Below are 144,179 nucleotides of genomic sequence, written 5' to 3' on the forward strand. Positions count from 1 at the left end.
AAACCTCCTACATCTATATTAAGTATTAAATTACGTAATTCTGATTGTCTTATACAGTGTAAATGTCCGATTATTAAAGAGTCCTCTGAAGGAATAATTTTCGATAATCATTTAAAATGGAACCAACACATTAATTACCTTTGTAATAAATTACGTACAATAGTATATTATTTTGTTTTATTGAGGAATTACTTGTCAATAAGTTTATTACGTACAATATATTTAACTTTATTTCAATCGGTAATTATGTATGGAATTATAGGATGTGGTAGCTCATTTAAATCCAATTTTAATCCACTTTATTTATTACAGAAGAAAATAATTAAAATATGTCTTCATAAACCTATTGATTTTCCATCTCAAAATTTGTTTATAGACTTTAATGTACTTAACGTAAGACAAATTTATTATATTGTATTAATAAAATTCATACATTAAAAATCGAAATAATTTTGAATTGTATTCTCATATTTATGAAATGAAAGGTATGAATTCTTTAAGATTGTTTGAACCAAAATGCGACACTGTTACAGTATTTAATCATAGTAGTAATTTAGGCCCAAGAATATATAACAAATTTATATTTAAATATCCTAATCTTGTCAATTCTAATAGTCCTAGTAATAAATTTAAAAAGTTATGTATGGATTTTATAAAAATTGAAAAATTGTAAATTTAAATTTATATACTATAATTGCAAATTGTATTGTATAATTTTATTAATTATAATTGTATTGTATAATTATTAATTTAACTTCAGGAATCCGACCCTGAGCACGAGTTCTACTCTTTCAGGGACGAGGTAAAGTTTCTCTGTATATTTTATATTTTATGTTACAATTATTAGCAAAATAATAAATAAATAAATAAATACATAAATAAATAAATAAATAAATAAATAAATAAATAAATAAATAAATAAATAAATAAATAAATAAATAAATAAGTAAATAAATAAATAAATGAAAGTGCGGACAGAGAGAGTGATATCCCAGTTCTTCTTCTAGCAGTTCTATGGATACAGCGCTAGAAATCAGTAATATTGAGGAATTAAACAAAAGTTTGATGTCAATAGAATCCCCTATCAAGAAAAGAAAGCTACAACAAAAACGATACTCCCATGAAAAGTTTCAAAAAGTAAAAGGCTCTCTAACAAGTAAAGTTTTTCATGTAGAAGATGCATCGTCATCCCTTCTAAAGTCAGCCATATTTTACTTTTGACGGAATGCAAAGAAAATGTACAACCTGAAAATTACATAGTTATTGCAGACTTTTCTGAAAATTATTCATTTGTAATACAAGATTCAGTACAAGGTGTGCATTGGAACAAATGCCAAGACACAATACATCCTTTCGTAGTATATTTCAAAGGAGACACAGAAATTCGTCACAAAAGGATTGTCGTCATCTCAGAAAGCATGAAACATGACACCGATTCCTTTCACTTTTTTCAATCCGAAGCAATCAATTTCTTAAAACAAGTATTCAACGAAAAGAAAAAAATCATTTACTTTCCCGATGGATCAAGTTAACAATACAAAACCAAAAAGAATTTTAAAAATAATTGCTTACATGAAGACGATTATGGAATTAGTGCTGAATGACACTTCTTTGCAACGTCGCAGGGTAAAGGTGCATGTGGTGGCATTGGAGGAACTGTTAAAAGACTTGCCACGAGAGCAGCTTGTACAAGATACTATAACAACACAAAAAAACTCTTTGATTGGTCACAAAAAACATTTCTAAAGTGCCATTTATATGTTGTCAATTGAATAAGCACAAAAACCACACTGAAAATTTGCAGGCCAATACCACAATCTAAAACCAATAACTGGTACATTAAAATTACATTCTTTCATTCCATTGTCAAAAACTGAAGATTTAGTAAAACGATTTTCTTTCAAGAAAGAAGGTAGGCGAATGAAAATTTAAAGTGTAATGTGAATGAAAACAAATGTTTAAAAAGCATAATGTACAAATATTTTAAGATATCATAATAAGTAAATTGGCAGTGTTTCCTCGAGTGACTTGATCTGTACTGGGTGTAATGTTGCAACGTTCAGTCGATCATCCAGCGCCGATAAACCTCCCAGCGCGCTTCAACGCTTCCCGTCCACTGCTGCTGCACCGACCGCTACACATTGTGTCGTATGCAATTAAATTTCCATTAAACTATTGGATATCTCATTCTGATTTTTTCTGGAATTGTTAAGAATACTTCAGTGCATCTAGTAGGCATTTTTGTAGATTTTTAATACGCTATTTCACATTGATATCTAAGTTTTAAGAATTCAATCATAAAAAAATATTTGTAATAATTATATTAAAATTAGTTAGTAAATATTCAACAGAAGACAGTACTTTAAGCTTTTAAATGCATTTTTCAAAAAAATTTTAACATCAATATTCTCGGAAATATGACGCTTTAAATGTTGCATTGTGCGACATCTTTTTAAAGATATTTAACATGCAATATTTTAAAAACATGTGGACTTAGGAGGAAATAAAAATACACTTGTTGGTTTATTACACTCATAGAGTTGGTAAAAAAAATATAAACGCAATCAGAAATATGAAGGTCAAAATGTGTATAATTTTGTGCGATTTAACGTGGAATGACTCTATTAAATGTATGATTTGTTCACAAGTATTACGAGAAAAACAGTTGTATAACATAAAACAGCATTATATGCTACTAAAATAAATATGTTTTATTTAACGACGCTCGCAACTGCAGAGGTTATATCAGCGTCGCCGGATGTGCCGGAATTTTGTCCCGCAGGAGTTCTTTTACATGCCAGTAAATCTACCGACATGAGCCTGTCGCATTTAAGCACACTTAAATGTCATCGACCTGGCCCGGGATCGAACCCGCAAGCTTGGGCATAGAAGGCCAGCGCTATATCAACTTGCCAACCAGATCGACTTATGCTACTATCTGTTACTCTTGAAACATCAAAAGGCTAAGTATTGTTATTGTTATTGTTATTATTTTTTTTTTCTTTGTACGTCGATCCTTTCTCAGCAGATGCACGAATAATGCTGTTAGATCTTCAATTTAAACTCACATATTTACAATGTAATGTTAAATGAAAGCTACATGTAAGGACTTTACAAATGTTGAACTTTTCAAATCTTTATTATTTTAATGTACCGAAGTACATATGATATTTCCATGCAGATATTCTGCTTCATCATACGATGAAAGAGTAATAGAACAGAGAAAAATTCTCTCCGGCGCCGGGATTTGAACCCGGGTCTTCAGCTCTACGTGCTGATGCTTTATCCACTAAGCCACACCGGATACCCACCCCGGCGTCGGAAAGAATCGTCTCAGATTAAGTTCCAACTCTTGGGTTCCCTCTAGTGGCGGCCCTCTGCACTACGTCATAGATGTCTATGAACGTAGGACTGAAGTCCACGCATGTGCTGAGGTGCACTCGTTATGAATGACTAGTTGGCCGGGATCCGACGGAATAAGCGCCGTCTTAAATCACGAAGTGATTTACGCATATCATATTATTATTTTAATGTACCGAAGTACATATGATATTTCCATGCAGATATTCTGCGTCATCATACGATGAAAGAGTAATGGAACAGAGAAAAATTCTCTCCGGCACGTAAAGCTGAAAACCCGGGTTCAAATCCCGGCGCCGGAGAGATAATGTGTCCTATGTTTTCTTATTCATTTCTTTCTTCGTTACACGTACTAAACATTAGTTTGTAACTTTATACTGTATAAAATTATATATAGGTGCTTGACGTGAAAAAAATGAAAATCCGTTAATAAGTCAGACAGTTACTTCACTTCCCCTTCGGGTGTCAGCCTCCCTCCACAGGTGCTATGCAGTGCAGTGTATGCAAGTTGCAAGTTACTACCTGTTCCACTTCACGTTACCTCTCGGAGTGATGTCGCTACCGTCTCTGTTTACATCAGAACTACGGTGACTGCGGGCAGCAAGCGGAGTTGCAGGGGTAGGAAACATGGTACAGTACGTGTTGCAATGTTATAGACAGTATGTAGGTTCTCGCATACCATGCAACAGTAGAATGGAAGCGATCATAGTATAACAGGATTCCTTGACGTCTGTAGTACCTGTCAAAGTCATCTAGCTCTACTACTTTTGTGCGTAGTGGGTTTTTACCGGGAGTTGATATTTGAATTCCTAGTTTTTCTGCTCTTTCACACTCTTTCCCAATTGTTTTTATTGTTTTTTTCGCTTACCCCAACGATTTTGCTGCTCTTTCTACTGCTTTTACTAAAGGTAGAATGAGACTCTCCCTTTTTTTCTCTCTACAAAATTTCAATACGTTATAAATTATCTTGCTGCTTTGAAAATTCTACACTTTCGGGGATGGTTTCTTCTTTGGAGGAGTTTCCATATTTTGTCACAATTTCAATCCTTCCCTGAAAATTCCACACAGTACATTAGGCTATCTTATGGATTCGGTTATATGAAAACTAAACTGAACTTGATTGAATTCACAGTGTATTCAATGATACTACAACTAAATAAATCACTAATGTAGTATTAGAATGCGTCAACGGCATGTAAACACGAAACGTTTCATTCAATACACAGCATATTAAAAGATATTGCAACTAAATGAATCACTAATGCAATATTAAAATGCTTCAGTGGAGTATAAATACGTACCGTTCGATTCAATGCACAGTGTATTCAATGATAATACAACTAAATAATTCACTAATGCAGTATTAAAATGCTTAAACGGTTTGTAGACACGTCCCTCAAGCTGCTCTAGTCTAGACTGATAGACTAATATTCTCTCGCGACTGTACAGTGTATGACGTAGCAGATGGTTCACGAAGACGTCGTGGGTAAAGTGAGCTGAAACGGGTTTAAGCCCTGGTTTCCAAGAGCCATGCATATCCCGTTAGGTAATGCGGGGACGGGATTTCGTTTCCACGCAAAGACATCTCTTATGGACCTTACGTTATGATGGTTTCCAATACGTCACGCCGCTGCGCATACTCAGTCTGCGCAAGATTGCGTCACGGTCCGCTTGAACAGCCGGCAAGGCATCTGACTGAGGGATTGTTAAAAATATGGCATCCCATTTCAACTATGTTATGGATGAAAAATTGGTAGATTTGGTACGGAACCATCCAATATTGTACAATTTATTCAATAATAATTATAAAAACATGGCAGTAAAAGAGAATGTGTGGCAGATGATTGCCGACACGTTGGGAAAATCTAGTAAGTTTAATTACTTACATACTTACTGGCTTTTAAGGAACCCGGAGGTTCATTGCCGCCCTCACATAAGCCCGCCATTAGTCCCTATCCTGAGCAAGATGAATCCAGTCTCTACTATCATATCCCGCCTCCCTCAAATCCATTTTAATATTATCTTCCCACCTACGTCTCGGCCTCCCCAAAGGTCTTTTTCCCTCCGGCCTCCCAACTAACACTCTATATGCATTTCTGGAATCGCCCATACGTGCTACGTGTCCTGCCCATCTCAAACATGTGGATTTTATGTTCCTAATTATGTCAGGTGAAGAATACAATGCGTGCAGTTCTGCGTTGTGTAACTTTCTCCATTCTCCTGTAACTTCATCCCTCTTAGCCCCAAATATTTTCCTAAGTACCTTATTCTCAAACACCCTTAATCTCTGTTCCTCTCTCAAAGTGAGAGTCCAAGTTTCACAACCATACAGAACAACAGGTAATATAACTGTTTTATAAATTATAAATTTCAGATTTTTTGACAGAAGACTAGATGACAAAAGCTTCTCAACCGAATAATAACAGGCATTTCCCATATTTATTCTGCGTTTAATTTCTTCCCGATTGTCATTTATATTTGTTACTGTTGCTCCAAGATATTTGAATTTTTCCACCTCTTCGAAAGATAAATCTCCAATTTTTATACTTCCATTTCGTACAATATTCTGGTCACGAGACATAATCATATACTTAGTCTTTTCGGGATTTACTTCCAATCCTATCGCTTTACTTGCTTCAACTAGAATTTCCGCGTTTTCCCTAATCGTTTGTGGATTTTCCCCTAGCATATTCACGTCATCCGCATAGACAAGAAGCTGATGTAACCCATTCAACTCCAAACCCTGTCTATTATCCTGAACTTTCCTAATGGCATATTCTAGAGCGAAGTTAAAAAGTAAAGGTGATAGTGCATCTCCCTGCTTTTGCCCGCAGTGAATTGGAAAAGCATCAGATAGAAACTGGCCAATACGAACTCTGCTGTAAGTTTCACTAAGACACATTTTAATTAATCGAACTAGTTTCTTGGGAATATCAAATTCAATGAGAATATTATACAGGCTGTCTCAAAATACGGGGCATAATTTCAGGTATGTATTTCCCACATGTAGGCAATCAAAATAGTTCATTACAACATGTGTCCGGAAATGCTTTATTTCCGAGTTATGGCCTTCACAACATTGAAATTCACCGGAACCTTTTTCTTTCCGCAGATCGTTGCCGTCAAAGGAGACATTAAGAGGGCACTCTGACAGTTCATTCAGAGGCGAAGGTTACATTCAGTGTTGTATAGGCGTTAGACTGTGCGACATGTATTCAATTATTGCTGCAATGCTGCGCTGGCAATGCTGCGCTGGCTCGTCGTTTGTACCAGGAGAGGTACCCACAGCGACAATGTCCAGATCGGAATACATTTGTACGTCTCCATTACCGTCTGTGTGAGTATGGAAAATTTAACTCTCCTGGTTTGGGAAGGGGACGACCAAGATCTACAAATCCAGAAGTATAGGAGGAGATTCTGGAGGCTGTGAACATGACTCCTTCTATCAGCACACGAAGGGTAGCGTTGCAAGTCAATGTTCCTCATTGGTTTATTCGTCTCCGGTGCCTGATTTTGAATCCCTTCAGAATCGAATTGTGGCATGTTCTGAGGACATACGCAATATTCCTGGAGTTTGGGATCGTGTTCGCAGGTCAATGAGACATCGATGTGAGGTCTGTATTGAAGCAGGAGATGGACATTTTGAACATCTTCTGTAATGACAACGACCTGCGGAAAGAAAAACGTTCCGGTGAATTTCAATGTTGTGAAGAACCATAACTCGGAAATGAAGCATTTCCGGACACATGTTGTAATGAACTATTTTGATTGTCTACATGTGGGAAATACAAACCTGAAATTATGCCCCATATTTTTGAAACACCCTGTATAAAACTTCTCTCTTAACCGAGTCATACGCCTTTTTGAAATCTATGAATAACTGATGTACTGTACCCTTATACTCCCATTTTTTCTCCAATATCTGTCGAATAGAAAAAATGTGATCAATAGTCGATCTATTACGCCTAAAACCACACTGATGATCCCCAATAATTTCATCTACATATGGAGTTAATCTTTTCAAAAGGATATTGGACAAAATTTTGTACGACGTCAACAAAAGTGATATTCCTCGAAAGTTACTACAGTTAGTCTTGTCCCCCTTCTTAAAAATAGGTACGATTATGGACTCCTTCCATTGTTCTGGTACAATTTCCTTTTCCCAAATTGCAAGTACAAGTTTATAGATTTCGCTAGATAATGCTTTTCCACCCTCTTGTATTAATTCTGCTGGAATTCAGTCTCTGACTTAGAAAGACTGTGAATTCAGTACCCAATAATAATTACAGTTCACAGATAATTAAAAAAAAAACTGTCATGCTAATTGTAGTAATGCTTTGTAATATTACTTGCAATAATGGAAGTAAACGGTCAATTAGAACAACTTAATTTATACTGTGACAATAATGATTTAAAAACAACTGTCTTTAACGATATCACCTCTTGCAACAATTACACTTGTAACTCGTTTCATGATTTCAAATTTATTCATTTAAACATACGTAGCATAAACAGAAATTTCCTGGAATTATGTGCATTATTACAAAGCTTCACTCATGATTTTGACATTATCATTTTAACGATTTTGGATATGATATTAATGGATACAATAAATTGGTAAAAGTTAATAAATACAATAAATGCGATGGAATAGTAATATACTTTAAAAATAGCATTGATATTAGTGTAATAGAAGCTTAAATTGAGCACTGTAATTCACTTCATTTTAAGATTAAGCTTGATAAGAGTGAAATTTTTTTCACCGCCATTTATAGATCCCCTAAAAACAATAAAAATGATTTCATAGACAATTTAGAGCAGTATTTATCCAATTTAGAAGGTTGTCGCAACCATATTATTGTTGGAAACATAAACATAGACATATTAGAAAATAGTATAGATTTAATTGGCAGTAAATATATGAATGTTCTCCATGAATATGGTTTTGTAAATTATTATTGAAATGCCGTCACTAGGCCTTCAATAATTTCTGGCACATGCATCGACCATATATTTCTAAAAACTCAAAATAATTAATTATAGCTTCATACCTGGCGTTCTATCGTGCTATTACCGATCATTATATTGTTTTTAGTTTATTAATGTCTAACAATGAATACAATTCCAGGCCGTCTGTTACTCTCTCATCACAAAATATGCAACAAATTAATTATCCTGATTTGATTACAGATTTTCTAAAAGAAACCTGGGAATCGGTCTATAATTGTAATGATGCCAATGCCTGTTTTCAAATTTTCTACAATTTAATCATAAAGTATATAGCTAAACATACTATTATAATCAGTAATCAGAAAATTTCTAATAAATCCAAGAAAATAAAACCCTGGATCACGGCCGGCATTATTAATTCTATTCGTACAAGAGACAAACTTGCTTTAAAAGTTAAAAAGAATCCAAGTAACGTACAACTAAAAAAATACTACAGAGCATATAGAAATATGTTAACTCTTATCATTAGAAAAACGAAAATTAAATATTATGAATCCAAATTTTATAGATACAAAAATGAACCTAAAAAATTCTGGCAAGTTATAAATGAAGCTACAGATGTAAATGTACAAAATAAACAGCCAATCAAGGAGTTAAAAAACGATAAGGGTGAAATATTAAATTGCAGAAAAGAGATTGCAAACGAATTTAATAATTATTTTTCAGAGATAGGACACAAATTTACTTCTAACATTAATAAGTCAAATTTTAACTCTTCACTACAAAATGAGACACAAGATGAACATTTAGCTTCCTCCATGTTTCTTTTCCCTGTAACTGAAGATGAAATTATTATTTTGGTTAAGAAGTTAAAAAATAATGTTGCTCCTGGTATAGATGGAATTAAGAATAATACTTTCAAAATTATTATCAAATATTTATTAAAACCCATGGTTCATATTTTTAACTTATGTTTTGTGCAAGGTATATTCTCAGATGTTTTGAAATGTGCCATAGTAATTCCAATATACAAATCTGGAGATAAAAATAATTTAAATAACTATAGACCAATATCTTTACTTCCAACATTTTCCAAATTGCTTGAAAAATGTTTAAAGAATAGATTAATAAATTATTTAGAAAAACATAAAATCCTCTCTAAAAATCAGTTTGGTTTCCGCAATAATATTTCTACTGATGATGCTCTTATAAATGTTACTGGAAAAATTATCAATGAACTAGATATCGGAAACAAATGTTTGGGTATTTTCTTGGATCTACGGAAAGCTTTTGACACTATCAATCATAATTTACTTTTGGACAAACTACATACTATTGGAGTTAGAGGTATAGTTTTAAAATTATTCCAATCATATTTTAGTAACAGAAGGCAAATGACCAAAATTGAAGATCAATTTAGTGAATACAAATATATTGATATAGGTGTACCGCAAGGAACAATTTTGGGACCTATTTTATTTATAATATATGTTAATGATCTGCTAAATATAAATTTAGAAAAATTTAATGGATCTATATATTCATATGCGGATGATACAGTAGTTATTTTCAATGGTTTTTCTTGGCAGGAAGCATATAGAAATGCTAATATAGGTGCTAACATTGTTAAAAAATGGCTTAATTCCAACTTCCTTTCTTTAAATATATCTAAATCAACTTTAGTTCCTTTTTCGTTAACAGCTGCCAGTGTTCAAAATTTAAAATTTAGCGATAAATATAGACTAATAATACACAGTGAAAATTGTTTAGATCCCAAAAGTTGTAAATGTCCACCTTCGAAAGAAGCCACGTATGTCAAATATCTGGGTATCATTATTGATCAGAATTTAAAATGGCCTCATCACATTACTTATCTTTGTAAGAGGCTTCGTAAAACAATTTATAAATTCGTTAATCTTCGATACTACTTACCTATTAGAGTTCTACGAAATGTTTATTTGGCCATTATTCAGTCTATCATTCAATATGGTATAATTGTTTGGGGTGGAAGTACAAAAATTAATCTTAGTCCGTTAAATTTACTACAAAAGCGAATAATTAAAATTTGTTTGAAGAAACGTTTCGATTATCCAACTAAATTAATTTATTCTGAATTTAATGTATTTAATATTGAACAAATTTATAAGTATACGCTGTTAAAATTTTATCATAAAAATCGTAATAAGTTTGTATTACAGGCACACAATTATGACACAAGACGAAATATTAATTCAACATTAGTAGAACCTAAATGTCTCACATCTGCTGGTCTAAAGCATTGCATAAATTTTTGCCCTCGGTTGTACAATGCTTTAACTAAATTACACCCAGAACTTCTAACATGTAACCCACTAACATATAACAAGAAGATTAGAAACGTGTTAATATCTTCAATTTGATTAAATAAATTTATAGCCTATGTGTATGAATTAATCAACCTATATTATATTTGTATTCTATAATTTTGAAATATATTAGTCCTACTTTTCACGTGCGATATTATTCTTTTCTAGTGTTAATATTATATTATATAATTCCATTGCCGCTGTAATTATATTTTATTTTCTATTTTATTTTACTTATTTATTTATATTATTATTATTTTTTATTTTAATATTATATCTGAACTGCGACCGAGCCCGAGAGCTGCTCATTCGGTCTCAAATTTTGTTAATACTACTGTATCTTCTTTTTATATTGCTTGTATTATTTTATTTGTATTTCTCTTTGTTTGTTTTGTAATTATATTTCTTTATTCTGTATATATATATATATATATATATATATATATATATATATATATATATAAATTTGATCAATATCTGGAGACTTGTACTTTTTCAGATTTTCTATCGCAATTTCGACTTCAGAAAGTGTGGATTCCGGTATGAATGGCTCAGCAGTTTGTATTTGAATTTCGTACTGATCATTTCTATTTGGCCTATGTATATTTAGTAGTTGCCCAAAATAGTTTTTCCATCTGTTCAGGATTGAATGAGAGTCTGTAAGGAAGTTACCATTCTCATCCTTGATCATGTTTACCCTTGCCTGATATGCTTTTTTAAAGTCCTTTATACCCTTATATAAATCTCGAATGTTTTTATTCTTACTATTTGTTTCTACCTTATTCAGTTTTTCCTTCAAGTAATCTCTCTTTTTATTCCTAAGTGTACGACTTGCTTCCCATCTTTCATTGAAATAATTATCTCTATTCTCCACAATTGGATCCTGTAAGAATTTCAATTTTGCCTGTTTCCTTCTATCTACTACAATGAAACAATCTTCATCAAACCATGGTGTCTTTTTCTTAGTTTCATGATAACCTATGCTCTGCTCAGCTGCAATTTTAATATTTACTCGGATATTGTCCCACACGCTATTAACATATAACTCTTCCTCAGCTTCGTCAGTAGTTGCTAAAGCAGCAAACCTATTTGAAATTTCAACCTGATAACGTGGCTTAGTTTCCTCGTGCTTTAGTTTCAAAATATTGAATCTACTAATATTTCTAGTAAGTTTACTGTAACATAATAATTCGATTGTTGTTGTTATTACATATTTTTATAGGTTATCCTGGCTGTTTAATTTAGCACAAAACTAAAAATATATAATCAGAAATAGTGATGATTAATCTTTATAGTATTACCCTCAATTTGAATTTATGTCACATTACTTCTTCATTAATTTTTTTGTTAAATCAGACATTCGGATACCTTCTATGCGAGATTATTTAATGGTAACTCAATTCTTGAATTTCTACAAGTTTATTTTGATATAATTAACAGAACCATATTTCTTATACACAATAAAATGTACTCATTGCTGCTGTTTCTACAGTAAATAACTAGATTGAAAATAATAATACACTACAATTTAATTACTAACGTGGGTAAAACATAGAGCAATAAAGGTAACAAAATGTTACTATTTAAAACATGTGTTGAAGATGGAAAATGCATTTAGCCTACTTGGACAGCCTACATGTGTGAAAGCAATTTTTCGCTATACTTCAGAATACCGCGTAAGTACTTACGTACAAAGACTGTGCAAATTAAAAATAATTAAAATACATGTTTTTATTGATGGCACAAAGGTAGGTAAATACATAAGTATATAAAAAAGATATATCCCCTGGACTAAAATTAAATAATTCAACAAAGCAATAACGACATAGGCCTATGTACTTACGCGGTATTCAACACTTGTGACCTGATTTAACTGCCATGTGACTTGACCTTTACTAAAGAAATATTTGCAAAAAGTGTCTCTAATAACGTATGACTCAAATGTGGAATTTCCACCTTGCCTTCCCATTGGTAATTATGCTTTGGTAATTGTGCATCCTGTTCATTTGTTACCTCAATATTGTGTGAAATACATTCATTACGTAGAAGATTGTGGATGATACAGGATGCTATAACAATGTCATCCACTGCTTCAGGATTGACAGCAATGGGGGTAAAAAATACTCGGAACACTTGACACAGGATTCCAAAAGCATTCTCAACTGTTCTTCTTGCTCGACAGTGACGACAATTGCATATGGCCTTTTTATGTCAGACTTTGATTGTTCTCTGGGATATGGCCTCATCATTGATGTTGTTAGTTTAAATGCCTCATCACCAAGAATGACATGTGGCAGAACTGTACCTGTACCTGGCAATGGCATTGGTTCAGGGAATTTAATTGTTTCGTTATGTATTGATTTCCCTAAATTTGATTTGTTAAATATACCAGCATCTCCTTCCTTTCCATATGACCCAATATCTACAGCCAAGAATCTACACTTTGCATCTACGAGAGCAAGTAAGACGATCGAGAAATAATCTTTATAATTGAAGTAGAGAGATCCAGAATTATCAGGCCTCAAAGTTCGTACGTGTTTCCCATCTATTGAAGCACAGGCATTAGGAAAATTCCAGATTTCAAGAAAATCTTTTGCCGAATTTTTTAGTACTTCTTTGTTAGGGAACGGTATATCAAGATCCATCATCCTAGAACAAATTGCTTTCAAAATGTCTCTAATGATTTTACTGATCCAACTGTGAGAAATCCTGTACTTAAAATGCTAAGGATCTGTTACTTTCCCCAGTTGCCAGGAATCTGAAAATGTAAACAGACCTAATTAATATGAGAATATAATAAAAATTAAACTATCAGTTTCAGAATGCAAGGGAAGATGGAGAACAATCAGAGATTCATATAGAAAAACTAAAAATAAAATGAAGATGGCTAGCACATCTGGGTCTGTAGCTTTCACAAAATCCAAATATAACAATGAAAACTTAAGATTCTTAGACGAGTGTTTCAAGGAAAGGCCGTAAGTACATTATGCGATACCGGTATTTATTTTCTCTTTATTTTTAACAGTATCAATTGATACTTATAATTACTATATTTTATAATTTAAACCCAATTACAATTTCTCGCTGTAATGAGGTTATCATTTTTATTTCACATCTCATATCAGAGCTATGAGTCTATTACATGGGTGCTAAAGTAAGTTGTTTTATGCATTTTAGAACGAAAAGTAGCTTCCCGGAATCGAGTTCTCTTCTAGAAGTAACAGATGTGAGCCAACCAAGCAATAGCACCATCATAAATACTGAATTACAAATACCGGTATTTGAAATTGTAGAGAATGTCACAGGGAATGAAGAATTGGGGATAGAGATACAAGACATTAACGATAAAGATGACGGCGAAGAAAGGGGACAACCAACTGATGATGAACAGAACCAAGAACCGTCATGTAAAAAGCAAAAATGTTCTAAAGAAAAAATGTTCCTAGAAATTAAAAAAAGTCGTGAAGAAAGAAATGTTTTTATAAAAAAACTTCTTGGAAGTAGGATGAAAAGAGAAAATGATCCTATTGATTGTTTCCTAAAAAGCATGGGTGAGACAGTAAAGACATTTCCGCCACATCTAATTGCTGAAACAAGATTGAAAATTTGTGAACTAGTCACACAGATGGAGCTACGCTCATTAAAAGAAAAAAAAATGTTATGAGTTTAGTAAGCGAGGAAAATATTAATTAATAATTGTTAATAGGTTACAGGATTTGTGTTAGTGATTATTCGTCATTTTCATTACCTTAGAGTTAGACACAGCTTTTCTTGAGCGGATATGGGTTTTGGTACTCGATTGCTTCTAGGAGTGGTTATGTCATCTTTTATGGATGCTAGAATTGTCATAAATAATGTCGAGAAACTCTAAAATATTCTCTGAATTTTGTTTCGTTATCAATAAGATGTTTCTTAATGAAGACATTGAAGATGCCTTCTTCTTTCCTTTTTTTAAATAGTTCATTAGGGCTGTCCCTAATTGCACTTATTATTAAAACTTCTTCCACGTCTGCCTCATGTTCAAACAAACAAATAAGTGCAAGATCTATGTTGTCAGCCATCTCGATTTACAACGACGCAATGACATGCTGTTATAAAAACCAGTCCACGCCGTCATAAAAACCAGATCGCGCTGTTTACCGCAAGCGTGAACAGAATTTCACGCATGGTACGTGGAATTCGTGGCTGTTGGAAACCACCGCTTTACACAGTGGCTCGGCGCACATCAAGTTTTCGCCAAGTCTACGGCTCTTCGCGAATGGCAATGGAGGGACTCGTCACAATGGTGTACAGCAGCTACCTACACATAGTATACGATCTAGCGGGTAAGTTGAAAGATTTTTTTTAATGTTGTCTACAAACCCAGTGATACCTTTCGTTTCTACTACAACTATGAAGTCGCAAACATAGATTAACACTGTGTGTAAAGCAATAGAGGAAGATCGACACTGTGAGGAAAATCTTCATCTAGTTGACAAGCAATTTGTTTGATAAAGAAAAATGTTTTTCTCATTATTTCTACGTTTAAAGGGGAAAACAATGCCGTTACTTACTTTTGATATAGTACAGGTTATCACTAACATTTTTAAGATTTAAATTTCTTTAAATCGGAACCCAGAGTTTTCTCATCAGATTCCGATTTTATGAAAAAAAAATTGTCTGAAACATGTTTTATCAAACTCTTGTTAAAGATGTCTTCTAAAGACCCCGGATGTTCATAACCGCACTCACATAATCCCGCCATCGATCTCTATCCTGAGCAAGATTAATCCATTCCCTAGCATCATATTCCACAACCCTTAAAATTATTTTAATATTATCCTCCAACCTACATCTCCGCCTCCACAAAGGTCTCAATTCCAAAACCTCTCTGTTTTCCTGTACTTTCCTAATGGCATATTCTAGAGCAGACCCGCACAAACGGCGGGAGAGTCGTCTAACAGCTCGCCGAAAAGGTACGTCGGATTGATGTAGGTCTGCTATAGGTAGAGGATAGTCCACGCACCTATCTGGTGTAGTGTGTATTATCAGTGTCTATTTCACTTTGCCTACCTACGATTAGTCTACATAATGGACGAATCTAAAAGACGGAAAACTGATCATCAGGCAAATTCTTTCCATACTGCATGGGAAAATGCTTATTTTTTCACAGCAGCTGGCGTCAATACTCAGTGCCCTATCTCCCACAAATGTTTGAAAGAAAGAGAAAAACATAATATAATGCGTCATTACTAGTCCACACATACAGATACAATGGTTTTGTTGGTGAAGATCTCAGCAAAAAGGTTTATGAGTTGAAAGTTGCATTATTACATGAGGTAGGGTACGTTAGAATTGATGTACATTTTGTACGAGATCACCCCTTCTTCCAGTCCGCCCTTTTACAGAGCGCAGCCAATATCTGCATTCCGCTCGCGAGCTGTGAGCCGACTCGAAGAGCGCAAACCTTGTGCAGGCCTGTTCTAGAGCAAAGATAAAAAGTAAAGATGATAGTGAATTAGACAAGCGTCAGACAGAAATTGGCCTACACGGACTCTACTGTACGTTTCACTGAGACATCTTAATTATTCCAACCAGTTTCTTGGAAATAACAAATTCAACAAGAATGCTATATAAAACTTCTCTTAACCAAGCCCTATGCCTTTTCGAAATGTATGAATAACTGATGTCTTTTTCATACTTTCTTCAATGTCTGTCGAATATAAAAAGTCTGATCAATTGTCGATATATTACGCCTAAAATTATATTGAATGTTAAATGTTATGGTTTATTTAACGACGCTCGCATCCGCAGAGGTTATATCAGCGTCGCCGGATGTGCCGGAATTTTGTCCCTCGGAGTTCTTTTACATGCCAGTAAATCTACTGACATGAGTCTGTCGCATTTAAGCACACTTAAATGCCATCAACCTGGCCCGGGATCGAACCCGCAACCTTGGACATAGAAGGCCAGCACTATACCAACTCGCCAACCAGGTCGACAATTATATTGATAATCCCCAATAATTTCATCTACATATGGAATTAATCTTCTCAAAAGAATATTGGACAATATTTTGTACGACGTCAATAAAAGTAATATTCCTCGAAAGTTACTGCAATTAGTCTTTTCCCCCTCCTTAAATAGGCTTACAGGTACAATTATGGACTCAATTGTTCCGGTATAATTTTCTTTTCCCAAATAGCAAGTAGCCTACAAGCTTAAAAATTTCACAGATAATGCATTTCCACCCTCTTGTTCTGCTAAAATTTATCGATACCTGGAGACTTGTGCTTTTTCAGATTTTCTATCGCAATTTCGACTTCAGTGAGTGTGGGTTCGTATATACATTGCTCAGCACTTTGTATTTCAATTTCGTCCCGATCATTTCTATTTGGGCTCTGTACAGTTAATAGTTGCCCAAAATAGTTTTTCAATCTGTTTAGAATGAAATGAGAATCTGCAAGGAAGTCACCCCTCTCATCCTTCATCACGTTTACCCTTGCCTCATATTCTTTCTCGAATTCTTTTATGTCCTCACATAAATCTCTAATGTTTTTATTCCTGTTTATTTCTACCTCATTCAGTTTTCCTTTAAGTCATCTCTCTTTTTGTTCCTAAGTGTACGATTTGCTTCCCGTCTTTCATTCAAATAATTATCTCTATTCGCCTAGACAGGATCCTGTAAGAATTTCAATTTTGCCTGTTTCCTTCTTTCTACTACCATGCAACAATCTTCATTAAACCACGGTTTCTTTTTCTTAGTTTCGTAACAACCTATGATCTTATTTTTATAAGATATTTAACAAAATTGTAAGACGTGAGTACAAGGCAATACTTTGAAAGATTGTAATTTAGATTTCGTTTGCCTTTAAAATATACATAAGCGAATCCCACTATAAGCAGAATAGTCAGACTGATTTTATCTTCAACGTAAACGTAATCTATTGTGAACTTAAACACAGAAGTCCGATTTTCTCCTCTTAACTTTCACATAAACTTCATTCCAGCCTAGCTTTTGTACTGCAGATGAAATGAGAGAAACATGAAGTATGTTTGTGGAGTAATAGAGGGACACGAGAGTAGGTACCACGAGAAAAACGCTCCGTAAAATCTGCTATGTCTACCAATGTTCGTAGCAAACTTCTTATATAAGATTGTTTTAATAATATTCACTTCAGAAAAACACGTTTACAAGTTGCATTGCAAGTTGGGGACGGGTTTACAAGAGCATCTAAGGTGAAATCGGTCTATTTTATAAGATTACACTCTCCTAGTTCATCGCTCGAATCGCACACATGGATCTGGACTTACTAGATTTGTTCTCTCTGAACTCTATAGATGGCTAGGTGATTATAGCGCAAAATTTTGGCCTGAAATTTTGTGCCGAAAAGTGTGTGTAGCACCTACAATAGATGGCATATTCGAGTAAATTTCAATAAAACAGGTTTTAATGTGGCAATTAAATGCAGGATACTTAGAAATTAATTCTTATATGTACCTAAAACCTGTAGAGAATTTTAAGTAACTTGGTTGCTTAATTAAAACGAATGGGTAAAAATGAAAGTCTCGGAAAGAGTGTGTCATGCAAAAACAGCAATAACGGCCTTGAACAGCTTATGGTGGAATAAAGTCATATAACAATATAAAATTACTTATTGGGAGATTAGTAGAAACAGTAGATAGTTATGGATGTGAGGTATGGATATTGAGAATATAGGATGAACGAGAGATATGAGAGTGGAAATAAACTATTTGAGGCGTAGTTCAGTTATCTCAAGGCAGGAAATTACAGTATTAAGAATGAGGAAATAAGGAGGAGATTAGGGGTGGAAAAATATATTTTAGATAGGATAGCGAGAAGACAATTCCAATGATTTGGACACCCTCGTGTGAGTGAGAAGAGATTGTCGGAGAAGGTATATAGGGTTATGCAAAGAAATACATAATTGCAATTGAAATTGAACGATGGAATTTTGGATATAAGTTGGACACGTCAAGCCTTGTATTTAGAAAGAAACATTTTCTATGAAAGCAATGTATTTTTTTCGACTATTTTTGTACGAATTTGACATTATCGAGAGTATTTCCAAATTAAATTATCTCGTGCTCTCTATATAATCTGAAAGAGTATAACTTTTATGCAATAGACCTACTTTATTTGTTTTATACAGAAGCATTAGAATTATGATTAGTATGGTAACAATTTTATTATTGATACATTTTGTTAATCCTTGTGAGAGAAAAAGTTATATTGATTAAATCAACTTTATAACATAAAATGAGATAATTGAGGCCCTTATAATAGGATTTGATGACAGAAAACGAACTTAACAAGTAGTGTGTATGTGCACATTTTAATAAAACTCATCGAATCTAACGCTTATTTCTGAGTCAACTGTGGGAAGAACAGGCGTGGAATTCAGAGAACATGAGAAAGTCAGACATACAAAGATCTGGTAGATTGCCCACTAACGATTTGAAACCTGAAATTATTATTAGGCTTTTTTCATTTAAATAACATTAAGCAGAAATATTAATTTTTATAGAATGAATAATTAACAGTACATGAAAAAGATATCATTATAAAGTTGGTCTTTAATTTCATCTCCTTCCATTTCAAGTACGGGACGGAGAAGGACGGAGGTGACAGTTGCTGGAAAATATATTTTCCCGTGTTATTGGAAACATTGTTCGGCTTGGTTAAGTGGTCATGATTTTAGTATAATGTAATAATATAAGAAGAAACAACTAACACTAGTATTATTCAACTGTATTGAACCAAATCTAGCATTAAATTTATATTATTTATATCGCTAAATAACGAAAACAGAATGTATATTTAACTTGAATATTGTTTATATCGCTAAAGAACAATAAGGAAATATAAATGAAAAGTTTATTATTATATATAACGCTAAAAGAGCGATAACAGAATATAAATGCTAACTTGAATATTATTTATGTCATTAAAGAACGATAACAGAACACAAATGATAATTTGAATAATATTTATATCGCTAAAGAACGATAACAGAATACAAATGATAACTTGAATAGTGTTTATATCGCTAAAGAACGATAACAGAATATAAATTATAATGTGAATATTATTTATATCGCTGAAGAACGATAACAGAATATAAATCATATCTTGAATATCATTTATATCGCTAAACAACGATGAAAGAGTACAAATGATGACGTGAATATTATTTATTTCACTAAAGGAACGATAACAAAATTTAAATAACTTGAATTTTATTTTATTTTATTGGGTTATTTTACGACGTTGTATCAACATCTAGATTATTTAGCGTCTGAATGAAATGAAGGTGATAATGCCAGTGAAGTGAGTCCGGGGTCTAGCACTGAAAGTTACCCAGCATTTGCTCGTAATGGGTTGAGGGAAAACCCCGGAAAAAACCTCAACCAGGTAAGTTGCCCGACCGGGATTCGAACCCGGGCCACTTGGTTTCGTGGCCAGACGCGCTGACCGTTACTCCACAGGTGTGGACAATAACTTGAATATTATTTATATCGATAAAGAACGATAACAGAATATTAATGGTAACTTGAATATTATTTATAACGCTAAAGAACGATAAGAGAATACAAATTATAATTTGAATATTACTTATATCGCTAAAGAACGAATAAAAAATAAAATGAAAACTTGAACAAGGCCCGAACTCGCAAGCTCCGAATCATTAAGCGAGCACTCTACCGGTGGTCTCCGAGACACAGGTGTGGAAGGATTCTATAGTTCCGGAACTACTTCTACAAGGACATGGATCGTGTAACATCGCCGTGTCCCGAAATGAACTTAGAAAATATTCGCTGTTCACGAGTGCGGCCACTTGTTTTTTGACAACTGTGCATCTACTGACCTGCCACTGTTTCCACGCAATTGACATGAACGTTTACTATTTTACCCATGACAAAACGAAAAATCGATTTTATTTTGACTTACATTTCCCATGTAAACACCTCAAATAAAGAACTAGAGCCTTCAAACAAATGACAGTCCTATATACAACGGATTCATCAACAGGTCTGACTTGTGGAAAAAATCACGTTTGAAATCAGGACTAGTCTAACCGCTTATCAATAATCAAGGTTTTAAACTGAATTAAAGCAGTGTTGACCAGAATTATTTTAATCTCTAATTATTCGATTAAGTACTAAAATTTAGGGCTTTCATCTAACTCACGTTATATTATGCAACTGTAATGCACTACACAAAATTTACTAAACCACACTTTATAAACAATAATTTTGTATTACACCTCGTAATCGACATGTACGATCGCTCCAAAGTGGCGCACAATGTTTTCAAAGTATCACTTGGGCACATCTGCGCATGCGTTATAGCATCTCGATCAGTTCACATAGTGCACAATACGGAAAATAATATTGTATTATGTAAAGCCTTTTCCTCCGTCCCTAACTTTATTACCTACATTATCCTGGAAAACGAAATGGTTGAATTTAATTGATTGACCTTTAAATTAGCTCATTTTAATCACTTATATAAGCGGTCATCAGCACACTGCACCCTCGGGCTAGCGTCACTTACCCGCGGAGAAGACACTGAACTATGGTGCAATCGTAGCTGCTGGCGGGTATGCTCTCTACCTCTTCCTGCTGCACGACGGGGCACAACATGTTGCTCCGCTTACTCTTTACCCATTTCCGCGAGTGCTGACGGCCACTGACATATTAAGAAATACACACATCACTTTTAATTAGGTATATCCGTCAACGTTTAGTAGTATGATACACAACAGCTCTAATCTTGCATGTAAAAGCGTAGAATAGATGGTTAATGCATAGAGAAAGTAATCTAAATATTGCGAGTTCGATTCCAGTCTATTATCTTTTTTTTTTTTTTTTTTCCTTTGTTCAAAATAAATGTTCTACTTCATCTCATACATTATTATAGATGACGTCTTTGGCTCGTATGTTTAAAAATAACATTTTGCTAAAAGTTAGGTAATTAATGTTAATGTTTAATTCTTTAATCTTTATTATGACAAATGAGCTAATTTCTTTTGTGTGTTATAATGGAATATTTGAATAACATTTAAAAACAGTGAACCTATAATCTTATATTGTTATAATTGTCGCTAGATGGTAACAGAACTTTGGTTATTATCATTCATGAATTGGCGAAGTTCAGAGAAATGTCAGCAGTTTTAGTTCTTGTGAGTGCAGGGTTCTCGGCAACTGAGGCCGGTCGGAGACATGGCGTTCTTGCTTTACAGCTAGGCCATGGATAAATATATAATATATATTATCCATGGGTAGGCCATGGATGAATATATAATAGGATGCGAAACTTACTGAGTTTCCTGTAACACATACTAGAGGCGCTGTTGTAGAAATTGATCTTGCTGCCACCTGTTGGGAGGAGGGACGTTATTACAGTACATCTAGCAGCGCATCAAGTAGCGAAAAGAGTAACTAATTACTCCATGCATTTAGCAGCGCACCTGGTGACGAAAATGTTAAACTGTACAGAAAGTATTCCCTCCCACCCTCATCGATATTCAAGACTAACCCAATTTAAAATAAAACATTTACATTATTTTTTATTCCTCACAGCATCTTCTACTGAAAATTCTTACCGGAGCCAAGATAAAAGAGACGATCTATTTTACACTACCCAATTAAAATATAACCAGACAGAGACAAAAAAATAAAGCAAAAGGTATTGTATTCTTTAGATATTTATTGTACAGCGCAATGGAAAAGTCTGCAAGAACTACTTAAATAGTTCAATTTATTATATTACTATTACTTTACAATACATTCAACAACACTATTTTTACAACGTCCATAAACATCACTGTTTAACATACACTGCTTATACACACGTAGTATCACTTTATGTTCACTTATTAGCAAGTTTCTGTCTGCCATCTTGTCTCTTCGAGCAATATCTCGAACGGATAAATAGAGAACTCTGGGTAATGTACCCAACACTAGTTTTAATGTTCACCACCTACGACGTTGGGTGCTGATCATCTAATTTCAGCCCCCCGCCGCCAGATGGTGCTGACCGCAGTTTCGCATCCTATTATATATTTATCCATGGCTAGGCAATGGGCCAAGCTTTATCAGGATAGTGCTCAGGTAGCAAAGAGACATTCTACAGGCCGCCCATGCATCTCTTAACAGGGAGAAAGATGAGGCCCTCTTGGCAGCAGTTGAGGTGAACCTCCTTCAATCTGCTGTCAGACTGAGGACTTTGTCTCTATTTTCTGGTTCGGTGCAGACTGTTCGCAACCGACTTAGAAATGCGGGACTTAAAACTACGTCACCGCTGAAAAGGTCTATTTGACAGATGCTGAAATATTTTAAGAATGCTTTTATTTCAGTTTGTTTCTAACTGTAGTGCGAAACTGTAAACCTGTGAAGTGCCATCGTGTTATGTAATGTTGTGAAGAAATTAATTCAGTTATCACTTTAACACAATCCTCCGCTTTCAATATTAACATAATGTGAAAACTAAATTCCTGTTAAATAATTGACTTACACGGCTTTTAATATTCACCAAAAAACAGCAAAGTGCTAAAGTTAGCAGATCTGGCTAATTCAACTTGGATGTTTATAGCAAAAAAAAAAAAAACAAAAAAACAAAACAAAACAAAAAACAACTGGTTGTGTGGATGAGATATGGAGAAGTGTTCTTCTGCTTCTTGTGCGTTCTATTCCGAGATGAACATAACTAGTCAAAAGGGGTCTTACAGATTTACTACACTTAGGGCTAAAGAATAAAATAAAACACAAAAAATCAAAGGTTCGTATGAATAACGTCTTTAGTTTGTCTGTGCTGGTTAAAGACATTATTCAAATCCAGTTAAACTTACATTACAGACTCGCGATTGCAAAACACGAGTAAGCTGAAGAAAACATATGTCCTAAATTTAATAATAAATTGCATACAATTTTAAGCAGCAGTAGATTTTGTATAACAAGGTACGATAAATCCGACGACTTAGAATACAGGGGCGTGTTTCGTTCACTTCAGTTCTCAGTTAGATAAAGACTTAAAATGTTAAAAGAGCACTTAACCAAGTCAACAGCATTTAAGGGTACTTCTAAAATCATTCAAAACGAGTTGCTTGACTGCATGTTCAAAGTGTACCATGTAGAAGTAAAAAAGAACTAATGATTATAGACTATGTTTCTATCATTGTTTACCATACGACAGATGTTCCAACTTCTCCTACTATTACGTTACGAGCCACCGGCGTAGCTCTGTCGACTAAGGAGTTTGCCTGCCGATCCGGAGGTGTGCTCGGGCGCAGATTCGATTTCCACTTGGGCTGATTATCTGGTTGGTTTTTTCCGAGGTTTTCGCCAATCGTAAGGCAAATGTCAGGTAATCTATGGCGAATTCTCGCCCTCATCTCGCCAAATATCATAGGCCTATCACCAATTCCATCGACGCTAAATAACCTCGTAGGCTGATACAGCGTCGTTAAATAACCAAGTAAATAAATAAATTACCTTACATTACTGATGAAATGCCTGTCTATTAACCGACAAGTGTGTGTTTTTCCTCTAATTTGTCTAGACTTTGTGTATAGTTGTATAGCTAAATTTTGGTAAGTTTAATAACGATAATGATAATAATAATAATAATAATAATAATAATAATAATAATGTCATTATTGTTACTGTTTATAATTATCCTTATCTCTGGCACTAGGCATTAAATGTTTATGAGCGGCCACTACATAAAAAGTGTAACCTCGAGAAGAGAACAGGTTGAGCGGGATTGCAAGGACACAACACTTCAAACCTTTTCCTTTTCCATTTGTTCATTACATAGAAAAGATACAATTTTCTTGCCCCTATAAGCAAGATATCTGACTTCATGTTTTGTAAGTACTGGTTGAAGAAATACATGTAATTACATGCATACTTCGCACGAAAACATGACGAGCTTCCCTCATACCCTTCACCAGTTAACTGCAGGCACGCGCAAGGGATAAACCCTTAGCCGAGTTGCCAATTCTTGAAGTCATTGTGATTTGCGAACGTTTTTCAAACTGTGTTCTGTGAAATCGCGATTTTCAGTGAGACTATATTATCTTTGTAAATATACCTTAATTTATAATTACTAAAACAAAATTGGTATAAAAATGAACAAACTTATTTTAAAAACATTTTATATTTATATTTTCACTAACATGTTTTGCCTAATTCATTCATTCATTCATTCATTTATTTTATTCCATAGATCTTACATGAGCAATGAAGCTTTAAGATGTGGAACATGTCAACATTTTACATTATTACAATTACAATTTTTACAAATTTTTATAGTTTTACAATTTAGTAATTTTCTACAATTTTTACAATGTTGTACAATTTTTTTTTTTTACATTTTGGCGAGATGTAGTGAGATGAAATGAGGTCCGAGGATTCGCCAAAATATTACCCGGCATTTGCCTTTTCGGTGGGGGAAACCTCGGAAAAACCCAACCAGGTAATCAAATCAAAGGGGGTAATCAAATCAAAGGTGTTGATGCCAAGGACTCGCCACAGACCATCCGGCTTCAGTCCCACGGCTGTGGAGAACCTCGGAAGAAACCAAAGTCCAAAGGGGGATCCAACCCAAGCCCGAACGCAGCTCCGGAACAGCAGCCCAGCGAGTCTGCCGACTGAGCTACATCGATGGCTCTACTAAAAGTATACAATACATAGCCAATCAGATTATTAAATTTACAAACGCAAACGATCATTCATAAGTTGAGCTATATTATAATACAAAACAATTTAATTAAATTTAAGATATAAACAATTCAACCAGTTGTGATATACAGAAATTGATAATACATATCATGCAAACTACTTCAAATTACAAACACAAACAATTTATCAGTAGAGCTATATAGATTACTATTCAATTTAAAGCATATACAATTCATCGGCCAAAACTATACAAATATATACAATACAAAGTAGCATACTTTCATTAAGCTATACAAATTTGTGCAATTAATATCAAGTAGATTAATTCAATTTATAATCATAAACAATTCATCAGCTGAGCTATACATATTACCATTCAATTTACAGTAGGTCTATACAATTCATCAGTAGAGCTACACAGACTAGTAATCATTTTAAGAACATATACAATTCATCAGCCAAACTATACAAACATATACAATCAAATTAGTTCAATTTACAAACTTATTTTCGTTAAGCTATACAATTCATATGAAGTAGATTAATTTAATTTATAAGCTTAAACAATTCATCAGTTGACGTATACAGTACACACAATTCATCAGTTATGCTAAACAAAAAAATACAATACATAGTAAACAGATTAAGTCAATATAAAAACATATTTTAGTTGAGCTATATAAAATTGTACATGTCATTTAAGTAGAATAATTCAATTCACAAGCATAAACAATTCATCAATTGTGTAGAAGGTATGAGTATGTAGAAATTTGGTTAATTCTTTTCTGAACCTTTTCTCGTTGTTCTTCAAATCTTTAAGATTATTAGGCAGTGCATTGAAGACTGTTATACATGAATAGCGAACTCCTTTTTTAAAACAGCTTAGACTAACAGAGGGTAGATGAAGATCTGATTTATGTCTTGTATTAAAATGATGAATGTCTTGATTAGTACTGAATTTATTTTGGTTCTTAATATACAGCATCATTAGGGAAAGAATGTATTCACAAGGTAAAGTCAAGATTTCTAAGTTTCGGAAGATATTTTTACATGAGGTCCTTTTATGCACACCGGTCATTATTCTTATAGCTTTCTTTTGTAAAACAAAAACGTGTTTAGCTTCAGACGAGTTACCCCAGAATATTAATCCATATTTCATTACAGAGTGAAAATATGCAAAGTATGACATTTTAAGTAAGTTTATATCACCAATAGTAGATAAGGATCTTAATGCATAACAGGCAGAGCTCAATTTACGAGTAATACATTCTATATGCGTTTTCCAGTTCAAGTGATTATCCAATTCTAAACCAAGAAACTTTGTGCTTATAGATTCTTTGAGATGAGTTCCATTTAATCGAATACTGTAGGAAACCTGGGCACTATTGTGTGTACTAAATTTGACTGCACTGGTTTTATCAACATTAAGTGCTAGTTTATTTGCATGGAACCATTCATTCATTAGATTGAGCACTGTATTAGAAGTGTTTATAAAATGATCGTATTGTTTGCTTGAAATAATTACACTTGTATCATCTGCAAATAAAATTACTTTAGATAAATTGTTTATGGTCAAGGCTAAATCATTAATATAAACTAGAAACAACAATGGACCTAAAATTGACCCCTGCGGAACACCATGTTTAATATTTTTAAATTCTGAATAAGTAACTTTATGACTATTTGGTACATTTATTTCTACTTTTTGTTTTCTATTTGATAAGTACGATGTAAACCAACCCAACATCTCATCTTTAATACCATAAAACTTCAATTTTTTTACTAATATACTATGGTCTACACAATCAAATGCTTTAGCCAAGTCACAAAAAATCCCACCTACATGTAGTTTCGAATTTAATGAATTTAGTATTTCATCCACCAAACTAAAAGCAGCATTCTCTGTCGATTTTTGTTTTCTAAATCCAAACTGTTCTAAAACTAATATATTGTTGGACTCCAGGTAATGATATAATCTATTATACATAACTTTCTCAAACACTTTTGAAAATGTTGTTAATAATGATATGGGTCTGTAATTAGCAATAGTACATTTATCTCCCTTTTTGTATATTGGTTTTACTATTGAATATTTGAGTCTTTCTGGAAAATTCAATAGTAAAACCAATATACAAAAAGGGAGATAAATGTACTATTGCTAATTACAGACCCATATCATTATTAACAACATTTTCAAAAGTGTTTGAGAAAGTTATGTATAATAGATTATATCATTACAAAGAAATGCAAACTTATATAATAAGTGTTAAATTCCAGAATTTTATACTTCATTAAGGATGTTGCGCTGGTAAATTTTTCGAAAACTGTGATCATTGAATAGCAATTTATAGTACAAGAGAGTAAAATTAGATTTTATCCGCTTCGCTTGGGTGATAATTTCCACGAGCGCATAAAAGCTGTTTACTCTAGTGTGCTATACAAAATTTTATTCATTACTGGTATGTAAATTTAATTTTAAATTGGTCTTTTCTTTGTAATGTGTTGTTGGCGAAGAAGTTCATATATATATTCATTTTATTATTGCTAATATGTTGGTTGTCATGTAGAGAGCGATTTAAAAACATTTAATTCACTGCTGTTAGAAAACTTTTAAGCACTGCTGTGAATAATGTCATTATTTAAGTTGCTAAGGACGGTGAAATAAACACCAGTTTAGATACCAGTCGTGGATAAATGTATTCAATTTACATCATTTTTTTCATAACACGAAAATCATATTAAAGCACAAAAGAATATATTTGTTTCTCTGCCAGTTTAGTTGCTGATTCGATGTATATTTTCTGTAGGCCTAAGGAGCGTTATAAGATACGAAATATGATTGAATTAATTAAGGGGGCATGTACACTTCTTATACCTTAAAATTCTGTTACGTAAAATATAGGCCTAATATAAAATTTAAATTTCTACACCAACTATTGAAGTTTATTCAGGTAAAACAACCTGTATTAGTTTTTTTAGTTATTTAACGACACTGTATCAATTACTAGGTTATTTAGTGTCGATGGGATTGGTGATAGCAAAATGGTATTTGGCGAGATGAGGCCGAGGATTCGCTATAGATTACCTAACATTCGTCTTACTGTTGAGAAAAACCTCGGAAAAACTCCAATCAGATAAATCAGCCAAAGCGAGAACTGAACCCACGCCCGAGTGCAACTTCGGACCGGCAGTCAACTCAGCCAACTGAGCTGCGCCAGTGGCTCTGTATTAGTTCTGAAGTTATGCCTTTTAATGTAAAGTGCGGCATTGGCAGTAATAGCTGTTAAGTGGAAAACGGCATGAGATTTTTTTCTTCTTCGCAAACTATAGGCCTATTCGTTAAAAACCCTTTTTCTGATAATTCCGAAAGTGCTGGATAGAATCGAATTAATTTTTTTCTGCATTCTTAAACATAATGTACAAATTAGTCCAGAATATTTCCGCAAGTTTATTTGCTGTTGGCGATATCTCTTTCGCGTACAGTTCACATACTGTTCGACGAAGTAAATCACGCATAAAATCTTACCGAATTCTGTTTTAGTTTATTTTTTCTTTAGATGGTGTACCGTAATTTTTAATTTCTATGCCCCATATATATTTTTTACCAACTCCGCCGGTTGCGTCCGATGTTAAGTTATTAAGATTTGTACTTATCAATCTGTCTCAACTTTCGATTACTCTATGAATAGAATTTCTAACGATAGACACAATTTTAACACTTTGTTTTCTTAGCTACGCTCCTCTGCAAATAAGATATTCTGTTTTCTTCGACGGTGTTATTTGTTCTTGTCGTGATCTTCAGGTGAATCAGAAGGCCTGGCTGCTCCAACACTCATTAATCATGGCCGGAATAAATTAGACATATTGAAGTGTACAACAGTACAAAACAACACGTCGGCAAATGTATAAAAAGACAGAACGGGTGAAACCCAACAGGTAGAGGCAATGACTTAAATTTGGCAATGCTGGGATCTATTGTATTTCTGCCTCGCGGCTAGGGGTTGAGTAGAGGATGGGGGTTTATGAGGGATTACCAATTCCAAGAAGAGAGGCCGTCATGTTTTCGAGGCAAGTATACTGTCTTCCTCCGACGTGTTTAGTGCTGGGACCTGAGATATTCCTGCCATCGGTGCGGGGGGATTGCAGGTAGATTCTTTTGTTGCTACAGCTAAGCCGAGCGGAGCGGAGTGGGAAGTATTAATCGTCCAAAATATGCAGTCTTCAGTTTGTAGTAGTGTGTGAATATTTTATATACATATTGTTTACCTAGGCTTATGTGATTTTGTTATAAATATATTAAATAATATTGTTGTAATTTTTGCTCAAACATCTCCCTAATGTTAGCTATGTTAATTTTTTATTTTATTTTATTGGGTTATTTTACGACGCTGTATCAACATCTAGGTTATTTAGCGTCTGAATGATATGAAGGTGATAATGCCGGTGAAATGAGTCCGGGGTCCAGCACCGAAAGTTATCCAGCATTTGCTCGTATTGGGTTGAGGGAAAACCCCGGAAAAACCTCAACCAGGTAACTTGCCCCGACCGGGATTCGAACCCGGGCCACCTGGTTTCGCAGCCAGACGCGCTGACCGTTACTCCACAGGTGTAGACGCTATGTTAATATTATATGAATTACTCATACTAAATATTTCACCGTTACAAGTCATTTTTAAGGAAACATGCTGTGGAAAATGGGTCAACGAGAAGAGTAGATATTTTAGCGTACAATGCTGACACTAAACAGGGCATCACTGTGGACTCCACGATACATTTTGAAGTAGAATGTCATCAGTCAGCCGAGGTCCACCTTGAGAAGAAGTCGATCTATGAGTCTACAGTTAACTATTTCAAGCTGAAATATCCCTTAATTCACGTTGAGGTATTCGGCTTGCTCATAGGTATTATATTAAAGATATTTTTTTTATTAATTTGTCCTACAGAATAATATCTGTAATATTGACAATTAATATTTGAGGAGGAAAATTCGCTCCGGCGCCGGGGATCGAACCCGGGTCCTTGGTTCTACGTACCAAGCGCTCTGACTACTGAGCTGACCCCGGCGCCGGAGCGAATTTTTCTCCTCAAATATTAATTGTCAATATTACAGATATTATTGTGTAGGACAAATTAATAAAAAAAAATATCTTTAATATTCTCATAGCTAGCAGTGCATATTTCTGTACAGACTCCTGTCCACTTAACTGCGGAATCACGGCCAAACAAGTCACTCAACTGAGTGCGCTCCTAATATAATGGCAGTTGACATTGGACATATACGTCAACATATATGCCTAACTTGGAGTCAGGTCAAAAGGGAAACATTCAAGGAGGAAGGTTCGGTCCGGTGCTGTGGATTGAATTCGGCGTAGCTCAGTGGTCAGAGCGCTTGGTACGCAGAACCAAGGACCCGGGTTCGATCCCCGGCGGATTTTTCTCCTCAAATATTAATTGCTCATAGGTGCTGGAGGGACTATATCAGCTTTTTTCGAAGAATTTCGACGGCAGTTTGCTCTGCCAATATCTCTGAGGGATGACATTGTGATAATTGTGTTAAAAAGTCCTGCCAAATCCTAATTAATCACATGGTGCCACATTAATAGCAATTGTAATTTTTCACACCCTTTTCTTTGTTTCCCTTTTTTAAAACTTAATATCTATGTTTACATATGTATAATATTTTTTTTGAGGATATACTGAGTCCGTAAGGGCTACCCTCAATGGGGGGCAGTTTAATAATATTATTATTTTTTTAAATTGATTACTTTACAAATTTAATTCAATTCTACTAATCACTAAATTTTATAGTATGATTCTTTTCATTTATATTATTGTAGTTTTATTATGATTTTTATGTTTATTTATTTTATTGTATTTGTATTTCTGATGGTGTGATGGCCTTAACTTCACCAGAATAAATAAATAATAGACTAAATAAATAAATAAAATGTTCTACAATACTTTCCTTCTCTGAACACGTAAGTACGAATGGTTGTATCTCTATCTCTCCAAAAATACGTTAGAAAACTAATAGGCATACTGCTCTCGTAAATTGGGCGAATGTTTTCAGTATGATTGTACTTCCTTCCAGACTGGCGATGTCACTGTTCCCTCCCACTCCAGTACCGCGCTAGACTAGTCGGAACCGCATTCCTCTCAGCCCTAAACTCCTCAGAGGATGGCAGTACTTTCGCACACACCCAAAATAAGTTTTGCTCATGATTGATCTTGTCTCCCTGCTTGCTTTTAAATAAGTGTATCCATAACTGCTATCTAAACTGGTCTTTATATGATATATCATATTACGTAATCTTTCTTGTTAAATTTTAACTTAAAACACCGGTACAACTGCAGCACAGATACTGTACTTTCCAACAATTTTTTTCAAGTTCTTGTCCACAACACTATTGAAAAGAATCTTGGCATGCACCACCATTTCACACAGATCTCCGCTAAATTCGTCCGCTGGCACTGAATTACTAGTTGAAGGTAGATCGTCAGAGTCACTTCTTTATATCAATTTTTCAAATGGTTTATATGTTTTTTTTTTTTTCATTACAGTGCTGCTGTAAATACCTTCTTTTAGAAAAGATTATGTCAGTCCTACATAAATTACACACAATTATGTCGCCACTTAAACAGACATACGTATCGTGTGCCTTCCGAATTCCTCTACCCAATTCTGTACTTTCGTGCTTGCTTTATGAATCCTTATTTCAACTGATAATGCAGAATATCATACACATTGCTTAACTGAAGTATACTGTACTTGTTTAGGAATAAGCAACTGTTGTAGAGTGACCTGTACTGCCCGTTACTTGTGATTGTGAGAAGAGACTGTGCTGGACAAGTCCCGTATATACCCGGTACACACTTATACTCGTTTCAATGTTGTGGGACTAAGAAAACGATCTTTAATCATCATATAACAAAATCAAACAGCAATGCCCTGCACAGGAAGATAGCATCTCTCTAAATCAATTTTATTCATGAATCAACAATATGTGAGTCTTGAATAAACGAATCGGCTCTTTATAAAAGGGCGTAAGTCAGAGTACATTTGCGGGAAATTGAAAAAAAAAACTATTTTAGACGAAAATTATCTGGAAATATGTAATTCCGGTGATGTGGTCTAATAGTCTAGGTTACGTTTGTTGGTTTTCAAAATAATTATACGCGTTATGCAGATAATTAAGGTTTTATTAAGAGTTAAAATATGAAAAAGCCGCCCTTAAAAAAATGTAAAACAAGTAAAATCAAATAAGATATAGATAATTTAGTAATGTTCTTGAATGGCCTTACCGGAAATCATACACAATCAACAAACAAAATGTATAAAAATGATAATGATAAATAAAACGGAAATAGAAAAATATCATGAATGACAGACAAATCAGTCTTTTCGCTTGGAATGTACTGGGCCTATTCTTCAGTCGTCGTACGTTGCATTGCTATCTGTAAGCCAGCTGAAAAGTTCTTCATAAAACGTCATAATCACACTTGTGATGTACTGTTTCATTTTTTTCAAGTTTTCATTTTTTTCTGTTTTGTGTTGCTTACTAAACCATTGATATTACTGGATCCTTTGATGTATTCAACTCTGATATAGGTATGTATACTCAAAGTGGAATAGGCTAAAGATGGTAAAATTGATTCTCTCATTATTTTGTTCCTTGTTTCTTCAGAAACAACAGTCTTTTTGCAATATTTCTTCTGTTTTCAGCTATTCTCACTCAACCACCATTCCAAATTCAATAGTTTTAAAAAGTCGCATGTCAATAACTACCTCCCATTTAAAACAAATTGTGATTTTAACTGCCTCTAATAAGCCAACGAACAATGACATTGGCGACCTTCCAAACAAAAACGATAGGTTGTCAAAAATGACAACTTACGCCTTTTAAAAAATAATTCAGATCTGTGCAATTACATCTGCAGATATAGTTGTAATATTTTGACATTCTTGCACAAATTCGATTTAAGCGCTCCTTCACACGAAGCTACCACGGCCGCTCCACCATGGTGGCCCCAGCAGGTGTTTGCATTATTTCAAATGTAACCTTTCAGACGTGGTGCTGCTCGGGTGTCTGCTGGCGCGCCCAGAATTCCAGGTGGCAAGCAAGGCGATTTTTCAAGCGGCCAAACTGGCAGCGGCACCAGATGCTTACATTGACTCAAACGGAGCTCTCCATACGAGACGCGACTTTCTGTGCGTCCAGAAGTGTATTGCTCTTTTACTAAATGCTGAGGGGGTGAGATACCTCTACTTCTTCCCCTGACCTACTTGCGGCGCCGTGGAGCTCCTCAAGTTGGGGTGTGACATCCGCCCTCTCCTCGGCTGGCTGCTGTCCACGCTCCCCTCTCCAACGCTCCGACGCAGTTGCCATCGAAGCCCCGTCCCTCGGGTTGGTGCTAGGCAGCTTGTCCACCCTCGTCTGTAGGCCCGCCTGCGACTTCTTCTCCCCTCTGGCGCGCTCCAAGGTGGTCGCCTTTGTCGGACTGTCACTGGGCTGCTTCCGGTCTGCGGTGTTCGCTTTTGAGGCGTTTCCGGCACTAACAGTTGGGCTGCTTTTCTTCCCTTTGTTCTCCGACCCCGGATTTCTCTCTTCTGAAGCCACCACTGTATCCTATATATTCCTCTCTCCTGACTTCCCCCATCTTCCTTCAAGCTGTCCACTGCCTCCAGTTCGACTCTTGACCACAGTCTGCCGTTAACTACGGGCTTGTCGTACTGGATGACAGCATGACATCCCTGACGCCGGGCCTCGAACATATGGCGTTTGAGAAATTCTCTCGCCTAACCCGCTCACTGAAGTCCTCACTTATATACACGCCACTCCCACGTAGGTATTTTGCGTCTTGCAAAATCATAAGTTTTAATTTATATGTTATTTTTGTATTTATTGTGTCTTTTTTATCGTGTGTGTATGTGTTTTTTTTATGTATTACCATTATATTGATTAGTTGGATTATTTCGTGCAGTCTCAATAAGGAATTGAATTGTTTATATATATATATATATATATATATATATATATTTTTCACTGTGTTTTTTTCTCTCTCTTTTCATATCTTACATTTATTTTATTTATTTATTATTTTTGTGAAATTTGGTTTGAAGTTAGATTAGTTGTAATTGTGATAATTAATGATAACGGTAGTAATAATAATAATAACTGTTGTTTTACTATTTTATTATTAGTAGTATTATTTCTGTTTTCTTTGAAGATTCAAACTGTGCATAGTTACAGCACGAATGGCCGTACGGGCTCGTGCGAAGGATCTTGTGTACACGAGTTTGTATAATTTATCATGCATCAATAAATGCACTTATCTATCTACCTATCTATCTTTTTCTAAAGTGTTGAGAAATGAATACAGAAGAAGGAAACTCTAATTTTGATGTAGACAGTTCATACACGAAGTTCGTCGAGTCCTGCTTTGTGTAATATGAATTCCGAAGAATATTCGAATAGGAATTTGTAGAATAAGAAGAAGAAGAAGAAGAGCTGGGAGTATCTCGTGATCATTTTTCTAAACAAAGAGACCACAGCCGCAGAGAAAATTTAATTCGGGAAGTTCGATTGATGTTAAATTATTGTATAATTTAGAAAGTATAGGAGTTCCACGAAATAGATGGAACAGAAATGCTATTTACTGTTTATTACTCAATAATCATCTTAATTACTACACTGATTAATGCAAAATGATAGAATACAAATTCTCTGCGGTTTAGAGATTTTAAATTCCATGTGTTGCCATTCCAATTTACCTTCTGCGCTACGAAAGTAGTCTGCAAACTTGTCCCGAATTGCTATAGCTCCATTTGTTCTCTAGCTTTCTAAATTATATTCATTCAGTCATTCATAGTGTTCTGCCAAAGGGCAGGTCTTTCACTGAAAACCCAGTATTCTCCAGTCTTTCCTATTTTCTGCCTTCCTCTTTGTCTCCTCATGTGATTCATATATCTTAATACCGTCTATCATCTGAAATCTTCTTCTGCCCTGAACTCTTCTCCCGTTCACCATTCCTTCCAGAGCATCCTTCAGTAGGCAGTTTCTTCTCGTCCAGTGGCCCAGTCAATTCCTTTTCCTCTTCCTGATCATTTTCAGCATCATTCCTTTTTCAACCACTCTTTCCAACACAGCTTCGTTTCTTATTCTGTCTGTCCATTTCACACGCTCTATCCTTCTCAATATCCACATTTGAAATACTTCTATTCGCTTCTCTTCACTTCGTCGTAATGTCCATGTATGTATTCTACAAATAGCTATCTTTTCTTCAGAATGTCATTAAGAATAAAAGTATTTCTACTAACATGGAAGATGTTGTTGAAGAAAGGCTCTCTACCGGCTCTACTGTGCAAAGTATGGAAGACAAAACAAGCAGAAGGAAGATAGTAGAAAAGGTGTGTCCCGACGTAGAACATCTAATTAATGTGCTACAAAATAATATGGAACAAAGAAGAAAACGAAAAAAGTCAAGGGAAGAAGATGATGATCGGTTATCCCTATTAAGCTTATCACTTCTCAATCCTATGAAAAATGTTCTGGAATATTTACGTTTTGGCGTGCGCAAGCAAATCATGAAAATTATTGACAATACAAAAACAAAAATGTTTCTTACCACTCCAAACAGTTACCTTCAGCAGCACCAATATCCTCAAAATTATAGGTTGACCTCACTACAACCTGTCATAAATTTAACTCAAATTGCTTCCCCTGACAGAAACACATCTCAAAACAGCTGCCAATCTGAAATCGAGAGTCTTTTCCAGGACTAGAAATGTGTGATATGCAAAAAATTTGTTTGTGAAACCTTTCTACTCGCATTAAATCATAATCTGTATTAAAATTTAATAATCAATTCAATCAGATTCTATTGTCCACTGATGGTATACTGTCTCTCATATTTGAAGGGTACACGGGAAAAACGATCAAGGTCCATAAAAAATCGAAATTGAGTTAATAATGCTCTCTTATAGTGGAAAGGAAGCACTATCATGTGGTCTAGCTAGTAATAAGAAATCATCGTTCTTGACATTCCACTACGTCAATTTCTATTAAATGCACACATAACAAAGTATTAAGTGCTTAAACATTAAAATTCGTTTTTCTCGAAACTTTCTAAAATGGACCTTGATCGTTATTCCCGTGTACCCTTCATTTGTATTCACACCGGTCAAATGATCCTTTAGACATTCAAATAACTCGCTGTATAAACTACTAGGTTATTTAGCGTCGATGAGATTGGTGATAGCGAGATGATATTTGGCGAGTTGAGGCCGAGGATTCGCCATAGATTACCTTGCATTCACATTACGGTTAGGGAAAACCTTCGAAAAAAACCCAACCGGGGATCGAACTCGCTCTCGAAAGCAACTTCAGATCGGTAGGCAAGAGCCTTAACCGACTGAGCCACGCCGGTGGCTATATGTGTGTGTGTGTGTGAGTGTGTGTGTGTGTGTCGGCCTGGTTGGCGCAGTTGGTATAGCCCTGGCCTTCTATGCCCGAGTTTGCGGGTTCGATCCCGAGCCCGATCGATGGCATTTAAGTGTGCTTAAATGCGACAGGCTAATGTCAGTAGATTTACTGGCATGTAAAAGAACTCCTGCGAGACAAAATTCCGGCACACCGTCGACGCTGATATAACCTCGGCAGTTGCGAGCGTCGTTAAATAAAACAACATTATATATATTATATATATATATATATATATATATATATATATATATATAATCTTATCGGGATATTAGTTCCTTCGTCTTTCAATTATTTGTTTCCTTTACTGTTTGTTGAATCACTCGTTTTCAATTCACGCTTTCCGCCACTTGTTCACTCATTTAATTTCATTCGTTCATACATCCTTTGTTATTTTATTAATTTTCATTAATTCCTCCACACCATTCCGACAACTGTTCATTCATTTATTCTTCATGAAGTCCTTTGTTATTTTATTCATTCTTTCATTCGTTCCTCTTAATTGTTCGTCTATTTCATTCTCCATTTCTTTCCTTTTTTGTTGTATTTCATTCTTCCAGTTCATTTCTTTTATCACTTATTCTTCCGTTCGTTCGTTCATTCATTCGCTCTGAATTTCTGTTGCAGATCCGAGAACTCGTGATTGGTTCCTTACTGGCTCGCCATGGACACTCTTCGCCGTTCTGGGAACGTATCTGTTTGTTGTAAAAGTTGCTGGCCCACGCTTTATGAAAGACAGACCTGCCTATAATATCGATGGAATCATCGCAGTTTATAACATCGCACAAGTAATCATGTGCTCTTACATTTTTATAAGAGTAAGTACACAGAGGGTACGAAACTTAATCAAGAATCACTTCAAATTTGTAAAACAGAGTTAGGTCTACAATGAAAAGTGACAATCTGTGAACAAAGTTTTCACATTGTAGTCCCGTCTTCTTTACCGACATTCCAATATTTCTTGACTTACTGGAGTTCTCTCAGGGAACGAAGCAAATTTTAACAGCATGCATGCTGCGCTCGATGCAGAATAACCTACGCGAACGAAAGCAATGAGTTGTTGACGCTGTTGCTGTCTTTCTACCATATCTGCCATCCTGAAAAGTGATGACGAGGCAGACTGTCAAGGATGTTAACGCTCCCTGTGAAAAATACAGGTAAACAAAAAGTACAGAATGCCAAACTTCAATATTAACTGAAGAATGGTAAACAGCATTACTTTAGTATTTCCATTATTAAAACAAATAAAACTAAATTCTATGTTTACAATTGTAAAATGTTTTAATATTGTAGTTATACATATTTTTGAAAGCTATAAATCAGATAATTATAAATGCAGACGGGTTTAATAGCAGACAGGAGTATTGCCCGGGGGAGTGGTTGTGCTATTTACTAAACATTCAATCGACTTCCAGGCGATGACGCCACTTGGAACTTGTGTAAGTAGTGTTTATGAAGACTAACGGAGATTCGAACTTATTATAACCAATGGTATCTGGTTCAGACCCATGCTTAAGCTACCAACCAACGCCACAAAGGCTCATACTTCAATCCGGCTGATTACGTAGCTTTCTCGTTCTTCTTCGTTTCGATAAATTTTCTACCCGTTTAGATAGATTTAGATATCAAAGGTATTGCTATTTCACTCTTCAGAGTCCCTGATGCAGCTAGAGTCAAACCCTTCGTTTTATTTTATAACATATTTCATTCCTCTAGAAGAAAATAATTTATGTGAAAGACCAGTCATTAAAAATACCAAGACAAATACAGTAATTTCAATTATGACCTTCTTGTGTTTTTGGATTTCACGAAATGATAGCATTTCGACTATCCAAAGTTGTTGCTTCTGAAATATTACGATAAACTGATATAATTTTATACGGAATCTATACATGTTACATAGTTAAAACTGAACAGAATTGTTCTATTCACTAGTCGTAATCAATATACAGGTTAGTTAAAAGTCCCGCACCACCTAAATAACTTTTGAAGCATATAGTTCAGTGACATGAAACTTGGTATGTGAGGATAACCATATACTAAGAACTCAATAATGGTATTACCGAGTATTTTCTACTTCCGGTTTAACCGGAAGTAACTCCAACTCTCTTATCTGAAATGGAACTCCTAATATATATATATATATATATATATATATATATTTGAATAGTGCTCATTAAGAGCTTTTCAAAAAGTACCTACACTTGATACTTCTGTACAACTTCAGTGTTGTAAGTCAAGAAAACAAAAGTGTGTATCAAATATTAAAATAATAAAATAATCCTTCCTTAACAAAAACAAAACAAAGCTACCTCACCTTCTAAATTCTGTGTTCAAACTGGTATCCCTCAGCTGCTTGGTAATGTTTCAGTCGATCATGAAACCATTTAAGGAATGATTTAACCGGGTTTTAGGAATATCTTTCATCACTTCCATTATTCGATGCTCTAATGTTCTAAGTTATTGGATCTTTCTCGATATACTACTGACTTCAAATGGCCCCACAAAAAGAAGTCCAAAGGCGACAAATCTGGGGCTCTAGCTGGCCACTCTATGTGACATCTCCTACCAATCCATCTTTGTGGAAAAACCTGGTATAAATGCTCACGAACATTCCATCTTGTTGGAAATAGATGTAATTTCTGGGTAGACGATGGTTGACTGGATGTGGAAACAAGTCTGCGATGGCCGGTACTACTTAATTTTGGAGCAAATCCAAGTATCTATTAGAATTTAGCGTTTCTCTAAAGAAAAAAGAATCAATAATATGGCCATCAATGATCCCAGCCCAAACATTAAGTTACTGTGTGTGGTTCTCCTCCATTCATTATGGATTTACGTCTGACCAGTATCGGCATGTGTGTCTGTTGACAAATCCATTCAAGCAGAATGTAGTTTATCTGAGAATAAAATTTGTCTCAGAAAAGCCAGATTGTTGTTAATGCGCTCCATCGTTAATAAAATTCATAAACCTGCATCCTTTATGTCCTCGTCCTCTGAAAGTTCCTGCGAAAGTTGCATTTTATAAGGATGTTGCTTGGAACTTGTAAGGATTTTCATCTCGGAACTTTAGCTTATATTAAATTCTAACGCCAAATTTGTAGTAGATACTTATGGATTTTCTTGCATACGGAGGAGAACGTCCAATGAATTATTATCATCAGTTGCACTTCTCGGGCGACCTGATCTTGGTAAGTCCTTTAGTGAATTCCCTTACTTTCGTTGTCACTGTTGTATGTGTAATTGGATTGCGATCCGGATGCATATCATTAAATAAATTCTCCGGCTCTCTATGAGATCGTTGTCTGTCTCTATAGTCAAAAATCATTAAAATTTGAATTCTTTCCCTTTCGCTCAACGTCAGACAGACACACTAAAATGTCAGATTCAATTCCTTAAATAAGATGTCTGTATCAATAAACATGTTTCCATGGATATAAACAATGAACAATCAAATGAGAGTAAACAAAAGAAGAGTATTTCATAAATATAAACAAAGGACAGTCAAATGACAGTAAACAAAAGAAGCGTTTTATAACCCGTCTGACAAAATATTGCAGTTTTCAGGTGAGGACGCTCGTGTATCTTGAATGAGATCCTCTCAGTCTTGATGCGTGGCGAATCAGCTGGAGAAATATTGGTACAGTCTGACAATAAAAACATCAACAGCTGTTATGAAAATAATCAAATACAATCACCAATATCATAATTGAATTTACTTTTTCTGTCATATCGCTGGCTCAATATTACAATGTTCTATGTCTATATCCAATTAGAAGTAGAGTCAGTAGAAGAAAAAATCACCAGATACAAATTCAATTGGCTAGATCATGTAAGAAGAATGGAAAATTCAAGAATCCCAAAAATTATGATGCAATATAAACCTAGAGGACATCGTCGACCAGGAAGACCGTTAAGAAGACTGCTAGATGGGGCCGAAACAGGTCTACAGAGGCCTAATTCGGGAATGATGATGATGATGATGTCTATATCAGAAATATTACTACATACACCCTTGTAACATTTAGCCAGCGATAGGTACGGTATATACACGTACCTTATTCCAGAAGTAGCTGTATGCCCGGGGCAGAGGTCTCAATTTCATCTGCACTATCAGTTGAACTGCCTTCGTCTGCTTTATCTGGCCTATCATAATTCATCTCATCTTCATCACACTCTTCAACAATACTTACAATGCCTATGTACTTGAAGACGGTCTGTGGGCGGTCTCACACATCTCTCACATAGAGGGCTGTGCACGTACTGTGTCGTAACCACCGGGAATCACGGGACCGAAATCGCCTGGCCAAGTGATTCCAGACAGTACAGTCCGCGCACAGTCCTCTATGTGAAAATCGAAAACAGCTTGTCAATATAAATCAAATGGAGACTACTGCTTACCCATCCACGGGAACCCGACAGTCCCCGTACAGTACCCTATGTGAAAACCGGCCTCTACTGTGCTCCCCACTTCCTAGAGTAGGAGTACACTAAAGTCTGACAAGGCTGGTCTAGGTCTAGTCTCTAGAAGATCACAGTTTCAGTACCGAGTGGTGACGGGATTCTTTCTCATGGCCAAACTTCCGAACCGACTAAATACTTCTAAAGCGAATTCCTGCCGATACTACTGTTGCATTAGTAAGCCTCGATCGACTCTCATTTTAACTCAGCAAATATAACGTTAAATAACGTGGAATGTAATATAAATTGGGAATTTTGTATTCAATTCTGAAATAATTGTTTGTTAAACACAGAAATCATTAAACTAATCTTATTATTTTACAGGGTTTTACGTTCGGATGGGGAACGAAACTGCGCTTCTACTGCGAACCAGTGGACACTTCCAGTAAGCCACTTGCTTTTGAAGTAAGTATTGTCATGTCCCAGGCTGCAGTTCCAGGATCGACGGACTCCTCTCGAAGACATAGGTTGTACGTAATCCTTGAAATACCGGCGACGACCACAGATGTTAGAATATGAGTTGAGTTGATGAAATAACTAGAAGGATTACTGTGCTAGCTCACGTTTATTAACGGTTATAATTATATCAGGCCGAAATGATAGCCGAAGCTTAGTCACAGAATTTAAGTCGCTAAATGAAAACAGATACAAAGTTACAAAATGTTAAATATACAAAGTTACAGAATGTTAGAGTCGACTAGCGCAGATTGCGCGTCAGAAAATACACAGTTCGCAAGTGAGCAAAGAAACACAGAATACGCAAGTGAGCGATGGGTCCGGGCAAGTCAAAACTTATATAGGGAACAACAGTCATTCAGGGAGGACACCTGTCGTGCGAGCGTCCCTCACGCGTTGAGTTATGTGGCATGGGACATGTTCCCTTCAAAACATAAGAATTGTGAACAACAATTAGGGCATACAAATCCCGATAAATGATGACTAGCCCAGCCCATCTGTGAGCTGTGAGGCAGCTTTAAATTACTTTCAAAGCCTTTTCAAAGTTTCTGTACAAGAGCTGAAATACTTTTCAAAACTTGTGAATGCTCCTTAGAATTTTCTCCCGTAGTCTGTCAGTTTTCCATTCGTCTTCATAAATGTCTGTCACACTAAAACGATATTTCACTTGAAATGTTCTAGCTCGGAATAAACGTCAAATATATTACCCTATAACATAGGACAAGTGACATTTAATGTAAAGAAAGGGGAAACAACTATTCTAAACCTTAGACAGTGGGGTCACTTTCTGAGGTATCCTCTACAGTATGATGAAATAAAAATATTTGTGCAGTGCGCTTGTTTTACTCATATACCACGAAGCGGCACTTTCGCTGTCCGCAAGCTGCTATTCTGGCTGGCGTCATGCGGCCAGGCAAAATAGTCGCTATAGAATCTTATACTCTCTATTATTAAATTAAAATACTTACTTACTTCCCGGCTCTTAAGGAACCTGGAGGTTCATTGCCGCCCTCACATAAGCCCGCCAATGGTCCCTATCCTGAGCAAGATTAATCCAGTCTCTATCATCATATCCCACCTCCCTCAAATCCATTTTAATATTATCTTCCCATCTACGTCTCGGCCTCCCTAAAGGTCTCTTTCCGTCCGGCCTTCCAACTAACACTCTATATGCATTTCTGGATTCGCCCATACGTGCTACATGCCCTGCCCATCGCAAACGTTTGGATTTAATGTTCCTAATTGTGTCAGGTGAAGAATACAATGCGTGCAGTTCTGTGTTGTGTAACTTTCTCCATTCTCCTGTAACTTCATCCCTTTTAGCCCCAAATATTTTCCTAAGCAGCTTATTCTCAAACACCCTTAACCAATGTTCCTCTCTCAAAGTGAGAGTCCAATTTTCACAACTATAAAGAACAACCGGTAATATAACTGTTTTATAAATTCTAACTTTCAGATTTTTTGACAACAGACTGGATGATAAAAGCTTCTCAACCGAATAGTAATAGGCATTTCCCATATTTATTCTTTGTTTAATTTCCTCCCGAGTATAACTTATATTTGTTACTGTTGCTCCCAGGTATTTGAATTTTTCCACCTCTTCAAAAGATAAATTTCCAATTTTTATATTTCCATTTCGTATAATATTCTTGTCACGAGACATAATCATATACTTCGTCTTTTCGGGATTTACTTCCAAACCTATCTCTTTACTTCCTTCAAGTAAAATTCCCGTGTTTTCCCTAATCGTTTGTCGATTTTCTCCTAACATATTCACGTCATCCGCATAGACAAGCAGCTGATGTAACCCGTTCAATTCCAAATCCTGTCTGTTATCCTGGACTTTCCTAATGGCATACTATAGAGCAAAGTTAAAAAGTAAAGGTGATAGTGCATTTCCTTGCTTTAGCCCACAGTGAATTGGAAACGCATCTGGCAGAAAATGACCTATACGGATTCTGCTGTAAATTTCACTGAGACACATTTTAATTAATCGAACTAGTTTCTTGGGAATACAAAATTCAATAAGAATATCATATAAAACTTCTCTCTTAACCGAGTCATATGCATTTTTGAAATTTATGAATAACTGATGCACTGTACCCTTATACTCCCATTTTTTCTCCATTATCTGTCGAATACAAAATATCTGATCAATAGTTGATCTATTACGCCTAAAACCACACTGATGATCCCCAATAATTCCATCTACATATGGAATTAATCTTCTCAAAAGAATATTGGACAAAATTTTGTACGATGTCAACAAAAGTGATATTCCTCGAAAGTTACTACAGTTTGTCTTGTCCTCTTTCTTAAAGTTAGATACGATTATGGACTTCTTCCATTGTTCTGGTACAATTTCCTTTTCCCAAATAGCAAGTACAAGCTTATAAATTTCGTTAGATAATGTGCTTCCACTCTCTTGTATTAATTCTGCTGGAATTTGATCGATACATGAAGACTTCTAATTTTTTAGATTTGGGAAAACTGGCGAGTATTGTTCTAAGTAGTAATGCTCATACAAAGAGGATGATTTACCTCATGAACAGTAATTGGACATATGCTCGAAACAGGAGCACGACACATCTAATCAAATCAGAGCTGCAAACTGTAGTCTAATTCAACTATTACCCGAGACAAAATCTGTCTCAAAATACTCTTAATTTAAGCCTAGCTGCCGAAGTGTAGAGGAAAGTTGTATTTTAGTATCTGAACTGATTAATTTGTCCATTATCTATGTGAAATTTTGTCGATTCCTTAGTCTCCCGTATTTTCTTGAAAATAATTGGCAACCCTCGTGACTTCTCCGCTCAAGATTTAACTTTCAGAGGGAAAATAGTTTACAAATACATCAGAGTTTATTAATTATTTTGTTTTTCGTGTTCTACAAGTTTACAATTCTTGACTTATGGAGTTTAAAACTGACATTCATTTCAAAATGTGATTAGTCTACTTTATGTAATATAATATTTTGTATAATATGCGTACATAATATGTGTATACATATCCCATAATGCCATAGAGTATTAAAAGCAAAATATTATTGAACGTCTTGAATGAATGAATGATACATTAAAATATTATTCCAGTATGCCATATGAGGAGCATCGTTTCAAAACGTATTATGTACAACTTATAATTTTTTACACGAACGACGAAAACCTGGATTACTCGTAAACCGCAGAAGTTTTCAAAACACTACACAAAACCATTTTTAATTACTGGTTTCACAGTTTACAAATATGACGACTTGTAACCATCAGACTTCACAGCATGAAAGATAAATAAATAGAAAATAACAAATTTAATTTCGTCCACTGGGGGACTTCATACGTTTTGATTTGATTACCCCCTTTGATTTGATTACCTGGTTGGGTTTTTCCGAGGTTTCCCCCACCGAAAAGGCAAATGCCGGGTAATATTTTGGCGAATCCTCGGACCTCATCTCATCTCACTACATCTCGCCAAAATGTAAAAAAAAAAAAAAATGTAAAAAATTGTACAAAATTGTAAAAATTGTAGAAAATTACTAAATTGTAAAATTATAAAAATTTGTAAAAATTGTAATTGTAATATTGTAAAATGTTGACATGTTCCACATCTTAAAGCTTCATTGCTCATGTAAGATCTATGGAATAAAATAAATGAATGAAATGAATGAATGAATGAATGAATGAATGAATGAATGAATGAATGAATGAATGAATGAATGAATGAATGAATGAATGAATGAATGAATGAATGAATGAATGAATGAATGAATGAATGAATGAATGAATGAATGAATGAATGAAACGATGCTCCTCATATGTTATTTCACTACTACATAAAACGGAATACAAATTATAGGCCTACTATTCGCAATAAAATTGAAAATTCTGGAATAAATAAAAATATTATATAGCCAACATCGTTCCTTTACATCTCGTGACTCGACACGTTAAGGTCGAATGTAATGAGCATTATATTAAATAAAAAATTTAAGTAACATAATCTAACTGAAGCTCAATTCAAACCGATAATGACGGGCTTCAATTAATTGATCAGTCAATTAATTGCAAAGTGTTTCGTAAGTACATGTAAATACTTTGTGGATGTAATATAGAGGTAAAAATAAGACAAATCGTACATACAACTTTTTCTATAAATCCTTAATTTCCGAGTTATGATGTAATACATAATGTAATACCTTGATAGGCTAAACAACATATCTTTAATACTTTCTAGATGTAATGTAGGCATACAAATAAGATTAAAACGTCCTATGACACTTTTTCAGATATTGCTTTATTTTCTAATTATACAGCAAAGTAAGAATATGAAATGTAACGCAAAGTAATTATTTTTTTTCAGAGATGTGCAGGAGTAGGAATAACAAATGCTACACAAACTAAAAATCATTGCTCCCAGAGTTAACAAATTTCAGTATACTTTTCGTAACAGCTGTCCATAGTGACGCCCTGAACTCTTAAGACAGAGACGTGCTCGCTACAGTTATCTCCGAATGCCACAGACTCCATTCAATTCATCCCTTATCGTTGCACAGCCATATTCAACTCGTTGCTGTAGTACTGATACTCTCGGAATGTCAGTGTTGTACACTAGTGCATTAGTGACTTCAAACGGCCTTAAAGAAAGAAGACCAGAGGGTTCAAATCCGATGATCTGGCTGGCTAAGCAAGGCCTATCCATTTATTTTGATAATCAGCATTGAGTTAATCTCTTGCGTGAATGCGGAAATGTGCAGGAGCACCAGCATGCATAAAAGTATTTTTTGTTCTTTGATAAATTGTCTAGCTTTCATTAATCAGTAATCTTGTCGTACTTTAATTTTTATTGTAGTTGTAATTGTAAATTTAATATTCATTGTAATTTTATTCTTCATATTATAGTTGTAGTCCCGTGTTAGAGGGGCAGAGAAAGCCTGATGGCCTTATCTCTACCAGGTTAAATAAATAAATACTAAAATTACTAAAAAAAAAATAAAAAAAAAATAAAGGTAAGTTCGCTTTTATGGCGCGAGGGACATCTTGCAGCAGGTTAAACAACTTGTGTACCAGAGAGTATCGGTACACCTGGCCAATCAGCCCAGCGGTAGAACAAGAGTTCCGACGAAATGATTGCCCACAATATCATACCAAATAATTAGAGCAAATCGATGTTGATACCTCTTACAATTGACCGGCGAGGATTTTCGACGACACATTATGGGCATCATATGCAAGTTTATTACGCCTCCGCGAGAAAACATGAGCTCATGGGTAAAGAATATCCGATTACTGAACACTGGATCATTAGGATGGCCCAGTAGAGCCAATGACAGAAATTTAGATGGTGAGAATAGTCTGCATTTATGTCAACCAACTCTTATTCTTTCTGCAGATGAAAAGGAAACAACTTTTGCCTCTGAATGATGCCCCCGAGAGTAGAATGCCTAATTCCAAAAATGGCACTAATTTGTAGAGTATTTATGGCCGGATCTTGATCCAACATTTCTAAAACGTTTTCCTTATACTGCAGTCATGTTTCTTTTCATCCTAGCAAGATACTAGATTTGCATATTACATCATAACTCGAAAATTAAGGATTTTTCGGAGAAAGTTGTATAGATAGGTTAATTCTAGTCTTATTTTTACCTCTACATTACTCTCACAAAATAGTTAGGCCTACATATCTTCATTAAACGCCCTGTATACAGTACATTGAAAGTATACTGCAAATATGGCTACAGATGTGCCTATTCTTCCATTCAAATCCCTTACCAAGTGTCATTTTACTTATTTTAGATTTGCTCTAATTACAATGTACAATTCTACAGTAGTAATAAAAGGAAGCTGCATCTATGTACAGTATATTATAAAATTAAATTTCTCCTTAAAAACTGCCTTACTTGACAGAAATTATTCATTATGGACATATAAAACTTCAAGACTCAATGTAAATGTTATGTTTTATTTAATGACGCTCGCAACTGCCGAGGTTATAGCAGCGTCGCCGGTGTGTCGGAATTTTGTCCCGCAGGAGTACTTTTACATGCCAGTAAATATACAGACATGAGCCTGTCGCATTTAAGCACACTTAAATGCCAACGACCTGGACCGGGATCGTACTCTCAACTTCGGGCATAGCTCAGCGCTATACCAACTGCGCCAACCAGGCCGACTAGCTCAATGTATAATTTTGTAAATAGAAATACAATTAATGTTCGAGAATTATAACTACATTATATTGTTGTATATAATATGAAAAGAAGTTAATTAAATTAAATTATTAACATCATTATTTTTATTTTTATTCTCCAGATGGCAAGATTTTGCTGGATGGTATACTTGATGAAGATTTTCGATTTGTTTGACACAGTAAGTAGAATAAGACCAGAGTTAAATAAAACTCACTTGGGTATGTATCGCTAAATAATAAGATCGTTACGAACATAGCTTTTATACTGACCAGAACTTTCGCCATTCCGCGCACTATGCCAGATATAACTTGTTAAATTAATCTTGCTCCTATTTCCATCATTATGGTCACCATCTGCAACAATAATAATATTCAATAATATTCGTAACAACATTCCAGAAATGTTAGCATTAGAGTCAGGATTACTAACATTAGTTTCATCATCACCACCAGAAATATCGGGATGAAGGTCAATTACCTTTAGTTGTAACATGAGCAATTGTATCATTTTCGTCATTAGTACGATATTTATATTACATAGGTGCGTCAGTAAGTTAGAAATCTCCTAGAAGCGACCTGTATTTTTAATGAGATACCTGAAGTTATTACTATAGTCCTGCGTTCGGTTATTTTGAATACAAGTTAGGTGTACATGGATCATACTAATTTTGCTTGGTACGGCAAGCAAGTTGCGAATCAACAGTTCACGCTGCACTGGTACTGTGTGTTTACATAATTATAGATTTATTTATTCGTGTACCTGTCTGTATAAATCCATGAAAAACAGGAACAGTGCTCATGCACAAAATACCAATTGGATTTAATAACAGTAATAAGAGTGTTTATTTAAAGGAAGTTTGTGTGTAATAAAAGATAATTTTTACTAGGAATATACACAACTAAAACAAATTTCAGGAGCGAGCCCCTCCATTTTCAGGAGTCAGTATATTTTGCCCACACATGTAATGAAAAAACATTCGCGCTAAGATAAGATACATCTACTGAAATACATTAAACAATATTATGGCGTGGATTGGAAAGAGAGTAGGCTGTTCAATAACCTTTATATGAAACAACGAGTCAAAGTCAGGATAGGAGAAGAAATGTCAGAAGGAAGTGAAATAGGGAGAGAAGTACAAGGATGCCTTTTATCACCTACCCTGTTCAACATCTACTTGGAGGATTTAGTGAACAACTGTTTTCAGAACATGGAAGAAGTGATAGTAGGAAGAAGAAGAATAAATTGTGTAAGATTTGCTGCTGATAGGGCATTGTTAGCAGAAGAGGAGATGATACCAAGGGATATGTTACTGGAGCTAAATGACAGCTGTGAGTAGTATGGGATGAAGATAAATGCAAACAAGACGAAGACAATGGTCATAGGAAGAAAAGTAAAGAAAGTAAACTTTAAAATTATAAACTTGGGGTGTACTATAAGCAGTAATATGACCTGATGCCAAGAAGTCAAAAGGAGAATAGCAATGGCAAAGGAAGCTGTTAACAGAAAAAGGAGGATCTTCTGCGGACCTCTGGAGAAAGAACTAAGGAAAAGGTTAGTGAAGTGCTTTGTGTGGAATGTAGAATTGTATGGGGCAGAAACATGGACATTACGATGAAGTGAAGAGAAACGAATAGAAGCATTTCAAATGTGGATATGGAGAAGGATGGGGCTTGTGAAATGGACGGATAGAATTAGAAACGAAGTTGTGTTGGAAAGAGTGGATGAAGAAAGAATGATGCTGAAACTGATCAGGAGGAGGAAAAGGAATTGGCTGGGTCACTGCTTGAGAAGAAACTGCCTACTGAAGGTGAACAGAAGAAGAGTTCGTGGCAGAAGAAGATATCAGATGATAGAAGACATTAAGATATATGAATCATATGAGACGAAGAGAAAGACAGAAAATAGGAAAGACTGAAGAATGCTGGGTTTGCAGTAAAAGACCTGCCCTTGGGCAGAACACTATGAATGAATACCTATACAGTCCAAACATACGCTCTCAGAGACGCTCTGAAGCTCCGTAGGACAATATGTTGAGATGCGCAACAAATTTAACAATATTAATTTAAAGAACACGTTTGATTTCTTTCTACAACCGCTTTCGTTAACATTATGTATTAGTCATATTGACATGAAAGAATCGAAGTCTTGACAATTTTTTAACTTAATAATCAGTTCAGGCGCTGCATAAAAATTTTTAGTCGCTATGGGTAGCCTACCTGGAGCACGGAATTTGTCTAGTCCTAATTTTTATTATAAGTAAAACGCACTTAGATACTTTAGATCTAATTAAAGTTTGGAATTAACAAGCGATGAGATATGTCAGCACAAACTTGAAATAAAACAAATTATGAGAGCGTGCTTTACGAGTCTCTACACATTACATTCAATGACTGGAAACATTTTAAGTAATGAAAATGAACAATTTTCACGTTCTTTCTGATAAAAATACATTGTATGGTTTCGTAATGAAGTACTCGCTACCAAATTCTTCTAGTGGAGGACTCATTTCCAACAGTGTCCATTTATTTTATTTTCATATGTTCACTGAACAGCAGACCTGAACTAAGTAACTTGGATGCCGTCAAACTATATGCCATAGATACCTTCACTATTGCAGGTTACGTAGAGGTTTTAGGTAACCAAACGCAGGACTGCAGTTATTACCATTAGGTGACAATTTTATTCAGCTGTCAAGGTGATCGATGAGCATACAACGTCATAAAAAGAAACAAAAAAACAGCACTGCAGGATGGCCGGCACCTCTGCACTAGTGTACCACTGTCAAGCAGCGCTCCTTTGTGCGATTTTTTCTAGACAAAACTTCTGGTAACAAAGATATTCATAAAGAAATGCTGCCCATGTAAGGTGAGGATTTTCTGTCACGTCAAGTTGTCTATAATTGGTTACAGAAGTTCTCTGACTGAGTCGGTTGGCCAGGCGCGATTGTCACGGAAGCAAATATGCAACAGATTGGCGACTTGATCCGAGCCGGTAGAATGAAGGGGACGATAATATGTTAGTCATAGGTGATGAACTAATGAGTTTTGAATGCATTAACACCAGCATGAGATAACGTGTGCATCAATACTCAGATCAAATCGCCAATAATGACATACTTTACAGAAGATAGAATAATTTCTGGACAACGTATATTATGCAATTTATAACCCTACCCAAGGGGTGCAGAGTTTTTATTTATTTCAATTTTCATGAATCTGTTAAAATATTGGAAATAGGCCTATGTATGTATTTACTTACACTGCAAGTGGGCAAGCACCCGGTGGCAGTGGTATACACTCGTGCAGAAGTGCGCCATCTGCAAATGCTGCCTCTGTATTTTGTTGTACTCACATCATTGCCTGATTTAGGCAGGAGCCTATGGTGCCTCTGCTCAGGGATTCAAGATTCTGAGGGCCTCAAAATTCAGGAACAAGGTTTTTTTTTTAAATGATTTATGAAAATTGAAATAGATAAAAATTGATAAAAAAAACTCGGCCGACTCAAAATTAATTTTCCACTCTTTGGATAGGGTTATAAATTACATAATTTGCGTTGTCCAGAAATTATTCTATCTACTAAAAAGTATACCATTTCTTTGCGCATTTTAGCACAATAAATTAAGAATGTATGACTTAATATAGGATTATATATCGTAGGTCTATACTTGTTATTATGGGGAAGAAATTAGAAGTAGTGAATTTGATGAATAAAGAAATGTGGTCAAAATCTAGGACTTGTAAATTAATTTGAAGAATCTGTTAAATGCCTTCTCAGAAATTAAACAATTTAATCTAAGCAGTAAATAGTTCTAGCGAATATACTTAAGTATATAGCAGATTACACAGGGATACACACACTAACAAGCTTTGCCTGCCGATTCGGAGTTGCGCTCGGGCGCGAGTTCGATCCCCGTTTAGGCTGATTACCTGGTTAGGTGTTTTCCGAGGTTTCCCCAACCGTAAGGCGAATGTCAGGTAATGTATGGCGAATCCTCGGCCTCACCTCGCCAAATACCACAACGCTATCACCAATCCCATCGACGCTAAATAACCTATTAGTTGATACAGGGTCGTTAAATAACCACATAGAATAAAATAAAAAACAAGCTTTGCTGAAAATTGGCTAGAACTATTTACTGCCCAGATTAAAACGTTTAATTTCTGAGAAGGCATTGCTTGACCCCTGCTATGCATTATTCCTCTCTCATCTTAATTACAGACTATTATTTTGGGACTATTTTATTGCTCTTGACTAGAATATACAGTATTGATCAATTTTTACAATGTATTACTGTACCTATATGAAATATGATAAAAACTTATGTTTTAATTTTATATTTTTAATTAGTATTAAATATTAACATATAATTTAAATTAAGCCAATATATTATATTAAATTTGTAATTCGTAACTGATCCAGTCCATAGTGGGGATTTCTACTCAACGATAATAAAGATTATTATATTATTATTATTATTATTATTATTATTATTATTATTATTATTATTATTATTACAATTATTAATACTACCACTGTTACGCCTACTAATATGTTCGCAAATATGTTACAGGTGTTGTATATCCTAAGAAAGAAGAATAATCAAGTAACCTTCTTCCATGTCATTCATCATGCTCTGGCGTTGGTAGTTGGGTACTATCTGGTACGATTTACTCCAGGTAAAATGTTGTTCACAAATTATTCTGTCTTCTGAAAACTAGGCCTATGCCATTTCTTCGCGCATTTTAACACAATTAAGAATGTATGACTTTATATGAATTTTATATCGTACCTTACATCGAATTTAGCAATATAACTTCTTCTCTATACGAAATATAGGCAAGGGTACGCTTTTATTTTTATGTTTTATAAATACATATTTTTTTATTTTCTATTTTATTGTTTCGTTTTATATTTACTTAATAAGTAAGGCGGCAAAAGGCCGACTTCGAGAATTGCGTAGAAATAGGGCTACTAGTTTTCAGCAAATCTGACTATGCAAGAGTAGATGTTAATGCAATTAGAATATAAATAAAGAAAGAGAGAAATCAGCGGATGTGTCAAAAGAATAAAAGGAAAACGCAATATCAAATATAGAACACATAGTTAAAATGTTCGACATATATTTAGCCATTGTAATTGTAATTAAATCTTACCTCCTTATTAAAAAAAAAAAACAAGCTATATGCTGTTATACAGTATAAATAATAAAATTAAATTCATCATTTCCCACAAAGCACTAATTTTCATTTTAAACTAGCATACAGGTACGCATACGCTCAACATGTCATTAATTTTTATGTATTATACAGTTCATCAGTTTTTGAAGACAGCACACAGATAGAAAGGGACACTAATCATACCGGTTTCTCCATACACATATTTCTGTTGAATATTGTTTATAACTACTGGTAATAAGCATAGGTAGGAAGTTCGTACAAAACAGTAGATTTCAGTTGAGTACAGCGAGCAAAATACATGTCACCCGTGCTTCTACGTAAAGTTTAATTTTTTGGTCCTACAGAATAAGTCTGTAACTGTAACAAAGGGAAAAGCATGGAGGAGAGCGATTCGATCTGGTGCTATGGTTTGAACTTCGATGTAGCTCAATGGTTAGAGCGGTTGGTACGTAGAACCAAGGAACCGGGTTCGATCCCCGGACCCTGAGCGAATTTTTCTCCTCTAATATTGTTACTGTTATAGACATATCCTGTAGAGCCAAAAAATTAAACTTTACGTAGATTTTTCGAGCAACACCACCAAGTGACTCAACTGAGTGCGCTCCTTATACAGGGTGTTTAAAAAATACGGGGCATAATTTCAGGTACGTATTTCCCACATGTAGACAATCAAAATAGTTCATTACAACATGTGTGCGGAAATGCTTCATTTCCGAGTTATGGCCTTCACAACATTGAAATTCGCCGGAACGTTTTTCTTTCCGCAGGTCGTTGTCATTACAGAAGATGTTCAAAATGTCCACCTCCTGCTTGAATACAGACCTCACATCGATGTCTCATTGATCTACGAACACGATCCCAAACTCCAGGAGTATTGCGTATGTCCTCAGAACATGCCACAATTCGATTCCGAAGGGATTCCAAATCAGGCACCGGAGACGAATAAACCAATGATTTTAAATGGTCCCACAAGTAGAAATCGAGAGGGTTCAGATCAGGTGAGCGTGGAGGCCAAGCAATTGGGCCACCTCTACCTATCCATCGATCAGGAAACCTTCGATCCAAGTACCGGCGAGCCGTACGACTGAAGTGTGCAGGAGCGCCATCATGCAAGAAGTGAATGTGTTAACGATTGATCAGTGGAATGTCTTCTAAAACATGAGGTATGGTGTTTTCCAGGAAGTTTGTGTACGCCTGCCCCGTAAGTCTGTTTACTAGTACATGGGATCCAACTAATCGATCACCAATGATACCGGCCCACATGTTGACGTTGAACCGCACCTGGTGATGAGATGGAACAGTTGCACGTGGGTTTTCATACGCCCATACATGCTGATTGTGGAAATTCGTTATGCCATCTCGTGGGAACTGTGCTTCATCTGTAAATAATACTAAGGCAGGAAAGTTCGGATTTACACCACACTGCTGCAAGAACCACTGACAGAACCTAACTCGTGCAGGGTAATCTGCTGGTGACAGGGCCTGTACACGTTGCAAATGATAAGGATACAATTGATACTCTTTCAACAGTCTCCAGACAGTCGTATGAGGAACAGTGACTTGCAACGCTACCCTTCGTGTGCTGATAGAAGGAGTCATGTTCACAGCCTCCAGAATCTCCTCCTGTACTTCTGGAGTTGTAGATCTTGGTCGTCCCCTTCCCAAACCAGGAGAGTTAAATTTTCCATACTGGCACAGACGGTAATGAAGACGTACAAATGTCTTCCGATCTGGACATTGTCGCTGTGGGTACCTCTCCTGGTACAAACGACGAGCCAGCGTAGCATTGCCGTCCGCCTTACCGTACATGAAGTGTATCTCTGCCAGCTCTTGATTTGAATACATGTCGCACAGTCTAACGCCTACACAACACTGAATGTAACCTTCGCCTCGGAATGAACTGTCAGAGTGCCCTCTTAATGTCTCCTTTGACGGCAACGGCCTGCGGAAAGAAAAACGTTCCGGTGAATTTCAATGTTGTGAAGGCCATAACTCGGAAATAAAGCATGAATAGTTGTAATGAACTATTTCGATTGTCTACATGTGAGAAATACATACCTGAAATTGTGCCCCGTATTTTTAAACACCCTGTATAATGGCAATAAACTTAATATAAAAATGTCAATATACATGTCGAACGTGGAGTCAGATCACTAAGGGAAAAGCACTGAAGGAGAGGGATTCGATCCGGTGCTGTGGATTGAAATTCGGCGTAGCTCAATGGTTACAACCAAGGAACCGGGTTCGAACCCCGGCGCCGGAACGAATTTTTCTCCTCTAATATTACTTATTAAAAGTGTTAAATTAATATTTCTCTGCCGCCATTACAACTCAAGGAAAAGTCTTCCTGATCCGGGAGCGGGTCGAATCCCACCTAGGCTGATTATTTGGTTGGGTTTTCCCAAGTTTTATTACAACTACAGCACAATATCAGACAACCAATGGCAAAACTTCGCTCTCATCTCGCCGAAATGTCATCTAGCTAACACCAATTCAATTGAGGCTAGATAAACACAGCATTGATACAGCGTCGATAAATAACCAATTTAGAAGATATTTTCAGTAGAAAACAGCACTGAATATCTATTCATGTAAAAGTTCTTAATTCAACAAATTAAAATTTTGTGTTAAAAAATTGACGTATCTTCAAATTTCTATCATTCGTTTATACAATAGACTATTTATGAAATAAATCTCAAAACTTTACAAAGCTGGGAACATAGCTCTTGAGCATGAATATGACACAGTTCATACCGTTGCTGACGTTATAATTACAATTGGAAATAGGCAAAATATAGTCCAGCAATCTGTCCGGGAGGTATCGCAATTGGCTGAGTACACATTCTTCTGTTTTAAAACGAGAAACAAAACCCACCATTTATAAAATGTTAATATTTCCATTCTGATCTATACCGCTTCAGCATGCTTTTACATGAGAAGAATAAATTTTAAAAACATCTTCAAATGAGAATTTAGTTATAATTACAACTTCCTTGTATTATAATGAAAATTAAATGCCTAATTGCCTACTTTGCTAGTTTCGACTTCGTGTCAGTCATCCTCTTTCATTTTAACACTAGAAAGTTGTTATTATGACTAAATTCTTAAGTATACAAAGTCTTAAAAGTATGTAATCAAGATGTATGCATCTCCAAATGGTTAATACCTAGGCTTTAAGTGTCACTTGTGCTGAGATATAGATATTCAGGAAACGTATACCAAATATTTACTTAATTTTCAAAACATGATTCATGATTTTATGAAATATCTAGGATATTCAAATTCCTTTAAGCAAATAACTTTGACAAGGAAATCTAAGAATAATAATTATGAACACAATGCAACTAAACCCTCCATAATAATTAGGTACTGACACTTAAAAAATATAACTCCAATAATAAATCTATTTTGTAGTGACTACACTTTAGATCTCAAACCGCGAATGTACCAACATTTAAGTGACATTCGTGAGTGATAAAGTGATATGAAGGCAAAAAGCAATGAGGATATATTTGATATTTTTCCCTCAAAGTAGGTTATGTAAAAAAAACGGACATTTTATTTTTTTCGATAAACAACAGAGGCTGTTGCGACACGAGCATGAAAGCAACCGCTGACAATAATTGCATACTTCTATTATACCACACAGAGTCCGTACACACATTAGAAAGTATATACTTTCATTAAATTAAATTACATTACCTGCATTAAATTCAAGCTGATGTGCCATGTTCGTGCTGGTGAGGTTGGCACTATTGCTGCCCATTGTTGATGCACTGAGAATCGCAATGCGAGGTAGCAGATTGTTAGTTAAAGTTAGTTGAAGGAATGGCTGACACAAGTGAATACACGATTGAGGAACGTTTGGTGGCCGCTGTGGGAGTTCATGAGCGCCAAGTTAATAGCAAATCAATGAAAAATGTCATGGAGTATTTCGTTGCGCGGTTTGAGAATGCAGCACCGCCAAGACTTTCAGCCGTGGGAAAAGAAAACGGGCAGTGTTCACGACGCGAAGGTCATCCACAAGGATTGAACGCTATACAGACATGGCATAATCTATCCAAGAAAATCCGGTCAAATCCACACGGAAACGTGCTTCTGAAATGGGAATATCAGAATCAACTATGCGAATACACATTACATTGAAGTGTTGGCGTCTACTGAATGTCAATGAATTATCAGATGGCGACGTGTGGACGCTTGTGATCGGATGCTGCAATAATTTCCAACAATGGCTTAGGAGGCAAAGGTAATGTTGTCTGACGAATGCGCGATTTATCGCAGCTTCCGCTGATGAACCTGATGAACTGGAAAATGCGGTGCATACAGCTTTCCGGACAGTGACCGCAAGAATGTTGGTTAACATGAACAAGAGAAGATGGCGGCGCATTCGACTATGCAAAGGCCATGGAGGGACACATACGAATGTTTTGGATTCCTAAGAGGTACTTTGCGCCTTTTGTAATGTAATGTTTTTACTAACGCTGTAGCCGTCTCAAGGCCAACGCATAGAAGTTGTTACAGAGAGCAAGTGTAGATAACGTAGTCAGCTGAAGAATTAAGCGCAATACCCGAAGATAGCCGATCGTTGATACATGTTACAAGCGTGAGCGAGCTAAGTTGTAACTGTCGCGGGAGAAATGCTACAAAGCTGCACTTTTGAATTGTACTTAATATGCATATCACAAATGATGGTTATTTTCGGAAGAAATTTCTTAAGTAGTTTGCAATAATAATAATAATAATAATAATAATAATAATAATAATAATAATAATAATAATAATACATTTATTTTCTAATGATATATAAATGAGTAAAAAGAAGAAATCTGAACCATGAAGAACCATGCATGTTACGTAATTATTTAAGCACAAGGAACTGGCCACCCTACTCCATTATCTTCTGGCCTAGTTGACTCATAAGTGGTGCCTTGTTAGTATTATTTGTGAGGTTCAGGCCTGTCTTCGGACAGTTGACTAAAAAACAACAGTACTTCATTTTCTAGTAAATATGTTTTGGTATATCTTTCTTCTTTTAACTTTATACTATATTTAATACAATAAAATTCAATTAAATATTAAACGTGTTGGTTGTTTTTTTTAGTTGGTTATTTAACGACGCTGTATCATATACCAGGTTATTTAGCGTCGATGGAATTGGTGATAGCGAGATGATATTTGGCGAGATGAGGCAGAGGATTCGCCATAGATTACCTGGCATTCACCTTACGGTCGGGTAAAACCTCGGAATAAACCTAACCAGGTAATCAGCCCAAGCGGGGATCGAACCCGCGCCCGAGCACAACTTCATACCGGCAGGCAAGCGCTTTAACCGAATGAACCACGCCGGTGGCTTGTTGGTTGTTAAAGTAGGTATTCTTATGATATGCTAATATTAATATATTCGTTACAATAATAGTTAAATAATATTAAAATCTTAAATCTGATCTCAAATTCTTTTCTCAAGTCCTTCAGTACTTCATTATAACTATTCGTTATACTGGTCTTGATTCAAAGGCAAAAACTTTACATTAATGAAGTGGTAACAGTTACCCATTAAAACTTGCGATTCCCACAATTTCACTTTCCCTATGAAAGCTTTTATTTCCTCATACATTTGCGGTAATAAGGATATTCTTTCCTCGGAGATGAACACAATGACTGACCGTTACATCGTAGATGTTGGAGATGTCTATTCAAATGTCGCGGTCAATGACGTCATTTGGAGATACACGAACTGCTCCCGCATCTTGTTCCACTCTTACATTAGAAAAGAGAAAGAGAGGAGCAAGTGCTCCGAGAAGGCCCTATTGAGACGTCAGAGTGTAGACTATAGTGAAAATGTCAGAACTTGGACTCCATACTTCTCCTTAAGACACAAAACTACATTAACTATAATCGGTGCTCAGTTAGCGATTGAGATTAATTCCGATGAAGATTTCACTCTCGATTTTCTTCCATATAGGTCTATAGACCTATTATTTTGTGACACTCCAAGGAAATGAGATGTTTAGGAATGCAGTAATCAAAAGGGTAAACAGACAAACATAACATACCCAACAAGAAACGAACAAAGAGCTCACACTAGAAGATATCGTCGTTCATTTTATGAAACTTCCTACTGTTCTCCAACCAGGAGATTAACCGTGAAAGGAAAGTGCTTACTATTGCCTTATCTATTGGAGCGAAGTAGATAGATAATATCGTCATAACGTCAGTTTAAAAAACATGCACTCTCCTGCATATGTTATTTCCTGTATAGAGGGATTAAAAGGCCAGGAAATTAACCGTGATCTAATTTTGTAACTAAGGTAGTATAAATATGTGTGTATCAGTGTTATCGTTTGTGCTTTGAGAGTTAGCCAATGGAGATGCGTGTACCCTCACGTGTGACCGTATGACATCTTATGACATCAACATTCATTCATAGCATTACCCCGCTGCATCTCATTCCCCTGAGTCTTTCTCCTGGTTGGAGTACAGTATGTGACAGCACAAAGCATAATCAGTTTCAGGAGGAAAAAAAGTAATTAAATACCAATAGGCCTACATAAGAACATTAGATAATTCGGTAGAAAAAGTTAGTCAATATGGTGGACATGATAGACATCAATGACATCATCGAGGATGAGTGTAGGCCTCTTGTTAACCCAATTGTTACTCCTGAAAAATGATGCTATGTACCGTCACATAGATTTAATAAAATTAACGACAATATGCTACTGATACAACAATTTCACAGTAGGCCTATTTGTTTCTCAGAACATATTATTTAATTTTACCATCCATGTTTATTACACTTTTTCTTCTTGTTTCGATAAACAGTACCTCCTCTCAAAATATTAGATTAGTTTTTAATACCTTATATAACATTTACTAGATTCTTTCTTCCTACACCTGTATTATTGATTATGTGATGAAGACTTTAGGGCATTTCTAAGAAAATACTAACTCTTCAATGTAATAATTATTATTTAAAATATACTGTATATGTTCCGGACGACGTACTAAATATTTATTTATTTATTCGAATGACAGCTACACAGACAACTTACAATTGACCTAATCACAATCTCAAGATTAAAACAATAAAACTGGATACAACTTAAAATTAAATCTGGACAGATAAATAAACAAAACACTTAAAGAACTAAAAATTAAGAGCGTATTCCGAATCTCAGCGCTGAGCAATCTGATGGCATCACGGTGTTCCGAATTTCAACGATGACGTCACTGATGCTCTACCAGTGTCGCACCGGTTCCAATAGATTGCAGAGTTGGTGGCAGTCTCCATCAGCCGCCATCAGTGAATCTGGTTGGTTCTTGTATAGGGCGGGAATTAGCAGACGAATGACATTTGTCATGGAGGTGTGTTCTGCTGTACTGTTTGTAATAAGCACAACGTAAAAACAATATGTTAGTGGATTATGAGCGAACATGTCAACGAAGCAGTTATTACTACCGGTTCAAGAAATAAATTGTTTATGCTCTCTTTTCTTTGACCAAGATGGCAGTACGGAAATTTCGCAAAATCTTGCTAGCGTAGCACAAACAACAACTTGTATAGCCGCCATGATAGCCATCGAACCTTCCAGCATTTTTGTTCCTATTTCACTGCAGCGTGACGTCATTGTTGTCCACCGGTCCGATGAGATTCGGAATATGCTGTGAGAACTGGGCACAGGAATGAGACTTCTCGCTTCCCAGTATCTGGCACATTCTGTTAGTGAGTTTAGAGCTGGGCAACATTGGAGATTATCCCTATTCATCGCTTCTTGAAGGTCACAAATGTTGCAGGTTGGATTTGGATGAATATCATAGCGATGGAGATGATTTGCCAAGCAGTCATGTTCAGTTGCAAGGCGGAAATGTGCGACTACCAATCTTCTTGGTCTGTTAGGTCCCTTCTCCAGTGTTTGTCATATATTTTTTCTGCTATGTCATGGGAGTGGATGTTCTGGGCAATTTCTTTGATATACAATTTTATTTTCTGGAATGGTGTTGTTTAGGAGATGTTTGTAAAATTTTAGCACCTTTTTTGCCAAGGCATCGGCCTGCTTATTGTCAAATAAGTTGGCGTGCCCGGGGACCCACTGTAGTATCACAATTTTGTGTTTTACTTGTAAAAGTTCTATGGCATTTTAACAGTCTTGGATTGAAGAACACTCGGGGTCTGAGGAAACTACAGATTCTATGGCTGCTTTGGAGTCGCATAGAATGACTATATTCTTGAATTTAGTTCGATGACATTTCACTTGAGTTAAGGCTAAATATAGGATATGATACTAACAATATCTTCTAATAGTTGAGAATATAAGGCGATATTTATAGTTTTATGGTTGGTGAAACTTGTATCTGTAAAAATATTGAAGTAGATTTTTGCACTATGAAAATACATTTTGCTTATTAGTACTCTTTAATAAAGTGGAATTTCCATTTCAGGAGGCAACTGTGTGCTGGATGCCTCCGTGAACTGCTTCGTTCACGTGATCATGTACTCCTACTACTTCATCAGCAATATATATAACAAGAACATCTGGTGGAAGAAACATGTCACCCAGATACAGATGGTAAGCGATCAGATGACTTCCCGACACACAAAAATATTATAAGCGCACGCGTTTCTCAGTTTGACGACTTTAATACTAATCTACACTGTTGTTGTTGTTTTCTAATGCCAGGCGTTTGACAATAAAGTCATTTGACCTCTTGCACTCCAATATTTTTCAAAGATATTATCATGACCAGTCACTGAAGCACAGATTCTGAGGTGTTCCGAATCCATTTCTTGGTTTGAGTTGCAAAATGGATAGTTAGGTGACTGATATATTCCAATTCTATGTAGGTGTTTGGCCAAACAATCATGGCCTGTTGCCAATCTAAATGCAGCTACAGACGATTTGAGTGGTAAATCGGGAATTGACTATGGATTTTGATGCAGAGAGTTCCATTTTTTCCCTTGGGATTGTGTTATCAAATTTTGTTTGTTGAAGTCTAAGTATGTAGATTTAATAAATCTTTTCACAGAGTAATACGTAGATTTAGTAACAGGTCTGTAAGTAGCAGTGCTGCCCTTTTTTGCTAAAGCATCCGCATTCTCGTTTCACAGGATTCCACAATGGGATGGTATCCATTGGAATACAATTCTTTTATTGAGTGATATTAATTGAGAGAGCATTTTAGTTATTTCTGCTGTTTGAGATGAAGGTGTGTGTTTAGAGACTATTGATAGAATAGCTGCTTTGGAGTCTGACAATATAACTGCATTCCTAAATTTATTGGTGTGGAATAGAAGATTCCTGAGACTTTCACTTATTGCAATGATTTCACCATCAAAACTTGTTGTTCCATACCCAAGAGATCTATAAAGTGAGAAGAGACAGCACGTAACACCTGCACCGGCACCTTGTTCTCTGGAGATCAAGGGTCCGTCTGTGTATAAATGAAGCCAGTTTTGTGGAGGGTACCTAATATTAATTGTCTCTAAAGACAATTGTTTCAGTATTTCAGTGTTTACTTCTGATTTCGGTATTTCTTCTGTTAAATTTAGATTATATTCTATATTTAATAGAGTTAAAGGCTTTGGTTTAATTTGTAAGTTTTCTTTTAAATTCGGGATATTGATTTTCTGTTTTAATTCTTGAAGAATGGATATGAAACTTTTTTGAGTTTTCAATCTACAGAGAGGACTGTATGAATGACAATTGTTTCCTGGTAATCTGATAAGTTTTTCATATTGAATCAGTGCTTTTTCTTCTATTGTCATTTTGATGCTGTTAATATTAGTGAGGAATCTCACAGAATCTATTGGAGTTGTTTTGATTCCACCAGTAATGAGTCTGAGAGCTTGGTTTTGAACATATTCTATGTCGTTTATGAAAGGTGAAGTAATTAAAATTTCTCCTCAGGATATCAGTACTGGCTGTATAAACATTTTGTATGTAGTGTTCAAAGTATTCCTAGAGCATCCCCATTTCTTTCCTGCTAGTCTTTTTAGAAGGGAGAATCTTTTACGAGCTTTTTCAGAAATGTATTTCAAATGGTTGCTCCATGTTAACTTACTATCGAAAATAACTCCAAGATATTTGGATTCATGTCCTAGGAAGGTGTTGGCCATTGTATTGGATATTGAATTCTCTTTCTTTTTTACCGAGTGAAAATATTTGGTAGTTACTTTTGCTTAAATTGAGTGTAATCAAATTTGATGTATTCCATTCATGTAGTTGATTTAGAGCTTTAAGAGCAGAATTTAGAATTTAGTCTCTATGTCTGTAAGATCCGGAAGTCCACAAAACTATATCATCTGCAAATAGTGCTCTTTTCATGTTTGATTCCTCTAATAGGGAGGGCAAGTCATTTATATAAATACTGAATAAAATTGTGCTGAGGACAGTGCCCTGAGGTAGACATCGATATGTTTGTCTGTAACTAGAAAGTGAGTTATTGAATTTAGTGGCAATGAATCCTTGACTAAGGAATTCTGATATCCATCTGAATATATTGCTGGAGATACCTAATTTCTGGAGTTTTATTAATTATTTATTTCTCCAAACAGAGTCATATGCTAACTGAAAGTCAATAAATATTGCCAAGATATCTTCTTTCTTGTTATTTCGAATAAATTTTATTCAGCTTTCTCCAAGTGAAGGCTGCCTAGAAGACAAAGCTTACCATAAAATTGTTGTTATAATGGAAAAAAAATAAAACAATGGAGAAGAAAAAGAATAAGAAATAGAACAATTAGAAATAATTGGAAAAGACTAAACAAAACATCATTAATTCCAGAAGAAATATAAAATTTCCTAGTATCTATTAGCTATTGGATGATCACAGTCGTCTATTTAGCACTGGTTGCAAGACCCAACTTAAGTGAGCAGATCGCCATAGCAAAGAGATCAATCTATATAACTGTAGAGATGGTTTCTTAGGATTTTTATAGATCCCTTCACTGCAGACATAGATACTTCAGTGACAAGAGTTTGTCCTAGACCAAACTGCTTACAAAAATGCGCGAATCTTTTATTTCTTGGCCGGGGCGTATGAGTTGTTCATTGGTAGAGTGTAGTTATCGAAAGCCGGCTTGTCTTGGTGATAAAAGATTTTGGGATTCTAAATACCAAGTTAATCTGTTGGAGATCATGGACTCCATGGTTTTTGCTATCATGCCTAATATTGCTATTGGTCGATAACTATTAACATCTTGAGCAGGTTTCCCTTTTTTGTGAATTGGCACAATGATTGCTTTTTTCCAAGCTGCAAGAATTGTGGTGTTCCATGATAAATTGAAAATGGATAAAAGTACAGACTTGGCTTTTTCCTCCAGATGTTTAAAAAATTCGGAATGAATGTTGTCGGGGCCAGGAGATTTCTTGGTTTTTAAATTTTGTATAGCTAGAGTTAATTCTTTGGAAGTAAAATTTTGATGAAATATTTCAGGTTTTGTACTAGTAATCTTGTTTTTATTATTTTTATGTAATTCTCTTTTGATAAATTTGTCAGTTTTTTTGGTATTGGGACGTAATCTGTGAGAGTTTGCGTAGTGTTTATTAAATGCGTTTGCTATATCTCTACTATCTGTTAGTGTTTTGTTATTATGAATAATAGGTTGGCTAGTATTTTCCTGTGTATTGGAAATATTCTTCAGAAAGTTATATGTTTTTGCGCTATCGGTTCTGTAATTAATATTTTCAATAAATTTATTGAAACTGTTCGTTTTTGCTGTTATGATTGCTTTTTTAAGAATGGCAGTCTTCTGCCTCCAATCTTGAGTATCTTGTGGTGTTTTGCTATGTTTTGCTTTTGTTCTTGCTTTATCTCTACCTATCTTTTCACTCTAATCTACACTGTTAAAATATGCATAACTAAACAAAAGTAACCAATTTATATACCAAAGTTTACCGACATATATATGGTGTACGCTGCACGATGCACAATGCACCACTAACGATACAAAATATGATATATGTAGACTTCGTAGAATTGCCACACGCACCATGCAATCAGGTTGCCGATGTACGGTAGTATAGAGGTGGTGAGCGGCCGCCCGGTCTCGTAGTATAAGCAGTTCATGTTGAGTTGTGACCGGTCCAAATAGACGGAGCAGCTACAGCTAATGTATATCTATGTAGCACTTGTTCTTGCATTAGTGTGGTTGGAATAGTCAAAGCTTAATAATTGTTCAGTGCAGACAAGAATTCAATCAAACATGCTACAATGAGAGTAATTTGCAATTCATTTTATATTTCAGATGTGTCTAGTAATGTCATAAAATAATGTTATAAATTTCAATCAAAGACAACTTCTGCAAATGTTTATTTGCTACATGAATATAAGGTATATAAACGTTTTCGCCTTGTGGGGCATCATCAGATATATTAAAATTATGTGATCTGAACTTACATTAGATTAGATTAGATTAGATTTATAAAAGCAAATACGAGCAGTGTGTAATACATGGTGATAACATTTCGTGAGTTATATGTATACTAATTGTAACAAGAAATAAGATAAAATGATGAATTTCAATGTAGTGTAAATTCAAATATAATTAAAATTGGAATTGTGTGTACATATAACTCATGTTACATTATAATACATATTTATCAAATAGTATTATGCAAATTATGATCATGTTAAAATCAAATGAATAAATGGATAAAATCTTGGGTTAAAGTTATTCAATGTTTAGAAAATGACTCGTCTTGGAGAACTGTGTATCGTACCGAAGATTGCAGTAATCGATGTTATAGGTTGATTGTAATGTGCGTATAAATTATCATTCATATACTGTAAACAAAGAAGTATGATTTATTTATACAAATTATGAGCATTATTTAGTGATCAAATGGGATAGAAGTCTATTTTGGTTTTGGAAAATGTGAAAAGTGTTAAGATTACTTACGAGTACTTTGCTTGGTTATAATCTAAATGTTGTCTAGTTTCGATGCAAATAGTGGTTATCCTTGATCTTTTAGATCTAAATAATGTATCTTTTATAATGCATATCGTTGATGAATTGCTGTGTTTAATTAAGAAAACTGTGTGTATATGGAAGAATTCTGTAAAAACAAGAAATGTTGCCATTAATATTTCGATCATTTTTTAACTATTTTAAGAGAAAAGTGATGTGAGAATGAATAATTAATTCTATGAAAGCAAATATGGGGATATTAATTTGTATAATATTATATTAATAACGGTTTTCAAATTACTTACGTACGTATATGTCTCGGTGTATGTGGGAGTGTTGATGGTTTGAAGCAGACTGAAGTTGGGTGGTCACATTTTCCAAAACCAAAATAGAATTCTATCCCATTTGATCACTAAATAATGCTCATAATTTGTATAAATAAATCATACTTCTTTGTTTACAGTATATGAATGATAATTTATACGCACATTACAATCAACCTACAACATCGATTACTGCAAACTTCGGTACGATACACAGTTCTCCAAGACGTGTCATTTTCTAAACAATGAAAAACTTTAACCCAAGATTTTATCCATTTATTCATTTGATTTTAACATGATCATAATTTGCATAATATTATTTGATAAATATGTATTATAATGTAACATGAGTTATATGTACACACAATTCCAATTTTAATCATATTTGAATTTACACTACATTGAAATTCATCATTTTATCTTATTTCTTGTTACAATTAGTATACATATAACTCATGAAATGTTATCACCATGTATTACACACTGCTCGTATTTGCTTTTATAAATCTAATCTAATCTAAGTTCAGATCACATAATTTTAATATATCTGATGATGCCCCACAAGGCGAAAACGTATATATATATAGTTGTGTCTTTGATTGAAATTTGTAACATTATTTTATGATTTTATAATGAGAGTGTTGCTGTTCCAAATAACTGCCCCTGGAATACCCTTACCCCCGCAGCCAGTCTTGACCCGTTGGGGAACGTGGTTGGATGTTGTTAATTATTATGCAGAACATTACAGCAAAATAATGGAGGTAATTGATGCATTGGATAGCACAGACAGTTCCGCTGTTGCAGCTGCAAAATCATTGTCTTCTGAACAGCTATTGGAAGATATTCTGTTCATTGAGTCTAATTTTAAAATCGTGTCCAAAAGCATCACGCTGTTAGAATCGTCTAAACTACAACTCTCAGAAGCCTTTAATATAGTGTATAAAGTGTCACAAACCATTATCCAAAATAACAATTCACTAATTTCAGAAAAAGTTAAATGTAATTTGAGAAACATTGTTGCTAAAAATTCTGTCTATTCACAACTTCGTATTATAAATGATGTACTATCAAGTCACGACAAGACTTCTGAAGTTGGTGTACTAAAAAGTAGTGACTTTCCGTTCTTCAGATATACACCTATTACATCGTGTGATGTTGAACGTACATTTTCCCAATATAAAAACTGTTTGAGTAACCATCGGAGATGGTTCACTTTGCAGTCGCTCAAAATGTACGTAACTCTTCACTGCAATGCACATATTCAAGGATGATGTGAGTATATTATATTAAATTTTAAGAGATAATATATCTCACTATAAAATAATTGTGTTTTTACATGTTTAGACATTTTCTATTTCAATTATCATTCATTATATTTCTTGAATGCAGGATACAGATTTTATTGTAACCGCAGTATACTGCTCAGTGTTTACATCAGAGGCATACTCCATCCGTTGCACGGTCTATACCGTGTGCGTAGTAAACCTTACGATTCTCGTGGCAATTCCACGAAGTCTAGATATATGATATATAAAGCAGCGAATGATCCGTCTAGGTACATTTGTGTCTCTTGTGTATCATAGGTGCAGTCTGTTGATACAATAGATTATACGAGTATCTAACTGTAAATAATGCTTTCAGTATTATTTGATATGTATATCAATTCTACATACAGTCTATACAAAAGGGTATTATCGTAAGGAAAAATGCTTCAAGAAAATTATGTAACAAACACAAAGCTTTAAATTAAATTTAAATCATACAGGGAATTATGTTGAATTGTAAATTAGATAACAACAAAATTCTATACACTTAGGCCTAGCGATCATTTTAAAGGCGTTTCAATACCTTAGTAACAATGTAATCTTAATGTTTCAAATGAAAAATTTCCCCTTCATTTTATCAGACAGGGCTTTTATCAAGAAAAACGTCATTCTTCTTTCAAGAAAAAATTAATACAAATTTAAGATCTGGAATATCAGAGATATCTGCATCGTCATACTGTTATGTGGAAATGTTCTCGCGGTAACATGATCTATGAAATTCCCACTTATATCTGTTCATTCATCTGCTGAGGTCCGTATTTCTTATCCCTTATGCGAGTTAAAACATTTTCATAGCAGGGCGCAAAATGCCTACGCGGTGTTATTGCACAAGAAAGTTTTATTGTAGTGTATATTTATGTAAATATCTTAAAATGGCGGTTTTTGACTTCAAACAAAACATTAGCCTAGTCTAGATGTCACATAAGTCGTAACATAACAGTGAAGGAGTAGTCGTAATTTGAACAGGAAAAATATCTATTTTTAGTCTTCTCAGTAAACACTTGCAATTATTTTTATTTAGTTTACTGTTTCACTGTTTTGTATGAAATATTATTTATCTCCTCTGATTTCAGAATAATAAACAACTGCTATTTAACCCATTGAAACTGAGATACTCACTTCCAACTCTTCTTCAATTTAACTTCCAAACGCTTAAGCCTTGGTTTTTCTGAACCGACGCATGCGACGTGCGAGACCCGCCTAGCAAAAATCCGGTCTACACGACAGACAGTGAGTAATTTCTAGGGACCGGATTTTTATGTAATATCAAGGTGTGAAATATGTACATATTTATGTAAGAAAAATAAGCTGAATATGTACCAAAATATGTAAAATCATGAAAATATTTAATATCAATATCTGACAGGTATAGGATAGGTAAGACTCCCCAGTTGTGATTTCATAGAGCACCCGACTTTTTTACCGCACACTTGACATATTAATATTTTTCCATCTGTAGCTTCGTCCATCGCAATCCATGATTTTATTTTTGTCGTTAGGGTTGAAGATACAAGGGCCATTTTAGTTAGTTAAAAGCAGTAGATAAACTCACTTGCACTTTATAAGTACTGTAAGTACTAAAACTAGAGTACTGAGTGAAATGAATGACACAACAGTACTGTAAGCACTGTTTTGCTTTACTGGATTACGAGAAAATGTGGGACACATGCATTTTAGCTGCTCCCTGTAAGAAATAAAGTACCTACTAAAACCTCAAACTGTTGTTTGAAAAGTGACATTCCTGTGTCATTCATAACGGTAGGATTATTCCAGCCGAGAACTATAGTTTCTAATTGCTCGGAAAATCCCATTTCCTTATAGGTCTACTAAATTTAAAATAAAGAGGTCAACCAATAACTTGAAAAGCTATTTATTTTAATCTTTCAACATCTTTCCAGTTTGTTCCTTTACTCCAGCTTCTTTTCAAAAGTCGGCTATTTTATTGTGGCTCATGTCAGACTTGACAAAGGTTTTCCCTGGAAGGATTAGAAAGAAGATGAGTAAGTTTGCAAATTGCATGGGAACGGCTTGTGTTAAGACGTGTGCAGAACAATTATAATTCGAGACAAATCATGTCCTCCTCGTCCCACTCCACCGCATGAAGGCAACGCTACTTTCTGAGTGATTTTTATAATACAAGGTAGTTATATGCGAAAGGTTTCCTTTTGTTCAGTCATATTTACAGTGGGTGGTATGGGGTGAGTGCCTCTATTACGTCCTGGAACTAAGGACGTTATGTTTCGTCCCGAAATATATCCTTTCTCGGGTAGGTAAAAAGACTTTTTAAATCTGCGTATTTCAAATTGTAAACTTCCCCAGCAGAAGTTTTTTTTTTTCCTCTTAGGGAAGTAAAAATAAATAAAACCTCTAAACGTGTAGATTTATGTAACACCAAGCCATTCTGTAATACGAGGTAAATATGTAAAAATATGTAGTACCAAATTTTAATATATTAATGGTAATTACAAAATTTGCAAAGATTTGTTATTTATATACGGTTAGGTTGAAAGGAATATAATATGTAATTACATAAAAATCCGGTCCCTAGTAATTTCTATAGCTACTCGCCGGACGCACCGTTCCAGTGTCCTGTGCAAATGAAGGGACTGTGGCGTACTCATCTCAAGTGCGCAGTTGATAAATATTGTAACTTGCATTTTCTTTGCACAAATATAGCCTATGCATTTAACAGAAATTAATTTCTACACATACCGTATTTTCTAACGTTTGAAATGTTGAAAATTATAACAGAATAACCAGCATGGAACTAGTTATAATGTGGAAATTCCGACTCTATCCTTGAAATACATTTACTAGTAACACGTATTAACATTTTATTCAATAGTTAAACAATTCTGTAGGCTTTGAAATCAAAATAATAATAATAATAATAATAATAATAATAATAACAATAATAATAATAATAATAATAATAATGATAATAATACTAATAATATTAATAATAATAGAGGAAAGTGCCCTAAACCGGACTCCTCCCCCTAAAGTGGACCCCCGGTCTCCTGGCTCTGCATTCTCTTGAACTCTAGCAGAACTAAGTGTAAATAGTAGTTCAGGCTTCTACCACTCTGTAGCGGAGTACACACGTCGCCCGCTTCACTTGTTGCTTATCAGTCCGCAATTACGTGTTTTGACAGTGGAAAAAGTTTTTACACTGTGCTACGTTTTTTGTTTTTTCTCCTAGATATTGGCAGTTAAGCCACTCGATCTATATATATCCTCAAATGGTAAGGTTTAAGGTTACTGCTTGTCATTAAACCGTTTAATTTAGATGTTTGGTTAAAAATCTAATGAGTTAACAAAATGTTGGCTATAGTCGCGTAAACCGGACCCCCTTCAGTTGCCTAAACTGGACCCCTTATTTTTTCATGTTTAAAGTCTACCTGCATTTGTACACACTCTTATTCTATTGGAATTCTGTTCCAAATTTCAAGAGAATAATGGGGAAGGAAGGAACAATCGTTACAGCATACCATTCAGGGTGGATCCAAATGAACTCCTACACGCAGTGGTTTCGACACTTCACCGAGTTTGCCAATCCTACAAAGGAAAAACCTGTGCTGTTGCTCTTGGATGGCCACTTTAGCCACACACAGAATATTGATCTGATCAACTTGGCAAAAACAAATCATGTTACAATTGTGTCGCTGCCACCTCACTCTTCACACAAACTACAATCTTTGGACAAAACCTTCATGGTTACCCTGAAGGTTCACTACAGCAAGGAAATCAGGCAGTGCTAAGGCACAATGAACGTGCTGTCAGTGCTTTTGATGCAATGGACCTGTTTGGCAAAGCCTATATTAGATGCCAAACAGCTTAAATAGCAATTAATGAATTTAAAGCAACCCTTGAACAAGAAGCTGTTTTCAGATGCCGAATACATTGAAGAGGCAAACGAAACGAGATTTCTCTTTCTATGAATCCGTGTTAAAGAAACGAACAGCAGAAAATCAGAGCTTTCCAGAGAACGGAGAAGAATGTGATGTGAACGAACCACAAGTTATTGTAGAATTTGACCCAAATCAACGATCAACATCTTCGGCAAGTCAGGGTGTTCCTCTGTCATCAGCTACACTTGAGGATCCTCAGGGTTCCACAACTTCTAAGACAAGCCCGTTTGACATCACTCCCATTCCAAAATTAAAAAAGAGGTTCTCGAATAGGGGGCGAAAGATCTGCAGTTCTACGATCATCACATCTACGTCTTATGAAGTCCAAATGGTGGAAGCTAAGAAAGCTAAAGAAGCAATGGAAGCTGAACAATAAGCACGGAATCGTGCTCAAGGACGCAAAAGCAATCGCGGCCAGGGACGTGATTCAGAAGTACTGCCTTCAAGAAAAGGGAAAGGGCTCGTGAAAAATCGTCTAAATTTTGTGAAAAATGTGAGAATCAAGCACTGAAGATGAAAACAACGTGCCCTCTGGAATATCTGAATTGGATCTCTTCTCGAAAGTTTTCCCATCCAAAGATGATGCTTGGTATGTGTGTTTTGTGACAGAAAATTTTCAGAGGATTCTAAAGAAGAACTTTGGGTCATTTGCGTTATGTCCTGGGACCAAAAAGGACAAGAACTTCTGCTATTTTTGTCGCTAAACGATTTAATTCTGTTGTACGTATTGTGCATTTTTTTTAATACATCCTATATCTCTTTTTAAAAACTAAAACCTGTAATTGTAATATTATATTTATACTTTGAAATTAGATTATGTTTTCTCTCATTTAATACCCTTTTCCGAATTTGTTTAGTGTTATTTTGATTATTTTTACAAGGGGTCCGATTTCGGCAACTATTTTTCAAATCGCCAAAGTGTATGGTTATTGAAAATAATTTTTTTTCATACCAATTTTTAACTATATTTTCTAAAAGTAAAATGTAAATGGTGCTTAACATTATAAAGTAAATATTACATGCTTTTAAAACATAATTTTTTACTGTTTTATATTTTTTTTAAATCAAAAACAAAATGGGGGTCCGCTTTTGGGCACTTTCCTCTAATAATAAAAATAATAATAATAATAATAATAGTAATAATAATAATAACAAAATAATGATAAGAATAAAAACAATAATAATGACATATAATACTTTAAATATCCTTACTATCCATTTCACACTGCGTAGTTTATTATAAAATTTGAAGTACACAGTAAAAGTATTTTCAATTTACTAGAATGTGAAACAAATAATCAATGCAACAGTACTCACTTTCATCAGAGTCTTTTTGAGATTCGCTCATTTTTTTTTCTCCCCTCTTCTGTACCCTATACTTATCGAATTATTCTGCATGGCAGGAAGAGTAGTGTCGTTACTGATTAATTTTTTTTACAATGTTGAGAACTTTGTGGCATACTAAGCATTTTTCCACATTGTTAAATTCTGTAAAAATAATTTTTTCTTCCCAATCTACATTGAATATTGGAGTTGAAGCCTGCTAAGTTTTGAAGAGTCGGAGGGCCCCGCCATTCTGCAGAAGCCAACTTGTGCAGTCGGAGGCAGCGATTTTGGCAGGTGACCTCGAGGACATTTCTAGTAGGCGACCCACTATTGTTTATGTGAGCAGCATGAATGACTGGCGATAACGTTCTGAGTCGTCGTTTATATTTTCATACCCGTAGCTTATATCATTATTATGAAATACATCAGGTACAGTCCGATTCAAAGAATACCTTAAATAGCTTTAAATGACTTTCGTTCGCAATAATTTTACAATACGCCTTCTACATTTTCTAAATTAAAAGGAAAAAAAGCATTGCATATATATAATCCTACCCTTACCAGATTAATATACAAGATTTGCCTACTAATAATGTAGGGATCTTCTACTGTTCGTGTGCCAATTCATGTTAGTAAAATGATGATTCTTCTTATTGATAAGAATATTAATTTGGTTAATTGGGTAAAATTGCATGCCGTGGAAGTTAGATTTATATAAAGGTATAATAAACAGGATTGCAATGGATATTGCAAGAGCAATAATTTCTTAACACACACATTGTGAATAAAACAGAGAAGAAAGAATTTTAAAATATTCAAAATCGTACAAAATATCGGAGAAACCAATTTTTCCTGCACAAATTTCACCAATTGAAAAATATAATTATCATTCACATTAAATATTTTATGGATTCTAAAAAGTTGTTTGTTAATCTAGACTAGAGGTATTGGCTGATGTCTATACTAAATTCCAACACAAAATTCATTCATAATATGTAGAAATTATACTTTTGGATTTTACTAAATGTATACTATCGAAATGTGTTACATTACCTTCCCCCCCCCAAATACTGTACATGTGTTAACTGTGTTTATGTCTATCTGCATTATCCGATGTTTTATTTTTTTAATATAATTCATAGTACTGAAACTGCCATATTGATATCGCACAAATTTTATTATTTGTAATTTTCGTCTCGAAAACCCCTAAGATATACAATTTAATTTTTCACCCATTTTTGTCCCACTCCACCACTTTAGAGACGAAGTTGGACAAAATAGTACCTTATTCGTATTCTGTGATCGCAAAGATCCCCAGATACCGATTTTCGTCGAGATCGGATGACATGAGATTTCTCACTCCCTTCTGCCTTTTCACCAATACTTTAGGAATCTAAGAATGTTTAACCAAAATTGTAAAGAGTAACCTTCTGTATATATATCCCTAAAATTCACTTACAAATTGTTAATAATTGTATATTTACGAATACTTAACCTATTCAGACATTGTGAAGTTGAGAAAGATTGAATATCGATTACTGCAATAAAGAAATTCGATGTTATTCAGTAATGCCAATTGCGAAAAGCGAAATACAGGTTTAATAATGTTAATTACATGTACTGCAATTTTCTCTTATTATTATAACAGAAATACTTTTTCATTATTTGCTGAAATCATAATATAATTTAAACATTTTATAATATAATTACAAATAACCTGATTAATATACTAATTAAATGAAGAATTGTTGAAAACGCAGTTATCAAATCTGAATGAAGGAGTGTAATTTTATTCAGATGGCCTACAATGGACATGGAATTAGAAGATGAAGATGTGGAAGTGGAATTTCACACTTTATTTAGTACTTTGTCGTTATATTATACACTACACCGAGAACTAATCACTATGTAATATTGTGTGGAAACAAGCTATATAGCAATGCTTATGTATTCACACTACAGCGAGACTATGTTGCTAAACAGTGAAGCCATCTCTGAATAGACAATTAAAACACGTATTTTATTACACCATATGAGAGGCAGTTTGATGAAAGACCTAGTATATAATATTCAAGGTCTTTGGGTTTGATATGTGCTGATGTTACATATATTTGAACATCTGACTTTCTATTAGTTGTTTAATTTCATTCACGTAATACAGACTTTATAGGTTACAATTAGGTTAGTTATCTGTGGGCGCGGGACCATGTGTCAGCTGTGCTTTATTTCGACCGTTACTCCATGCTACAGGAAAGCATTTTCCATAGATCGACAAACGCATTTCGCTGTAGTGTGTAACGGAACTGAAGCTGCATCTACACAGTTCAATTTTCCATGCGCTTATGCATGCAATCTGAGAAGAATATTGAAATGATCAAGTTTAAAACGTACGTTCAATTAAGATCCATGAAGATTTTGTGTCTACATGGTGCGCCGTTTTGAACATCACCTTCACTGCGTAAATATATTAATTAATATTAGCAATCAATTTTGCATTCATTATTTGTATGCGTAAAGTTCAAAGAACAGTTTAAGCGTCTATATGCATCTTAATGCATTCATGCTCATCAATTTACGGGAAAACAGTTGGCGACACCGATTAAACAAAAGAACGACCATGCGATAAATTGATAGCGATAAATCTTGCTGCAAAAATTATCGCGATGTTTGACTGTGATTGGATGGAATTCAAAATTTCATTATACTTCATTGGTCGAAAATGGAATGACGTCACATAAACGAAATAGTCATTTTAAATTTTACGTCTCTAGTTAAAAATACTTTAGTGAATTTTTAAAATCGTTGACTCCTTTATTTCTCCTCTCTGCTTCGTTAGGAAGTGAAAAAAAAAAACTCAAACGTTATTTGAAGGGAGTACATGAAATTTAATTTTTTTTTAATTCCTTATAAATTTTAAAAACAATTCTGAGAGATGAGATGAATAGGCTAACCCAATTTTATGAGTGAGTCTTAGTTTTAAGTTTAAAGGCTGGTTAAAAGAATAAATCGGTGTAATTATTTTGATCATTACTGCCTCCCATGTTCCAACTCTTAATGTTCGTATTTCGTAAAAGTAAGTGTTATCTATTAACTAAGGATTAACAGAAAGCTACGTATAGGGTTTAAGGATATTTAAGTTGACGAATCAGTCAGTATGTTGATTATAAAATAGTTTTTTTATTATACAGGGTGATTCACAAGGAAAGGTCAAACATTTAGGATACGATATCTTAGGCCATTTTGAGTGAAAAAGTTCCTATGAACATAGGTCCGTTTTCGAACGATGGCGGAGTTAGATGCATATTTTTGGTAAATCGTCTCGCCCCATTGTGAATCAGACGTTACCATATGCTGCTGACGTGAGACGAGGCATGAGACAAGGTCAAGGTCGCAATGAATGACGTAACATTGGAATTTGCATTGTGAACGATGTAGATAAGAGGAAGAAACCGGGTGGTGAGGTATTACAAATGTCCAATCGCCTGCCCTTTTCTGATGTAACGACACAAACCCGCAGATAACACAATCATCAATTCACAGCAGTCCAGTCAGCTACCTACAGTACAGTAGTTATACAGGTACAGTTATCGGAAGTGTTAAGTTGTGTTTTTCAAGATGCCTTATAAATTTTCGACTACAGAATACGCCGATATTCTGTACGTTTATGGTTTGTGTGATGGAAATTCCTTGCGTGCCATCGCTGAATATGAACGACGCTTTCCGAACAGAAGGATACCATATCGAAGAGTACTTACTGTCTATGGGGTTGGATGAAAGACTTGGTATAGCAAAGGAAGGGGGAAACGAGAGAGGCTAATCGACCGTATTTCGGATGCGGCATAGACAACAGTTACGTGCAATTCTCCCGCTCGATGAGCGCGATTCACGCCCGAGCGCAACAGTGCATTGAAACAGAAGGAGGTACCTTTGAAAATGTGCGAAAACATCGACCCCGACATCTAGAATATTAGGTAGCTATGTTCTATAAACTTTAAATTTGTCCGTTATCTGTCTCTAAATGCGAGTTAGTAAAATGAAATCTTAGAAGTTTTTGTGAAATCAAAGAGCCATATGTCGGTAACCGTTCGAAAACGCACCTATATTCATATGAACTTTTTGACTCAGAATGACTTCAGATTTCACATCCTAAATTTTTTACTTTTCCTCGTGAATCACCCTGTATAGATTGTCTTTACTCTTATGTCCTATCCATTCCAGCTTCAGTTTGCTTGCTGCAAAGATATCAGCCGACCTTGCATCGGTGAGTAACTCGCTCTGGAGTTCAGATTAAAAAAATCCGTCTGCCAAAATCGCTGGCTCCTACAATACACTATGATGTACACATCAGCTGATGTCATTCAGCACTGAACGTTGCAACGAGCCTTGCTCAGCAGCGCACAGGACGGAAGAAACCTGAGTTGAGGATGGCTGCTCTAGATCAAAAGCTATTTGCTGAAGCAGCGCAGAAATCTGGCTGGACGAATCGGTCCGATTTCTGCGAAGTTGCGCAGACAGCGGACCTAGCAGCTATAGAAACCATTCACTATCTCTCGTGTAGTCCGGATTTGTCCACCTCGCACCTCGCATGCGTCGGTTCAGAAAACCCAAGGCTTAAAATAGTACAGGGAAGTGTACACTTCACACATAGACCTTAGCGTAAAAGAAACAGGCAATTGTACCTAGTTTCTTCTCAGGCTGTGATCTAGCAGTTAAAAAATTAACTATGTAGGAGAAATTTCTAGTATTTTCTATCGATAAATTATCTAAGTTGAAATACGAGTTCCGGCCACCGGCGTAGCTCAGTCGGTTAAGGCGCTTGCCTGCCTGTCTGAAGTTGCGTTCAGGCGCGGGTTCGATCCCTACTTGGGCCGATTATCTGATTGGGTTTTTCCGAGCTTTTCTCCAACCGCAAGGTGAATGCCAGGTAATCTATGGCGAATCATCGGCCTCATCTCGACAAATACCATCTTGCTATCACCAATTTCATCGACGCTAAATAACCTAGTAGTTGATAAGCGTCGTTAAATAACCAACTAAAAAAATACGGGTTCAAAGAACGAATGTGTGATAAAATTAATAATATACTATATCAAAGCATCTAGCAGTCAACCGAATTTCACATATGCATATCAATATACTGAATTCCTTCCAGTGTAACCTTCAGTAGGCAGCTTCTTATCATCTAGTGACCCAACCAATTCCTTTTTCTCTTTCTGATCAGTTTCAGCATAATTCTTTTTTCCCTTCACTCTTTCCAACACAACTTCATTTCTTATACTATCTGTCCACTTCACACTCTCCATTCTTCTCCATATCGACATTTCAAATGCTTCTATTCGTTTCTCTTCATTTTGTCGTAATTTCCATGTGTCTGCCACATACAATGCCACACTTCACACAAAGCACTTCACTAGTCTCTTCCTTAGTTCTTTTTCCACAAGTCAGCAGAAGACGCTCCTTTTTCTATTAAAAGCTTCCTTAGCCACTGCTATCCTCCTTTTGATTTCCTGCTGCAACTCATATTACTGCTTATACTGTAGTAGCCTACATCCCAAGTATTTGAAGCTGCCCAATTGTTCTACTGCCTCATTTAGAATTTCAGATGATAGACGATATTAAGATTTGTGGATCACATGCGGAGACTAGGAGAAAGGCAGAAAATAGTAAAGGTTGGAGAATGCTGAGTTTACAGTGAAAGACCTGTCCATGGGTAGGCCTACTTACGTAAGTATGTATGTATGTATTTATTATTATTATTATTATTATTATTATTATTATTATTATTATTATTATTTCCTCCGCTGTGGAGTAACGGTTAGCGTGTCTGACCATGAAATGAGCGGAACCGAGATAAAATTCTAATTGAAATAAGTTACCTGGTTGAAGCTTTTCTCGGGATTTTCCCTCAACCCATTAAGAGCAAATGCTATATAACTTTCGGCGCTGGTCCCTGGATTCATATCGCTGGCGTTATCACCTTCATCTCACTCAGACGCTAGATAACCATCGCAGGTGATAAAGTTTTGGATTAAAGAGAGATCAATCTACAAAAGAATTTTAGAAGGTTCTTGATTTCTGACAGTATGCATTGGCTTTTCTAATTTATTTGACGCTTGACACTTTCCATTGCATTGTTTGAATTTCAGTTCAAGGAGGTTGGACCACGCTGTAAGTCTTATTTATTACTAGCCGTACCCGTGCGCTCCGCTGCACCCGTTAGAAATAAATATAAAGTAATTACATAATTAAAATAGGACATTTGATCCAGGGAACATTCGTGTTTGATAGAAGGGTAAATCGTTTATTATGTTACTTAATTTAAATTGTATTTGCATAATTAAATTGCGATCATTTTGATCCAGAGACCACTCATTTGGCCATAAAAATTATTTTAGGAAATACAGGAAACGAATGTACAGAATAGCCTATCAAGTTTTCTGTGCATAAGAAGCTATTTTAATCTTACCTGTCCTCGATTCACTCAGAAGTTACTGTAATAACATTACAGCATTATGTCCATCTAGAGAAACTACACTTTCCAATGGTGAATTAATAATTAATTATATAAATCGGTTAATTTAGCTTCCGATATTACTCGTACTTCATACAAACGCAGAAACATTATCTGTAGGCTATCTTTCATATATTTCGATTGTTGCTGTCCAAGGCCCCTTATAGACGAAGTCATTTGTTTTTTAATTCATTACACGGCCTTAGATGGCAGTTATTCTAATTTTAAAACTAATTTATCTCATTAAATATCGGTCCTATCAAACTTTTCAAGGAATAAAACTTATCGAAAATTATTTTTAAAGAAACTTTTGTTATGTAACATTTTTCACAAAAATCAATAATAAGCGAGATATTTCGATTTATTTAATTCGGGCCACCTTATAACCACCCTTTTAAATAATGTATTTTGAATGCCATATAGCCTAAAATCTAAGTTACAACGAACTTAATTTATATTCCAATTTTCATCGAAATCCGTTCAGCCATTATCGCGTGAAAAGGTAACAAACATACAGACAGACAGACAGACAGACAGACAGACAGACAGACAGACAGACAGACAGACAGACAGACATACAAACAAAAATTTCAAAAAAGCGATTTTCGGTTTCAGGGTGATTAATTATATATGTTAGGACCAATTATTTTTGGAAAATCGAAAATTACCAGAAAAATTTCGGCTACAGATTTATTATTAGTATAGATTAAGGAGCGGATTCCTATGTAATTAAATATTTTTCTTGCGTGTGGTAAAACACAATTAACAAAGTTAAAAATTCTGAATGTCAAGTTTGAAGTTTAAAACCCGAATTTTATTTCACATAAAAACACATATTTTCACAAAAAAATTATGTAAATACATATTTTCAGGAAATCTATTATAAACACACAAATCTTGGAATTTTTTTACTTAAATAATTTTTTACAAGAACTTTTAAATATTTTAAAAATAAATCAATTATATCACTCAGAAATACGTTATCTTTTTAAGAATTCTTGGTTGCTTCGTGCTTCTATGGGCTATGTGGTGTATCCGTGATTCCTTTTGTAATAGTAACGCCTCAAGTTCTGAGAACTGGTAGGTAGCATATCAGTGTTTTTATATGAGAATAAATTAACGTGGACAAGTAGGAGATTTTGCAACACATAATTAGGAATGTTTATTGTTGCTGAAGATGATTTCATTCCGCGCTTTGTTTGTGAAACACAACGGATAAGAGCTCGGGTATAAACATTATTTAATTTAAACAAATCTCTCGCCTCTCGTCCATACCTATGAAGTGAGGAAATACATCTTGTTGTGATTCCCCGTTATCGGACCATAAGCATAAGCGTCGCTATAGGAAGCTTTTCTCCGACATTGTCAGTCAGTAGCTAGAAACATTTTTTTATGTTAAGACGTGTGTATATTAGCCTCTTAAGATGCATAAAATCAAATCGAGTTTAAGATCGCGTCTACAGCAATATATAGATGAATTTAAAAACATTTTTACTACCGACGGAAAAGTGTTATTTTGCCAACCTTGTGGTAAATCAGTAAGTGCAGATCAGAGCTCTCAGGTAACCCAACATTTGTCTGGAAACAAGCACATTGCCGCTGCTTCACGTGTGCATTCACGGCAAAACAGTGGATATAAAAAAATGTGTAAAGTTGTTCAAGTATTGGAGGGTGTGCCTGTAGGTGAAATTGACGGTGTAGGTGTTTGTGACATTCCTCTCTTTAAATATGCACGTCTGACGTCCTGTGATGTGGAAAGATCGTTTTCACAGTATAAGTCGTTGTTCAGAGATAATCGGCATGCATTTGTGACGGAGAATTTGGAAATGACCTTTGTTGTTCTCTGCAATTCTCGGACAACTACTAGCAACTGATACTCAAGTGTGGTTGGTGAGTACCTACAACCCGTTTCAGCTCACGTTATCCGCGGCGTCTTTGTGAACCATCCGTTACGTCATACACTGTACAGTCGCGAGAGAATATTAGTCTAGCAGTCTAGACTAGAGCAGCGTGAGGGGCGTGTCTACAATCCGTTCAAGCATTTTAATACTGCATTAGTGAATTATTTAGTTGTATTATCATTGAATATACTGTGCATTGAATCGAACGGTACGTATTTATACTCCACTGAAGCATTTTAATACTGCATTAGCGATTCATTTAGGTGTAATACCTTCTAATATGTTGTGTATTGAATGAAACGTTTCGTGTTTACATGCCGTTGACGCATTCTAATACTACATTAGTGATTTATTTAGTTGTAGTATCATTGAATACACTGTGCATTCAATCAATTTCAGTTTAGGTTTTATATAACCGAATCCATAAGATAGCCTAATGTACTGTGTGGAATTTTCAGGGAAGGATTGCAATTGTGACAAAATATGGAAACTCCTCCAAAGAAGAAACAATCCCCGAAAGTGTACAATTCTCAAAGCAGGAAGATAATTTATAACGTATTGAAATTTTGTAGAGAGGAAAAAAAGGGCGGGTCTCATTCTACCTTTAGTAAAAGCAGTAGAAAGAGCAGCAAAAGCCGTTGGGGGTAACCTAAGCGAAAAAACAATAAAAACAATTGGGAAAGAGTGTGAAAGAGCAGAAAAACTAGGAATTCAAATATTAACTCCCGGTAAAAACCCAAGACGCACAAAAGTAGTAGAGCTAGATGACTTTGACAAGTGCGCTATTCGGAGAACGTTTCTGGAATATTATGAACAGCATAGAGAAATTCCTACCCTGATAATACAGTACCTTATATAGGCCGAACCTAAATAATTTACGAACTATTATAATTTTTAACTGTATAACATTAACCTAATGTAATACTGTTCATTGTCAGGTACTACAGACGTTAAGGAATCCTGTTATACTATGATCGCTTCCATTCTACTGTTGCATGGTATGCGAGAACCTACATAATTTATTTAAATTTAAATTTATTTATTTATTTAAATTCAAATATACAGAATAAAGAAATATAATTACAAAAACAAACAAAGAGAAATACAAATAAAATAATACAAGCAATATAAAAAGAAGATACAGTAGTATTAACAAAATTTGAGACCGAATGAGCAGCGCTCGTGCTCGGTCGCAGTTCAGATATATTATTAAAATAAAAAAAAAATAAATAAAAATAAAAAAATAAAATAAAATAATAATAATACTAATAATATAAATAAATAAGTAAAATAAAATAGGAACTAAAATATAATTACAGCGGCAATGGAATTAAGTATATAATATAATATTAACACTAGAGAAGAATAATATCGCAATGTCTATAACATTGCAACACGTACTGTACCATGTTTCCTACCCCCGCAACTCCGCTTGCGGCCTACAGTCACCGTAGTTCTGATGTAAACAGAGACGGTAGCGACATCACTCCGAGAGGTAACGAAAAGTGGAACAGGTAGTAGTAACATTTTTTTTTTTCAAGCTAAGTAAGGTATTTTGTCATATTTAAAAAAAAATATATTTTTTTTATTTTTAGCAAATATTTTCGTACTTTTTAGCACATAAAAATAAATATATTTAAATTTTTAGCACATAAAAATCCGCTCCCTATTTATTATAAATTTATAATAAAAATAATTTCACAAGTAGTAGATCTATAAGCCTAAATACTGTACGCAAAGAATGTGTTTATAAATAAAGAATTGCAATTAGGTGATATAATGATATAATTACTGTACTAATGATGTCATGTTTATTCTATAATTTACTCAGTTCACTGTTATAATCCATGCCGTTACTCTTCCGTAAGTTAGAAGAAATCGCTGCTTGTTCGGAAGTGGCATTTCCCTCCCTCCAGCTGCACACCCATCCCGAACACGGTGTGCACGTAGCTCGCCCCGTAGTGGAAGTCCTTGGGAATGTCAGGACTAATATAAGAAAAGACATCAAAATATACAGGGACATCACTTTATTTTTACCAACATTTTTAACATTAACCTGGCTATACTCGGAAACACTGTTTCTCCCTTCCATTACAGGAGTTTGATGTTACTAGTGCAATATGTAAACAAATCATTTTACTAGGTATAAGAGGAGAGAAAAGTAGTGTATCCATTTATGTTGTAGGGAAATACGATATTACAATTTTCAGTTTGATGATCACTTTTACGGAATTTATCAAAATACAGTAGAGTAGTAACATTTTTTTTTTTTTTTTCAAAAACTCAACATTTCAGGCGGCTATGTTCGTTATGTAATGTCTAATTTATTTAGCATATTAATTATTGTTGTTATCATACAATATAGAGAGTGCATTTAAATTGAGGGGGTCATAAGTAAAGGGCTGTAAGTGCACTTAAGTTACTTTTGAGAAAATAGGGTTTAAATATTTAAGCTTTCGTAAAATCGGTGAAATTTTTTATTTAAATTTTAATGTGTGATGCGATTAAAATATCCCTTTACCACTAAAATTTTAGATACTTTTGCTTACACTGGATGCATTTCACTCATGTTATTACAAATGTCACTAGCATTCCTTTGCTTCTAGCCACCTGAATTCAAAAAAAGCTAATCTGAATTTTTAAACAAGTTGCTGAGAATGGTTGTCGTTCATTACAATGCAGGCTTCAATGCAGTACGCATACTATTAAAAACATTTGAGGCATATTCTCTGAAATTGAATTTATCGTTTCTTGAATATAATTTTTATATAGGTTCTTTCTTCTATAGAAAACGCAATCATATTTATGAAACACACTATACACTGCAGTGTTTACTTCACTGCTTGAAGACTTCGAATGCAACAGCGGCCGTAAGTTTGTGTGTCTGACGGGAGCAAGGACATTAGTGAAGGGGTGAGAGTGAAGTACATTCAGAAATGCAGGTACAATAAAAATGCAAGTAAAAATAAAATGATGTCCCTGTATAAAGAGTGGAAGTAATATAACTGAACAGATTTTAACAGCTTATTCTTTGGATAGAGTACAACAAAAATGTTCTAATGCCGCTTTAGTACCAAATGAATACATTTCTCAAGACACGAGTCATTTTCCAATAATTGTTAACACTATTTTTTCCATACTGTACGTATGATTTTGACTTTTAGATCTACCATCACTGAAACTGGTCAGGAATGATTTATCCCTTTGTAGTTTTCAAATAAAATGGACGATTTTCTTACAAATTAAATAAAAGATTAACATATATCGTTATTTCCTGCCGTTAGGAAGTCTGACAACTCCACTGCATTGACTGAGGTACGGAATGCTGCTATTCAGATCCGAGTTCGTGCGTGTTCGTAGGTGAGCCGGCAATGCTCTCTTGCGAAATCATGCAGACTTTCAGTGTAATTTGCTAATTAACCATGCACTTAATTACAAAACGCATAATAGGATTTTCTTATTTTTATGCTTTCTATTGCCCCCTTGAATCTGCAAGGTTCAACTCTGTGTATTTTTTCCGCAGATGGACAATTTGCAACTTCATTGACGATCTCCGCTAGATAAAATAAATATATAGGCTAAACAAACAAATACTTAAATAAAAAATAATAATACAAGTTTATCTGTTCTTACAGGTGCAGTTCGTTTACTACATTCTTCACAACTTGCCCGCAGTGTTACAGAAAGACTGTGGATTCCCTGCGTTCGCGGGAGCAGTGATATGTTCGGGAAGCGTATTCATGTTTTATCTCTTCTCGAAATTCTACATGAAGACATACTGGAAGACAAAGGACAACTAAGTTCTCTGTAATTCCTTCTCATTGCTTAATTTGTGTACTCCACATGAAGGAATAACGTGCAAATTTAAACGAAGTATCTCAGCTTGTCTTTTCAACTTGTAGAACTATTTCTTACAAGTGTGCAAATTAAATAATGAACACTTCCCGCCAAGAGTACCTTCGGAGTTTCTAGCCTCTTTTCGTTGCTGGTGTCGGTCTTTAAAGATCTGAGACGCAGGTCTGAATGACTTTATCGCTATAGTCCTGAGTTTGGTTACTTTGAGTTATATGTACATGTATCATACTAACGTTGTCAGACCTATTCAAGGCTGTAATGAGTCCGTCTCTCCGCTCCATTTCGTGTGTTTATACCTGCTTATTGTGTCTGTGGGAATAGCACTCACGCACAAAATATATTGTCACGTGGATTTAATATTTGAATATTCACAATTGGATATTAATTAATGTTGAAATATATAAAATATATTTCGGCATTGATGTTTCAACTTTCGTTCAATTAGAAATGTTCCTATATATATATATATATATATATATATATATATATATATATATATATATATATATACATATATATATTTTGTTTAGGGTATATGCATAAGCGTCTCTAATGCCAAATTGTACAAATTAATAATTATGAATACTTGTTCTACTAGTGAAAGGTTTAACTGGACACAGCCTATGTATGTACACGTCTATAAATAATTAAATTATGAAAATTACAATAATCCAGTGAATCACACAGAGTATTCCGAATCTCACCGGACCGGTGGACAACAATGACGTCACGCTGCAGTGAAATAGGAACAAAACTGCTGCAAGGATCGATGGCTGTCATGGCGACTGTGTAAGTTGTTGTCTGTGCTACGATAGCAAAATTTTTAGAAATTTCCGTACTGTCATCTCGTTCAAAGAAAAGAGGGCATAAACAATTTATTTCCTGAACCGATAGTAATAACTGGTCCGTTGACATGTTCGCTCATAAGCCATTAACATACTGTTTTTACTTTGTGCTCATTACAAACAATACAGCAGAACTAAAGCAGAACACACCGCCAAGACAAAACAGTGCACGATGTCATTCGTCTGCTACTTCCCGCCCTACACAAGAACCAGTCAGATTCACTGATGGCGGCTGATGGAGACTGCCACCACCTCTGCAAGCTGATGGCACCGGTGTGACACCGATGGAGAATCAGTCACGCCATAGGTGAAATTCGGAACAACGTGAAGCCATCAGATTGCTCAGCGCTGAGATTTGGAATACGCTCACAGTAAAGACAAAATCATTTACACTGACTACTAACTTATTGGTTTCTTTCGGCACATTGACTACCTTACTCACTCTAAATTGTGGTCGGCCTGGTTGGCGAAGTTGGTATTGCGCAGGCCTACTATGCCCGAGGTTGCGGGTTCGATCCCGGGCCAGGTCGATGGCATTTAATTGTGCTTAAATGCGACAGGCTCATGTCAGTAGATTTACTGGCATGTAAAATAACTCCTGCGAGACAAACTTCTGGCACACCGGCGACGTTGATATAACCTCGGCAGTTGCGAGCGTCGTTAAATAAAACTAACATTCTAACATTCTACACTGTGTGTCTGGGGTTCAATGCCACTGATCTACATATACCTCAAAAGCAGGCTTCGGCCTAGGGACACAGAGTAACCAGTTTGAGATTTAGAGTACACGGAATATAAATGACGTCATGACCCATGTGGAAGGGTGATTGCAACAGCACAGGTGAGTCCGTAATGTGCATTAGCGTTGTGTGTATTGCTACTTGGCTGCGGTACGTGTAAAGGCCCGCTCCCATTTAGCGGAATCGAATCGAACAAAATTTATTTTCACAATGTATTTAAACGGAAGATAGCAGAAAGCGGCGCGTCGAATCGAATCGAAGCTAAGCGAAACGAACAGAACAGAATTCATGAGCTAGAATATTTATTCCACTGCCGGAATAGAATTTCTTGTTTCTTGTTTCTCGTGAAGCCTTCGTGAAAAAAACAAATGAACCACATCCATTCTTGACTGCTTAATTTGTTTACTAATGAAAGGTATTGCTGAAATAGTACATATACAAAAATCACAATGTATTTTGAACGAAGAAAAATTAATAAATCTTGTGTAAAATTATTCTCTTTTGTATGACAAAATACAAAACACAAAATTACTGTTCGATTCGATTCCACTAGATGTGAGTGGCAACAGACTTTTCGTTTCGATTCGATTCGGTTCGATTCCAGTAAGTGGGAACGAGCCTTGACAGGCTTCGGCGTAGGGACACCTGATTGAAGGTTATAACTGGCGTTAATACTTTAATGGTAGATATTTATTGTCTACACTAGGAATGTACTGTATATACTCCATCTGTACAGGGCGAAATATATTTTGTGCCATTCTATGACGGATTGTTTACATGTTGAGACACGAAGTAACGGCGTGCTGCATCTCCCACTCCACTCGACCAAAAACCAACTATCGTCCGTGCGTTCTCAACTTCATGCGTTTCTGTGCCCATGACCGAAGTCTCCTCATAAGCAAATACACTGTTGCGGGTTGCTTGTTGGTTCTGGGTAACCAAACGCAGGACTCTATTTATCACTTGTATTGTAAATGTATTAATTGTGATTTGTCTGCTAAAATTTTATGTTAATAGTATAATGGGGCATAATTCTATTTTTTCTGTAATACAATTTTTAACTAATAAACACACTCAGTTTTACAATCCATCATGATCATGAAGTGTATGCATTGGCCCTCCTAACCTCTTCCGGTTTCACGAAGTTTTATTTGATAATTTTAGAGTTGTTTTCTCCAGCGTTTTCTAGGTCTGCCAAAAATCGTTTCGCAATAGGTTTAAAAGTCTAATTATTTCTTTGTACTGATGACCAGGCAGCGCATTTTCTTTCCCAAACAAGTTAGGAAAGTTATCGGTTAATATATCCTGGAGCATAACAACTGTAAGTGGGATTGCTACTAAATTGAAATGGTATGTCCAGCTACTTTTTAACCACATAAACTCACTAACATTGCGAAACTAGCGCTCTACAAATTATTAGTGCTACATATGACAGGAAATATAATTAGATCGATGATAATACTGAACTAGTATATGGGAAAAATATACAAGGTGATTCAGACCACCATAACAGTCATTTATTTCGGAAACTAGTGCATTAAAATTTTCGAGACACAAATATTTATCACTAAAGCACATGTGAACTTTCACTTGAGCTTAATTTCATCAATCAATCTTAACAGGAAGTAGGGTCAGTGGCGTATCACTTTAAAATTTCAAATGGGAGTAGTGGTCAAATATGGTACCATTTGATAGAGCTCTTCAAAAAAAAAAACAACTTTCAGAGGAAACGTTTTTATTAATTCCTACTCTTTCAATGAGAAAACGCACAAAAGAGCAATGGGTGATTCGGACCACCGTTAAGTAATTTATTTCGGAAACTAGTGCATTAAAATTTTCGAAAAAAAAAATGTTTTTAACTAAAGCACATGTGAACTTTCACTTGAGCTTGATTTCATCAATCAATCTTAACAGGAAGTAGGGTCAGTGACGTATCACTTTAAAATTTCAAATGGGAGTCCGGTGAAATTTAGTACTATTTGATAGAGCACTTCAAAACGAACAACTTTCATAGGAAACGTTTTTATTAATTCCTACTCTATCAATGATAAAACGTACGAAAAGACAATGCCATCAATATTGAGAAATGTTACAATACGAAAAGGGGAAGGGGTAGTTTACTTGTATTCACCCCTGCCGGCCACCAGGTCTACACTCAGCCAGGTAATTGTGGATGTGTACTATGTTAATATTAAATATACTTATCTAGTTTACATTTTCTTTTCGTAACATTACTCAGTATTAATGACATTACATTTTCATACGGTTTCTCATTGAAAGAGTAGGAATTGTTAAAAACTTTTCCCATGAAAGTTGCTTGTTTTGAAGAGCTCTATCAAATGGTACCGTATTTGATCCGACTCCCATTTGAAATTTTAAAGTGTTACGCTACTGACCCTACTTTCTGTTGAGGCTGATTGATGAAATCAAGCTCAAGTGGAAGACCACGTGCTTTAGTTACAAATGTTTTTGTCTCGAAAATTTTAATGCACTAGTTTCCGAAATAAATGACTATTACGGGTGGTCTGAATCACCCTGTATATTATAGAACATAATAGTAAACATGATACACGTTAACTGTATACATATACTCTATAAATACAATACATACAATTAATTCATTTAACAAAATCAACTCAGTTATGGTAAACAAAAAAATATATCCTAAAATTATGAAATTCATATCTTTTACTATAACTGTCAGTAAAAATTTGTTTAAGCTAAGAAAATGTTCTTCCCACGTCACAAGATGTTACAGTGACACAATTATAATAACAAAAATCAATACATAAATTAACAATATTTACATTTTACACAATATATACAAAATACAGATCAAAATGAAATACAATATAACATAGATTGACAAATTAAAATAATATTAACACAAAAGCCTGAATGAAAATGCAACGGACTCAGTAATGGAATCAGATCACAATATAGTTGAAGCTTGATGTTTTACATATACAACATTGACGATGGAGCGGCTGTATTCATAGTCTATGCATCCATGGCTAACGAGCCACGTTATGCATCGACGTGACGTAATAGATGTAGTGTACAAGAAGAAACTACTCGATCAGCTGTACGTTTGCGAACAAAAATGTGCTGCCTACTGATGACAGTTTAAATAATTCTAGCCTAAGCACATATGTAAACCAATTTGTCTCTATACTGCTATTTTTCTACAGTAGTCATTTACATTGTGAAACTGATAAGTATGATTTTTGTTACATGGGAGAGAACCCAGCCTGCCGTACGAACATCAACATGGAGAATCAATATATTAGTATACAGAGTGGAAGAGAACCGATGCTGGTTTAAAAGGTGATTCTACATGTTAAATGTTAAATGTAACAAAAATTTTATTGAACTTTTCCTTCGATGAATCACCGTTAAACAGGAAAGAAATAGTACTTTGCCCAATGTTTGCAGTGCACTATTGCGGTAATGGTCCGAGAGAAATGGCTGATTGCTATACAAGCAGGTAGGTAAAATAATCTGAATCGTTAATGCCTTGAATCTTTTATTACGTATCAAACCGTTTAGCCATCAATTTAAATTGAATAATTGCGAAAACTGTTAAAATAAATCTTGCAACGCAGCGCACTGTCGCGCTTCACAGACTGAGTACAGCACAGGGGGAGGAGAAGGTAAGAAGTGCAGGCCGCTCTTGGTAGAGTTGTTGCAGTAGTCATGATGATGCCAAATGCTTCATTGAAAAACATAACTATTTCTTCTAAAACGGTCAATGTTAGATAAAAATGTATTTAGATTTTTCAAATCTATCCTCATGATCTATTATCAGTTTAATTTTGGTGCAGAGGTTACCATCTACCCTGTATATTTAGGGGATCACCGCTTACATTGAACTACTGTATATAAATTGGATCACTGTGCAAATCAAAGTACTGGACATGGGGATTTAAATTGAGTAATCAATTATTTGCGTATAGACTACTATCTACACCAGCCATGCCCAACAAAGAGTAAGTGTACTCTGCGAGTAGATCACGTATAACATGGAGTTGATGTGTCTGACTGGTAACTAACTACGCATGCCCTACAAACCTACACGGTCATGCATATCTAACAACAATACAAACTAGTCTAGTCAGAACTTACAAACAGTAGATATACACAAAATATCAACAGCATATTCTTTAAAAGGAAGTTCATCGCCTACTAATGTTCAATGGGAACAAATGTATTTATTTGTCAAATGTGATGGTGTGACGAAGTGTTTAATTTGTTAAAAAAAAATACCTAAAGTGGTGTGACGAAATCAGCACGGCTATTTATGATTTTGAAGGTATTCACTTCGCCACGTGCTCTGCCTGAGCACACGACTACTGAGCGCTCAGGCAGGGATGTAGAAAGTGTTACCCTAAGTAAGAGATTGCACGTGTAGTGAAAATCACAAGGATACAAACAAGACAATTCATGTGATAAGCACCTCAGATACGTCATGTACAATAATAATCATGCAATGGATTTATGCAACAACTTCTACAAAGAACAAATGAATAAATCAAAAACATTATTTGAAAACTGAAATATTTTAGATATACCTATAACTATTAGATGAAATTATTGGAGATCATCAGTGCGGTTTTAGGCGTAAGAGATGGACTATTGATCAGATTTTCTGTATTCGACAGATATTGGAGAAAAATAGTAGTATAAGGGTACCTACATAAGTTATTCATAGATTTCAAAAAGGCATATACCTCGGTTAAGAAATAAGTTTTATATAATATTCTTATTGAATTTTGTATTCCCAAAAAACTAGTTCGATTAATTAAAATGTGTGTCAGTGAAACTTACAGCAGAGTCCGTATAGGCCAGTTTTTATCAGATATTTTTCCAATTCACTGCGGGCTAAAACAAGGAGAAGCACTATCATCTTTACTATTTAACTTCGCTCTAGAATATACCATTAGGAAAGTTCAGGACAACAGAAAGGGTTTGGAATTGAACGGGTTACATCAGCTTCTTGTCTATGTGGATGACGTGAATATGTTAGGAAAAAATACACAAACTCTTAAGAAAAACATGGAAATTTTACTTGAAGCAAGTAAAGCGATTGGTTTGGAAGTAAATCCCGAAAAGACAAGATATATGATTATGTCTCGTGACCAGAATATTGTATGAATTGAAAATATAAAAAATTGGCGTTTTATCCTTCGAAGAGGTGGAAAAATTCAAATATCTTGGGGCAACAGTAACAAATATAAACGACACTTGGGAGGAAATTAAATGCAGAATAAATATGGGAAATGCCTGTTATTATTCGGTTGAGAAGTTTCTGTTATCTAGTCTGTTGTCAAAAAATCTGAAAATCAGAATCTATAAAACAGTTATATTACCGGTTGTTCTGTATGGTTGTGAAACTTGGACTCTCACTTTGAGAGAGGAACAGAGATTAAGGGTGTTTGAGAATAAAGTTCTTAGGAAAATATTTCCATTCTCAGTGACTCAACTGCCTTAACCACCTCTATAATTTTTCCAGTTACTCCTTGTACATTCCATGTTCCAAATGATAAAGTCCGTTTACGCAGCCAAAGTCGATGCCTGTTAATCCGTCCGGCTTTAATATATTTGGGAAACGTAGCAGTTTATATTTTTATAAGACCGGGTAGCTAGCCCTGTGCTTAACCCCCTCCTTGGAGGACCAGGATTTTCTTTCAGGGTTGACTCCCTTAGCCTTTGTAGTGCCAACTACACCGCAAGGCAGCGGTAGTTTTCTGTCAGGGTTCTCTCCCTTAGCTGGCATGTCCCAATTATTGCGTCAGGACAAGGGCAAGAAGTGATAGGTGACTATATCCACATATGGACCGGAGTGGATAAAACATCAAGAGCGAAATCAGGTGTATCTGTCCTGATAAAGAAGAAATGGAAACGAGAAGTTGTTAGTTGGAAAGAAATAAATGAGAGGATAATAAGGATAACGATGTCTATGTTTGGAGTTAAGTTAGAAATAATAGGGGTCTATGGTCCGAATGATGATGATACAGTAGATAATAAAAGAGACTTTTATGAAGATTTAGGAGAGGTGGTGGATGAGTGTTCGGACAGTAGTGAGATGTTAATAATGGGGAACTTTAATGGAAGAGTGGGAAGGAAAATCAATGATGAGATTGTAGGCCAGTGGGGAGAAGGTACGATAAACGATAATGGTAGGAGATTGATAGATTTTTGCACAGGACAGGAATGTGTTATAATGAATGGGAAATTTAAACACAAGGATATCCACAAGTTTACGTGGGTGAGACCATCTAGGAATCAAAAATCTATTATAGATTATGTGATAACTAAGATAAAACGTACAATTAAGATACAAGACGTTATGGTGAAGAGGGGAGTAGAGTGTGGATCCATATTGTTACCGCAAAAGTTGCTTTTCCCATAAAGGCCAATTTAAAACTAAAGGAGAGAGAAGATAGTAATGAAATTTCTATGTTAGATAGTCCAAGATACATGCTGCAAGAAAGTAGTGTGAAATATTTATACCAGCAAAGGCTTACGAATAAACTGGCGGAGGCGAATGAAGACTGGAGTGCCGCAGAACTGTACGAGTATTTGAAACACTCTATTATGAATGCAGCTGAGGAGGCTTTAGGAATAGAAAAGGAGAACAGAGGAAAAACAGAATGGTTAACTAAAGATATATTAGGCGTAATTGAAGAAAAGAAAGCACTCTATCGAAAATGGCTGAGCACAAAGAATGAAGAAGATTTTGAAGAGTATAAGAGGTGTAAGAAGAAAGTAAAGAAGATGGTTAAGCTATCTAAGGAAGAGCAGTGGGAAAAATACTGTGGGGAAATAGACCACACGCTAGGATATAGAAGATCGGCAGAGGCTTGGAAAGCCTTAAAAAAATGAGGACTGTTCATAATCCATCACCAGTGACACAACTTGTGAGCATGGAGAAATGGGAAACACATTTTAAGGGTCTCTTGACTGAAAAAAGAAGAGGTATAAGTGGAAATTTTGGTAATGACAGACTACCCTCGCATATGGAGCCGATTTTGGAGGAGGAAGTTCAGCATGCACTATTGAAGGCAAGGAATGGAAAGGCAAGTGGGCCTGGAGGAATTATGATGGAATTATGGAAGTATGGCCCCCCTTTATTACAAAGACTTATTTGCAAGATGTTTAATCAAATCTTGTAAGGGGATGAAATACCTGAAGATTGGGCTTTATCATACATATCTGCTATTTATAAGAAAGGAGATAGGAAGGATCCTAATAATTATAGAGGTATTAGTGTCATGTCCTCTATAAGTAGAATTTTTAGTGCAATTTTAAAGGATAGATTAGAAATAGCAATTGAGGGAAGAATATCTGAGGATCAGGCTGGTTTTACTACAAGTAGATCTTGTATGGATCATATATTTGATATAAGACAGATCACTGAAAAATCATAAGCTAAAGCCCAAGAAATTCATTTAGTTTTTATCGATGTTGAGAAAGCGTACGACTCTGTACCAATTAACAATCTATGGGGAGCAATGGAAAATATTGGCATCGGTACATCTCTGATAACAGTAATTAAAAAATTATACAAGAAGAGTCGAGCTGTAGTGAAGGTAGGGAAAAGGCTGTCAACTCCATTTCCAACAACAAAGGGTCTGAGGCAAGAATGTGGCATGTCCCCATCCCTCTTCAAAATATATATTCAGCAAGTCTTAGAGAGATGGAATCGATCGTGTAAAGGTATGGGAGTTCCAATTGGACATGAAACAATACATTCTCTCCTATTTGCAGACGACCAGATATTAATTGCTCAGTGTCGTGAAGATGCTAAGTTCATGTTGAGGAGGTTGATGGAAGCCTTTGATATAGGAGGTCTTTGCATTAATATGAATAAAACTGAATACCTCGTTGTGGGCAATAGTGGAAGAGATATTATCCTACCGCAAGGAACAATTAAATCTGTGAGACATTTTAAGTATTTGGGGTCCATTATCCAAGAGTCTGGGAGCTGTGAAGCAGATGTAGATCACAGAGTGCAACAGGCAAGAAGGGCAATAAAGATGCTGAATGGGGTACTGTGGAGTAGATCCATTTCCAAACAAATGAAGAAAAGAATTCTACAAACTATAGTTGAATCTATACTAACATACGGGGCAGAGGGATGGGCACTTGTTGAACGTCAGAAGTGTAAGATACAAGCGACGGAGATGGAGGGAATAAGAAGAGCTGCTAGAGTATCCAGACTGGAAAGGAGAAGGAATGAGGATGTGAGGCAAATGATGGAGATGGAAGAGTCGGTAATTGAAAGAATCGAAAAACGAACTCTTCAATGGTATGGCCACGTAAAAAGGATGAAAGAAGGAAGATGGCCAAAGATTATTCTGGAATGGTCACCTCGGGGAAGGAGGAAGCGTGCGAGACCAAGAAAAACATGGAAAGCCGGTGTCATGCAAATGATGAAGGACCGACATATGCAGGAGGAGGATTGGCGGGATCGAGAAGGATGGCGGAAGGGAATTCAGGGCAACCGCTGAAGAGTGGAAGAGCCCACAAAAGAAAAGGAAGAAGGAAAATATTTGGGGCTAAAAGGAAAGACGTTACAGAAAAATGGAGAAAGTTACACAACGCAGAACTGCACGTATTTTATTCACCTGACATAATTAGGAACATTAAATCCAGACGTTTGAGATGGGCAGGGCATGTAGCACGTATGGTCGAATCCAGAAATGCATATGGAGTGTTAGCTGGGAGACCGGAGGGAAAAAGACCTTTGGGGAGGCCGAGACGTAGACGGGAGGATAATATAAAAATGGATTTGAAGGAGGTGGGATATGATGATAGAGACTGGATTAATCTTCCACATGATAGGGACCGATGGCGGGCTTATGTGAGGGCGGCAATGAACCTGAGGGTTCCTTAAAAGCCAATTTTAAGTAAGTATAACTTACCCATAATTATGATTATATGAATTTATGTATAAATTAACAGCACTTTGCGTCAAATAATATAGTATATTCTTCTAAGCGGAAACAGCGTGTACTTCATTTATCTCTCTCAAAAGGTTTTGAAAGAAAGAAGCAAATAGACGTCAATACATCTACAATTCTTTCCTATGCTTTTATTTTATTACTCACCTATGCAATTTTATTGTAATGTGCATAATGTCAAAACACATTTTCGCAAATTACAAGGGCTGATTTTCTCACTTGAACGACCTGCTGCAGACAAACTTTTTTTAAATATAGTATACTGTAAAAACAATTTTAGTTTATTTAACGACGCTCGCAACTGCCGAGGTTACATTATCAGCGTCGTCGCTGTGCTGGAATTTTGTCCCGCAGGAGTTATTTAACATGCCAGTAAATCCACTGACATGAGCCTTTCACATTTAACCACAATTAAATGCCATCGACCTAGGCCGGGATCGAACCCGCAACCTCGAGCACAGAAGGCCAGGGCTATACCGACTGCGCTACCCAGGCCAACAGTATTTTGTATATCAGGTAATATTACGTTAAGAGTTACAGTCTTTAAAACTGAACGTTAAGGTTACGATTGTTTGTTAATGGAGAAAAATTCGCTCCGGCGCCGTGGATGGAACCTAGGACCCCAGTTCTTCGCACTGGGCCCTATAACCACTGAGCTACACTGAGACTCAATCAACAGCACCGGATCGAATCTTTCTCCTTTGGTATTTTCCCTTAGTGTCCTTACTCCATGTTCGACATATACTACAGGGCGATTCAGAAGGAAAGGTACATGGTGTGAGGGGTGATAATATTGGTGATTCTGAACAAAAAAGTTTATATGAACATATGCCCTGTTCTTAACAGTATCTGACATACAGCTTTTTGAAAATCACGGGCGTAAATCTCATGTTCTTCATCAGCACTCACATGCGAACGCAACCGAAATGACATTAGATTGTAGTAGGCTCGATGAAACGTATCCTGGGCGTTGGCTCGGTCGTCGTGGAGTCATTTCTTGGCCACCGAGGTCACCCAACCTTACTCTATTGGATTACGTGTGTGAGGTTGCCTTAAGAGCGAAGTCTACAAGCGCAAAGTGGAAACAAGGGAGGAAATTTTCGCTCTCATTTTACATGCTTGTGCTCAAGTAAAGGAATGTCCGAATCAGCTCAGATTACCAACACAGCAGCTGTCTACAACAGCTGCAAAGTACATTGAAGTTGACGATGGACTTTTTGAGTTTGTTCTGTAAAGAAAAGTGCACAATTAAACAGAACATAAGGAACAATGTTTTAATTTACTATCACCTGCATTTTTCCCTTTCCTCATTGTTTCCATCAGTTTTCTCCTAAGCCTTTAAGAACAGGACATACGTTCATATAAACTTTTTTTGTCCAGAATCACCAATATTATCATACCTCAAATCATATACCTTTCCTCCTCACTCACCATGTATATTGACAGATATATAACCATTAATAACCAATGGTAACCATAACAGATAGTTCTGTAGTACCAAAAAATTAATATTTACGTGAACGTAAATGGTTGTCAACTGACTTCTTAGCCAAGATTTGTCAAGTTTCGTGAAAGAAAAAAAACTGTTCACATCTATCTGGAGTTAGGAGAAGTATATCAAGGGAGGTAAGTTTGAACCCGTAATGTTGCTGGAATTAAATTTAAGCACAGCACGTAATAGAACGAGATGACATCGCTGGAAAATCACCAGGTTCAATTTCCAAAGATATTACTCTTTATTCCATAGTGGACAATGTGATAAATATAAAAACCAGGAACTAGCGGGTATTATTGATATGCTGAAGAACAAGATGATGGAGATAATAACTATATTATTATTATTATTATTATTATTATTATTATTATTATTATTATTATATTATAAAATTTGAAACAAAACTAGACTCAAAAAGTCTTTATAATAAAAAAATTAGGATGTATTGAAAATGATTTCAACGAAATTTTCGAGATTATTTTCACACAAGATGAAGTGGCAAATGAAATTTGTATATATGTGAGGAGGATTGTAAATATCAAAGTCAACATCAATAATATTATATTCTAAAACTTGAGGCAAAAACTAGACTAAAAATTTGCTCTATATAAAATTAATGCAAATTTAAGGAAACTGCACGGAAATAGCAGAAATATTTTCCTTTATAAAAATTTTGAAGAACTGTTATTTCAATTGAAAAGTACGGATATTAGTTTAGGGTGGTGTGAATTATACCTCTACTTTTCAATGTAGGCATTTTGCCATTTATTTTCAATACATTCTCTGCATAAAATTTTTTCACCGTCTTTTTGGCCGACTTATATGATTTTCTCCAATTGGAAACTTATTCATTACTACCATTTTTAAGAATTTCCATTTTCCACACGACTCACATGATCATCCCACTATGCTTTTCTATTTATAGTTCAATCATCATCATCATCATCATCATCTTCTTTTTCTTCTTCTTCTTCTTCTTCTTCTTCTTCTTCTTCATGGTAGGCCCGAAGGCCTGTTCCGGCTCAGAGACAATCTCTCCATCTGGTTCAAGAACGACAAACATCTGTCTGGTTTATAATGTAGAATCTTTTTATTTATCCTATTAGGATCCATTCGTGTAATGTGACCATACCAGCTATTTTTATTTAAAATAATGTTTTTCATTTGAAGAGTCCACTGCAAGAATGATGGATGTCACTTTCTTGTCGAAAATGAGCCAAGACTGTCAATGCATAGCTTAAGACATATAGAATGTACATGGTGAGTTATATGGCATTAACACTGATAGTCATTGTCCAGTAATGATCGGAAAATCTCGGTTCAGCTTTGAGCGCTAAGCATTTCAAACTTTCAATTGCTTCTCCTGCAAAATGTAGGCCTACTTCGAATGACATCCATAATTCTTGCAGTGAGCTCTTCATTTAAATTAAATATATTTCGCCTATTTCTAATTCCATTATCGTTCACTTGATCAAGCAAAGTAAGACCAGTAACTCTTCTTGAAAACTTCATTTTACTTGTTTCAATTTTTCTTCTGTCAGCTCTATTCAGTACCCAATTCTCTGAACCATACATTAGTATTGGGACAGCAGTCACTTTATAAAACTTGCTGGGTGCCGATTCGGGTTTTGTTTCTCATAGTTCTGTGTATTGTACCACACATACAGTATGTTGAAATTTACACAGTTTAATTGTGAGATTATATTATACATCACACTCGAGATAATTAAAATGAGTAACTTGTTCTACTGGTTCATTATTAATAATTATTATATTTGATCTGACATGTTGCTTACCTTCAAAAGTCATTACTTTAGCTTTATATAACTATTGAGAAGCCGTTTGAAGTTAATTCTCCGTTTGAACAAATAAATTCTAGTCATCAGCGAATAATATACAGCGTGACGGATAAAAGTAGCCAGTGTAAGCATAGAGTAAATGAAGAGAAAAATACGGAAGTGAAATGCTGAAAAGGACTCTATTCCTAATAATGGGAAATAGCAGAATCGTCCTAGGTTAGAATATCCCATTCTTCCGCATTATGTCCTCAAGGGCGATCGGGCAAAAGTTTAATTCTTGTCACAACTCATAGTTACTGCTTCTGGTTTTCCGCGATTTTCCTAAGGCACTGGGATGAGCACTAACAGAAATTGGCCACGAAATTACATGTTTTCAGTGATAAATTTCGGCATTTTCGAAAAAAAGAAGGAAAGCTACACAAACCGGAACCTTTGTTTTCGCATGTCACTATGGACGCTGTTGGGCAATCTTAATCAGTCATCGCTCACTAAGCCCAAGAGCTCCTACACTTTGTCAGGCGAAGACAGCGACAATCGCCTCTCACATTTGCTCTAACTAGGATTTTAAGGATTCGGCGCATGTACCCTGCTGCTGTTCAGGCATGATGTGTGTCTTGTGGGAATTTTCTCTCTGACACGTGGTACCTACTAGGTTACGTCCATTTTCAGCTATTCGTTTCAAAATATACTTCAACGGAACGGATTAAGAAAAGTGATCAAACGACTAGGGCAGTGGTCGTCAGCACTCGCTGAAATGTGCAAAGGATAAGCGGTAGAGAGCGACAAATCAGACAAGACTCACGCCCGTACCTGCTTGCCGTCAGGCTTGGGTTCCGGTGACTCTACAAAACAAGTTAACTTCTAAGACTGAACCCATTGAGCCCGGGTTTTATAGGTTCAGTCCAGGCGGGATCCAAGAAAACCTGCCTGTTTGCTCGTATTATAAGGTAGAGTGACTTGCATTCACGGAAGCCAGTTTGCGCTGGTTAAGATGAAACAGTACTAATTTGAAACCTAAGTTCGTTGGCTATTTAGTCATTTCAAAAAATCTTTATCTTATGGTCCAACACGGCAGATAATTCTTGATTAAAGAAACACAGTTAACTTGTTTTGTAGAGTCAGAGTGCGCTACAGAATTCATAAAATAATAAGACAATATTATACATTTCATATTCCTGCAAAGTGTAACTGACTCAACAAAATAGTAATATTTCGTAACTTGTGACTAGTTGAGAAGGGAAGGGAAGGGAAGGGAAGGGAAGGGAAGGGAAGGGAAGGGAAGGGAAGGGAAGGGAAGGGAAGGGAAGGGAGAGGAGGGGAGGGGAGGGGAGGGGAGAGGAGAGGAGAGGAGAGGAGAGGAGAGGAGAGGAGAGGAGAGGAGAGGAGAGGAGAGGAGAGGAGAGGAGAGGAGAGGAGAGGAGAAGAGAAGAGAAGAGAAGAGAAGAGAAGAGAAGAGAAGGAAATATGTTGAAAAGATAGTGGTAACAATTATTATGAATATCAACAAATATTATAGAAAAATATTTCATTTTAACGTTTTCGTTGTCAATAATTAAAAGCCTCATGAATACCTGTAAAAGGTATAAAAAGTTTTTCGTTCTTCAGAATATTGATTTGGTATTTAAATTCTGAGGGACAGATTTCTTTTTATTTATGAAGCTGAAAATTTGAATGGTTTGCATTAAATTTATATTACTACGATGAAAAGGAAAGTGCAAGTAATTTATAATAACTGTCGGCATTTAATGGATATTATGTTGACGAGAAATAGTTTTCTTTGTCTTTATTAACGGTATGTTTCAGAAGACAACAAATTAAGTTTTCAGTAGTTTGTCTATATCTGTAGGCTTCTTGTCAGGTTTGAATGACTTGGTTCATATTTATCATGCATCTGAAAGCAGCACAGTCTGGCGCAGGTCGGCGGAACCTAACAGTCCTTTCGGGCCACTCTTAGGACTGTTTGGTAGTCACGTGCAACCACACTGCCTGCCTGCTTGAGAGGGAAGGTTGCAGGCGGGCGAACGATACGAAGCGTAAGCCCGTTCACGGACGTAAACAGTCATGGGCAAGCCTGATAGACATTTTGCCTGTCTCTAGTAAGCGGGGCCGTCTCGCGTGCAGCATCGTGCAGCAGGAAGAGGTAGGGAGCATACCCGCTAGTAGCCACGATGCACCATTGCGCACTGTGTTTTCTGCGGGTAAGAGAGACTAGCCCCAGGGTGCTCTGCGCTGATGACACCTGGACTAGGGGCTCACATAGATACTTGTCCAGTAGCAACTTCTCTTGCAAAAGCACTCGATTGCGTAGGCTGCCGTTAATTTGTTTTTCTCCTATTCCCTCGTTTTATACTCATTCACAGAGCTTGAAAAAACTGTACTTGTTCACCTTCCGAAGTTGAGACAAACAACTACAGTAGGTCAGCTGCGTATTTCAGTCGCTTAGATTATTCAAACTTACAGAAACTCACTCAACAGACAAGAGTAGCCGTTTTCTCCTTCTGTCCGCGGAGAAATGAAGGAACTCACAACTGTGTACAGCACCTACCTACAGGTAGTATACGATCTCGCTGGTAAGTTAAACGCACAGTAGGCCTACTAAAATATTCCATTTCTAGAACTTTGAGAATGCATTCATTCAATAACACGAGCGTAAAGCAATTCGGAGAAAGTTCGATACGTAAATTAAGTTGTTCATTTCAGGGACGTCAGTTTAGTTTTTGCTTGCGGAGAGGGGACATTTTTTAAGGAACGGTCTTAGGGTACATCGCGTAACGTACTCCCTCGCTATTTTCTCTAAAATTAACTTTTTTTTTTTCATATCGTAAACTGAGGTAAGGTAAACTGGATCATAATAAAAAGGATTTCAAGCATGATATGAAATGCACTGAATGTCTCTTTTATAAAGTTAATTATTTTCCCCCCCCTTTCTTATGTATTTTTTATAATATTTAGTCACAAACAGGGCTGATATGTTTTTTTTTTGTTATGGTCAGATTTTCACAACTTTACAGTAAATCTCCACTTTTCACATAGAGGCCTACTTTTTAGCTTCTTATCCTACTTAGGCCTATATGATACACAGGCCAATTTACATGAACTTCTTGCCAATATGACATAAAGGAGAACAAATGTACACACAGCTTTATTGCTAAAGAAACTTGAATTTCAATTACGGAAAAAAATTGTACTTTTACCTATTTACAAAAGATAACAACCGCTAATAAAGCAAAGGGTAATGCTTTGGTTTCATTTGAGCGAAGTCATTAACTAGCTCGTATTTTATTTCTTAAGTGTATATAGAAGTGAATATTTTAATATTAAATCTACAGTTCTGAAATTTGTTTTCTCCAGTTGGAATATTCAATTATTAATTAATTATTTACACCCTCAAACTCATGCAATCCCCACTGCCCTCCTTTAAATGAGGCCTTTGTTTTATTTATAAGCAAATAAAATTGTATTTGACAGAAAATCGTATCCAACATAAAGTTTTTTTTTTCAAGTTAGATCTCCGAGTATAAATATTCTTAACATGAGACTCAATAATTTTCCAAGAAACTATTTATTAAAACCCTGCTAGCAATGAAATTATGCGCCATACTCAGAGTTAGTGCAATATGTTCAAAAGAAAGTAATATTTAGACGTCGCCATCAATCATCATCATCATCATCATAATCATCATCACCATCATGTCGGCCTGGTTGGCGCAGTTGGTATTGCGCTGGCCTTCTATGCCCGAGGTTGTGGGTTCGATCCCGGGCCAGGTCGATGGTATTTAAGCGTGCTTAAATACGACAGGCTCATGTCAGTAGATTTACTGGCATGTACAAGAACTCCTGCGGGACAAAATTCCGGACACCGGCGTCGCTGATGTAACGTCGGCAGTTGCGAGAGTCGTTAAATATATCATGACTTCTTTTTCATTGCCATCATCATCGTAGCCGTCGTCAACCTTTTTCTCCTCCTCATCCTACCATTTAAACCATGTGAAACATCAAGTATTCAGAATCTCTTTTCTACCTTTACCAACATCCTTTTGCATTTCAATTCATATTTTATAAGTGGCTCTGGTATTTTCGTTGGATTAATTCTTCCTCAATTTTCCGAGATTAATATATAAAAAATCAATAAAAATTATTATTATGCTTGTGTTTGGAACGGAGGCAAAGGTGTGAAGTACATGTTGTATATTAACAGCACGTAAAAATAACCCTATCCCTGATGATAATGTTCAAGGCAAAATTCGTCAGGCAATTCTCTTTTGTTTTTAATTTGTTATTTAACAATGCTGTATCAACTACTAGGTTATCTAGATCTAGCGAGATGGTGTTTAGCGAGATAAGGCCGAGGATAAGGCATAGATTATCTGACATTCGCCTTAGGGTTGAGGAAAACCTCGGAAAAAACCCAACCAGGCAATCAACCCAAGCGGGTATCGAACCCACGGATCAGCAGGAAAACGCGCTACCGCCTGAGTCAAGCCGGTGGCTGCATTTCTCTTCCACGTTGAATTTCGACAACTGATAACCACTGCAGCTGAAAGTGTCGCTATTTGGAATACCACCTTTAGCAGTGAGTTCATCTATGTAATTAATATTATTCGTATTAAAATCCAGTGAAGCGAATTAATGTAAGGAAATCATTCTAAAGTGAAAGGAAAGTGCAGTGAAGGTTCTGATTAAAATGGATCTTAAAAATGTAAGGGAAAGCATCGTCATAATTAATAAGAAGATAGAAGAACTACAAAAGGAATGCAAGATGTTAAAGGGAAAAGTGAAAGACTTAGAAAAAGATAAATGGAAGAATAATTTATTTGCGGGGGGGGGGATTGAAGAACAAGATAAAAAACAGTCTTGGGAAACTTATGAAGTGTTATTGAATGTGTGGGGGAGAGGATGGGATTAGATACTGGAAATGAACAAGTGAAAGAAGTCCACAGAATGGGACGTGGGAACAACAGGTCTATATTGGTCAAATTGGTCGATTATTTTTTTTTATTTTAGTAGGTTATTTTACGACGCTTTATCAACATCTTAGGTTATTTAGCGTCTGAGTGAGATGAAGGTGATAATGCCGGTGAAATGAGTCCGGGGTCCAGCACCGAAAGCTACCGAGCATTTGCTCATATTGGGTTGAGGGAGAGCTAAGGCCAGTAGGCCTTATCTTCCGCACAGCCAAAATCTAATTCTAATTGAATACAATTGCCTTACAGTAGTTACTACATTAATATCTAGACCAGTGGTTCTCAACGGGTTTGCCGCGTAACTTCTGAGACTCTGTAATCCTTTTGGTGAAAGTAATTAAAATACGTTCATTCAATATTTATTAAAAAAAAAAAGAACAAGAGAATAATATTCAAGCACTTAAACTTATTTTACAGAGAATTTATTGGCTTACGTCTTACAACAAAAGTAATGAGGAATTTGAACTTGTCGCTTTTTACACAAAAGTTCAAGTCGTGGTGGGATTGAAGACAAACGCATTTCTTGTTCAACTGAGAGAAGTCTTTCGCACTTCTTGTTTCTTTTATGTTTGTTAGTGTCTTAAGCCCAGCCCATTTTGTTCCAAGATGCTGGATTTGGATACACATCTGCTCCGGTTGACGTTGAGGGAAATTCAGTACACGAAAGGAATTGTTCAATAATAGAATCAACATCAACAAATCTGATGTGACTTAGTAATTGATATTTCATGCTTATATCAGGCGATGTTACATGTTGCCTGATATCTACAGTTATAATTAAAGTATATTGTGTGTTGCTTGATAACGTAATGGGAGCGTTCCTGCCTCTTATTCCTGGGGTCCTGCGTTCGAATACACCCCTGTGCTTTTTATGTTGTTTTTGTTTTGTTTTTAAGAGAGAGAGACAAAATATACATAATTGCTCCTTTCTCTTTTACGATTATTTTAGTAATTAACATCAAGTTCATTAAAGTATTATGCCATGACTTTATCATTATGACATTGTGACTGGAAATGGAGAGAAACAAAATTTTATTCTCAACAAAAATATCTTTCGTGGAATAAATAAAACAAACTTACTAGCGTATTCCTTAGAACATTCAAACAATTAAGCGTTCAAAAAACAAAACAAAAAGTGAACGAATCAATATTTAGTCTATTTTCCCCTTATCTCGATCACATCTTGCAGTCGAGTGGGTATAGAATCGACTAGTCTTTGCAAATAGCGACTGTTCTTAGACACGACATTCCAGGCATTCTGAACATACATAAGTGTTCTGCCCATGGGCAAGTCTTTCATTGCAAACCCAGCATTCTACAATCTTTTCTATTTTATGCCTTCCTCTTAGTCTCCGCACATGATCCACATATCCTAATATCATCTATTATTCTTCTCAACCAGAGACCCAACCAATTAGTTTTTCTCTTTCTAATCACTTTCAGTATCATTCTTTCCTCACACACTTTTTCAACACAACTTCATTTCTTATTCTGTCTGTCCACTTCACACGCTCCGTTCTTCTCCACATCCACATTTCAAATGCTTCTATTCGTTTCTCTTCATTTCGTCGTAATGCCCATGTTTCTTCCCCATACAATGCCACACTCCACACAAAGCACTTCACTAGTCTCTTCCTTAGTTCTTTCTCCAAAGGTCCGCAGAAGATGGTCCTTTTTTCTATTAAAAGCTTCCTTTGCTCATGTTTGCAGTTTTTCTTGAGGAGGATAAATGCGGTAACTTCCCGTTGCCTCCCGCACACCACTGTCTCTTTCGCATCTTATTAGCTCCCAGGGTCCCAAGCGTGGAGATGAGGAGAGTGAATTTGACTAATTGGGCCCTCCGGACTTCACCGAAATTCACAGCAAGGGTTAAATATTAGTTCTGTCAGGATGTTTGACCCGATCAGAGACCGGGAAATCCCTATTAGCCTTTGCCCCCCGCATCCTGGACTAGCTTCTACAAATCATCAGAAAATCATGCCGGGGGATTAGGCCAATTCTTCCAAAAATGTTTCCACACTTGTGCCTTCGTAGCTCTGCGGAAGAACGTCGGAATTTAGATGTCAACGTCTCAGATTCAATTCCTTGTCACTCCTTTTCATTTTATTGTGGTTCAAGATAGTATAATAAAATAATATAGAAAGAAAAACTAACACTAGTATCATGTAACTGTATTGTTCCAAACCTAATATTAAATTTATGTTATTTATATCCCTAAAGAACGATAACTGAATATAAATTATAACTTGAATATTATTTATGTTGCTAAAGAACGATAACAATATAAATAACTTGAATATTATTTATACAGTATCACTAAAGAACGATAACAGAATGTAAATGATAAATATCAGTTTAATTAATATAAGATATTATATTATAACATATATTTAATTATTTAAATTAAATTACCTATTTTACAAAGAAAAATGGTTATTTGTATTATAATAATTACTTACATAAAATGTAGATTATTTATATCGCGATAGTACAATAACAGAATATAAATAACTTGAATATTATTTATAACGCTAAAGAATGAAAACAGAATATAAATGATAACTTTAATATTATTTATATCGCTAAAGAAAGGTAACAGAAATTTAAAAAACGTGAATATTATTCATAATAGCGTTAAAGAACGATAACAGAATACAAATGATGTCTTGAATATTATTTATATCTCTAAATAACGATAACAGAATACAAACAATTATAACTTGAATATTATTTATATCGCTAAAGGAACGCTAACAAAATATAAATAACTTGATATCGATAAAGAATGATAACAGAATATAAATGATAATTTGAACATTATTTATATCGCTAAAGAATGATTAAAAAATAAAATGAAAACTTGAAGAAGGCCCGAACCCACAACCTTCCAATCATTAAGCAAGTACACTACCGCTGGTCTACGAAACGCAGATAAGAAATCCTTCAATAGTTCCGAAACTGTTCTACAAGCACGTGTATCGTGTAACATCGCCGTGACCCGAAGTGGATTTAGAAAATTTTCGCTGTTCACGAGTGCGGCCACTTTTTTTTTTTTTTTTTTTTTTGACAACTGTACATGACACTGGATATAAGAAGACATGTCATCAAACCGCCGGGAAATAGTATCGTTTGACAACGGAACAAAGGATATTTCTAACATCGATTTAACTACTTCCTTACAGGCAGGTAAAATTAATGTGTGGCTGCATTTTTTTCGTTACTATTTTGACAACTATAACTGTCCACTTGTGCTTTTTCGGAAATAGTTTCTCTCCTTCCCATAGTTTATGCTTGCTTTTCTCCCGATGACAACAATCGACTAAAATAGTCATTATCTTATCTTGCTATGTTTGGTATTCAAACGTCTTTTCAATTTATTAAGCACCGTGAATTTGTTGCTTAGTTTTTCTCCACACATGAGACGGTGCAGGACGGTTTTCAACTTCACTTAAATCTCGGTTTCTGCGATAATAAAAAATTGCGTAAAATTACAATCTACACAGTCCTATGATAAGTTCTGTCACAAAGTTTGAAGCGCAAAATCCAGATATTTGTATATCACATTCGTTGCGACTTTGCAGTCCCTCCTTCCAAACTGTCATCGATCTTTTATGCTACCAACAATAGATAACAAAATGTGGAGTGAGATGGACTGGACCAAGGAAGAAAATTACATATATTGTAATTATTTTACGGCATAAATGTATCCATTAATCGCCGATAATATTAAAATATTGCTAAATCCATTTCGTATTGTAACTCTCAGATTCATTTATCGGAGCGGTAAAAAGTTTGATAAAGTTGGCACAATAGATTACAGGATATTGTTGTTTTACGTTCTAGATCAGTGGATTTTGCGCTTCAAACTTTGTGACAGAACTTATCATAGAACTGTGTAGATTGTAATTTTTTGCAATTTTTTATTATCGTAGAAACCGGCATTTAAGAATGACATGAATATTAAACTATACTGACATTTATTTTGGTTGACTTATACTTTGCAATTGATTAAGCTATTATATGAAAAGCAGTTCTAATCATACCACCACCACCACCACCACCACCACCACCTGAAGTATAGGGTATTTCAAAAGTCAGTTCAAACATTAAACCGCTATAAATAATATTATAATATTTGAGATAGGGAGAAAACAAAAATATTACAGTGTTTGACAAACAAAGGGGTTTAGAAAACATTTGTAAGATATCCGCCGTTCTCTTGTTCAACGGACAGCATTCTGTTTGCGATACCATGCACAGCATTTTGCAGATGTCTTACAATATTGGCAGTTTCTTGCGAGATGGCATCTTTCAGTTGCAGTAGGGTTGTTGGATGTGTCAGGAAAACTCGTTCTTTAAGGTAGCCCCACAACCAAAAGTCGGTAGGATTGAAATTTGGATATCGCGCAGGCCACATTGTTGGAAAGTGCCTACTGATGACATGATCGCCAAACATCTACGCAATTAATTGTTTTGCAGGGATAAATACGTGGGGTGGAGCGCCATCATGCATGAAGATAATGTTTTCCATATCGTGATTTCTCAGTCTAGGGATGATGAAGTTCTATAACATGCTATAATAGCACTCCCCGTTTACTGTAACACTCTGTCTTATTCCATTATTGTCCACACCTGTGGAGTAACGGTTAGCGCGTTTGGCCGGGAAACTAGGTGGCCCGGGTTCGATTCCCGGTCGGGACAAGTTACCTGGTTGAGGTTTTTCCGGGGTTTTACCTCCCCCAATATGAGCATATGCTGGGTAACTTTCGGTGCTGGACCGGCATTATTACCTTTATCTCATTCAGACGCTAAATAACCTAAGATGTTGATAAAGCGTCGTAAAATAACCTACTAAAAAAGTAATGGTGGAGTTAACACGTGTAATTGAGGTTCGTTTTCCGATCAAAGTCATAATAATGATCTAATAATGTAATTATTAGTACATAAGCCTGCTTCTCTGTTTTAAACTTAGACAAACGTAAAAGAAATCGTAGGACATTCTGTATTTCTAAAAATTATTTAATAGGGCTAAAATAAACAAACATATATTCTGCAAATCAAGATTTCAGGTATAACTCCCTGTAAAGTTGATTTGAATAATTTCGAGGGAAAAATTGTTCCGGAGCCGGGTATCGAACCCGGGACCTTTGGTTTAACGCACCAACGCTCTACCACTGAGCTACCCGGGAACTCTAACCGACACCGATCCAATTATTCAAACATATATTCTCTATATCTGTTTAACTTAAGAGTTTTACATAATAAAGTCTATCTCATTAATTATTCTGTAATTGTTATACCTATAATCAATTACTTATTATATGTACATTACATTTATAAAAAACAAATTAGATTCCTACTTCTCGTCTAATTCAGAATCCCTCTTCCTGCTTTCAGCTAACACCAATCCTCTTAGTATGCCCGGCAAAATGTTGTTTCCTCCAGCAATACGTAGCATTGTTCGCATATTATCATCTGATAATCCTGATCTCAATCTTGGTTTTGTGATGTTCATAAATGAGAAAAATTTCTCACATACGTACGTACGTACGTACGTACGTACGTATTGCCAAATATATAAATCATTTGCATCGCAAATTTTCGTACCCCCGGATATAGTATAGCTTTGTAAAATCTGAGAAGATCTTGATATTTGAAAAGTCCAGTCACCCTGAAACGTACTGTACTATTATTTCCGCTCATCGTCAATGTACACTGACTGACAAAAAAAATCACGCACCAAGAAGGAGTTGTGGGAATTGCATGAAACCTGATGTGGATGATCGTAACATTGATGTATGTAAATGATTACAATATTAGAGCAAAATAATAATTTTATTGCTGAAAACTGACCACCTGGATTGAGGCTCTAGTACCCTGTTTGTTCACCTCTAGTTTGGATGCAAGCTCTAATACGGGCGGGTATGGAGGCATACAGATTTCATATGGTATCCTGCGGCATATCTATCCATATTTGCCGCAACTGGTTCTCTATATCTGGTAAACCCCTAGGCTGCTGAAGGCGTCCCAGATGATCCCAGACATGTTCGATTGGTGACAACTCTGGTCATCGTGCAGGCCACGGAAGTGTGACAATGTTACGGAGGCATTCCCGTGACATCCTTACTGTGTGCGGCCAAGCATTATCCTGCTGGAAATGACCTCTTGGAAATCCTGCCATGAGTGGCAACACATGTGGCTAAAGGATGTTCTGCACATATCGCTGCGCTGTTATTGACCCTCGTATCATTACTAGGGGTGACCGGCTGTCATACGTGATGACCCCCCAGACCAGCACGCTAGCAGTGCTGCGGTGTGTCGCGCCACAGCAAATGTAGGATTGAGGTGTGCACCACGAGGTCTCCAGACGCGAACACGACCGTTGTCAGAGCTCAAAGGGAACCTGGATTCGTCACTAAAGACAACCCGGTTCCAGTCTTCAACAGTCCAGATTTGTCGCTCATGACACCACTGCAAACAGAGGTGACAGTGGGCAGGTGTCAATGGCAGGACACGTAATGGGCGCCGTGAGAACAAATTTCCTTCAGCCTAGTGCCTGGAAATGGTTCGGGCAGACACAGGGGCCTGTAATGACGGTGCTACCTGTCTCAGGATGGCGGGCAACGAAACAGTTGAATCTGTTCGGGCTTGTCGGAGGATTCGACTATCTTCTCTCCTGGCGGTCAGTCGAGAGCGTCCTGAGCCCAGTCGCTGTGTGTGCGTGCCCTCACGCATCCACTGGTCCAAACACATCCTGACAATCTGGTCAGAATGGCGTATGTGGCTGGCGATTCGCCCATACGACCATCCAGCCTCGCGCATTCCAACAATGCGCCCTCTCTCAAACTCCGTTAACTGGGTAAAGACTCTTCGATTGCGTCGTAGAGGCATGTCAAATGATCGACGAGTTTTACGCAACCGGAAACAACAGTCCACTACGTTCGAGTAGCCTGTGCAAGCTCTTTTATAGGCCACGGATAACAGCAGGTTCACGACCTCTGGTGGCAACACCATTCAACAAATTATGTTACTATGCTAATCATTTGACTATCTCCCTGAGATGTAACTGTATGCAGAGGTTTTGCAGCAAAACGACAACTCCTTCTCGTTGCGTGATTTTTTTGTCAGTCAGTGTATAATGTACAACCCTTGTGTTCATCAGTGACATACCCGAGTGCCCTACAAGCTCTGGACAGCGCATACGGGCTGTGAGGCATGACTGCGCTCTCGTTGACATCACTGTCTTCTCGTTCATACTTTAACTAACTCTTTCATTCACTGTTCTATCCATTTATCCACTTTTATCACCGGATCTTTCGTCTACCCGTCTATCCTTTCCACCCCTCTTCCATCCACTTTTCCAATCATTCATCAGCTATTTCATCCACTTCTCCATCCTTTCACCCACTCTTTCGTCAACTCGCCCATCCTTTCACCTGTCCTTTCATCAACTTCTCTATCCTTTCATACGCTCTTCCGTCCACTAGTTCATCCTTTCACCCGTTTTTTCGTCCATCTTTCATTCGCTATTTCGTCTATCCGTCCATCTTTCATTCGCTATTTCGTCTATCCGTCCATCTTTCATTCGCTATTTCGTCTATCCGTCCATCATTTCATCCGATATTTCGTTCACTCGTCCACTCATTCACTTCTTATTCCACTCGTCCATTCTTTCGTTCCATCTTTGGTCAACTTGTCCATCTCCTTCATCCACTCGTCCAACTTTTCACTCGCTATTTCGTTTATTCGTTCATCTTTTCGCCCGCTCTTTCGTCTACTCGTCTATCTCTTTAACCGCTGTCGTCTCCGTGTCTGTTTTTTCACTAGTCCATTCTTTCATCCGATGGTCTATCTTTTCATCCACACTTTCGTCCATCCATTCACATGCTCTTCCCTCCAGTCATTCTTTCAACATTTCAACCGCCATTTCGTCTCGTCCATCCTTTCACCCCTCTTCCGACCACTTGGTCATCACTTCATCTGCCTTTTCGTCCACTCATCTACCTTTTAATTTGCTGCTTCGTTCATTTATCAATTCTTTTACCCGCACTTTCGTCCATTCTCATTCTTTCATTCGCTCTTGAGTCAAACTTGTTCAACAACTCTTGCGTTCACTTTTTCATCCTTTCACCTGCTCTTTCGTTAATTTTTTTGTCCAATCGTCCATTACTTCGTGCACTCTTTCGTCCACTCGTCCATCCTTTCACCGATCTTTTGACCATGTGTAAATCCTTTCACCAGCTGTTTCTTCCACTCGTTCAATAATTATTCACCCGTTCTTTCGTCCATTTTTTCCATACAGTCACCCGTCCTCCCATTCATTCCTTCAACTGCTATTTCGTTAACTCATCTATCCCTTCACCCACTCTACTGTCCATTCGTCCATTCTTTCATCCACTCTTTCACCCTCTCTTCAATTCATTCGCCCCTCTCGTTTACTCGTTAACTCTACTGCCCCCGCCCCCACTCTTTCGTAATTTCCAATTGTTTCGCTCACTCTTCTCATTTTCACCAATTGGTCCCCATTTTCGTTCACTGATCTTCTCCCTTTTACTCACTCGTCCTTTCTTCCTTTTCGTCCTTTGTTTCGCTCACTCATTAATTCATTCATTGTTTCGTCCATTCAGCCAATCATTCCTTCCTTACGTCCTTCCCTTTTCTTTCTTTCTTTAATTTATTCGTTCATTCATTCTTTTATTGGTTCATTTCTTTTTAAACTTATTTGTTCATTCAATCGCTCTAAACTTATTTTGCAGATCGCAGAACTCGCGATTGGTTCCTTACTGGTTCACCATGGACATTTTTACTTCTTCTGGGATCATATCTGTACTTCGTAAATTCAGGCCCACGATTTATGAAGAACAGGCCAGTCTATAATATCGACGGGATCATCGGAATATATGACATCGCACAAGTAATCATCTGCTCTTACTTATTTATAAAAGTAAGTACACACAAGTTATGTAATTTAATCAAGAAATGCTTGAAACCTGCAGTGCAGTAAACGAATAATTAGTAAAAAATGTTTACATTAATTCGCGTATCTACGAAGCGAGGCTGCCTCATGACGCTTGCTTCGCTCAGTGGATACTTGCCTCGCAAGGGTGCGAGGCTGCCTCACCCGTGAATCAATTCTAGTAGGTTTGTGGATGCGAGGCAAAGTTCGTGTAGATTGTTCGTTGATGAAGAAACCACCACGCAATCCTATGTTACTTATCAATTGCTGCGTACTAACTGGTGGGTAACACTGCTTCGCGTTCTGGCCTCGCTACCAAAATAACTAAACTACTGTATATTATATGAAAAATAATAATTTCGAAAGTGATAATAATGTGATGTAATAAGTCTTGAATAACTGGCACAAGCAAAATAACAATCCTTACTTTTAGGGAAATGAGAAACCTTCCGACTCATGAAAATGAATGCATTGAGTGAAAAGTTAATTGTTTTAAAAATAATTGGGTATCAATAAAAATCTGCCATTTTTCTATGCTGAACATTCTACATTTATTAAGGGTGTCCACCCAAAATCTGTTTCAGAATTCCCTGACTTTTCATTTTCGAAATGCAAACTAATTTTTTTCCTGGCTTTAAAATTCTTTAGACAACCAAGATGAAAATAAACTAGATATCCATTAACGTTATTTTAATTTAATATTGAAAAATTACGCTCAATTAAATAATAGCATTATGTTTCAAAACATTTATAAGTTGTATTCAATTGAACTTATTTTTAAAACACCATACTGCAGTACCTTTATTCCTACAGAGAGATGATTTCAACTCAACCCTTTTATTTTTTATTTCCTTATCAATTACTTCGTTCACATGTTTCCTGTTTCTCTTTTAGATTCTGAACATACAATTCATGGGCATTTCTAGCAGCATGGAACATATTTTTTATTAATGAAGACCTTTCAATTCCACTGTTTCAAATGACATCATAAAATTATATCTTTCTATAGACCATAAGAAGTTATTGTAGTAGATTCTAAGCTAAAATATTTTTATTTAGAGAGAGCCTATGATAAAGGAAGCTTTTCCCATGAAACAATATATCGGCGGCCCCATTCAAAAGGGAAACAAATCAAAATTTAGAGTCTTGAGAAATCTACATTTTAAAGCTTTATGTAGCTATGAAAAATCTAAGGATCGATGACATTACTTCAATTCTGTTAACTAAGTTTTATAATCATATAATTACTATAAGTTTCAAATTAGATTGCATTAATTGGATTTCTCACAGCAACATGAAGCTTTAAAATTCTTACTTATATACTTATGCCTTTAAGAGAACCCGGAGGTTCATTGCCGCTCTCACATAAGCCCAACATTGGTCCCTATTCTGAGCAAGATTAATCCAGTCTCTACTATCATATCTCACCTCCCTCAAATCCATTTTAATATTATCCTCCCATATACGTCTCGGCCTCCACAAAGGTCTTTTTCCTTCAAGTCTTCCAACTAGCACTCTATAGGCCTATGCATTTCTGGATTCGCCCATATACGCTACATAGCCTGCCCATCTCAAACTTCTGGATATAATGTTCCTAATTATGTCAGGTGAAGAATAAAATGCGTGCAGTTTTGCGCTGTGTAACCTTCTCCATTCTCCTGTAACTTCATTCCTCTTAGCCTCAAATATTTTCCTAACTACCTTATTCTCAAACACCCTTAATCTCTGTTACTCTCTCAAAGTGAGAGTCCAAGTTTCACAATCATACAGAACAACCGGGTTTTTCCACCTCTTCAAAGGATAAATTTCGAATTTTTATATTTCCATTTCGTACTATGTTCTGGTCACGAGACATAATCATATACTTTCTTTTTTCGGGATTTACTTCCAAACATATCTATTTACTTGCTTTGAGTAAAAGTCCCGTGTTTTCTCTAATAGTTTGTGAATTTTCTTCCAACTTATTCACGTCATCCGCATAGACAAGCAGCTGATGTAACTCGTTCAATTTCAAACTCTCTCTGTTATTCTCGACGTTCCTAATGGCATATTTCAGAGCAGAGTTGAAAAGTAAAAGTGATAGTGCATCACCTTACTTTAGCCTGCAGTGAATTGGAAATGTATTTGACAGAAATTGGCCTATACGAAGTCTACTTACGTGTCACTGAGACATATTTTAATTAATCGAATCAGTTTCTTCGGAATACCAAATTTAATAAGAAGATTATATAAAACTTCTCTCTTAACCGAGTCTTATGCCTTTCTTATATCTATGAACAATTGATGTATTTCCCTTATGCTTCCATTTTTTCTTGAATATCTGTCAATACAAAAATCTGATCAATAGTCGATCTATAAATTTTGAGTGATTTCCCTTTTGAACTGTATCGTCAATATAGAAACCATTTTCAAAAACGAAACGAACTTTCTCATTTCAAAATCTACTGTTAAAAGAACACATCATCATCATCATCAATCAATAATCATCATAATCATCATCATCATCATCATCATCATCATCATCATCATCAATATTTTTACTGTCATTATTATTATTGTTAGACCTCATTATTATTATTATTATTATTACTATTATTATTATTATTATTATTATTATTATTATTATTATTATTATTATTAGACTGCAGATGGAGTGAATTTTCAGAATCTTTTTCAGAATTTCCAGACATTGTCCTGTTTTCCTGTAATTACAACATTCCCCGATATATTGTGGCATTCCCGATATTCCTGAATGGTGACCACCCTTTATTGTAAAATACAGTACATTCGTATTTATAACTCATGCACTCTTCGTCTTATTCATGAATAATATTTCCTTTCAGGGATTAAATATCTCAGGATCTGCAAGGAGTGTAAACGTGTTCATAATAGAAGATTCTTGTGGTAGTGTAAATTTAACAATATAAATCGGCATGACAATCTGTATTTTGTGAAAAATATATAATGTGGGAACGGAACAAAAATTAAAGTAATAAAATATGTATTCTGACTGCACATAGCATCTTTCTTCTTCTTCATGGTCAAGGGCGTAGACGTCTACTGAAGCACTCATACACGAATTATTCATTGTGGACCCCATGACTAGAAATACTACCAAAAGGACCACAGTGTGTGGAAAGCTTCACGATGCTGCTAGGTTTTATTTCGCTGAATCGTCTCGCGAGACAACGTGTGATTCCCGAGGTATCATTGCCTGAAATGAATGATCCTAAGCCTAGACCTACAAGGAGGATATGAGGTGATAACTAGACAGAGAATTTGCATGAAAATGCATGTTTATTGATGCGTCACACCCATGAAGTAGCCATACATCTTTGCATTTGAACGAAAAACAATCGAATAAGGTTAATTTTATTTTGAATATTGTGCATACTTCAACTGTTTTGGTGAAAAATCCATACGTAAACTTAATAATGCATGTAATTACCTATTTCATCTTTTTTTTTTTTTCAAATTTCCTTAACACTTTTATGACAAACGTTAAAAAGTTATTTGAAGTGAGAGGAATGACTGTCACAACTACGTTCAAGGAATTTGTGTCTCATGGGGATGACCGTACACTCTAATATGTTAATTGTTTAATTTATTGCATCATCTCGTGGGGTGCGGCGATTTGTGACGAGGTGTGAATTTGCTTGCTTTTTCCACTCTGGAATTAATCCCATCCGAGCTTTGTAAGTCTTATTAGGTACACACAAGATGCCTTTCTTGGAAATAACGAAACCACGTTTTTTGCAGGCTCCTATGATTTTCACGTAACTGTATTTGGCATCAGAAAGAGTTGTTATGTACTCCTTCAAAAAAGGCTCGATTTTCTTGGGCATTGCTACTATGATACACCGTGCACTCTGATAATGAAATCACTCACTACTGGTCTGTCACCTCTCGCCGCAATTCGACTGTCGATGTGATTCCTGACGCACATGACGTCATTCAAATTCGTTATCAGAGATCGGGAACAACCCTGTAAATCCATTTTACTGTATACTACCGGCCTACCGCTGCAAGAAAAACTGATAGATAGTGCTTCAAGTAGCTCAGAAAAATAAAATTTTGTTATTAAGTCTACCAAATTTCTAGAGTAAACTGTCTCGTAATTATTCTCTTATTAAAGCAAACGCTCTTCGGATACTGTTACTTTTCCCACTTCTTACCTTTACAAAATTGAATTTTCAGTTGTAGCTGCTTTAAAATCTAAATATAGAAACAAACTTCAAATAGAAAATGAGCTCAGAGTGACTATCTGGAACATAAAACCAAACCTGGGCAGGCTGTTTAGGCTATCTCAAAGCATTCACATAGCTTATTAGTCATTAGATCTATGACTATGCCTTAGAAATGTTTTATTGCAATACTTTGATTTGGTTATATTTTAAATTCAAAATTTAAATTTTAAATGAATACTTAAAAAGAAATTTCCGATCTTATTAGTTTATTTGACACTTCCCGTCAAGTTACGGTGCCCTCCCCCCCTAGAGGGCAGCGCCCCATATTTTGAGAACCTTTGTCGTACAGAGTGCTAACAAGGAACTGAATGAAAATTGAATTAATTTAGTGTTAGACAAGGTATTTATATTGCGTTGAAATTCAATTAAAAGCAAACAATTTGTGGAGTAGAACTTGCTGGAAACTTACTGGTTTCAAAATAATGTTGACTCAAATATTTTTAGGAAGTCTGTAAAAGGCAAATATTACAAAATACGATAAAACAAATATATCTATTTATGAAAGATTCATAAATCATTCAAGTTGTGTTCTAATTCATGTTATTTAACATTTATTCAATTAATCCACAGGTTTAATTGATAAGCTATTAATTTAAATTTAAACTTATTTTTTACAGGGCATTACATTCGGGTGGGGAACGAAACTGCGCTTATTCTGCGAACCCGTAGACACTTCCAATAGCCCACTTGCTAATGAAGTAAGTATGACAAAAAGCCACTTTATATTATTCTATCAAGAAGGAAATGCGTCACACAAAATTACAGACATGTATACAGAGTGGAAGAGAAATAATAAGCACATTCATCAATGGAAGCACATTGAAACGAATAAAAAACGTAAAATATGTTTTGCAGTTAAAAGCATCGTTCATTAGAAATTTAATCTGCAAGTTTTAGACATCTTGCAACACCGCCACTAACCTCTAGGGCCCACGATTACGACAGTCTGGTATTACATTACCGGTATCACGGACACCCTGAGAGACCTTGATAAATGTGTCAAGATTTTATTTTTTTTTATTTTACTTGGTTATTTAACGATGCTGTATCAACTACGAGGTTATTTAGCGTCAATGGGTTTGGTGATAGCGAGATGATATTTGGCGAGATGAAGCCGAGGATTCGCCAGAGATTACCTGCCATTTGCCTTATGGTTGAGGAAAACCTCGGAAAAAACCTAACTAGGTAATCAGCCCAAGCGGGAATCGAACCCGCGCCCGAACAACTCCGGATCGGCAGACAAGCGCCTTAGCCGACTGAGCTACGCCGGTGACAATGTGTCAACATTTTGCACATTTCTCTCAGGAAATAGTGTCTGACAATTATAGTTTCAATTGAGATTGAAGACTAGACAAAAATTCCTCGAGAATAAATGGGCCTAACTGTATTGTTTAAACTAAAAGATTATTAAAAAATAATTGTGCGGAAGGAAAGCCGATTCTCTCATAACTGAACAAACTTAACACAATTGTATTAACATGGAAAGACGCATTAACTTACAAATTTTACTTGCGCACTACAAAGCTCGATTTGAGCCCCGTTGAGACACGACAGATGTCGAGACGGTATTGCAGTTCTGTCCAGACTCATGCCATCATGTCCTCGGATATTGACTCCACTGCTTTTGTGATGCGTAGTCTCAGGTTGTTCAGGTTCTATGGCATCGGTGTGACAAACGCGAAGTCTTTTGTATACCCCCACAGAAATAAGTCGCGAGTTACAGCTCATGCATTTTGTCAAGACACTCGCGATGTGCAGTACGGGAACAACGTTTCTGTCAAGGGGGTAGGAGTAGAAGGGAAGGTCGGGCGTGTGTCTACCGAGTTCAAGGCAAAAACTAACCCATTCCCCTATAATTCGTAAGTAGACTCATCCGCTCTCGTGCGTAGCCTGTAGGAAGAGTGGGGGAGTGTCTTGACAAAATGCATGAACTGTAAGTCTGAGGCCAGAGTAACATTGGTGACTCGTTGTATGGCCGATCCAACGATCCAGAAGGGTATTAATACGCTTCCATAAGATACGCCATACCGTGGATTACGGCACCTGTATTCCGCCTTTTACAGGGTCCGTCCTATTTTGCAGATTCCTGTCGAAGAAATGTGAATGCTGTGTTGTGTTCATATTCTAAAGACAGAGGACATTTGAAGTAATCTGTTTAAATATAACATCCAACTGGTTATACATTGTATTTTAATCAATATATAATGCCGAGAATAAAAAATCTAACACACGTGTTACTGATAAAGTCATATTTCGAATTTTATTGGTCATATTTTTTTAGGTCATAAATGCATTCGTATATCCTAATTTGTAGGCAATAGAAACCCGCACCCTAGTGATTAGTGTAATATGTTACTAGTCAGCGATGTATGCAATGGAGGGGGAGAGGAACTGGCCACCCTATCCCATTATCTCCTGACTTAGTTTCCTCATGAGCAATGCCTCATTACTGCCACTTATGAGGTTCAAACCTGTCTCTGGATAGTTGTCTAAACAACAAGAACAACCTCTAGATGAATGTACAGTGTACACCCTTTGACACAGAAACTGGTCCCTCTCCTGTAGCGTGAATTGGTCTAAGTTTCGCTCGGGTTAACGCGCGATTCACACAGGGAAACATTAAACCTCGAGATCCAAGGATGCAGTCAAGTCGTAGCAGCGATGTATGTGTATGTCACGAGACGACATATTTCCTACGATGTCATAGCGATAGAGATCTTTTTTCTCTTTCCAGAAAATGGGTACCAAATCTCTCTATTATATAAAACACATGCGTGTAAACACGGCGCACACGATACTTCCCGAGCTATTCCCCTGGCCACACAAAAAGGTTGATCAGCCTAATGGACTTTCAAGGCAACCACTTTGATCAATCTCTATGCTGCGATCTAGCGACTGCAAAAGAAGTCACATTATAACCCTTATGCAATCGCACAGAGCAACTGTACTTCCATCTAGCGATCGTTACCAAAATCTCTTTTCGGCGGTGGAGTCTCTGTGAATGTTCACATTTCATGTTGCCATTTAACAACATGGAAATGGTCAATCTGACATACTGGTATAATATGTGATCAAGGTTGGGACTTAGTCTCTGAACTGCTTGAAATTTCCATGTCAAATGGTGTACAATAAATTCTACTGCCACTATCGCTGAAAAACATCAGAAATACGTAGTTATATCTCTTATCAAACTTCATTTAATTTATTTTAGTTCTGATCTAATGCCAGCACATTTAAAATGGAAATAATGAAAGAATCCGACTAAGTCTAAGTACACAGTCTAAAATTGCAATTCCCCTCAAACTAAGAATTGCTTACCATCAGTCAATTTACACATACAGTAATTATTGGCATGCAGTGAAAAATTATTGGAAATGCAGATCTAATCTTGTCCAAAGAAATATAATTAAAACGTGCGAATTTATTATTATATTCCATTCCTGTATGTAATACCTAAAAGCTCTCATACAAAGCCAGTTAATGAAACTTATGACTAATTACGTTTGCTTTACATATTGCAGATGGCATTATGGGTATGGATGCTGTATATGACGAAAATGTTGGATCTCTTGGACACTGTAAGTAGAATTAGGCTAGAGGTAGGCTTATATAATACAACTTATTCTGGGCATTTATGAAAACACGCAACGGTGGACAATTAGTGGTTCTCAGAGACGGTTCATACATCAGCATTACAAATCTAAAGGACACAATAACCTGCTTAAAATTTTTCAAGTGAGCGAACAGAAAAAAACATCCTCAACTTCATCATTTCCACGTAATCAAACTCAGTTCTTTTAAGATTTATGATATGTGTTTGTTCGTGCTGATATCCTATTTCGAAAACTTCAAGAAATATACACAAACAGGAAAATGCAAAATGATTAGACATTACGGAAATAATATTTTGAAGTTTGCTATAAAAATTGGTAGATTACATAAGAAAAATATCGCAATCCGCTACAGTTGTAGCCGATAACAAAATATACGTGGAAATGATGAAGTTGAGGATGTTTTTTTTTCTGTTGAGAGTTTAATGCACACATTCTGCACGCAATACACTCACAATATATTCATAATTTCCATTTTCTGTTGAAGTGAAAGTAGAACATAAAGAGATAGTAGAAAGCATGCATTATTTACCATAAACGGAATTATTATTAATACAGCTGATCATCCATAAATTACACTGGTCAACAAAATTAAACATATATATATATATATATTTTGTTAAAAGATCAAGAATGGGTGATTCTTATAGCATTTTTCTAGACGAAGCCAAAGATTCTGCAAATAGATCGGTAGCAAACTCCACTGAATTCATTATGACCATAATCAATATTGCACTGTTGACATTACTGTAGAATCTTCTCAGAATCTAAGAAAAAAAAAAAAGATTCTTCAAATAACACTGTCCAACAATGATTTTGTTAAATGTCAATTTCTGCTGTTTCTTGTGTAATTTCATCTGCTGAGTCCAAAATTGAAGTCAGAATATTTCTACCACTCACCATTTTTTTATAATTTAAAAAAATTTGATTTATTTTTATTGCTCTGTACAGTCCTTAACATGCTAATGGAAAGATAATATTTCAATTATTTCATTTTATTGCTTTAACAACTGACCTACAACTTTAAATCATTGTTGCCTGTGAAGTCAGAATTCATAAAAATAAATTGTATTCCTTATTAGACTGTGAGAGTTAGTATTAATTCTCAGTTGAGTTGGAATTTACATTCATGAAACAAGTTTCATAACCTGCGTTTTCTTTGTCCTAATTTTGAAGTGTGGTAAAATATCTTATTAAGTGAAACATACGAATATCTTGAAATACTGTATAAATCACATAAATAATTTTTGTTACGTTTCTGATTAGTTAACTTTGAATTTTACTACAGTAGTTAAAAGAGCTTACGAATGTTTTTTTTCATTGCAAAATAGATGAGGACATGAACTGGGCCCCGGAAATCTGTTGTGCTGCAAGTGATTTTATTAACTGTTGGCTAAAAAGATCCCGTCATATACCTTTTCCAGTTCCAATGATATGTCAGGAACCTAAGGATCATTCAACAGACTGTTACTTTCTAGAAACCACAGATCAGAAGATTACAGAGAACTTGTCAGCGAGCTGATTCAGAACTATAACGCGATGGGGTGTCATCTCTCTTAAAATAACTTCTTGGATTCTCATCTATTTTTTTTCTTTCCTCAAAATCTTGGAGTATTGAGCAACAAACATGGGGAGCGTTTTCATCAGGATTTTTCTAAAATGGAAAGGCGCTACCAGGAAAAATGGAGCCCAAATATTCCGTGACACTACTGCTGGACACTCAGAAGAGATGTTTCTCAAGCGAAGTATAGCATAAAATCTATTTCACACACATATTAAGTATATAAATATTATTTTAGGTAAAATTTTACAAGGTATCAGTACTAGACAAGTTTGAATTACATTTCATATAATTACTAAAAAAAGCCCTGGGTAATAAAAAAATTGAAAACAGATATGAAATCAGCTGGAAAAATGCTACAAGAATCACCCATTCTTGATCTTTTAACAAAAAAATATGTTTAATTTTGTTGACCAGTGTAATTTATGAATGATCAGCTGTATTAATAATGTCCGTTTATGGTAAATAATGCATGATTTCTACTATCTCTTTATGTTCTACTTTTTTCACTTCAATAGAAAATGGAAATTATGAATATATTGTGAGTGTATTGCGTGCAGAATGTGTGCGTTAAACTCTCAATATGCCGACAAGGATTGCTTAAATATAAATTCCGCATATACGTCAATTAATTTTAAATCTGTATTACGCACTGTGCTTTCTTTAACCAATTCTATTCATCATGACGTATTTATAAACGTCTCTTCGGTTAAGTTCGAAAGCGGGCTGCTGCTGAACCCTATGGAGACCTGTGTTTAGAAGAGAATTCATGTCCAGTTGCAGTTCACTTGCGATAAGTGTCTGAAAAGTTCGCATTCTAATCATGAGTGTCACCACAAACTGCAATATGTTGATGTCTGCTTTGTCTCCCAACCTACAGTGTTTATCACGTACAACGCAATCGCCTGTCCACATCTCCCAAGGCTCGTCTAACACATACGCCTAGCACAGTTGCCGCGTCATGGTCCGGCTTGTCTCCCCTGAGTTGGGAGTAAACTAAGTAATGTGATTAGATTAAGCTTACCTTTATTTACAGAAGACGCTCAAAATGACGTCCCTCTGCTGATAGAGAAGCCTGACATCTTTTGAACACGTTATTAAACACTTGACGAATTTCGATTGCCGAAATTGTTGGAATCACAATCACAATCACAGTCACTGAAATGCTAAACGACACAACGATTTTCTCAGATATCTTTCTAAGGCCTCTCCTATATATCTAATTTTTCCTCGGTTAAAACGCTTGGTTTTCTAATTTTCTTTATGTTTAACACGGATCCAATATCTTTACATTTTTCTAGTAATCTGCATATCGTCGATATATTGGGAAAATGTACTCCGGGAAATTTCTGTATAAAAACAAGCTGACATTCCACATACGACTCTATTCTTGCATAGTTTAACATAAACACTCGTTGCTTCCTAGTGTATAACACAGTGAACGAAACTACACACATAAGAATGAACAAACGTGTACTCAATCACACAGCAAACGAAACTGAACGAGGCTGAGTAATACCTACTGTTTACAACTGAAGCGCCTGCAAGACGAATCTTGTTACGAGAAACGGGGAAGGCCGCCAGCTGCGCAATCGGTGAGTGCTGCCATTCCGCCAAGCTATCGCCGGAGACCTCGAATTGCGTCGTACGTGAGAAACCCGTTACTTAGAATGTACAATTCTTGCAGTTAGAGCTCTTTCCCTTAAAATTTCCCCAGTTTTCAAATGGGACTGCGTGAACGGAGACCTTTGTACTGTCAGCTCATATAAATGCTGAGATCAACCCAAGTAGCTTTGTAAGAACACGAACTAGTGTCCTTTTAGTTAATTATTCCTCCAAGGTCCCACATTCATCCATCCATTGTATCAAATTAACACAAAATATTGTTCATCTGAACTTTCAGTGCATATGACTTACCACTTTTCGTTGGAAGTATTATCGAGATACGCGTCTCATTTCTGAAAGATGCATCAAAATAATATTGGCTGGAGAATGAATTTTCTACTAAGATGTAGCCTAATTACTGGCTGTGCATACTTTAAATCGGATATTTCCGAAACATAGAATATTTAATTAACTCCTGATTAATGACTTTCGTCTATGAATTTATAGTTTCATTAGAAATAAATACATATGGCTTTTATTTCAAAACTTCACAGTCAAAATAATTATTTATTTCAATTAATTATAATTCAAACAAAGAGCATGTCTGGCGATCCCAAAAGTAACGCACACTGCGCATGTGCTTCCATATCCATTGATATGCGTGGTTGTTATTATTGCGTTAATAGTGAGAGTTATTCCAAACGATTCTGTGTAAGTTCAACTAAATTGTTTAAAAATTATTTTGTGAATAGGTGATTGAATGGACGACAAAAATGAGTCCGGTCACGTCACTGTGCGAGATCGAAGATCATTCATAGAAATAGAAATTTTGTGTGGACATACGGAGCCGGATATTTATGAATTGGTTCGAGAGAAGTGTGTGATGACTCTACAGTAGAACGCAGTACCATTTTCCGATGGTATAGACGTGTCTGTGAAGATCATATTGCTACAAAAGACAACCAACGCACTCAAAGATTAAAATCATCACCGAACTTCACTACAGAAGTAATTGTTGCCAATGTTTTGAAAGAAGACAGACGCACGACATATTCACACATAGCCCGTAGGAAACTGCGCCTAAAAATCGCCAGAATCGACTATAGCTGTTGGAGTCTGGTGTTTGCCTCTCTACGATAATACAAGACCGCAATTCGCCGAGCCAGTGAATGCCGTATGATCGATTACAAGTGGGAAACACTCCATCAGCCATCCTACTACAGTCGGGCCATTAATCCACCTGACTATAATCTTTTCCCGAAAATGAAAAATCTACTTCGGGGTTAACTTTTTGCAATGTTAAATGACCTGAAGACATTACAGTTATGGCCCAATGCATCCGAGACCTAAACTTCAAAGGAGAATTAAGCGGCATACAAAAGCTACCACAGCGTTGGGAAGCAGTCATAACACGTCAAGGGGACTACTTTGGACGATCTTGATGTAAATGGATTGAAAAAATAAAATCCGTGCCAATGAAATAAGTTTATGCATTACTTCTGGGAACACCCTCGTACATATTGAGGAGAACTTTAATACCAGTGTTAATTGCATTTTAGATTTCACCCCCTTACCTCTATTCTTTTGAAATTTCAAATGGCACCACTATAAGATGATACTTAAATTTGAAGGAGTATTCAATCTTTTATACATTCATGTATTTTTTCTTACATATTTTGTTTTCTCGCAACATGGATTATTGTCATTGTCAGTTGTAAGCTCAAAACAGTAGTTTATTTTGGGAAATTTCCGAAATGTAGTTAATTATATTTTTCTTTATACGGAAGAGGGACCCGAAGGCTAACACTGCAGCCTGAGGTTTATAGTGCTTATCACACATATTCTTCTGAATGACTGGGTAGTGAACGGCCGCGCTCTTGTACAAGTATAGCACGCCGCACCGTGAACTTAACTCGCGCTATGGTATGGATGCTGATATGTGAATTAATGATGGCGAAATGAGTCCGAAGTCCAACGCTGAGTATTGCCCAGCTATTCTGCTTCAATTGGTTGAGGGAAAAACCCCCAGAAAAAACCCAACCAGGATTTGAACCCGTGCCCGCTCGTTTCATAGCCAAACCTGCTGACCATTACTCCACAGTGTTAGACTAATAAAATTTACTACACTAAATGTTCAAAATGTGCTCCCTTGTTGGCTAAACATTGATACGGTAAATTTCGGAAGCTATCTACATAGCATTGCCATAGTATCAAAAACATACTATATAATTAATCTTCACAAATTTCGATCCTTTTTCCTGTTTTGTGTTACGACCTAAAATAGAATAGAATAGAATGTTTTATTTTCGCTGGCAGAATTAAGGCCATAAGGGCTTCTCTTCCACTTAACCAGCCTTAATCAATACAATAGTTACATCATATTTAAATTATGAATATTTACAATACACTTAAAAGATTCTCCAGCAATATTCTTCAATTAAGTTTTAACGACTAGTACATGTTTACTTAAATTGAGATAAAAGATGTAAGAAAAAGTAATAACTTTATCTATGAGCTAATAGCTAATTTAATTCAATTCAGTCTATATCCAATATGTAAATAATTATAATTAAGTTGAGATAGCTAATTGGTTAAAATGATGAGAATTAATTTAATAGAAGTTAACTAGAACTATGTTATAGCGAAAAAATTATAAATCTCAAATAATTGATATAGTGAGAATATTAATGTAATAAGATGTTGCCATTAGAGGTTTTGTATTCTATTTAGAGAAATTAATGGTAATAATAAGAATATACAGATGCTACTTTCATAATAATAAAGTAACTTATACACAACAGTAAATCGTTTGTAGTTTTATTCTCTTCAGCTCTAATCAAGAATAACAACAATCCAGGTTGCCAGGCGCTGATAAAAAAAAAAGATGTGAGAAAAAATTAATGAGATGTATTAACAACTGAATACTCTTTCAAATTTTAAGTATCATAATATACGCATACTACTTGAAATTTCAAAGATGGGAAGGGAAAGTGTGGAGGTGAAATCTAAAATCCAATTAACACTGGCTTTGAGCTTCCCTCCCTATATCTAAATTGTTATGTTTCTTGCTTACATTAAATTTAATTGAAATAATAAACATATATTTACCAGACTGGGAATTTTTTAAATTAAAGCCCTGTATGAACTCTTTGAATATTATAAAATTAAAACTTAAAATTCTGCTACCCTTAATAAATATGTTGCAGGTGTTTATCGTCCTTAGGAAGAAGAACAATCAACTATCCTTCCTCCATGTCTTCCATCACGCCACGATGTTATTCCTTCTGTACTACACGACACGATGGTCACCAGGTAAAAATGTCGCTCTGAACGGCTCAAATGATAAGGAATTGAAGCCCATTGTTTGGTCAAATTTCAGACAAGTTAGGTAAGCAGTGCTATATGCTCAGAGCTGTGGGCAGGAGTGGAAATTGCGTTTACATATTTTCGTGTCTCTTGTGTATCATGTATGAAGGTATTACTCGACCAAGGCCAGTGGAGTCCTGCAGCCCGAAGCGCCACTTGTACTTCTTCTATATTCGTATAGCATCATCGCTATAGTTCAGATTACGCCCGCGTCTCCACTCGTCTCGGTCGAGTTATACAGCTGGTTGACAGATTGTATACAATTTCAAAAAATGATTTTATTATTTATATATTGTATATACTACTTATGTAGTACATTATATTATAATGAATAAGAGACTAGAACGAATAAAAAGGTGCAAGGACATTATTATGTACAGTTTCCCTGGAAAAGAATGAGACGATTGAATATTCCTAAGTCTCAGATGTAAGACACTGCGCATGATCGGAGACCAGCGCACTGATACACAAGATAACGAATATTGAGTTACTTAAATTCAAGCTATGGTTTTTTACTAGCATCGTTCCGAAATTCACTTCAAAAACTGCAAAAAATTTGATAATATTACGTAAATAAGAGATAAATATATACATAAATCGTGTAGTTAAATCGACAATGGACCTTCATGACTAGATCGACACTCCGCACAGAAAGGAAAACTTTCGTGTCGTTTCAATAGCTCAGATGCTAAGACTTCTGCATGTTGTGCAGAAGAGAGCGAGTTCGATTCTTAGTCTACATAAACGATTTTTTTTTTGGTCTAAATAAGGTTGAAATAGAGTTTTACAAAGTCCTCAGATTAAGTGTTAATGATCACAGACAATACAAAATTACAAGTTACAATATTATAAACGTTAATCTAATGAATGCATTTATACACACACACACACACACATACAATGTAAATACATATATATTAAAAACTAACAATTAAAATGAAATTAGAAAATATTCCTAAGCCACACAGAGAAACTTTTACAAAGGTTTAGTGTCCTTAGGTTATGTCATTTGCTGAGTAATTATTACAATATTTAATTAGCAGCTTTCGCAGCTTTCCCATATGTGTAAGAAATGCACTCGCACAAAAAAATTTTTGTTAAAAATTTGGCTTTGGATTCTTTCATTCTCGCCTCTTCAGTTGATTTTAACTATTTTATCTACGTGTTTGCAATAGTGTTTAACTTAATGTGCATTCAATTTTATTCATGTTAAGATTGAATGAAAAGCACTGTTGCAGTTACTAATTACATATATTAATACTAATTATTAAATACATCTGTTAAGTAACCAATTGCAGTATCTTTTGCAAAATCTTGAATATTTAAGTTGTCAATAATATTTCTGTACTATATACTATAAGACGTTAAAAGAATTTGCAATTAGATATGGGATCCTCTACTTTATAATCACTGGTTTTAATGAAGAAAGTATTTCCTTACTTAGGATATCTACAAGTTTAACTTTAATAATATTCCGAATAGGTTTAATTGCTTTATCTGAATTTTGTACTTTTCTATTCAAACGTAGGCCTATTCTATTTCCCTCTTTCATAATTTTTTGATAAATTACACTGTACTTCTTGTAGTATTTAAGAACATGAGGATCATTACATTGCAACTCATTACATATATAGATTCTTCTTTTTAATACACGAGATTTTTAAGTCCCTGTGTTATCTACATTTTTGTACTTTTGAATTTTTTCACAACATCCACATCTCCATTGGGCATAAATTATTCCATATTTTTCGACATATTAGACAGTCGAGGAACTCTGAAGAAATTAATTACACCTCAATAAAAAAAAAGTTTTACCTGGGATCGAACACGAGACTTTTCGGTTATACAGTGGAACCGATACGCTACTATATGAGCTACCGAGACAAGACAATGACACCAGAAGTCCAGAATGTAGATCCCATAGCAGGCATTTGCTATTCGGTGCAGAGAAGCAATGATATTTTGTGACTCGAGCTATGTTGTGAAATCGTGGCCTTAAATGGCTATCTTCGTCGTGATCCTTATTCTGGTCCTTGTCCTTGTTGTGGTCCTTGTAACAATTCTTGTTATGTTTCTCATGGTACTTATTGCTACGCCGATATCGAGTGAACCGCGCTGTAGAACTTTAACTTCCGACGACCAAGAGTCGTCTCATTCCTTTTAAGGGTAACTGTACATAAGAAAACTAAAAATTAAACTTAAATAAAGTCAGGTATCCTATGGAAATGAAGACTGGATGAAAACCAAATTATACATTATTTATTTCTCACTTATTTACTATTTATATGCTTATTTATTTACTTGCTTATTTCCTTAATTATTTATTTATTTTTATTTTATTTTATTTCTTTATATATAATTCTTTTATTGTAATTTGACATGTCAATAGACATTGTTCTATTTGAAAAATGTACCTTTCTAAAAAAAACATTTTAATAATTATTAAAAACCGTGTATGGAATACAATTGTGAGCTCTTGGTTACACTTAAATTCTGTGAAAACAGCACATCACTAGCAACTTCCATTTCAGAAATATTTGCGGTGCAAAGTTTCAAATGATTCACTTTATATTAATTGTGTCTGCAACTCATATTAGTTAATTTATAGATCAAATGCGAAAATAAAGCACTCCTCCCTTTTTATACGATATTTTTTATCTGTGCTGTACTGTTGTGAAACACGAAAAAAACATGAACATATAAACTAAAATGAAGTTCATTTCTATTTCTAAAATGGTGTTTAGTTAATATCTAAAGGTTCGGAAACTCAAAATATAGTTCAAATCGTTACAGCTAAAAATACTACTATAATGTCTCCCTTTAAGGGTAGTGGGACTAAATGGGTGGTACAAATTAGGTTGAGTTTAATTAGGTTACTCCACGAGATTTCATCACCAAAAGAATGTAGGCATCCGTAAAAAATTGAAAGTAGACTGTATAAATGATGATGTTAAATGTTGTCAGAAATGGATGCTTTTTAATTATCATTTCCAACATCCGGGTATTATTATTATTATTATTATTATTATTATTATTATTATTATTATTATTACTATTAATATTAGACTATTATTATCATCATCAACATCATCATAGATTGTAAGTAATGAGTGTAGAAGTTATCAATGCCATCAGGTGTTTACTCATTTGCAATGAGAATAAATACATATTAATTCATCCATTTAGTTTCATCCCAGATCACATAATATATAGATTGCTCATTTCCATGTTAAAATCAGTTGCACTTAGAAGAGAACAACCACCAGGATCGGCACCCGTCTGCCGTAAACGAACACGAGATGGCAGTACAGTCGCTAAACGTATTGAAATGGGAGTTATGATGTGACTCCTTATGTAACAACTAGATGGCAGCATGTAAACCTGACAAAAGTTGTTACCGTGAAAGCATATACGCAGAGCAATCTGGGTATATATGATCTAGGGTTTCAGTAATATTTCAGGTCTTCGCCGGATTCTTAATATACTTGTAGGTTGGGTCATTATTATAATTAAAATCATAATTTAATGGCGAGAGTGATTGTTATTTGTAAATTATACAGAGATTCCCTCAAGTTAACTACCCATTCTTCGTAATTAATCACAGACTTCCACATTTTAATTTGCGAGATCGTGGTTACAAGAATGAGGTGCAACCTTCAGATAAAGAGATCAATAGCATAGCTAGAAACAGCATCATATTCAAAAGCTAATTCTAACCATAGCATTTATTTCGAGTTATGTAGTAATTATTGTGTACATATACTTTCCGAATGAAATGGCTCCTAATATACATACTGGGTGTTGAATGTTTCCAAATTCTCATAAACATTAAGAATAATATAAGGCCTTGTTTGCGCAGTACTGAAGATGACGGAAATATGTACGATTTATATGTATGAAAAGTACAAAGTCTATTTTTCCTCAAGGGCAATTTATTTTCTATATCTGTACAACAGAGAGTAAAATGTCCCATTTCAGGTGGTCACTGTGTGTTGAATGGCACCATAAACTGCTTCGTCCATGTGGTGATGTACGCCTACTACTTCATTACCAATGCGTTCCCAGAATATAAAAAGAACATCTGGTGGAAAAAACACATCACTGAAATTCAGCTGGTAAGCGATCAATTGAACTTCCGACAGAAATATATTATAAATGAATACGCTTTCGAGGTGAGTGTTACAAATAGGTTTTTTAGTTTTGGAATATACAGGTTTTGAATACTGAACGTAAAGTATCTCCTGTGTATTGCTCAATGTCGCTGTGAATGGTACACCGGATTTAGAAATTCGTAAGATGTTATAAAATGTTAAAAAAATTATTTTCTCAAAATCGAACATATTTCTTTAATAAAAATGGAGATACAAATATATGGAATAGAGTAAGGGAGGGGATTGTCGGATAATCTCGGATAACACATTTCTTTTCCATCGAATGGTGCAATCTGATGTGAAAATAATGCATTACGTTCTCTAAAAGTAGACGAACATCTGCATGAATAGCCATTACTGTTGAGTGCTTCACTGTGTCTGAATAGCGTGTTTTCAACGTTTCTGCAAAAAAAAAAAAAAAAAAAAAAACTTTTTGAGGGTAAGTAATGTGATTTATTCATTACAAGTTATTCTTATATTTACACAACATGGTATGCACTGTTTCATATACCATAGATAAGGCTTCTTAATTCTCTAATTGCAGAAATGCTATCGACAACATGTTTCATGCAGCTGGCTTGTTTTACTGTTTGTGAAGAGTCAGCCAATGTTGGATACTAGCTGAGGGCAATGTCGGATACTAGCCGAGGGCAATGTCGGATACTAGCCGAGGGCATTGTCTGCTGTCTTTCAATGCTGCTCGCTACATAAAAGCTGCCTTAAACCCATTTATATGTTTTCTATAACAAACCACTACATTTTTACTCATGGGTATTTTTAATTAATGTAAGTAATTAATTTTCTAATTAATCGAATATTATGAAGTAACGAATTGTTTCTTCTTCTGATATTTTTAGATGCCTAAAGTAAAAGAAAAAAGAGATTCAGGCTAAAGAAAATGGAAGTCTGAAGATATGGTAAATGCCATTGTCGCAGTACGGGAGAAAAGAATGGGCTATCTTGCTGCTTCCAAAAGATTCAATGTACCTCGATCAACATTATTTGATTATGTACGGTCCAACTCTGAGCCCACCAAAGCCGTTAAATCGAAACTTGGACGAAAACCAATACTCCCAGCTTCACTTGAAGAGAAGCTAGTTGACTATGTGTTAATGATTGAGAGAAAATATTTTGGATGAACCAGAAATGATGTTAAATGGCTTGCATATCAGTTGGCTAAACAGAACACTATTGTAATAGTTTCTGATATGCAATATATTATTTTAAATGCATTATCATACCTCTTACATAATAATGTCTAATGTATCCGACATTAGCTTCCCATTCTGTCAGTGATGATATTATTTCTGTTATGTCTTTGAAAGTTATACAGCAAATACATATTATGTAAATTACCTAATACTTATGTACAATCTGCAGGAACCCCAAAAGGTTATTATAATACTGAGTAATTCCAGTTCTAACTTTTTTTTAATTGCCTTTATTTTGAAACATCAAAATGGTATCCGACAATACCCTCCCTTACTCTACTATTAACAAGTAACAAATTTAACACAATTGTAAAGTAAAAATGGCCTCTACTAAAAAAAAAAAGCACAGAACAAAGTATTCAGCATCTTCATTAGAATGTGTTTTGCCAACCGTAATACTTTTTTTTAGTAGGTTATTTTACGACGCTTATCTAAGGTTATTTAGCATCTGAATGAGATGAAGGTGATAATGCCGGTGAAATGAGTCCGAGGACCAACACCGAAAGTTGCCCAGCATTTGCTCATATTCGGTTGAGGGAAAACCCCGGAAAAAATCTCAACTAGGTAACTTGTCCCGACCGGGAATCGAACCCGGGCCACCTGATTTCGCAGCCAGACGCGCTAGCCGTTACTCCACAGGTGTGGACGCCGTAATACTGAATCCAGATGAATCGTGTTTTTTTCGAACTTGTTTTATGGTTTCTATCTTGCATTGTCTTTTCATTCCACTGTTTTCTAAGTTTTTTGGAAGGTGAGGTTTTTTCCCCTCCTCCTATAGGTTCCAACACTTATAATGAAGCAGAAAACCAGGCAGTGGCGGCGGCTGCATATATGATATATACGCACTGGAACATGTTCACACTCTAATAAAAAATGGTTTTCTTTTCGTTTCGTATTTGTTTCTTATTGCTTAATATTTTGTCAATATTTTCTTTCTTTGAACTTGTGTTTTTTACGTGGTCGCTTAAGTTTCCGCACACTGTACATCAGCTATCTACTTAGATTTCTATTCCTAGTATACACCTTCGCATGCTGAGCATCTACGTACGGGTATAGGTGAGTGAGGGGTTGGTGGTGTGAAGGGAGGATGTACTCAAAATACGGCCAGCGAATAGGGATTATAAAGAATGGACACTTCGCGTCGGTACCTTTGATGTAGCCGGACTGATTTCAATGACCTTCAAGCCAGCTAGAGCGTGAGATTCTGCTTTCTCCCTAGAGAAATCACTGACATCACACCAGCTAGCAGCGGAAATATAACACATATAATTAATACATCTAGGTACATTATGTACTCAAATAAAATAAATTGGATCCATAAAATAATAAATCCGTCATTAACTGTAATGTCTAGACTCTATAGGCCTAGTTCCTTTATAATGAGTGTTGAGACGTTGACACAACAACAATTAAAATATGTAATGATTTGATAGTACTGAAAATGGAAAAACAAAACTCTTACGAGAAGTAAAACCATATACCTATATTATATTATATACAAATATTAAACGAATTTGATACTTAATTTTATAATGTATTATATTATTTTATAATTATAAGTTAATTTATTATATCTGAAATATAAAAAAATATTATTACAACTAGTTCGTCACTGAGAAATAAGGAAAAGCTGTTAACTTGAATTTATTTGAAGCAAAGCGTTACTGGATTATGCAATAAGGTAGGCGATGTTTGAATCCTGTGTCTCAACTCTATTCTCAATTATTATCTTAGACTATGCTCGATTACACTAACCTCTAGCGCTTGAAAGTAGTACTAAACGCTGGCGCACAGAGGAACAAAACACATGCAAATTCGCTCAGTGTCCATTCTTTATAATCCCTATTCGCTGATACGGCCTTCCAGGAGCATGATCTCCGACTTGCTACTGCGCGCACTCATCATTTCTTGTTCGCTTGTCAACTCGCAGTGAAAACATCAGCGAGCTCAAATGAAAAAAATTCAGAACAAACTTCATGCCATCGCTTAAAAACACAATCCAGAAATAATATAGGCCTACTTAATATTTATACAAATTATGTTCATTTATTAATTTTAAATTTGAGGTATATATTAACCGACTTTATTTACGAAACCTTTGCATGTTATTTTTAAAATAAAATCAAAGTTGTCAATCCTGTCGGCTGTCTTGAGAGGGGATGTCAATTTTATTGTCCTCACACCACACTAGAATGTGCAGACACAGTGCGAATTAGTTTTTAGTTGCCTGTGGAAGAGCGAGGAGTGTATGAATAATTGTGGGGTACTGGTAAAATGTTTTATAAGTTTCTAAAATGAATAGTGTTGTGAAAGTGAAAAATACAAATTACTCTAGATTACCTACAGAAGAATATGGTGAAAATGGGTAGAACGAAGAAAAATTCTCTCCGGCATCGGGACCCGAACCCGGGCTTTTCAGCTCTACGTGCTGACGCTTCATGTACTAAGCCACACCGGATTCCAGTTCCGATGCCGGATTGAATCCTTCTCAGTTTAAGTTCTGCCTTCTCTGTTTCCCTTAGGTGGCCTACCCTCATGTCTCACATGTCTGTGTCACAGAATAGCCTATGTGACAATGGCACAATGTCCAACACACTACGTACAGTGGTGCACTCATTTCGAGTGACTAAGTGGCCGTGATCTCTCCCTTCACTGTTTTGCCGTCTCTATTCTTCTTTCTCTCTTCCTCTCATCTAGATTAGCTATGAATTGAGGGACACGGAAAAAGCTATGAATAATACGCTACGTAATAAGAGTAAAGGCTCATTCACAATGAAAATGAAACATAACTTAAGCGTTAGCTTAAGAATATAAACGTTAGGTAAAATCAAGAAGTCATACCATCATTCACGATGGGAACATAAACATAACAGAAATATACTTGGTAACCATGGAAACATAATAATGACGCCATTTCCTCATATTCTGTCGTATACTTCAGCGCTCCACGATTGTATTCTGTTTGCAAATCACGTAAGCATAAGCATGAAAGTTTGGAGTTTGCAAACTTTCATGTTAACGTCTTACGGTAATATTTATGTCAATGCTTATGTGAATCATTGTGAATGATTCCATTTGGTAGCCTGGGCGGAAACTTCTGTGTTTATGTTACGGTTATGTTTAATTTTCATTGTGAATGGGCCTTAACACGCGACAATGGACTAGAATGACGTCACAGCAGAAAATACGAACATAAAACTCGGGTATTCGTCGCGAGCAGAGAGTTCGAATTTTCTTCTCATTCATTAAACTGATATACGCTGTCACTTATACCTGGACTAAAATATATCATAGGGATTTTAAATAAAGGAACTGCATAGTGTATTAAATAACGTATGTTTATTTGTTTCAACAGGTCCAGTTCGTTTTAATCATTATCCACACCTTGCCCACACTTATACAGGAAGACTGTGGCTACCCTGCGTTCGGAGGAGGATTGATATTCCTAGAAACCTCAATCATTCTTTATCTCTTCTCAAAGTTTTATGTAAAGATATACTGGAAGAAGAAGGAGAACTGAGTTCTCTATAGTTTCTCCTCACTGTTTCGTTTGATGCAGATCACACGAAGAAATATATGCAATTTAAAACTAAGTGACGCAATTAACTTATGAATTTTCAAAAATACAAATATTTGTATTCACTTATTTAAATACGCCTTATCAACTATTAGTTTATATAACATCAATTAAATTGGTGATAATGAGATAGCGTGAGGCGAGATAAGGCCAAAGATTCTCCATGTCATTACTTGATTTTCATCTTACAGTCTGCGAAAATATCGAAAGAAAAAAGCTACCAAGTAATCAGCTTAAACGAGAATCGAACCCACGCCCGAACGTAGTTCCAAGTCAGTAGGCAAACGTTTCTACGGCCTAAGAAACGTCGGTGGCGATACGAATTTTATTTCCAACATAATTATTTGGAAATTAAACAGTGACCACCTTTCTTTACAGGTAACTAGGAATTCCTAACCTTTTTCTGTCCTGGTTTCAGTTCTAAAAGATATGACAAGCAGTATCTGAATGGCTCTTAATTTGGTATCTGTTGGAGGAAATTTGTAAATGGTTGACCATGTAAATTTTCTAATCCAAAGAAATTATAGTATGCGTCCTCAGACTAGGCGCATTAAGTTCCTAAACCGTCAGGTTATGAACCGCCTTCGAAGTGTGAACTGCTACAAACGTCGCGGTTCTTCGAAGAGGTTATCTCTATGTTTCCATGCGGTAATTCTTCATACCGCTAAATGTCTGTGAATCTTATTTGTCCTTCAACTACAAGTTTTACCACCACCATACACATTTTTAACTTTCTGCAAGTTTTGAAGTCACTATAGACGAAAACATATATTAAAATCCGTAATGCCTAGAATAGACACGAAGTCTTATAATAAACTGCAAAGGATCGAAAAATCTACCCATACATTTGCGAGTCCGAATATCATGATTTTATTATATTAAGAGGGAGGACTGAACTGAATTTTGATAATTTATGAACTATAAAAGATACATCAATTATATTTTGCATACCAGTTCTCGGCATTACTTGGTACATACATCAAAATTTTCACAGTTGTAGTGTAAGTAATATCACTATTATTAGTCTAATTATTCATATTAATTTTATGTCAATCGATCAAAATATTTAATCGATTAACTATTTGCATTTAATCGATTAATCGATACATTAATCGAGTTTTGATCGATTTGAAAAATGTTTTAATATAGGCTACTCTAATACACAATTATTGTTAAATATAACTTATGTTCGGTGATAAGCATAAGTATTAAATGTTGTATATCTGTATATATTGTATCGTTATATTACAAAACAACTATTTTAATTACTAACAAATTTATTATGAGACTTATAATTTTATTTATTGTGTCAATTTCTCCGGGAATTTTTTAGATAAACATAAATAACGAAAAGTATGAAGACTCACCTAGTTAATACTGCTTCATCCATGATTTAAAAATGTGAGTACATTCACATGTGAGTGCCGCTCTACGTTAAGTAACAATGTTTTCTGCATCACTAAAGGCAAAATAAAAAACTTTTTTTTCTGTCAAGCACTTCTCCACAATCGTTCAATTTAAATCCAAACGTTTCACCGAGTTTACCTCTCAAATATTCACATGACGTAATGGAGTTTACACTTTTCACAAACCACAGAAAACTGATTCTTTTCTTTATCAAACTAAACACACAACCTTCATATACAAACTCAACACAGAAACTGCAACTGCAAAACTACAGCGATAGGAACAGAAGACAATTGCATACCATCAATTATTTTTATATAAACATATATATAAGGTCCAATTTTAAATCACCAATTATTGATAAATAGATTTAACATAAATATATTTTATATAAGCAATATATATTCAAATAATTTATATTTATATTAATATAATAATAATAATAATAATAATAATAATAATAGTTTTATTTTCCCTGGCAGAGTTAAGGCCATGAGGCCTTTTCTTCCACTCAACCAGGATCAAATCACATACAGAAAAAATACATACCGGTATACAAATATGAACTTAAAAATAATAATAAACATAATTAAGTAGAAAAGAGAGATTGAATACATATACACAATCAGTATTAACTTTGAAATAACAATAATAAAAAAATATATATGTAATAAAAAAAAAGAGACTGAATACATAATCACAAACAGAAAAATACATTCTAGCATACAAGTATTAAGTTAAAAGAAAGAAAAAAAAAAGAATTAGTACATATGAATATAATCTCACAACTAAAGAAATAGTACAATTAGTACGATCAGCACAGCACGTGTTACATTGAGACAATGACAATTACCTAGATATTAGTGTTAATGGAAAAATAAAGTAATGACTGTGTAAAATAATAATAATAATAATAATAATAATAATAATAATAATAATAAATTATACCTAAAATTATACCTAATATAAATCATATAATATATACTGGTCCCTACTGTAATCGAATTATCAGATTTTAGAAAGAGAAGAAGGTAGTTACGCTCTCACACAGTTTAGACATGGCTATTTTATAAGGGATGAGGGGGGACGAATCCCAGAAAAGTACGTATTTCATATGCTATGAAGATGAGCTAACAACATAGTGTAAGTTTTCTTGGAAAACCATAAAACTTAATAAGGGTTTCGCATTGTGTTTCAACTTTCAATAGAGGTAGACTGGGTCATTGTCCTCATATCTCCATCTCTTTCTGAAGTGTTTGTGCAAAGGTTTTCGCTACGCTACCTGGTTTACAGTTAGAAAATAACAGTACTATTGTAAGCAATTTCCGAGAGAGAAATATTGTCGGAATTTTTAGTATGAGTTTGTATTAAAAAATATTAATTAATATCAGCTACAACCGATTAATTTTAATCGATTCGATTATTCGATTAAATATTTTATCGATTAATCTTACAACATAAATTGATCGATTAAATCCCACAACACAACTATTTCGTGCTAAAATTTCACAAATTCTTTTATTTCTTTTTTTCTCAAGGTAGCCTATGGCATGGTAAAACATAATTGGCATTTAGTTTTTCATAGCGTGACATTTCTGCTCGTACTAGGCATGCTGCTACGACAGTTATGCGTGTGTGGAACCAGTGGATAGAAGAGGCTCGTACGCAGAGACGAGCGGGTATTGGACCACGTAATGTGACCACAGCACGGGATGACAGCCATACTGTACGCATGGCCGTGACGGACAATGTTGAATGAACGTTGTACTTCAGCGGGTGTGGACTGGTCTGCGTCAACGGTTCGTCGTCGTCTTTTGAGGGCTAGACTAGTGGCTCGCATGCTGCTGTGTCAGCTTCAATTGTCCAGAAACCATCAACGTCTCAGATTGCAATAGGCACGTGAACGCCGTTACTGGCGTGGCGAGTGGCAAAATGTAGTGTTTTCGGACGAGTCCCGCTTCAACTTGTCCTACAATGATGGCCGCTACTGTGGTGGATGCAATCTGAGAGCCTGCATTGTTGAGCGGCATAGCGGACAAACACTTAGTGTGATGGTTTGGGACGCCATTGGATACAATATGCGATCTCGCCTCCTACGTATTCAGGGCAATCTGAACAATAACCGCTACGTTAGGGAGGTTTCAGAGCCCGAGGTACTGTTCGTCCTTCAGGCAACTCCACATGCCATATTTCAGCAGGACAATGCCCGGCCACATGTGGCGAGAATTGTGCAAGCCTTCTTCGAAGAATGTCGGGTATCACTGCTTCCCTGTAGCCCATCGAACATGTCTGGGGTATGATTCGTAGGCAACTTGTTCGTCATGGTCCTCCGGCACCCACTCTTGATACTTTGTGGACTCGTATATAAACTGCGTGGAGGATGATTTTCCAGAAACATATCCAGGCCCTCTTTGATTCCATCCCACGACGCTTAGAGGCTCTGATTGCAGCGCATGGAGACTTCACACCATACTGAAATCTCACGGTCACAGATCAGGTACAGTTCTGTAATTCTAATCGTTTGTGTATTGTCATGTACCTAATCTGTGATATAAATTTCATTGCAGTCACATGTATCCTTCTTGGTGTTGCAATGTCCACATACATTAGTGTAGTTTCTATAAGGGGCTAGAGAATGTGGATTCATTTCAATTTATGTCTCTGTCGCCAGAATAAGAGGCATCCAAGTAGGATGTAGCCTACCTCAATATTTTGGTACACCCTTCACACATTTGTCTCCTTTGTACCTTGAATTTTGTAAAATTCTCTCCAAATTTACAGTTACCTGACAGAAGGTTGTCGTAACAAAGTTAGGTACTAGTATTTAGAACGAAGTAATGACAGTTAATGAATTACAACGTAGTTCTATTAGTAGGCCTACCTCTATTTATTCTCTCCAAAATAAAATTAAACTCTCATATTTCGTATAGCTTTTTATAACATCAGTTTCTGTCATTACTTCCTCTTTCCTTAAATTAAAATGAGATATTTATTACAACTAATTATAATAGTGTTCAGAATAAGATTCTAGAAGAACCGCTTTTACCTCAACGTAAATTCTTACAGTGAAAATACTTTACAGTTGATTATTCTTGTCGAATCAATATATGCCCTTGAAAAACAGGTTATATTTTATTAGAAAGTCATACTTGTTAGCTTTTGATTGACCGGTTTCTTTGCGGCTTTATAATTATCTGCAGGCAGAAAAAGCATTGATTCCGAACATAATATGCATGACCGTTATCCTTCAAGAATGAAGGACGCTTTCCGACTGTATCACTATGTAATCGGAATGGAAACTCAGTCTAAACATTCAATAAAACATCGATGTTAGCATACGGTAGGCCTATATTAATCAACTTCCCCAAGGGTATCGTTATACTCTTAATGGGAATTTCACCGTTTTGCTTATCAGTATATAAACATAATGAAAAGAAATTCACAGAATCCCAATAATTGGATGGAATGTTTAAGTGGTTGATGACTACGTTTGGATATTTGTAGGTTGTGATCATCGTTCTGCGTTTGATTATCTAGAGGCTCCAAGAAACCCGCAACTGTGTAAGTATGTATGAAGTATAGCGCGACGTACACACTTCAGGTCTGCTCATAGGCGCAGACTACGAGTATGCTCGGTCGCTCGAGCAGACCCTAGAAAGAAAGTGGGCATTCTCAGCATATCCGCTCATGTGATTTCTAGTTCTTGATATTATTATTATTATTGTTATTATTATTATTATTATTATTATTATTATTATTATTGTAACTTTACTTGTTATGACAATTATTATTCAAAAAGTTTCACTAAATTATCGCTTAGCCTGTACTTCTGTAGATACTATTTTGTCTTCTATAAAAGAAGCCAGAAATACTGATGCATTTTTGTTGCTTTGGAAAGATGATAATGAAAACTCTCATAATACTGCAATTAACCCTGGGATTGTAACGTGGGGGTCCACCAGTCCCCCATATACCTATTTTCTGGAATAGCTTAGCCGAATGGACAGTTTTATTCTTTTTATTTTGTAGACCAACATGTTTTCTTTTTTCAATTCTATTAGTGTAAGCATATTGGTTCCATGTAATATTAAAGAATGTATTACATTTCTTCCATATTTCACTCTTAAAACTTGAATATAATAAGGGGGTCTAATGACACCCCACGTTACCATTTATGTTAGGAAATTTTATGTTAAGTCCCTTTAAACTTTCACGGCCAAGAAAAATCCCATTAAGATTAGGAAGTCGTGAGACATGTAACTTCTGAGACATTCAGGAAAGGTTCCGTGATTTATATTATGAGATAGTGGATCAAACAACAACAAGCTTGAAAACCCGAATTCCGCCCGAAACAATGTCACATCTCGTAAAAATGGAACAGTTTTTACTAGGCTTAGAAGATAATAATTATGTTATTTATATATTAAGGTGACGATTTTGACGGCGTAAACTTAACATCGATGAAATAATCAACGAGTTCATCAGTAAAACAGCTGTCAGGAGAAACACCTTCCAGGTTCTATCATCGTAGGTAAGTGATTAGGCCTATATAATGTTTGCAAGTATTTATTGCATATTTTCACAACAAAATTATATCAATAAATAATAATCCGTGGCGCTACAGCCCTTTACGATCCTAGACCGACCAGCCGGCTGCTAGCCTCACGTCCACATGCCGAAGCAGAGGTGGACGATCATCCAGCTAGAATATAAATATCGTGTGGTTAGCACGATGATCCCTCCAGCCGTTATAGTTGGCTTTCATAACCTGATTTTGCTACCTATCGTAGCTCCTCAACTGCATCACGATGCTGGGTGGACACCGATTCCATACACTAGCAGAAATTTCATGAGAAAATGTTTTTCCCTACGAGGACTCGAACCAGCGCGCATTCCGTAAGGCAGGATGCCTTAGGTCACGACACCACGGCGCAGGACACAAATTTATATTACGAATTTATAAATCTAGGCAGCGCAATTTATAACATGAACCTCGGATTTTAGGCTCGTTTAGTGTAGGTTGAAACATACGTTCTTTAATGCACCTAGTTTTAGACAATATCGTAATTCGAGAGTTTCTCGTGTTGCATACATTTAGGGATTTTTACATAAAATTGTTGCAACCTATTCTAGACATAAATTTGAAGAAAATTGGAAATTATTAAAAATGGAAAACCACAACCAGTTCTTAATGAACACCAATGTGAACATAAAGAAAACAATCGTTCTTATATTAGAACCTTCAGTACTGCAAATTATAAAAAGTACGAATGGTTAACTGGATCCGGTGAGTTGAAAAATCTTGATTGTTGGCCTTATCTTTTATTTTCCACAGAGGTTAATCCTTGGAATAAAAATGGCTTTAATAGCTTAAATTATTTAGTCACTGTATGCGGTAGACATCAGAAATCTGTCAACCACTTAAGAGCTTTTGCTACTTTACAAACTTCTGGACAGATACTGTAGGTTACCATACACTGAATGAGCAACAAAACATACCAGATTTCTCACATAATGAGAAAGTTATTGAAAACAGGCAGGTTTTAAAGCATTTTATTTTATTTTATAGGCATATTGTATGGTTTCCGATAAGCTAAAATATATAAATTAAATAAATAACTAATGTATTTGCCTTCTTTGATAGCTTATCAATTTGCTAAGTTATTATTTATTGACGTAATTACGAGTAGCATAACATGCAGAACAATTTAAATTGACTACTACACTCTTAATACGTCATACTACTTTTGACCAATAAAACGGTACGAAAGGACGTATTTCAACCAATCATGGCTGCTTATCGCACAATTTTATCGCGTCCCTAGCATTTGTTTCTTTGTTTGCCAACATTTGAAACTGCACTGGTCTGGACGTCAAAAATATATATATATATATATAATTACAAACCACTCCAGTCGATGCACAGCAGTTTCAAATGTGACTCGCACTGGCATTCAAGAACAAGAATTAATACAAATCACTGATCATATCTATGCATCTTCTGAAATCCGATTTACAAATAAATGAAGAGCACCATTCGGAAATCCTGAATAAGTTGAATACACCATGTAGGCCTAAATCAACGAGTTCCACTTCTATTACGCACACGTCCAATATAACATCAATTGAACCACCAACCACATTAAAATTTGAAAATTGTACATTCAATAATTATTCCTTTTAAAATTATTCATTCGGATATTCTGAATAAGTTGAATACACCATGTAGGCCTAAATCAACGAGTTCCACTTCTATTACGCACACGTCCAATATAACATCAATTGAACCACCAACCATATTCAAATTTGAAAATTGTACATTCAATAATTATTCTTTTTAAAATTATTCATGTTTATTTTTTATGTAATCGTCGTTAATTAAAACTTTTCTAACACTTGTGTACAGTATATTAGTCAGGTTATGTTATAGCTTCTGCTATATGATATTATGGATAGTCACGTATCAGAGATTGTTTAATATTAAGATTTATTGAAAATCATCTGCCAAGTGACGT

At 35.5% G+C, this 144,179-nt stretch overlaps 2 protein-coding genes across 6 annotated transcripts; both read left to right on the top strand.

Moving 5' to 3' along the window:
• Positions 1 to 14,787: 14,787 nt before the first annotated feature.
• LOC138710595 (very long chain fatty acid elongase 7-like) lies at positions 14,788 to 87,844 on the top strand. 5 transcript variants are annotated; one of them, XR_011335276.1, is made up of 8 exons: positions 14,788 to 14,980; positions 37,451 to 37,641; positions 41,609 to 41,689; positions 48,046 to 48,102; positions 52,495 to 52,600; positions 61,544 to 61,671; positions 78,491 to 78,620; positions 84,944 to 85,083. XR_011335276.1 is itself a non-coding variant. In XM_069841592.1 (8 exons), exons 2-8 carry the CDS (start codon positions 15,547 to 15,549, stop codon positions 85,106 to 85,108), a joined length of 792 nt encoding a protein of 263 aa, XP_069697693.1. In that variant the 5' UTR covers positions 14,844 to 14,980; positions 15,347 to 15,546; the 3' UTR covers positions 85,109 to 87,844. The 5 variants fall into 5 exon arrangements, 4 of the variants coding, with proteins under 4 accessions (XP_069697696.1, XP_069697695.1, XP_069697692.1 ...); XM_069841592.1 differs by lacking the exon at positions 78,491 to 78,620 and adding an exon at positions 15,347 to 15,610 and having other exon boundaries at positions 14,844 to 14,980; positions 84,944 to 87,844; XM_069841595.1 differs by lacking the exons at positions 78,491 to 78,620; positions 84,944 to 85,083 and adding an exon at positions 82,247 to 82,335.
• A 13,579-nt stretch (positions 87,845 to 101,423) lies between these two features.
• On the top strand, positions 101,424 to 137,533 carry LOC138710599 (very long chain fatty acid elongase 7-like). The gene is made up of 7 exons (XM_069841600.1): positions 101,424 to 101,578; positions 112,729 to 112,916; positions 117,793 to 117,873; positions 120,697 to 120,753; positions 127,159 to 127,264; positions 131,297 to 131,433; positions 136,036 to 137,533. Exons 1-7 carry the CDS (start codon positions 101,521 to 101,523, stop codon positions 136,198 to 136,200), a joined length of 792 nt encoding a protein of 263 aa, XP_069697701.1. The 5' UTR covers positions 101,424 to 101,520; the 3' UTR covers positions 136,201 to 137,533.
• Positions 137,534 to 144,179: the final 6,646 nt, after the last annotated feature.

The sequence above is a fragment of the Periplaneta americana genome, chromosome 12 (assembly GCF_040183065.1).
Source record: "Periplaneta americana isolate PAMFEO1 chromosome 12, P.americana_PAMFEO1_priV1, whole genome shotgun sequence".
In the NCBI taxonomy this organism is placed as follows: Eukaryota; Metazoa; Arthropoda; class Insecta; order Blattodea; family Blattidae; genus Periplaneta; species Periplaneta americana.

Bases quoted from the DNA above. Each gene is read 5' to 3' on its own strand.
- LOC138710595 (XM_069841591.1), top strand. From the start codon at position 14,821: ATGGTACGTGGAATTCGTGGCTGTTGGAAACCACCGCTTTACACAGTG. The intron at 41,690-48,045 runs GTAAGTATTGTC...TTTATTCTCCAG, and splicing joins GTAAGCCACTTGCTTTTGAA to ATGGCAAGATTTTGCTGGAT. The intron at 48,103-52,494 runs GTAAGTAGAATA...AATATGTTACAG, and splicing joins TTTTCGATTTGTTTGACACA to GTGTTGTATATCCTAAGAAA.
- LOC138710599 (XM_069841600.1), top strand. From the start codon at position 101,521: ATGAAGGAACTCACAACTGTGTACAGCACCTACCTACAGGTAGTATAC. The intron at 117,874-120,696 runs GTAAGTATGACA...TACATATTGCAG, and splicing joins ATAGCCCACTTGCTAATGAA to ATGGCATTATGGGTATGGAT. The intron at 131,434-136,035 runs GTAAGCGATCAA...TTGTTTCAACAG, and splicing joins ACATCACTGAAATTCAGCTG to GTCCAGTTCGTTTTAATCAT.